General features: G+C 51.0%; 3 protein-coding genes and 2 non-coding genes across 6 annotated transcripts; all 5 read right to left on the bottom strand.

Annotated features, from left to right (window-relative positions):
* Positions 1-6,461: 6,461 nt before the first annotated feature.
* On the bottom strand, positions 6,462-24,025 carry LOC142371704 (suppressor of cytokine signaling 7-like). 2 transcript variants are annotated; one of them, XM_075454431.1, is made up of 10 exons: positions 22,302-24,025; positions 16,214-16,275; positions 15,839-15,943; positions 14,546-14,683; positions 14,324-14,463; positions 14,090-14,258; positions 13,890-14,018; positions 11,759-11,894; positions 9,702-9,851; positions 6,462-7,254 (listed from the first exon to the last, which is right to left on the bottom strand). In XM_075454431.1, exons 1-9 carry the CDS (start codon positions 23,777-23,779, stop codon positions 9,722-9,724), a joined length of 2,487 nt encoding a protein of 828 aa, XP_075310546.1. In that variant the 5' UTR covers positions 23,780-24,025; the 3' UTR covers positions 6,462-7,254; positions 9,702-9,721. The 2 variants fall into 2 exon arrangements, with proteins under 2 accessions (XP_075310546.1, XP_075310547.1); XM_075454432.1 differs by lacking the exon at positions 15,839-15,943.
* A 1,336-nt stretch (positions 24,026-25,361) lies between these two features.
* Positions 25,362-48,157, bottom strand: kpnb1 (karyopherin (importin) beta 1). The gene is made up of 22 exons (XM_075453422.1): positions 47,843-48,157; positions 46,860-46,918; positions 43,739-43,921; positions 43,462-43,662; positions 43,228-43,380; positions 43,094-43,153; positions 42,883-42,972; positions 42,630-42,740; positions 42,446-42,547; positions 41,565-41,789; positions 41,301-41,492; positions 39,613-39,743; positions 37,092-37,239; positions 36,939-37,010; positions 36,718-36,862; positions 36,552-36,634; positions 34,028-34,135; positions 32,871-33,014; positions 32,588-32,693; positions 30,800-30,914; positions 30,027-30,188; positions 25,362-26,150 (listed from the first exon to the last, which is right to left on the bottom strand). Coding segments are annotated over exons 1-22 (2,631 nt in total). The 5' UTR covers positions 47,883-48,157; the 3' UTR covers positions 25,362-26,149.
* On the bottom strand, positions 28,839-28,977 carry LOC142372209 (small nucleolar RNA SNORA79). Its single transcript, XR_012768202.1, has one exon. It is a non-coding gene; the product is annotated as a small nucleolar RNA SNORA79 (small nucleolar RNA).
* LOC142372208 (small nucleolar RNA SNORA79) lies at positions 31,005-31,143 on the bottom strand. Its single transcript, XR_012768201.1, has one exon. It is a non-coding gene; the product is annotated as a small nucleolar RNA SNORA79 (small nucleolar RNA).
* A 6,891-nt stretch (positions 48,158-55,048) lies between the features above and the next one.
* fbxl19 (F-box and leucine rich repeat protein 19) lies at positions 55,049-99,440 on the bottom strand. Its single transcript, XM_075453242.1, has 11 exons — positions 98,797-99,440; positions 93,380-93,580; positions 77,260-77,403; positions 76,815-76,901; positions 67,201-67,386; positions 67,039-67,071; positions 63,995-65,253; positions 61,648-61,811; positions 60,660-60,821; positions 60,356-60,577; positions 55,049-57,376 (listed from the first exon to the last, which is right to left on the bottom strand). Exons 2-11 carry the CDS (start codon positions 93,563-93,565, stop codon positions 57,123-57,125), a joined length of 2,697 nt encoding a protein of 898 aa, XP_075309357.1. The 5' UTR covers positions 93,566-93,580; positions 98,797-99,440; the 3' UTR covers positions 55,049-57,122.
* Between the last annotated feature and the right edge of the window lie 20,178 nt (positions 99,441-119,618).

The following is a 119,618-nucleotide window of genomic DNA, read 5'->3' as shown; positions in this document are numbered from 1 at the left end:
AATTTGATTTGATTTGATTTGATATATATTATGGATTATCTCAACTCAGCTTTATTTATAAAGCCCTTTAACACAGCCGTGGCTGAAACAAAGTGCTGTACGTGAATAACAGCATGAAGAATAAGGCATAAAACATGAGAACAATATATAAACAATAATAAAAAATAACAATTTAAAAACAATAATAAACAATAACAAACAATAACAATGTAAAAACAATAATAAACAATAACAATTTAAAAAAACAATAATGAACAATAACAATGTAAAAACAATAATAAACAATAATAAACAATAACAATGTAAAAACAATAATAAACAATAACAATGTAAAAACAACAATAAACAATAACAATGAAAAACAACAATAAACAATAACAATGAAAAAACAATAATAAACAATAACAATTAAAAACAATAATAAACAATAACAATGTAAAACAACAATAAACAATAACAATTAAAAACCAATAATAAACAATAACAATGTAAAACAACAATAAACAATAACAATTAAAAACCAATAATAAACAATAACAATGTAAAAACAATAATAAACAATAACAATGTAAAAACAACAATAAACAATAACAATGAAAAACAACAATAAACAATAACAATTAAAAACCAATAATAAACAATAACAATGTAAAAATAATAATAATAAACAATAACAATATTAAAACAATCATAAACAATAACAGAAACAGAGTCTGGTGCTGGGTTGAAAGCCAGGGAATAAAAATGGGTTCTGTCTGGTGGTTCCACAGTTTAGGAGCAGCAGCAGAAAAGGCTCCGTCTCCTCTGAGCTTTTTGGAAGAACAATATTTAAACATATTATTTAAGATTATTAACAAAGAGATGGTATCTGATAACAGACATCATCCTATAGCTACAGAAGCTACAGCGTTATTCCTGACTGAATAACGCTGAACTGACCTCTAACTCACTTCTTTTCTCTGTTTTAACCCAGAATAATGTTTGTTTTAATGTTCCAGCCGAAGCTGCTCTGCAGAGACGGAGCCATTCAGGGCCGGAGTTTATATATTTATCATGACATCCATCAACCTGAACCTCTGAGCCGTTCTCCTTTGGGTAGGGCTGTGTGGCGCAGTTCCTCCTCCGGCCGCCGGGTGGCAGCAGAGAGCGGCGCTCCGCTCACAGGAAGCAGCGGTCGTCATGGAGACGGTTTGTTGCTTCTGAGGCGCCACGACGCGGAGCTCACCTGAACACCTGAACACCGAGACACCGGCGGCACGAGGCGGACATCTACTAAAGGTGAGGCACGCGGGCACGCGCCGGGCACGCGGTCACGCGCTGAGCTCGCGTTAGTGAGAACATTCAGAACAAAAACTAAATGGAGCCGGTTCGGTTCCCGCGTTCTGATCTGAGGTAACGGTCTGTGTGACGTCACCAGGCGGAGACGATGGATAAGCCTGACGTCATCGACTTCTCAGCGTTGGAGAGGGAGCTGCACGCGGCCGTGGAGTCCGCGCACAGGCACGAGCGCGAGAACGAGGCCAAGCTGAGAGCCGTCAGCCAGAGAGTCTCCTACAGCCAGTTCAGGTAAATAGAGGTCCTGGAAAACCCTCCAGGAGGCTCCTACAGCCAGTTCAGGTAAATCCAGGTCCTGGAAAACTCTCCAGGAGGCTCCTACAGCCAGTTCAGGTAAATAGAGGTCCTGGAAAACCCTCCAGGAGTCTCCTACAGCCAGTTCAGGTAAATACAGGTCCTGGAAAACCCTCCAGGAGGCTCCTACAGCCAGTTCAGGTAAATACAGGTCCTGGAAAACCCTCCAGGAGGCTCCTACAGCCAGTTCAGGTAAACAGAGGTCCTGGAAAACCCTCCAGGAGGCTCCTACAGCCAGTTCAGGTAAACAGAGGTCCTGGAAAACCCTCCAGGAGGCTCCTACAGCCAGTTCAGATACAAACAGGTCCTGGAAAACCCTCCAGGAGGCTCCTACAGCCAGTTCAGGAAAATACAGGTCCTGGAAAACCCTCCAGGAGGCTCCTACAGCCAGTTCAGGTAAATACAGGTCCTGGAAAACCTTCCAGGAGGCTCCTACAGCCAGTTCAGGTAAATACAGGTCCTGGAAAACCTTCCAGGAGGCTCCTACAGCCAGTTCAGGTAAATACAGGTCCTGGAAAACCCTCCAGGAGGCTCCTACAGCCAGTTCAGGTAAATCCAGGTCCTGGAAAAGGCTACAGGAGTCTCCTACAGCCAGTTCAGGTAAATCCAGGTCCTGGAAAACCCTCCAGGAGGCTCCTACAGTCAGTTCAGGTAAATAAGGTCCTGGAAAACCCTCCAGGAGGCTCCTACAGTCAGTTCAGGTAAATAAGGTCTTGGAAAACCCTCCAGGAGTCTCCTACAGCCAGTTCAGATACAAACAGGTCCTGGAAAACCCTCCAGGAGGCTCCTACAGCCAGTTCAGGTACACACAGGTCCTGGAAAACCCTCCAGGAGTCTCCTACAGCCAGTTCAGGTAAACACAGGTCCTGGAAAACCCTCCAGGAGTCTCCTACAGCCAGTTCAGATACAAACAGGTCCTGGAAAACCCTCCAGGAGGCTCCTACAGCCAGTTCAGGTAAACACAGGTCCTGGAAAACCCTCCAGGAGCTTCAACTGGGTCCTGGAAGGTTCTTGAAAGAGCCTGGAGGAATCATTGAGGTTCCTGGGAGTTTTTAAAAATCAAGGAAACCCTGAAGTCTTCTCCAAAACATTCAAGAGTCCTTGACAGAATTCCAGGATGCATTAAAGAAGTTTCCAGAATTTGTGAGACTGATTCCAGGATGGTTGGAAGAGTCCTTGAACGAACATGGGTGTAGTTCTGACCTTCCCAAGGATTTTTTTCAGGATTCCTTGAATTTGCTTATCTGGTTCCAGGATGTTTGGGAAAATGTAGGGCATTCCTTATTACCTTCAAGGCATTCCAGGACACTTGATAGTTTCACAGCCATTTAACTTTCAAGGTTATGAGGATATTCCAGGAGCCCTTTAAGGGTTTCCAGGATGTCTGACAAACGTCCTGGAAACCCTTAAAGGACCTTTCTGTTTTAGAGTTTCAGGATGTTTTAGTGGTTTTAAGACATTTCCAGGGTCCTTGGATACATTCCAGGAGGCTGCTTATATGTTCCCACAGCCAGAAGCTGTTTAACAGGGATGCTGAGTTCTTCTTTATTTAGTAATTTATTATTATTATCATCATCATCATTATTATTATATTATTATTATTATCATAATTATTATTATTATCATCATTATTATTATATTATTATTATTATTATCATCATCATCATTATTATATTATTATTATTATTATCATCATCATCATTATTATTATTTTTATTGTCATTATTATTATTATTAGTTAGCAGTAGTATTTCTATTAGAATTGGTATTATTATTGTTGTTGTTAATATACAATCTATTAATATTATTACATTATTAATATTAATAATTTTATTTATATAATATAATAATATTTAATAATGTTTTGAGCTAATTGACTAATCTGAATTTCCCCCATTGGGGGATGAATAAAGTATTATTCTATTTTATTAGAATTTATTTATTGTTTGTGAGCCTCCTGATGACGTTGATGACATCACAGGAGGTCATTAAAAGGTTCCTTGAAAACTCTCCAGGTGTTTCCAGGCTGTAACACCTGTTTGTCCCTCAGAGACCTGGTGCTGTCCACCCACCTGAAGCCCCTGGACAAGAAGGACAAAGACGGAGGTCCAAGGAATCAACCCTGGAGCCCCGTGGCGCCCTGCGGCCCCGTGACGCCCAGCGGCCCCGTGACGCCCTGCGGCCCCGTGACGCCCAGCGGCCCCGTGGCGCCCAGCGGCCCCGTGACGCCCTGCGGCCCCGTGGCGCCCAGCGGCCCCGTGACGCCCTGCGGCCCCGTGGCGCCCAGCGGCCCCGTGACGCCCAGCGGCCCCGTGACGCCCAGCGCCCCCGTGACGCCAGGACCGGCTTCTTTCTAAAAATGAAGACATTAAGTCCAGATGTTTCCCAGCAGAGGCGCTCATCAGACGTCACTAAGACTCCAGAGTTAACCAGCTGATTTCATTTACCTATTTACTTATTTACTTTATATTTACTTACCTCATGATCCTGCAATAAAATGTATTCCTCCTTTGAACGCATATTGTTCATGTCTTCATGTCAAAAGAGGCGAACTGTCCCTTTAAACTCGGTTTTCCTGCTCTGGAACCATCATCCTGTTGGACCAAAGAACAGCTGGACTGTTTCCTTCTTTAACCAAAGTTCAGTCTGTGGAACATTAATATTAATATACTTCTTCCCCCTGTTCCTGTTCCTCTTTTTTAACCTTTTAAAATACTTTAATAAATAAGTTTATTTTCCATTTAACCACACAAAGAGCAGCAGTCAGAAACAGGTGAGGTCACACCGCTTTATTCACAGGTTAACTGTGGTTGCACAGCAGCAGCTGCAGGCCTTCAGCTCAGTACAATGCCCACTGTTTGACATCAGCAAGAGTCCCAGCTCCAGGGTTCCAAGGGTCCCAGGGTTCCCAATGTTCCCAATGTCCTCACTGTCCCCAGTATCCCCAGTATCCTCAGGGTTCCCAGTGTCCCCAATGTCCACAGTGTCCCCAGTATCCCCAGTGTCCCCGGGGTTCCCAGTGTTCCCACAGTTCCCAATGTCCTCAGTGTCCCCAGTGTCCCCAGGGTTCCCAGTGTCCCCAATGTTCCCAGTATCCCCATTGTCCCCAGTATCCCCAGTGTCCCCAGGGTTCCCAGTGTCCCCAATGTTCCCAGTATCCTCAGTGTCCCCAGGGTTCCCATTGTCCCCAATGTCCCCAGTATCCCCAGGGTTCCCAGTATCCCCAGTGTTCCCAGGGTCCAAACACAGCGTGTTCAGTTCAGTAGTTGGCACCTTCACTCTCCTCCTCTGTGATTTTTTGGTAAAAGTTGCCCCCGTCGGGGCGGCGGATCCCAACGCGTTTCCTTCCTCTGAATCACTTCTCATCAGGAGTCAGAACAGGAAGTAGTTCAAAAGTTTTCTTCCCCTTCCCGTGACCTCTGACCCTCGGGTGCACGAAGGTCAGAGCGTCTCCTTCTCAAACGGTTTGTTCCGACCTTCGGCCTCCCAAATACCTGAAAACGGGGTTCTAATCATCAGTCATTGTGATTAAAGTTTAATAAAGTTGTTTGTGTCCACTCAGATTCATGAGAACAAACTGAAGTTCTGAGAAGCGAGGAGCTCAGCCTGCTTCGTTAAACCCTTTCAGCCTCTGAGGGCCTCACAAACCGATCTGAAGCATCGGGGACATTCATGTTCGGTGCTTCTTCTGGAGGCCGGACTCAGACCCAAACCCAACAGATTACATTCACACATCTGCTGAACCCCAGAGCTCAGGGAAGCATCTCAACTCAGAGTCCACCAACCAACCCAACCCAACCAGCCCAACCAACCCAACCAGCCCAACCAACCCAACGCAACCCAACCAAACCCAACCCAACCAGCCCAACCAACCCAACGCAACCCAACCAAACCCAACCCAACCAGCCCAACCAACCCAACGCAACCCAACCAAACCCAACCCAACGCAACCCAACCCAACCCAACCAACCCAACCCAAACAACCCAACCCAACCCAACCAACCCAACCCAACCCAACCCAACCAAACCAAACCCAACCCAACCAGCCCACCCAACCCAACCCAACCCAACCCAACCAACCCAACCCAACCAGCCCACCCAACCCAACGCAACCAACCCAACCAAACCCAACCAACCCAATGCAACCCAACCAAACCCAACCAACCCAACCCAAACCCAACCCAACCCTAACCCAACCCAACCAACCCAACCCAACCCAACCCAATGCAACCCAACCAAACCCAACCCAACCCAACCCAACCAACCCAACCCAACCCAACCAGCCCACCCAACCCAACCCAACCCAACCCAACCAACCCAACCAACCCAACCCAACCAGCCCACCCAACCCAACGCAACCAACCCAACCAAACCCAACCAACCCAATGCAACCCAACCAAACCCAACCAACCCAACCCAAACCCAACCCAACCCTAACCCAACCCAACCAACCCAACCCAACCCAACCCAACCCAACCCAACCCAATGCAACCCAACCAAACCCAACCCAACCAGCCCACCCAACCCAACGCAACCAACCCAACCAACCCAATGCAACCCAACCCAAACCCAACCCAACCCTAACCCAACCCAACCAACCCAACCCAACCCAACCCAACCCAACCCAACCCAATGCAACCCAACCAAACCCAACCCAACCCAACCCAACCCAACCAAAACCCAACCCAACCAACCCAACCCAACCCAACCAACCCAACCAACCAACCCAACCAACCCAACCCAACCCAACCAACCCAACCCAACCCAACCCAACCCACACCCAACCCAACCAACCCAACCAACCCAACCCAACCCAACCCAACGCAACCCAACTTTTAGCTTTTTAATTGAAATAAAATCCAGGATAAACCTGCTGATTAATAATCAAATCATTTGGCCACTTTGGCGTTAAACATCCCATTCAGAGTCCCGGCAGAGAAGGTTCCCACGTTTCAGAGCCTCTTGTTTCTGCTGTCCGAGTGTTCGCTCACTCTTTGGAACCATCGTTTTTTTTCTTGGTGAACGACTGTGAAACTGATCTGATGAGCTGATTAAAGCTAAAACACTTCAGATGGAAAACATCTGGCTAATCTTCACCAAACATTCGGCTCATAAAGAGAAGCAGCTGATCTGAAAACTGACGGATGAGACTTTATTCTGCACGTGGGAGCGCGTCTGATGCGATGACATCATCAGGTAAAAGGGAAGGTGGGCTTTGAGTTGAGATTTGCTCTGCCTTCTGCTCTTCCACATTTGGGTGAACTCTGGTCTCAAAGACCTCCAAACGTCTCCAAAATAAAACTACAAAGTGCTTTTTGCATCCAGCTGTTGGAAGTTTCTGGATCCCAGAGGCGACGGTTTCCGTCCTCGTTGAGATTTCAGCGTCTTCCCGACGGCGAAGTCACGTTCGCCGCTCAGTGACGACATCAAAAGAGAGGCGGAGTTTCCACATCCCCCGTCCCTCCCCCGCCGACTCCACTCGAGCCAATCAGAGGAGGGGGGATCATCTGAAACCCGCCCGGATACAAGACTGAGCGGAGGGAGCCGATTGGCTGCAGTCTGTGAGTTCAGTTTCAATGTTCGAACGTCCTTCGGTCGAGTCCAGAAAACAAAGAAAGAAAAGAACTGCAGGAGAAGAAGAAGAAGAAGAGTGCGTCAGTCATCAATGACAGATAAAGGATCAGTTCATAGTTAAACAACCGTCAATCAGAACCTGGACTCATGAATGGTTTAAACAACAGGCCTACAGGGCCCGAAGAATCAGGGACACCTTACACCTAAACGTCTAATGGATGACATTCCCGTAGCAAAGCTCGAGTGTGAGCCAAAAACTCAATCACAAAGCATCACAAAACCACATAATTAACTATAGAGAGTCACATAATAACTACAAAGACATGTAAAATGGTTTGCATGACTACAAAGAGACGCAAAACATCCACAAAGAGACGCAAAACATCCACAAAAAGAGGTAAAACATCCACAAAAAGATGTAAAACATCCACAAAGAGATGCAAAACATCCACAAAAAGATGTAAAACATCCACAAAGACGTAAAACGTCCACAAAGAGACGCAAAACATCCACAAAAAGATGTAAAACATCCACAAAAAGACGTAAAACATCCACAAAGAGACGCAAAACATCCACAAAAAGACATAAAACATCCACAAAGAGACGCAAAACATCCACAGAGACGCAAAACATCCACAAAGAGACGTAAAACATCCACAAAAAGACATAAAACATCCACAAAGAGACGCAAAACATCCACAAAGAGAAATAAAACATCCACAAAGAGACGCAAAACATCCACAAAAAGACGTAAAACATCCACAAAAAGACGTAAAACATCCACAAAGAGACGCAAAACATCCACAAAAAGACATAAAACATCCACAAAAAGATGTAAAACATCCACAAAAAGACGCAAAACATCCACAAAGAGACGTAAAACATCCACAAAAAGACATAAAACATCCACAAAGAGACGCAAAACATCCACAAAGAGACATAAAACATCCACAAAGAGACGCAAAACATCCACAAAAAGACGTAAAACATCCACAAAAAGACGTAAAACATCCACAAAGAGACGCAAAACATCCACAAAAAGACATAAAACATCCACAAAAAGATGTAAAACATCCACAAAAAGACATAAAACATCCACAGAGACGCAAAACATCCACAAAGAGACGTAAAACATCCACAAAAAGACATAAAACATCCACAAAGAGACGCAAAACATCCACAAAGAGAAATAAAACATCCACAAAGAGACGCAAAACATCCACAAAAAGAGGTAAAACATCCACAAAAAGACGTAAAACATCCACAAAGAGATGCAAAACATCCACAAAAAGATGTAAAACATCCACAAAGACGTAAAACGTCCACAAAGAGACGCAAAAAATCCACAAAAAGACGTAAAACATCCACAAAGAGACGCAAAACATCCACAAAAAGACGTAAAACATCCACAAAGAGAAATAAAACATCCACAAAGAGACGCAAAACATCCACAAAAAGACGTAAAACATCCACAAAGAGACGTAAAACATCCACAAAGAGACGCAAAACATCCACAAAGAGAAATAAAACATCCACAAAGAGACGCAAAACATCCACAAAAAGACGTAAAACATCCACAAAGAGACGTAAAACATCCACAAAGAGACGCAAAACATCCACAAAGAGACGTAAAACATCCACAAAGAGACGCAAAACATCCACAAAGAGACGTAAAACATCCACAAAAAGACGTAAAACATCCACAAAAAGACGTAAAACATCCACAAAAAGACATAAAACATCCACAAAGAGACGCAAAACATCCACAAAGAGAAATAAAACATCCACAAAGAGACGCAAAACATCCACAAAAAGAGGTAAAACATCCACAAAAAGACGTAAAACATCCACAAAGAGATGCAAAACATCCACAAAAAGATGTAAAACATCCACAAAGACGTAAAACGTCCACAAAGAGACGCAAAAAATCCACAAAAAGACGTAAAACATCCACAAAGAGACGCAAAACATCCACAAAAAGACGTAAAACATCCACAAAGAGAAATAAAACATCCACAAAGAGACGCAAAACATCCACAAAGAGACGCAAAACATCCACAAAAAGACGTAAAACATCCACAAAGAGACGTAAAACATCCACAAAGAGACGCAAAACATCCACAAAGAGAAATAAAACATCCACAAAGAGACGCAAAACATCCACAAAAAGACGTAAAACATCCACAAAAAGATGTAAAACATCCACAAAGAGACGCAAAACATCCACAAAGAGACGCAAAACATCCACAAAGAGAAATAAAACATCCACAAAGAGACGCAAAACATCCACAAAAAGACGTAAAACATCCACAAAAAGACGTAAAACATCCACAAAGAGACGTAAAACATCCACAAAGAGACGCAAAACATCCACAAAGAGACGTAAAACATCCACAAAGAGACGTAAAACATCCACAAAGAGACGCAAAACATCCACAAAGAGACGTAAAACATCCACAAAAAGACGTAAAACATCCACAGACGGGATGTAAACTCACGCTGCCTCTGGGTTCCAGTGCTACGTTTGGGACTCGACCCCCGGCTGGCCTCCAGGCTCCAGGCCTCGCTCCTTCAGCTCCGGCAGCGTTGGGCTGATCTCCTCCTCTGGGTCGTAGTAATAAAACTTCCTCAGGTAGGCGATCAGAGACCTGAAAAAAAACACGTGAACAGCAGCCTTTAACTGGACCGTCGTTTAGGGGAAAACCAGCTTAGTTTCTGGGATTTACAGGGTTAATTACACTCAGGGTTCTACAGGTGTGTAGATCAAACATCTGGTCTAGTTTCTACTAAACAAAGAGGAGGTCCTGTCGGCCAATGAGGAGCTGAGTCAGTCAGTGTTTCCTGCTTTACTTCCTGTTTTCTGTGGTTTCTGTTTGTGAGCAGAAGTAAAACCTGCTCAGGCAGCTCCTGAGATTTGATTCTAAAGATCAAACCCAGTTTTAACTTAATGTTGTTGAGTATCAAATCAAATCAAATTTATTTATAGAGCACACTTCATGTACAAACAATTCAAAGTGCTTCACATAAAATAAAAGCATTGCAGCAGGGAGTGCAAGAAGCATTAAAAAAATACATAAAAGAATATAAAGAGAAACAAATAAAATAATTTAAATGAATTTAAAAACCAGCAACAGTCCAGATAAGTTCAAAGATATCGTGCAGATTTCATGCATAGACACATGAGAACAGAAATGTTTTTAACCTGGATTTAAAAATGTCTCCATTTGGTGAAAGTTTAATCTCCACTGGCAGTTTGTTCCACTTGTTGGCAGCATAACAGCTAAATGCTGCTTCTCCATGTTTCTCATGTTCTCCATGAGTATGAGGTGTGAAGGAGAGAGAAACATCAATCTGGATTCCCAGATATCTGTACTGGGACAATAACTCAGTCTCTGAAGATTCAGAAGCTTCGATTTTGCTTTTTAAAAAACACGAGTTTTGTTTTCGAGGCATTCAAAGCTAGTTTTAACCCTCAAAGTATGCTGAGCAGTATCAAAAGTCTGCTGAAGCTGACAGAGGGGTTTGTTAGGTGGAGATGCAGAGCAGTACATCACTGTATCATCAGCATAAAAATGGATTTTAGGGCTTATATGTAACATGATGAGGAGTGGCCCCAGGTAGAGGCCTGCGCGGGACAGAATTTACAGTCGGAAGTTCTTGTCATTGGCTTGAGGAAAGAAACATGATCTTAGCTGCGCTGTCCGATCCTTCAGGTGGGGGGGGCAAATAGTGCAGGAGCAGCTGAGGCTTTACAGCAGTAAGCCCAACATACCTACCAAAATCTACCGTGAAGATTAAGAATAATACATTGTACATATGTTATATGCCACTCCTCACATTTCCTTTCTTGGAAGTAAAAGTATATATTTTTAGTTAAACACAGCGTGATGGAGCCCCGCCCCCTACTTTGAGTGGATTTGAGCATTAATATCTCAGCCTACAGCTCACGTTACACTGATTTAAATGCAAACAAGTGGAATGAAAACAATATGTGTTATTAATTACCCTACCTTTTTAAACCCTGAATGTTGAAAATGTAATCCAGATATTATTTAAGCAGGTTAACCATGCCCTGTCCCTCGTCGTTGTGCAATGCGCATCTCCTGAATAAAAGGAGGGATGGATCGCGCTTTTGAACTTCTTTTAGTTAGGCTTTATTTCTTCTCAGTTGTTTTCAGCAGCAGGAGATCATTATAGCTTTTATATTAAACAAGTTTTTAGTTAGCGGGACTGCAGCTTATCACCGCTCCCGCCAGCAATGAGCTTTCAAAATGTGTCCCGCGCCGCACTGCTTTGCGTTGGGTCCCGCGGGAGTGCAGGGCTCTAGCCCAGGATTGAGCCCTGAGGAACACCTTCGGGAATCTCAGGTAACTAGAAGCGCTACTTTCTGTGTGTTCAGACAGTCCGACAGGAATGAGTATTAGTTTTAGTATTTCATGATCTACTGTGATCAATAAAAAGGGATCTGCTACCTGTGATAGCTGCTGTAGTTTTCTAAAACCTGACCGATACTCTGGTGAAAACCCCCCCACAGGTGTGCGAGTCGGGTACGTACGTGGGCAGCGGTAGCTCCTGGATGTGGTCTATCCGGACCAGCTGTCTTATGCAGAAGCGACACAGGTGCTGCAGAGACTTCACGCTGCTGAACCTGGACACCGGGTACAGGAGCTGGACCGGGGTCGGGGGTAGACCTGAACACACCGAGTTAGATCATTCAGGACCTGAGTGGAGAGCTGCCTGGACGTGTTGAGCGTTTCTAATGGCTGATTCTGAATGTCTGCACCCACATCAATATATCTGTGTGTTAGTCACATTGCTCCTTCAATAAGTCTCCCATAACTTGTGTGTTTATTTACAATCTTGTTGAGTTATAGCTTGAATATTTTCATATCCAATTATTGGTATTAAGATTTGTTTGTTTGATATTTGATGGGACTTTCAAGTGTGGTGGTTTCTGTGTTTGGTGGGGAACCGCTCGGTGCATTACCGCCACCTTGTGGTGGTTTCTGTGTTTGGTGACGAACCGCTCGGTGTATTACTGCCACCTTGTGGTGGTTTCTGTGTTTGGTGGGAAACCGCTCGGTGTATTACTGCCACCTTGTGGTGGTTTCTGTGTTTGGTGGGAAACCGCTCGGTGTATTACTGCCACCTTGTGGTGGTTTCTGTGTTTGGTGACGAACCGCTCGGTGTATTACTGCCACCTTGTGGTGGTTTCTGTGTTTGGTGGGGAACTGCTCGGTGTATTACTGCCACCTTGTGGTGGTTTCTGTGTTTGGTGACGAACCGCTCGGTGTATTACCGCCACCTTGTGGTGGTTTCTGTGTTTGGTGGGGAACCGCTCGGTGTATTACTGCCACCTTGTGGTGGTTTCTGTGTTTGGTGGGGAACCGCTCGGTGTATTACTGCCACCTTGTGGTGGTTTCTGTGTTTGGTGGGGAACCGCTCGGTGTATTACCGCCACCTTGTGGTGGTTTCTGTGTTTGGTGGGGAACCGCTCGGTGTATTACTGCCACCTTGTGGTGGTTTCTGTGTTTGGTGGGGAACCGCTCGGTGTATTACTGCCACCTTGTGGTGGTTTCTGTGTTTGGTGACGAACCGCTCGGTGTATTACTGCCACCTTGTGGTGGTTTCTGTGTTTGGTGACGAACCGCTCGGTGTATTACCGCCACCTTGTGGTGGTTTCTGTGTTTGGTGACGAACCGCTCGGTGTATTACTGCCACCTTGTGGTGGTTTCTGTGTTTGGTGACGAACCGCTCGGTGTATTACTGCCACCTTGTGGTGGTTTCTGTGTTTGGTGACGAACCGCTCGGTGTATTACCGCCACCTTGTGATGGTTTCTGTGTTTGGTGGGGAACCGCTCGGTGTATTACTGCCACCTTGTGGTGGTTTCTGTGTTTGGTGGGGAACCGCTCGGTGTATTACTGCCACCTTGTGGTGGTTTCTGTGTTTGGTGGGGAACCGCTCGGTGTATTACTGCCACCTTGTGGTGGTTTCTGTGTTTGGTGGGGAACCGCTCGGTGTATTACTGCCACCTTGTGGTGGTTTCTGTGTTTGGTGGGGAACCGCTCGGTGTATTACTGCCACCTTGTGGTGGTTTCTGTGTTTGGTGACGAACCGCTCGGTGTATTACTGCCACCTTGTGGTGGTTTCTGTGTTTGGTGACGAACCGCTCGGTGTATTACTGCCACCTTGTGGTGGTTTCTGTGTTTGGTGGGGAACCGCTCGGTGTATTACTGCCACCTTGTGGTGGTTTCTGTGTTTGGTGACGAACCGCTCGGTGTATTACCGCCACCTTGTGGTGGTTTCTGTGTTTGGTGGGGAACCGCTCGGTGTATTACCGCCACCTTGTGATGGTTTCTGTGTTTGGTGGGGAACCGCTCGGTGTATTACCGCCACCTTGTGGTGGTTTCTGTGTTTGGTGGGGAACCGCTCGGTGTATTACCGCCACCTTGTGGTGGTTTCTGTGTTTGGTGGGGAACCGCTCGGTGTATTACCGCCACCTTGTGGTGGTTTCTGTGTTTGGTGGGGAACCGCTCGGTGTATTACTGCCACCTTGTGGTGGTTTCTGTGTTTGGTGGGGAACCGCTCGGTGTATTACCGCCACCTTGTGGTGGTTTCTGTGTTTGGTGGCGAACCGAAGGGCAGGTGTGGAGGGGACGCTGCGAGCCGATTGGCCGGTGCATACCTGGGACCCGGGAGCGCAGGAAATAGAGGAACTTCCCATTCTTGGAGTGCATGATGGCTCTCTCAATGAACTCCACCACGGAGTGACAGCGGTCCTCGAACTTTGGGTGGCACCACAGGCTGAAGGTCCCTGCAGAACAACAAGGCCGTGAACATGTGGCGGCCGGCTGGGCGCCCGCCGCGGTGTGGTGTGGGCGTTACCTCGGTAGTGCTCCATGCGGGTGTGGTGCGTGACGCCCTGCGACCTGAAGCTCAGGCTCAGGATGTAGCGCGGGTCCGAACTGTCCCGGACCAGGAAGGAGCCGTCGGGCTTCCCCTTCAGCTTCATCTCGGCGTCCTCCCAGTTCATCGGGCCCCAGTACCAGCCGCACTGCAGACAAACACACGTCAGCTCCGCCCCCAGAAACAGACCCCACCCAGGACCAGGGGCCCCACCTTCTCCAGCTCTCTGAGGCTGGTGGCGAAGCTGCCGGCATCGGGTCGGCTGAGCGGGCAGCGCGGGGCCAGGCGGGGCGGAAGGTGCTGCCCATCGGGCCGCAGGGCCACCGGCCGGGGTAAACCTCGCAGGAAGGTGTCTGTGCAGCAAGCAGGAGAGATCGGTTAGAGCTGGGAACAGGAAGAGGATCTATGGGGGGGCTGTGTATCTGTGTGCGTTACCGTTGAGGCTCAGGCTGTGTTGGATGGTGCTGAGGGAGGGGGGCAGGGCCAGCGGTCGGGGGGGCAGAGACTGCATGGAGGCTCCAAAGCTGCGCTCCATGAAGGGTCCCTGCTGCTGAGGAGAACCCCCGAAATCATCTGCAGGTCAACAGAGAAACATGGTTCAGACTCAGCAAACCATGAGCCAGATCCAGTTCTTAGTCAGATTAAGGTGTCTGCATGCACTTAATAACTCAGTCTGATTGTGATTTAGCCAATAATCCGATCCTTTCAGGGCCAGATGACCCCACTGAGTGATAAATGTGAGTTAAAGGAGTTAAAGGAGGAGTTTCTGTAATAACTTGAGGAATCGTTTCAGTCCATTCTGAGTGTTTACATGCAGAAGTGATTCTTTCCCGAACTGCATTATCTGGGTACGTTGGTCCAGTTTCAGTCAGACTAACATGTTTATATGTCAAAAATCCAGTTTTTGGATGAACTGGACCCAGGTTTAATGTGGACCGGAGGACGGATGCAGGCAGAAAGAGGAACAGAAAGCAGAAGAAAGTAAACAGGAAGTGAAGAAAGTAAACAGGAAGTAAAGAAGGTAAACAGGAAATAAAGAAAGTAAACAGGAAGTAAAGAAGGTAAACAGGAAGTAAAGAAGGTAAACAGAAAGCAGAAGAGAAACAGGTAGTAAAGAAGGTAAACAGGAAATAAAGAAAGTAAACAGGAAGTAAAGAAGGTAAACAGAAAGCAGAAGAAGAGAAACAGGTAGTAAAGAACGTAAACAGGAAGTAAAGAAGGTAAACAGGAAGTAAAGAAGGTAAACAGGAAGTAAAGAAAGTAAACCGAAAGTAAAGAAAGTAAACCGAAAGTAAAGAAAGTAAACCGGAAGTAAAGAAAGTAAACAGGAAGTAAGGAAGGTAAACAGGAAGTAAAGAAAGTAAACAGAAAGCAGAAGAAGAGAAACAGGTAGTAAAGAAGGTAAACAGGAAGTAAAGAAAGTAAACAGGAAGTAAAGAAAGTAAACAGGTAGTAAAGAAGGTAAACAGGAAGTAAAGAAAGTAAACAGGAAGTAAAGAAAGTAAACAGGAAGTAAAGAAGGTAAACAGGAAGTAAAGAAAGTAAACAGAAAGCAGAAGAAGAGAAACAGGAAGTAAAGAAGGTAAACAGGAAGTAAAGAAAGTAAACAGGAAGCAGGAGAAGAGAAACAGGAAGCAGGAGAAGAGAAACAGGAAGTATAGAAGGTAAACAGGAAGTAAAGAAAGTAAACAGGAAGTAAAGAAAGTAAACAGGAAGTAAAGAAAGTACCGAGCAGACTGAGGCTCCGCCTGGGTGGGGGAGGGGGCGTGGGGGGGTGGGTGGAGGCCCCGCCCCGGCGAGAAATGTCCACGTCGACCAGAGAGACCGTCTCACCTGGACAGAGGAAGAGGAGGGTCAGAGGAAGAGGAGGGTTAGAGGAAGAGGAAGAGGAGGGTCAGAGGAAGGGCAGAAAGGTTAGTGAGGAGGAGGAGGAGCTGGAAGTGTCTTCGTCCCTCAGAGGCAGCTGATGATGGTGATGGTGATGGTGATGGCGGCGGCGGCGGCGGAGCCTTCATCATCAGCTCGTGATGCCGTGGTCAGGGAGGACGCCTCACCTGACCGTGCACACTCACACACACTCACACACATGTGCATGTGACTCACCGGTGAAAGCAGGAGTGAACGGCACCGGAGAGAGGGCACCGTGAGGCCTGGACACCTGAAGCCTGGAGACACAGAGCAGAGGTCAGAGGGGGCGTTACCATGGTTACCGGGACGGCCACAGGACAAACGAGGGGCAGATCTCCAAAGTATAAGCCCCCCCCCTAATTTGCATAACGAGGCAGAAATGCAAAACAAGAAGTAAAAACAGAGACGGGGGAAATGTAAAAAGAAAATATAAAATAAAGAGGAGGAGAAATGATGATGATAACATAGACCTGACCTGAGAGGTCCTTACATAGACCTGACCTGAGAGGTCCTTACATAGACCTGACCTGAGAGGTCCCAACATAGACCTGACCTGAGAGGTCCAAACATAGACCTGACCTGAGAGGTCCCAACATAGACCTGACCTGAGAGGTCCAAACATAGACCTGACCTGAGAGGTCCCAACATAGACCTGACCTGAGAGGTCCCAACATAGACCTGACCTGAGAGGTCCTAACATAGACCTGACCTGAGAGGTCCTAACGTAGACCTGACCTGAGAGGTCCTAACGTAGACCTGACCTGAGAGGTCCTAATATAGACCTGACCTGAGAGGTCCCAACATAGACCTGACCTGAGAGGTCCTAACGTAGACCTGACCTGAGAGGTCCTAACGTAGACCTGACCTGAGAGGTCCTAACGTAGACCTGACCTGAGAGGTCCCAACATAGACCTGACTTGAGAGGTTCAAACATAGACCTGACCTGAGAGGTCCCAACATAGACCTGACTTGAGAGGTCCCAACATAGACCTGACCTGAGAGGTTCAAACATAGACCTGACCTGAGAGGTCCTAACATAGACCTGACCTGAGAGGTCCTAACGTAGACCTGACCTGAGAGGTCCCAACGTAGACCTGACCTGAGAGGTCCCAACATAGACCTGACCTGAGAGGTCCTAACATAGACCTGACCTGAGAGGTCCCAACGTAGACCTGACCTGAGAGGTCCCAACATAGACCTGACCTGAGAGGTCCTAACATAGACCTGACCTGAGAGGTCCCAACGTAGACCTGACCTGAGAGGTCCCAACGTAGACCTGACCTGAGAGGTCCTAACATAGACCTGACCTGAGAGGTCCTAACATAGACCTGACCTGAGAGGTCCCAACGTAGACCTGACCTGAGAGGTCCCAACGTAGACCTGACCTGAGAGGTCCCAACGTAGACCTGACCTGAGAGGTCCCAACGTAGACCTGACCTGAGAGGTCCCAACGTAGACCTGACCTGAGAGGTCCCAACATAGACCTGACCTGAGAGGTCCTAACATAGACCTGACCTGAGACCTGAGAGGTCCCAACGTAGACCTGACCTGAGAGGTCCTAACATAGACCTGACCTGAGAGGTCCCAACGTAGACCTGACCTGAGAGGTCCTAACATAGACCTGACCTGAGACCTGAGAGGTCCCAACGTAGACCTGACCTGAGAGGTCCTAACATAGACCTGACCTGAGAGGTCCCAACATAGACCTGACCTGAGAGGTCCAAACATAGACCTGACCTGAGAGGTCCCAACATAGACCTGACCTGAGAGGTCCCAACATAGACCTGACCTGAGAGGTCCAAACATAGACCTGACCTGAGAGGTCCCAACATAGACCTGACCTGAGAGGTCCTAACATAGACCTGACCTGAGACCTGAGAGGTCCCAACGTAGACCTGACCTGAGAGGTCCCAACATAGACCTGACCTGAGAGGTCCCAACATAGACCTGACCTGAGAGGTCCAAACATAGACCTGACCTGAGAGGTCCCAACATAGACCTGACCTGAGAGGTCCAAACATAGACCTGACCTGAGAGGTCCAAACATAGACCTGACCTGAGAGGTCCCAACATAGACCTGACCTGAGAGGTCCCAACATAGACCTGACCTGAGAGGTCCAAACATAGACCTGACCTGAGAGGTCCCAACATAGACCTGACCTGAGAGGTCCCAACATAGACCTGACCTGAGAGGTCCAAACATAGACCTGACCTGAGAGGTCCCAACATAGACCTGACCTGAGAGGTCCTAACATAGACCTGACCTGAGAGGTCCAAACATAGACCTGACCTGAGAGGTCCCAACATAGACCTGACCTGAGAGGTCCTAACGTAGACCTGACCTGAGAGGTCCTAACGTAGACCTGACCTGAGAGGTCCCAACATAGACCTGACCTGAGAGGTCCCAACATAGACCTGACCTGAGAGGTCCCAACATAGACCTGACCTGAGAGGTTCAAACATAGACCTGACCTGAGAGGTCCCAACATAGACCTGACCTGAGAGGTCCCAACATAGACCTGACCTGAGAGGTTCAAACATAGACCTGACCTGAGACCTGAGAGGTCCTAACGTAGACCTGACCTAAGAGGTCCCAACATAGACCTGACCTGAGAGGTCCTAACGTAGACCTGACCTGAGAGGTCCCAACATAGACCTGACCTGAGAGGTTCAAACATAGACCTGACCTGAGAGGTCCTAACATAGACCTGACCTGAGAGGTCCCAACGTAGACCTGACCTGAGAGGTCCCAACGTAGACCTGACCTGAGAGGTCCTAACATAGACCTGACCTGAGAGGTCCTAACATAGACCTGACCTGAGAGGTCCCAACGTAGACCTGACCTGAGAGGTCCCAACATAGACCTGACCTGAGAGGTCCTAACATAGACCTGACCTGAGAGGTCCCAACATAGACCTGACCTGAGAGGTCCCAACATAGACCTGACCTGAGAGGTCCCAACATAGACCTGACCTGAGAGGCCCCAACATAGACCTGACCTGAGAGGTCCCAACATAGACCTGACCTGAGAGGTCCTAACATAGACCTGACCTGAGAGGTCCTAATATAGACCTGACCTGAGAGGTCCCAACATAGGCCTGACCTGAGAGGTCCTAATATAGACCTGACCTGAGAGGTCCTAATATAGACCTGACCTGAGAGGTCCCAACATAGACCTGACCTGAGAGGTCCCAACATAGACCTGACCTGAGAGGTCCTAACATAGACCTGACCTGAGAGGTCCCAACATAGCCCTGACCTGAGAGGTCCCAACATAGACCTGACCTGAGAGGTCCCAACATAGACCTGACCTGAGAGGTCCCAACATAGACCTGACCTGAGAGGTCCCATCATAGACCTGACCTGAGAGGTCCCAACATAGACCTGACCTGAGAGGTCCCAACATAGACCTGACCTGAGAGGTCCCAACATAGACCTGACCTGAGAGGTCCTAACATAGACCTGACCTGAGAGGTCCCAACATAGACCTGACCTGAGAGGTCCTAACATAGACCTGACCTGAGAGGTCCCAACATAGACCTGACCTGAGAGGTCCCAACATAGACCTGACCTGAGAGGTCCTAACATAGACCTGACCTGAGAGGTCCTAACATAGACCTGACCTGAGAGGTCCCAACATAGACCTGACCTGAGAGGTCCCAACATAGACCTGACCTGAGAGGTCCCAACATAGACCTGACCTGAGAGGTCCCAACATAGACCTGACCTGAGAGGTCCCAACATAGACCTGACCTGAGAGGTCCTAACATAGACCTGACCTGAGAGGTCCTAACATAGACCTGACCTGAGAGGTCCCAACATAGACCTGACCTGAGAGGTCCTAACATAGACCTGACCTGAGACCTGAGAGGTCCCAACATAGACCTGACCTGAGAGGTCCTAACATAGACCTGACCTGAGAGGTCCTAACATAGACCTGACCTGAGAGGTCCTAACATAGACCTGACCTGAGAGGTCCTAACGTAGACCTGACCTGAGAGGTCCTAACGTAGACCTGACCTGAGAGGTCCTAACGTAGACCTGACCTGAGAGGTCCTAACGTAGACCTGACCTGAGAGGTCCTAACGTAGACCTGACCTGAGAGGTCCTAACGTAGACCTGACCTGAGAGGTCCTAATATAGACCTGACCTGAGAGGTCCTAATATAGACCTGACCTGAGAGGTCCTAATATAGACCTGACCTGAGAGGTCCTAATATAGACCTGACCTGAGAGGTCCCAACATAGACCTGACCTGAGAGGTCCTAATATAGACCTGACCTGAGACCTGAGAGGTCCCAACATAGACCTGAGAGGTCCTAACGTAGACCTGACCTGAGAGGTCCCAACATAGACCTGACCTGAGAGGTCCTAATATAGACCTGACCTGAGACCTGAGAGGTCCCAACATAGACCTGAGAGGTCCTAACGTAGACCTGACCTGAGAGGTCCTAATATAGACCTGACCTGAGAGGTCCCAACATAGACCTGACCTGAGAGGTCCCAACATAGACCTGACCTGAGAGGTCCTAACATAGACCTGACCTGAGAGGTCCTAATATAGACCTGACCTGAGAGGTCCCAACATAGGCCTGACCTGAGAGGTCCTAATATAGACCTGACCTGAGAGGTCCCAACATAGACCTGACCTGAGAGGTCCTAATATAGACCTGACCTGAGAGGTCCCAACATAGACCTGACCTGAGAGGTCCCAACGTAGACCTGACCTGAGAGGTCCCAACGTAGACCTGACCTGAGAGGTCCCAACGTAGACCTGACCTGAGAGGTCCCAACATAGACCTGACCTGAGAGGTCCTAATATAGACCTGACCTGAGAGGTCCTAACATAGACCTGACCTGAGAGGTCCCAACGTAGACCTGACCTGAGAGGTCCTAATATAGACCTGACCTGAGAGGTCCTAACATAGACCTGACCTGAGAGGTCCCAACATAGGCCTGACCTGAGAGGTCCTAACATAGACCTGACCTGAGAGGTCCCAACGTAGACCTGACCTGAGAGGTCCCAACGTAGACCTGACCTGAGAGGTCCCAACGTAGACCTGACCTGAGAGGTCCCAACATAGACCTGACCTGAGAGGTCCCAACGTAGACCTGACCTGAGAGGTCCCAACGTAGACCTGACCTGAGAGGTCCTAACATAGACCTGACCTGAGACCTGAGAGGTCCCAACATAGACCTGACCTGAGAGGTCCCAACGTAGACCTGACCTGAGAGGTCCCAACGTAGACCTGACCTGAGAGGTCCTAACGTAGACCTGACCTGAGAGGTCCTAACATAGACCTGACCTGAGACCTGAGAGGTCCCAACATAGACCTGACCTGAGAGGTCCCAACATAGACCTGACCTGAGAGGTCCTAACATAGACCTGACCTGAGAGGTCCCAACATAGACCTGACCTGAGAGGTCCCAACATAGACCTGACCTGAGAGGTCCTAACATAGACCTGACCTGAGAGGTCCTAACATAGACCTGACCTGAGAGGTCCCAACATAGACCTGACCTGAGAGGTCCCAACATAGACCTGACCTGAGAGGTCCCAACATAGACCTGACCTGAGAGGTCCCAACATAGACCTGACCTGAGAGGTCCCAACATAGACCTGACCTGAGAGGTCCTAACATAGACCTGACCTGAGAGGTCCTAACATAGACCTGACCTGAGAGGTCCCAACATAGACCTGACCTGAGAGGTCCTAACATAGACCTGACCTGAGACCTGAGAGGTCCCAACATAGACCTGACCTGAGAGGTCCTAACATAGACCTGACCTGAGAGGTCCTAACGTAGACCTGACCTGAGAGGTCCTAACGTAGACCTGACCTGAGAGGTCCTAACGTAGACCTGACCTGAGAGGTCCTAACGTAGACCTGACCTGAGAGGTCCTAACGTAGACCTGACCTGAGAGGTCCTAACGTAGACCTGACCTGAGAGGTCCTAATATAGACCTGACCTGAGAGGTCCTAACATAGACCTGACCTGAGAGGTCCTAATATAGACCTGACCTGAGAGGTCCCAACATAGACCTGACCTGAGAGGTCCTAATATAGACCTGACCTGAGAGGTCCCAACATAGACCTGACCTGAGAGGTCCTAATATAGACCTGACCTGAGACCTGAGAGGTCCCAACATAGACCTGAGAGGTCCCAACATAGACCTGACCTTCTGGTTCGGTTCAGGTTTCATGAGGACTTCCTGTCTCTGAGCTGCAGCCAATCATCAATAAGTTCCTCCTCAGATGACCAATCAGAGTGAGTGGTTCTTACCTGCTGCTGTCCTGGTCCGCCGTGCTGCATCCGGACCCCCAGACGTCCAGCAGGCTGCCCCCCGACGAGGTGGAGGAGGCCAGGGACGGCCTCTTGTCCAGCAGCCCCCCCGGCCCCCCGCTGGAGCTCTTGGTTCTGAACAGCTTGCTGAGCCGGACCTTCAGGGAGCCCCCTTTCTTCGACTTGCCCCGAGACTTCCGACCCCCCGCCTCCCCCTCCAGGAGCACCAGGGGGGAGGCGGACCGCCCTGCCCCCCCTGAGGCCACGCCCAGTTTGGGTGTGGCGGCGCGGCTCTGCGGCTGCGAGCGGGGGCCGGGGTCGGGGGGGCCGGGGGGCCCGCCGGGGGCCGCTGCGGCATGGGGGGCCGGCGGGTACAGGTCGGCCGTGGGGGGGCCCACCGCGGCTCCCAGGACCCCCGCCTCCTCGGCCAGGCGGTGCACCTGCTGCATCAGGCCGCTCAGGGTCCCTCCGGAGAACACAGGCCCCGCCCCCCCAGGGGCCCCCACCTGCTGCCCCTTCTCCGTGGCCCCCCCGCACCCCCCCTGCCCCAGCCCGCCCACCTCCTCAGAACCCAGACCCTCCAGAACCAGCAGGGCGTCGCTGGTCTCGCTGGGGTCCTCGCCGGGGCCCCCCGCCCCCGAGGCCAGGACGCCGTGGCAGGAGCAGCGAGGGAGGGGCAGCATCACGGCCTCCCCCGCTCCCCCCCCCTCCCTCGCCTCCCCCAGCTGCCCCAGCCTCTGGGCCAGAACCAGAACCGGGTCCTCCCCGGGGGAGCGGGTCTTCCTGGGCTCCAGCAGTCCCAGGCGCAGCGCCTGGTCCAGCAGGCCCGGGGGCCACTGAGCGAGGCGGTGTCTGTGGCACGGAACCGAGCCGGAACCGGAGTCCAGATCCGGGACCGGCTGGGGACTCTGGGACCCGTCAGAACCCAGTCTGAGGACCGCCTGGTCCTTCCCCCCTCCGGGCCCCGGACCAGAACCAGGACCCGGGTCCAGCCTCTCTGCCTCCTCCTGGAGCAACCCCGGCGGCTCCAGTCCGCACTCCAGGACCCGGTCCAGGATCCGGTCCCCGGACCGCAGCAGGTTCTGAAACACCATCAGCTGCCCCGCGGAGCCGTGCGCGTGCGGCACCGGGAAGTCCACGAACCGCTGCGCCGCTGCCGCGGAGTCCTCGGGCGGCTGCGCAGGCGGCACCTCCGAGCCCGGCGGGGCCTGCGTCAACACGAGCCCGCCGTCCAGCTCGCCTTTCCCGGGGAGCGGCGAGCTGTAGTGCGGGGATGCGGAGCCGAGGCCCGCCGGGGGGCCGCCGGGGTCCAGCTCAAACCCGCCGCCCCGGTGTCCCAGCGCGGCTTTGACAGGCCCGAACCCGCCGCCGCCTCCGGGTCTCCGGTGGTCGGGCTCCTCCAGCCGGTCGTACTCTGCCGCGGACACGAGCCGCATCAGGACGAAGTCCGGAGACATTTCTTGCTGCGCGTCAGTCATGGCGGCGGGCTAACGCTGCTCTTACATAACAGCTACCCGGCCAGCCCGCCGGAGCTCCTGGCCGCCGCCATGTCGAGTCCGGGCCGGTGCGTGACGGTAACGGCTCCGCTGAACGACGTCGGAACAGGAACAGACATGAGAAACCCGCCCGGTGCCGCCGCTCCGCTCCGTTAGCCGTTAGCCGCCTACCGACGCATCCTCCGGTCAGACAACATGGATGTGATGGGGAGGCGGCGCGGCTGCGCAGGCGGCATCAGTCACCGATCCGCGCTGATTGATCCGCGATCAGATGGGTTTATTATTTATTTATTTAAATAAATAATAAACCCAAGGCCAAAAATCTCAGAAAAGAAGAAAAATAATTAAGTTTTTTTAAATTTATTAAGTTTTAATCTGTCGTCACATTAAATCTAATGAATAGATATAAATCCTTCTCAATTGATTGATTTTTATTTATTTGTTTATTTTGTCATTTATTATTATTTAGTTAGTATTATTATTATTATTATTGTTGTTAATACAATCATTGTAAATATTTAAAAAAATGTTGAGCTACTTGACAAATTTGAATTTCCCCCATTGGGGGATGAATAAAGTATTTTTCTATTCTAAATGCCATTCAGAACATCTTTTATTTATTGATCAGCCTCAGAAGTTCTGATTGATCCGCGATCAGATGGTTTTTATTATTTATTTATATAAATAAAGGCCAAAAATCTCAGAAAAGGAAAATAATTAAGTTTTTTTTAATTTATTCAGTTTTTCCAACAACAAACTTCAGTTTTTAATCTGTCGTCACATTAAATCTAATAAATATAAATGTTATTCAGAACATCTTTTATTTATTGATCAGATCTTTAATAATTTTAGCTTAATTTTAAATTGATCCAGAACCTGGAAATAACTTTTCTGACAGATGTTGAAATATTTCAGGTTTATTTTCATGAGGAAAATATGAATTATTTCTGTCAGCTCGGGTTCAGGTTCTGCAGAACTTCTCCTTTAATCTGTGAACTCAAAACCAGAACTGGGCTCCGGGTGGAACCTGCTGAAGCCACAGCGCGTCAAACCCGACACCATCACAGGAACTGAAGCTCATTATGGGATGCACAGGCCGACCGTTAGAACTTTAATCAGAACCAGCAGAACTTTACATAAACAATCTCCATCCTGAGCAGAATAACTCTTAAACCCGTTTGACCCAGAGTGGCTCAGCTGTTCATCCCTGAAGGCAGGTTCTGGTTCTGTTGGGCAGCTTTAAGCTCCTCCCTGAGCCTTTAAGCCCCGCCCACTGTCTCGGGTCGTTTTCATCAGAACAGGCAGCAGAAGGTTCGGTTCAATATAAACTTTATTAGTTCACTGAAGCTCGAAATGATTCACATGTTCATCCTGTCAACAGAGGAGGCGCCGAAACCGGGTCAAACCCGACTGAAAGCGGCGGGATCCAGTCAGAGGAGCGGCAGCCGCACTGAGCGCGCTCAAAAGAAACGAACCAGGGAGCGGCGGTGGGAGGCGGCCAGAGTTCAGCGTCCAATCAGACGGAGCGAAGTCCCGGAGCCGGACAGACGACAGGAAGAACTGCTCGGGGAATGTTTCAGATCATTTTATTGTTTTAACTTTTATTTTCATCATAGCAATGGAAAAATATAACCTTATACAAACGTCTTCAATTCTCTGAAATCTGTTAAACAAGCAGAAAGGTGAGTGACCCGTTCCCAAACCAAGTGCAGCGGGGGAAATAAAACCCAAGCAGCCGCGGCGCCGCTCCCCGGCGCTCTGACCAACGCTTCCGTTTGGCACGCTCGGCTCGCAGCCTCTACCTACGGGGTTAGTGCTGCCGTCGTCGGGGAAGAGTCGGAGCAGGTGGAGGCGTTCGTCTCCTTCGCCCTTTTAGTGCTCAGAAGAAGAAAAATAAGAGCAACAAAAATCTAAAGTTTTCCACAGAAGAAGTCCACAAAGTCGCTCGTTCATCTGATTCCACAAAAGTCTGAAAGTTTTCTGGTCGTGGTTTCATCCCCTCCTCCCCCCTCCCCCGCTGTGGGGGGGGCGGGGCGGTGACGTCATCATGATGTCGTAGGAGGGCCCAGCAACACGGCGAGAGAAGGGGGGGGTCTGTTACTTTAAGGGGGAGTCAGAGTCCAGTCCACGGGGGGGGGGGGGGGGGGGGGGGGCATCGCCTGCTGGAACTGAAGGTGGTGTGATGTCATCATCATCATCTCTCGCGCTCACACACACACTCATCTCACTTCATCTCACTTCACTTCTTCTGCTTCAGCGAACGCCGCGACAAACACAGAAGAGTTCATCAGAGGGGCCGTTTGTCCTCAAAGTTCACTGATTACATCATCCGTCTGGTCCCGCCCACCGCCATCTGCAAGGAGAACAAACACGGTGAGGAACCGCCGCCGTCTGCAAGGAGAACAAACACGGTGAGGAACCGCCGCCATCATCCCTACCCCAACCCTCCGGCTCCAACCCTACCCTAAACCTCCGGCTCCAACCCTACCCCAAACCTCCGGCTCCAACCCTACCCTAAACCTCCGGCTCCAACCCTACCCTAAACCTCCGGCTCCAACCCTACCCTAAACCTCCGGCTCCAACCCTACCCCAAACCTCCGGCTCCAACCCTACCCTAAACCTCCGGCTCCAACCCTACCCTAAACCTCCGGCTCCAACCCTACCCTACCCTACCCCTCCGGCTCCAACCCTACCCTAAACCTCCGGCTCCAACCCTACCCTACCCTACCCCTCCGGCTCCAACCCTACCCTAAACCTCCGGCTCCAACCCAACCCTACCCTAACCCTCCGGCTCCAACCCTACCCTAAACCTCCGGCTCCAACCCTACCCTAAACCTCCGGCTCCAACCCTACCCTAAACCTCCGGCTCCAACCCTACCCCAAACCTCCGGCTCCAACCCTACCCTAAACCTCCGGCTCCAACCCTACCCTAAACCTCCGGCTCCAACCCTACCCTACCCTACCCCTCCGGCTCCAACCCTACCCCAAACCTCCGGCTCCAACCCTACCCTAAACCTCCGGCTCCAACCCTACCCTAAACCTCCGGCTCCAACCCTACCCTAAACCTCCGGCTCCAACCCTACCCCAAACCTCCGGCTCCAACCCTACCCTACCCTAAACCTCCGGCTCCAACCCAACCCTACCCTAACCCTCCAGCTCCAACCCTCCGGTTCCAATCCTACCCTAAACCTCTGGCTCCAACCCTACCCTAAATCTCCGGCTCCAACCCTACCCCAAACCTCCGGCTCCAACCCAACCCTACCCTAAACCTCCGGCTCCAACCCAACCCTAAACCTCCGGCTCCAACCCAACCCTACCCTAAACCTCCGGCTCCAACCCAACCCTACCCTAACCCTCCGGCTCCAACCCAACCCTACCCTAACCCTCCGGCTCCAACCCAACCCTACCCTAACCCTCCGGCTCCAACCCAACCCTACCCTAAACCTCCGGCTCCAACCCAACCCTACCCTAACCCTCCGGCTCCAACCCTCCGGTTCCAACCCAACCCTACCCTAAACCTCCGGCTCCAACCCAACCCTACCCTAACCCTCCGGTTCCAACCCAACCCTACCCTAACCCTCCGGCTCCAACCCAACCCTACCCTAACCCTCCGGCTCCAACCCAACCCTACCCTAAACCTCCGGCTCCAACCCAACCCTACCCTAACCCTCCGGCTCCAACCCAACCCTACCCTAAACCTCCGGCTCCAACCCAACCCTACCCTAACCCTCCGGTTCCAACCCAACCCTACCCTAACCCTCCGGCTCCAACCCAACCCTACCCTAACCCTCCGGCTCCAACCCAACCCTACCCTAAACCTCCGGCTCCAACCCAACCCTACCCTAACCCTCCGGTTCCAACCCAACCCTACCCTAACCCTCCGGCTCCAACCCAACCCTACCCTAACCCTCCGGCTCCAACCCAACCCTACCCTAACCCTCCAGCTCCAACCCTCCGGTTCCAATCCTACCCTAAACCTCTGGCTCCAACCCTACCCTAAATCTCCGGCTCCAACCCTACCCCAAACCTCCGGCTCCAACCCAACCCTACCCTAAACCTCCGGCTCCAACCCAACCCTAAACCTCCGGCTCCAACCCAACCCTACCCTAAACCTCCGGCTCCAACCCAACCCTACCCTAACCCTCCGGCTCCAACCCAACCCTACCCTAACCCTCCGGCTCCAACCCAACCCTACCCTAACCCTCCGGCTCCAACCCAACCCTACCCTAACCCTCCGGCTCCAACCCAACCCTACCCTAAACCTCCGGCTCCAACCCAACCCTACCCTAACCCTCCGGCTCCAACCCTCCGGTTCCAACCCAACCCTACCCTAAACCTCCGGCTCCAACCCAACCCTACCCTAACCCTCCGGTTCCAACCCAACCCTACCCTAACCCTCCGGCTCCAACCCAACCCTACCCTAACCCTCCGGCTCCAACCCAACCCTACCCTAACCCTCCAGCTCCAACCCTCCGGTTCCAATCCTACCCTAAACCTCTGGCTCCAACCCTACCCTAAATCTCCGGCTCCAACCCTACCCCTCCGGTTCCAACCCAACCCTACCCTAAACCTCCGGCTCCAACCCAACCCTAAACCTCCGGCTCCAACCCAACCCTACCCTAAACCTCCGGCTCCAACCCAACCCTAAACCTCCGGCTCCAACCCAACCCTACCCTAAACCTCCGGCTCCAACCCAACCCTACCCTAACCCTCCGGCTCCAACCCAACCCTACCCTAACCCTCCGGCTCCAACCCTACGGTTCCAACCCTACCCCAACCCTCCGGTTCCAACCCTACCCTAACCAAACAAGTTGAGGGCCCGGCGTCGACCAATCAAGCCGGCTGCAATACGGGCAGCTCGGCCCACGTTAGAGACATCCAGGTGGTTCTGACCCATTGAGCCTTCCTGTGTCAGACCAACATAAAGAAACTGTCTGGTTAAATAGTTACTGATAGTTATTGATATTTCCTTGTCTTCTAGTACTACAGTGAGGAACCTTTGAGTTATTTTTTACCAGAATTTATCATTTGACTCAGGTCTGTCTGTTGGGTCCCGCAAAAAAAGGAAGCTTTTATTTCTGGCTGCAGCCTGAAGCTTCCTGGGTGAAAAGGCCCAAATTACTCTGTGACATCGTAAAATCCTCCTGCCTCACTGCGGACAGGAAGAGGAACCGACGTCAGCTGGAATTCATCATTTAGTTCAGAACACAAACAACCTCTCAGCACATGGTTCTAACCCTCCGGCTCCAACCCAACCCTACCCTAACCCTCCCCTACCCCTCTGGCTCCAACCCTACCCTAACCCTCCCCTACCCCTCTGGCTCCAACCCTACCCTAACCCTCCGGTTCCAACCCTACCCCAAGTCTCCAGCTCCAACCCTCCAGCTCCAACCCTACCCTAACCCTCGGGCTCCAACCCTACCCCAACCCTCCGGTTCCAACCCTACCCTAACCCTCGGGCTCCAACCCTACCCCAACCCTCCGGTTCCAACCCTACCCTAACCCTCGGGCTCCAACCCTACCCCAACTCTCCAGCTCCAACCCTACCCCTCCGGTTCCAACCCTATCCCAAACAATCAAGCCGGCTGCCATACGGGCAGCTCGGCCCACGTTAGAGACATCCAGGTGGTTCTGACCCATTGAGCCTTCCTGTGTCAGACCAACATAAAGACTCAGAAACTGTCTGGTTCTATAGTTACTCTGGATGGTGTTTGCCCAGCTTCTGGTCCTACAGTGAGGAACCTGACCAGGATCTGTCCCGACTCGCATATAAATCAGGTTTCTAGGACTGCCTTGTTTCACCTTCGTAATATTGTTAAAATCAGGAACATCTTGTCTCAGAGTGATGCAGAAAAACTGCTCCATGCATCTGTTACTTCAGGATTGGACTGCTGTAATTCTTTATTATTGGGCTGTCCCACATATTCTCTGAAAAGCCTTCAGCTGAACCGGGCAGATGGCCGCCCTTCCTGGTTCTGGATCCGATGGAGGTTTCTTCCTGTTAAAGGCAGTTTTCTCTCTCCAGTCGCCTCGTGCAGCTCAGGACGGATCAGACCAGAGAGAAGTTTCAGTGAATCTGCAGGTTTCCTGAGCTGGGATCCCTGTTTTTAATCAGTTCTGGATGAACTGTATCTTTGAAGTGACATTTGTTGAAACTTGCTAATAAAAACTATTAAAAAACAAACCTGAACTGTATGAAATGTGCACGTGTGTGTGTACGTGTCCTCACCAGGCCTGGCTCTTGAGCTTGCGCAGCTCCTTGGTGGCCCAGGTGGCCAGCGTCTTGGTCTTGGTGGTTTTGGAGCGCCGGCCCTCCGTCAGCAGGTCGTTGATGAGCGGGCGAACCTCCACCAGCTTCATCACGTCTTTCCCGAACGCCGTGCACAGGTCGCTGAGGACAGAGCGCCACATGTCAGCAGGCAGACGTGCAGGCAGCAGAGCCGCAGTTACAGAGTGTGTTGGTCTCAGATGTTGTGGTCGGGCTGTGCATCATGTTGTCAGAGTGGTGCATGATTTCTCCTCACAGACCAACAGACAGACAGGAAGTGTAACGCCGCTGACGCCCACCAGGGGCTGCTGTGTCAGACGGCTGCAGCTTTAGTCAGGCTGCCATTCACAGATATGCGGACAGGAGGACGGCTCCGTTTATCGGATCATAGAGTAATATTCTACAGGACCGGTTCCCCTAAGTGGACCGGTTCCCCTAAGTCAGGGGTATTCAACGTTTTTAAGGCCAGGGACCCCCAAACTGATGGAGAGTTGGAGCAGGGACCCCCCTACTTTTTATATGGCATAAAATTGTGTTTTATATTAAACAGGGCCTAGTGCCGCGTATAAACCTAGCTACTCTGTTATTGTACATTCAATACTAAGCTATTCAAATAATACACAGGTTAATATATTCATGTTTTTATAACCGGACCGGTTCCTGCTTAGGTTAGAGCATCAGCACCTTTTACGGGAAAGAAGCGTTCAGCAGCTGTCCCCCCCTCCCCGTCTTACCCGATGAGCCCGGCGGCGTTGGCCACCACGCCGTCAGAGTGATCCTCGTCCTCGGCGATGTGATGGATGAAGAGGAGGATGAACTCCACCCGAGGCTGAACCAGCATCACGTCGGCTGCAGGAGAACAAGAGGAGGGAAGTCAGGAGCTGAAACAGGAGCTGAAACAGGAGCTGAAACAGGACTTAAAACTCAGAGCTCAGGTCTGTCTGTTGGGTCTCGCAAAACCAGGAAGCTTTTATTTCTGGCTGCAGCCTGAAGCTTCCTGGGTGAAAAGGCCCAAATTACTCTGTGACATCGTAAAATCCTCCTGCCTCACTGCGGACAGGAAGAGGAACCGACGTCAGCTGGAATTCATCATTTAGTTCAGAACACAAACAACCTCTCAGCACATGGTTCTAACCCTCCGGCTCTAACGGTGCGTTCACACCAAACGCGATGCGAATATTCGCACCGCCTTCATCGCGCGATCGTTGCCGCAGGTGTAAATTAAATTCCATCGCCTCAAACGCCTCTTTCGCGCGAGTAAAAAACGAGTGAATAGCTCAAGGGGCTATCCATGGCTGATCGCGTCCTTGTACCTGCTGTGGCAGTCCGAGATTCGTCTGAAACGCACACGCCGTCGTGTCTGGATCAGTGACATCATCCGGTGGTGCATTCAGCTCGGATAATTTCATCGCCTTCTCCAGGAGTTGCTTCTGGATGACGGCCGCCTCCAGCGGCACCCCAGGCCCACCAGGACCCAGCCCGACGACCCGCTCGGGAGGACCGGCGCCTGCAGCCGGCGTCCCGCCGAGAGATCACGGCACCGATCCTCCCGAGCAGGCCACCAAACTGGGTCCCGGCGAGCCCGAAACACCGCTGGAAGCGGCCGTCACGGGAGGATCGGTGCCGTGATCTCTCGGCGGGACGCCGGCTGCAGGCGCTCCGCAGCTGGGCCGCGGCTCCGTTTCAGCTGCGGGGCGCCTGTGGTTGGTGTCCTGCCGAGAGATCATCCAGACGGAACTCCTGGAGAAGGCGGTGATTTAATTTTTTTTATTTTATTTAGTCAGGGACCATGTTAAAAAGTACATTAATAACAAAGTAAAGAGATGACCTGCACCAGATTGTAGCTTAGAAGCTAATTTCCATCTGCAGTCCCATCTGCATGTCACAGACACGACTCCATTTCAGCTGCGGAGCGCCTGTCCATCTGTCTCCACGTCACTGTCGTCCAGAATCTCAACGCTGATAGGCTGTCTGACGCGACCATTTCGCCAAAGTTGGATTTTTTGAACTCGCGCGGATCGCATATTTTCACTCGCGCGGCGGCCACCGCATCACCGCGCCTCACCGCGCCTCACCGCACCACCGCGCCTCACCGCACCACCGCGCCTCACCGCACCACCGCGCCTCACCGCACCACCGCGCCTCATCGCGCCGCCGGCTCGAATCCGCGTCTAATCGCGTCTTTGCATTGACTTTGTATGTAATCGCGTCGCCCGACCGCGTCTGGTGTGAACGCACCGTAACCATCCGGTTCAAACCCAACCCAACCCTCCGGTCCTACCCTAACCCTCCGGCTCCAACCCTACCCTAACCCTCCGGCTCCAACCCTACCCTAACCCTCCGGTTCCGGTCCTACCCTAACCCTCCGGCTCCAACCCAACCCTAACCCTCCAACCCTACCCTAAACCTCCGGCTCCAACCCTACCCTAACCCTCCGGCTCCAACCCTACCCTAACCCTCCAACCCTACCCTAACCCTCCGGTTCCAACCCTCTGTTCAGAGTTTACAAACATGCGTCTTACGGTGGACGTTCTCCTGGTCGCCCTTCAGGCCCTGGATGATCCCGGTGTACGCCTCCAGGCAGCCCTCCCTCAGCTCGTTCAGGTAGTCCACCATGTCGTAGTCCGTCTGAAACAACAAGACCCGAGTCAGAGCTGAAACCCAGCCGATGGGGTCGGACTGCAGCGGGGGGGGGGGTCTCAGTTAAGGTGGTTGTTTTACATCACGGTCAGCGTGGTGCATGATTTATCATCACAGACCCAACACGCCACAGAACGCCCGGGCTGCCCTGAAGCTCCGCCTCACCTTGTCCACCTGCGCCTGGGAGGCCTGCTGCAGGGTGTCCAGCACGATGTCCAGGTACTTCTTAAACTCGCCTCCGATGGCCAGAGCGATGTCCCCGAACGCAGAGAGGATCTGAGGCTTCACCGACCGGTGGACGTTCTCGTTCTGAGCAGATTTAATGAGCATGGTTTAACAGTGTGGCAGTAATGAACGGGACACTTTCAGTCATGTGATCACAGAGCAGCTCAGACTACAGGAGGCTGCGGTTTCTGACCAAGCTTCAGTCCAACAGCGCCTCCTGGATCTGAAGCCGCGTTCAAGGCGACACATCGAGTGAACATCTGTTCTGTGTCGGTCTCAATGTGTCGTCTGTAAACACCAGTTCTGTCACACAATGAGCCGATGAAGCAGAATCAGACTGAGGTCTCAGATAAGGTGGTTGTTTTACATCACAGTCAGCGTGGTGCATGTTTATCATCACAGACCAATCAGCAGCTGGCTCAGGCAGCTAAGAGTTAAACTCCTCTTCTCCCAAAAAGACCAGGAGAAACTCATCCATGCATTCATCTCCAGCAGACTCCATTACTGTAACGCTCTTTTAACTGGACTTCCCACAAAGAGCATTAAACATCTGCAGCTCATCCAGAACGCTGCTGCTGGAGTTTTAACCCGGACTAAGAGATCTGAACACATCACAGCAGCTTTAACATCTTTACTCTGGCTTCCAGTCAGTCACAGAATAGATTTTAAAAGCCTGCTGATGGTTTACAATCTGTGATGTGTTCAGAGAATATAAAGCCAGCAGAGCTCTGAGATCCAAGGACTCAGGTCAGCTGGTCCAGTCCAGAGTCCAGACTAAACATGGAGAAGCAGCATTTAGCTGTTATGCTGCAAACAAGTGGAACAAACTGCCAGTGGAGATTAAACTTTCACCAAATGGAGACATTTTTAAATCCAGGTTAAAGACATTTCTTTTCTCATGTGTCTATGCAGGAAATCTGCACGCTATCTTTGAACTTATCTGGACTGTTGCTGGTTTTTAAATTATTTTATTTCTTTCTATTTATATTCTTTTATGTATTTTTAATGCTTCCCTGCTGCAATGCTTTTATTTTATGTAAAGCACTTTGAATTGTTTGTACATGACATGTGCTATACAAATAAATTTGATTCCTCACCCCCAGGTTCTCCAGCAGCAGCTGCATCATCTCGTCACAGTAAGGCAGGATGTTGGTGGTCAGCGCTCTGCAGAGGTCGCACACCAGACCCACGGCGGCGAGACACACCTGCAACACAAGCAGCAGGTCAGCAAACGGGGGTCAGAGTTCAAAGCGTTCAGGCTGCAGAGCTCAGGAGAAACTGGAGAGTCTGACCCAACGTTTATGAAGGTAGGAACTTTTTATTTTCCCTTTTTGATCCTTTTCTGAACTCATGAACAAATCTGTTCCAACTTTTTCTGTCTTTTTATCCTCATAAAAACAGAAAATCAGTTAAACGTCTTGGATCAGATCCTGATTCTTTAGTGTTTGAGTAGAAAAGAACTGGTGTTCATCTCAGTTTCACCTGTTCTCAGAGTCCAGAAACATCAGTTACAGGGCTTATGTTGGGGGGGGCAGTGGATCTGACGCATACGCTTCAGGGAAAATAGACCCGCTGAACACTGAAAACTGTGCAGCAGCAATTTATGCTCATTTTGGAAGAAGATGAATACACGAGTAATTTCAGAGTTTGATGCTGTTCAATTCGTTTTCCACAAATCCCAGCCCATATTTTCCCAGAGTTGTCTGGAACGCAGCATCACTGCAGACTGCCGTCTCCTCGTGGTTACTGTTGCTATGTCTGTCATTACCTTCTTTGTACATCCATGGTCACAACAACCCTAACCCATGACAACCGTAACCATGCACGTCATTGTGCCAAACACTTCCTGTTAGCTTCATGAGCTAACACCCAAACACTTCCCGTTAGCTTCATGAGCTAACGGCCAAACACTTCCCGTTAGCTTCATGAGCTAATGGCCAAACACTTCCCGTTAGCTTCATGAGCTAATGGCCAAACACTTCCTGTTAGCTGCATTAACTAACGGCCAAAAACTTCCTGTTAGCTGCATGAGCTAACGGCCAAACACTTCCTCTTAGTTGCATGAGCTAACAGCCAAACCCTTCCTGTTAGCTGCATGAGCTAACGGCCAAACACTTCATCTTAGCTGCATAAGCTAACAGCCAAACGCTTCCTCCTGGATCTGAAGCCGCGTTAAAGGCGACACATCGAGTGAAATCTGTTCTGGGTCGGTCTGAATGTGTCGCCTGTAAACACCAGTTCTGTCACACAATGAGCCGATGAAGCAGAATCAGACTGAGGTCTCAGATAAGGTGGTTGTTTTACATCACAGTCAGCGTGGTGCATGTTTATCATCACAGACCAATCAGCAGCTGAGCTAACGCCCAAACACTTCCTGTTAGCTGCGTGAGCTAACGCCCAAACGCTTCCTGTTAGCTGCGTGAGCTAACGCCCAAACGCTTCCTGTTAGCTGCGTGAGCTAACGGCCAAACGCTTCCTGTTAGCTGCGTGAGCTAATGGCCAAACGCTTCCTGTTAGCCGCGTGAGCTAATGCACAAACGCTTCCTGTTAGCCGCATGAGCTAACGGCCAAACGCTTCCCGTTAGCCGCATGAGCTAACGGCCAAACGCTTCCTGTTAGCTGCGTGAGCTAACGGCCAAACACTTCCTGTTAGCTGCGTGAGCTAACGGCCAAACACTTCCTGTTAGCCGCATGAGCTAACGGCCAAACGATTCCTGTTAGCTGCATGAGCTAACGGCCAAACGATTCCTGTTAGCTGCGTGAGCTAACGGCCAAACCCTTCCTGTTAGCTGCGTGAGCTAACGGCCAAACCCTTCCTGTTAGCTGCGTGAGCTAACGGCCAAACCCTTCCTGTTAGCCGCGTGAGCTAATGCACAAACGCTTCCTGTTAGCCGCATGAGCTAACGGCCAAACGCTTCCCGTTAGCCGCATGAGCTAACGGCCAAACGCTTCCTGTTAGCTGCGTGAGCTAACGGCCAAACACTTCCTGTTAGCTGCGTGAGCTAACGGCCAAACACTTCCTGTTAGCCGCATGAGCTAACGGCCAAACGATTCCTGTTAGCTGCATGAGCTAACGGCCAAACGATTCCTGTTAGCTGCGTGAGCTAACGGCCAAACCCTTCCTGTTAGCTGCGTGAGCTAACGGCCAAACCCTTCCTGTTAGCTGCGTGAGCTAACGGCCAAACCCTTCCTGTTAGCTGCGTGAGCTAACGGCCAAACACTTCCTGTTAGCTGCGTGAGCTAACGGCCAAACCCTTCCTGTTAGCTGCGTGAGCTAACGGCCAAACCCTTCCTGTTAGCTGCGTGAGCTAACGGCCAAACCCTTCCTGTTAGCTGCGTGAGCTAACGGCCAAACACTTCCTGTTAGCTGCGTGAGCTAACGGCCAAACACTTCCTGTTAGCTGCGTGAGCTAACGGCCAAACCCTTCCTGTTAGCTGCGTGAGCTAACGGCCAAACCCTTCCTGTTAGCTGCGTGAGCTAACGGCCAAACCCTTCCTGTTAGCTGCGTGAGCTAACGGCCAAACACTTCCTGTTAGCTGCGTGAGCTAACGGCCAAACACTTCCTGTTAGCTGCATTCTACCCGAGTCCAGGATCAGGACTCTCCAGGCGCGCGTCCTACCTGATACTCGGCGTAGTTCTTCAGTCCGATGGCGAGGAACGGCTTGAAGGCTTCCATGTATTTCTGGAAATCGCTGCCCAGAACTGGAACAACCAGAACAGGGACACGGTCAGAGCTCAGCCTGCGGTTGCCACGGTAACATTCTGATGAAACCGTCTGAGCGTACCTTCGACCAGCGTGGACACGGCCATCAGAGCGTCCTCCTGAACGCCGCCGGAGCCGGCGGTGCTCTGGAACATCCTCAGCAGGGACGCCATCACCACGTCAGAGATCTGCAGGGCGTCCTGATGCTGCACCTTACGTAGAACGTTCTGGAAACAGGAAACAGGAAGCGCTCAGCGGGCCGCCACAGAAACGGCGGGTGGGGTTGGGGGGGCGGGGTCTCACCTGCAGAGTGGCGCACAGCAGCGACTGCAGGTCGTTGAACTGGATCCTGTCCGAGGTGCTCTGGATGTGAGACTGCCGGCACAGGAAGCTCCAGAGTTAAACACAAACCACTTCCTGTTTTACCTCAGGGTCAAAGGTCAGACTGCACCTCACCTCCATCTGCAGGACCTGCTGCAGCCGCTCCATGATGACCAGCGTGGTCTTCTGCACCGCCGGGTAGCAGTCTTTGGCGCTGTTTTTCACGATCTCCATCAGAGCCTCGTAGGCGGCCGAGCGCAAGTTGTTCTGGTGACCGTCGGGCCTGAGGCGGGAAACGCAGCATGCCAACACGTTAAACACGCCAACAGGTTAAACACGCCAACAGGTTAAACACGCCAACAGGTTAAACACGCCAACACGTTAAACACGCCAACAGGTTATACACGCGAACTCATTTAACACGCCAACAGGTTAAACACGCCAACAGGTTAAACGCACCAACAGGTTAAACGCGCCAACAGGTTAAACGCGCCAACAGGTTAAACACGCCAACAGGTTAAACACGCCAACACGTTAAACACGCCAACAGGTTAAACACGCCAACAGGTTAAACACGCCAACACGTTAAACACGCCAACAGGTTAAACACGCCAACAGGTTAAACACGCCAACAGGTTAAACACGCCAACAGGTTAAACACGCCAACAGGTTAAACGCGCCAACAGGTTAAACGCGCCAACAGGTTAAACACGCCAACAGGTTAAACACGCCAACACGTTAAACACGCCAACAGGTTAAACACGCCAACAGGTTAAACACGCCAACAGGTTAAACACGCCAACAGGTTAAACACGCCAACAGGTTAAACGCGCCAACAGGTTAAACACGCCAACAGGTTAAACACGCCAACAGGTTAAACACGCCAACACGTTAAACACGCCAACAGTTTAAACACGCCAACAGGTTAAACGCGCCAACAGGTTAAACACGCCAACACGTTAAACACGCCAACACGTTAAACACGCCAACAGGTTAAACGCGCCAACAGGTTAAACACGCCAACAGGTTAAACACGCCAACAGGTTAAACACGCCAACAGGTTAAACACGCCAACAGGTTAAACACGCGAACTTGTTTAACACGCCAACGCGTTAAACGCGCCAACACGTTAAACACGCCAACGCGTTAAACGCGCCAACACGTTAAACACGCCAACACGTTAAACACGCCAACGCGTAAAGCATGCCAACGCGTTAAACGCGCCAACGCGTTAAACACGCAAAGACGTAAACACACCAACACGTTAAACACGGCAACACGCCAACGTGTTAAGCACGCCAACGTGTTAAACACGCAAACTCGTTAAACACGCCAACACGTTAAACACGCCAACAGGTTAAACACGCCAACAGGTTAAACACGCCAACAGGTTAAACACGCCAACAGGTTAAACACGCCAACACGTTAAACACGCCAACAGGTTAAACACGCCAACAGGTTAAACACGCCAACAGGTTAAACGCGCCAACAGGTTAAACACGCCAACAGGTTAAACACGCCAACAGGTTAAACGCGCCAACAGGTTAAACGCGCCAACAGGTTAAACGCGCCAACAGGTTAAACACGCCAACAGGTTAAACACGCCAACAGGTTAAACACGCCAACAGGTTAAACACGCCAACAGGTTAAACACGCGAACTTGTTTAACACGCCAACGCGTTAAACGCGCCAACACGTTAAACACGCCAACGCGTTAAACGCGCCAACACGTTAAACACGCCAACACGTTAAACACGCCAACGCGTAAAGCATGCCAACGCGTTAAACGCGCCAACGCGTTAAACACGCAAAGACGTAAACACACCAACACGTTAAACACGGCAACACGCCAACGTGTTAAACACGCAAACTCGTTAAACACGCCAACACGTTAAACACGCCAACAGGTTAAACACGGCAACACGCCAACAGGTTAAACACGCCAACACGTTAAACACGCCAACACGTTAAACACGGCAACAGGTTAAACAGGGCAACAAGTTAAACACGGCAACACGCAAACTCGTTTAACACGCAAACTCGTTTAACACGCAAACTCGTTTAACACGCAAACTCGTTTAACACGCAAACTCGTTTAACACGCAAACACGTTAAACAGGGCAACACGTTAAACAGGGCAACACGTTAAACAGGGCAACACGTTAAACAGGGCAACACGTTAAACAGGGCAACAAGTTAAACACGGCAACAGGTTAAACACGCAAACTCGTTTAACACGCCAACGCGTTAAGCACGCCAACACGTTAAGCACGCCAACGCGTTAAGCACGCCAACGCGTTAAGCACGCCAACACGTTAAGCACGCCAACACGTTAAGCACACCAACACGTTAAACGCGTTAAGCACGGCAACACGTTAAGCACACCAACACGTTAAACGCGTTAAGCACGCCAACACGTTAAGCACACCAACACGTTAAGCACACCAACACGTTAAACGCGTTAAACACGGCAACTCGTTTAACACGGCAACACGTTAAACGCGTTCAGCACGCCAACGCGTTAAGCACGCAAACTCGTTTAACACGCCAACGCGTTAAACGCGTTCAGCACGCCAACGCGTTAAGCACGCCAACACGTTTAACACGCCCGTCTTACTGAAACAGGAAGTGTTTCGGCGGCTCTGAGCGGCGTTACCTGTCCGTGGTCTCCAGGAGCTTCTGGACGATGATCTCGAAGGACGAGGACAGGCAGTAGGTGCTGGGCTCCTCCTGGTCCTCCGCCGCGTCCGTGGCTTCGTACGCCGCCTCAGCCAGAGAGGAGAAGGCCTGACGGAGGAGACGGAGACGTGTTTACCCGTCCGCTGATGCAGAAGGCGAGCCTCTGACGGCCATGTTTGGGACGCGATGCAGAAGGCGAGCCTCTGACGGCCATGTTTGGGTCGTGATGCAGAAGGCGAGCCTCTGACGGCCATGTTTGGGTCGTGATGCAAAGGGCGAGCCTCTGACGGCCATGTTTGGGACGTGATGCAGAAGGCGAGCCTCTGACGGCCATGTTTGGGACGTGATGCAGAAGGCGAGCCTCTGACGGCCATGTTTGGGTCGTGATGCAAAGGGCGAGCCTCTGACGGCCATGTTTGGGACGTGATGCAGAAGGCGAGCCTCTGACGGCCATGTTTGGGACGTGATGCAGAAGGCGAGCCTCTGACGGCCATGTTTGGGACGTGATGCAGAAGGCGAGCCTCTGACGGCCATGTTTGGGACGTGACGCAGCTGCTGCCTGTACGCGATTAATGAATTTCAGGTAAAACTTCCACCGCGTTAGATCAGTAGGGATGGGAATTGATAAGATTTTTTCGATTCTGCTTAACGATTCGGTTCTTTGTCGGTTCCCTTATCGATTCTCATTTGGAGAAAAAGGACAACAAACCGGTCGATTAGCATCAACTTTGTTTAGTTTAGAAGTAACACGAGTCATGACCTCACAAACCCAACAACGGTGAGGTCCACATTGGTCTATCCTGGCCTGGGTAATTTAACTCTTCCTGCTCTGGTGAAAGGAGAAGCTGGAGGTAGAGGTGAACTGGGGGTAGCACCACCAGCCTCTGGCTCTGAGCCAGTCAGGCTCTGCCTCTCATGATTTCATCTAAATGTAATGCCTGAGAAGGCATTCATTTAACCTTAACCGTTACTAACAGCAGCTTTTACAATCAGGCAAATGCTGCTAACATGATAGGCAGTGTTTGTTAGTTAGTTACCTGCAGTGTTAGCCGAGGACATGCTAACGTTGCTAACGTTGCTGACGTTGCTGGGTTCAGATTCACCAACGTTAATCATTCATTCATAGTTATTGCATGTTGGTAGTATTTCCTCCCTTTGGTGAAATATTCACTTTGCAAGTTGCCCTGTTGTCGTCTTCTTTAGGGATGTGGAACCAAACTTTCAAGCGTTTGTACCGCTTGGGCGCCATGTTTACTGTTGGCTGCTGGCTGCGCTGGACTCGCCACGCAACGCTGCGTTGGTGACATCATTCGTGCCCACTGGAACCGATAAGGGAATCGTTTGCAAAATCGCCAAACGATTCCAAGGAATTGAAACACTGGGAACCGGTTCTCAACAAGAACCGGTTTTCGATTCCCATCCCTATAGATCAGAGTTCACATTTACTAACTAACCTGACCTCCTGATGACCTTAAACTAAACTCACCTGATGACCTTTAACCCCAACAGCATAATTTAATCAGATATTTCTGTTCCCTAACCCAAACGCTCTGGAACACACAAAGCTGCCGTGCGGCAGCAGAGTAGGAAATGTGAACCCTGCGGGTTAAATGTAACTTCTAACCCACCGCCCACGTGCAGGCGCCCCTCGGCGCCGCGGCTCACCCAGCACACGTTGGACGCCACCCTCGGCTCCGCCCCCAGACCCTCGATCAGACACTGCAGCAGGGGCGCCAGGTACATCTCGTTGATGGCGGCTTCGGGCAGCAGCTCGCAGATCCTGCCCACCGTCCACGCCGTGGTGTCCCTCACCACCACGCTGGGGTCCTTCATCAGCTCGATCAGCGTCGGCATGGCCTGTTGGGGTCACACGGTCAGAGGGGGACGGTTCTCACGGAGACCAGCTGACCTGAGGGCGGGTGAACGCACCTGTATGACCAGCGGTTTGAGCTGGTTCAGGTCCGGCCCCTCCAGGATGGAGCCGAACGCCATGACGGAGGCGTCGCGGTAGCGCCAGTCGGGGTGTTTGATGTTCTCTTTGATGAAGGGCAGAACGTGGGGAACCACGTCGTCCTCGCAGCAGGTGGCGAGCAGCATCAGGCACACGCCGGCCGCCTTACACGGGTTCCAGTCGTCATCGTCATCGTTCTCGTCCTAAAGGCGTCACACACACAGACAGTCACACGACTGCGGACGGTCACACGACAGCAGGCGGTCACACGACTGCGCAGGCGGTCACACGACTGCGCAGGCGGTCGCACGACTGCGCAGGCGGTCGCACGACTGCGCAGGCGGTCGCACGACTGCGCAGGCGGTCGCACGACTGCGCAGGCGGTCGCACGACTGCGCAGGCGGTCACACGACTGCAGGCGGTCACACGAGCGCAGGCGGTCACACGACTACGCAGACGGTCACACGACTGCGCAGGCGGTCACACGACTGCAGGCGGTCACACGACTGCAGGCGGTCACATGAGCGCAGGCGGTCACACGACTGCGCAGGCGGTCACACGACTACGCAGGCGGTCACACGACTGCAGGCAGTCACACAACTGCGCAGACGGTCACACGACTACGCAGGCGGTCACACGACTGCGCAGACGGTCACACGACTGCGCAGACGGTCACACGACTGCGCAGACGGTCACACGACTGCGCAGACGGTCACACGACTGCGCAGACGGTCACACGACTGCGCAGACGGTCACACGACTGCGCAGACGGTCACACGACTGCGCAGGCGGTCACACGACTGCGCAGGCGGTCACACGACTGCGCAGGCGGTCACATGATGAGCGGGTCGGAGGTCACCTGCTTGGTGAGGGTCTGGGTCAGGATGGGCACCAGGTACTGCAGCGCTCCTTTGGCGTAGAACTTGCTGGTGTGCTCGGGGGGGCGGCCCTGCTCCGAGGCCTGCCATTGGACGAGAGGAAACAGGAAGAAGCATCAGAGACCGGCGGCGTGACGGCGGATCGATGCGTTGGCTGACACTCACCTCGGAGGCCTCGATGGCCAGGTCCATCTCCTCGTCACAGACGTTGGACCAGAACTCGATGCCCTGCAGAGCCACCTCATCGATGTCGCTCTTCATCGCCTCGATGGTGATCTGCACAAACCGGAGAACCGGTCAGAACCGTCCGGAACCAGCCAGAACCAGCCGGAACCAGTCAGACCCGCCCACGTGCTGTTAGTGGAATATAACCCCAGGTTAACTGCCCCTCCCCCAGGTTAACTGCCCCCCGCCTTACCGCGAACAGAGCCGGTCCCATGTAGGTCTCCATGTACTGATAGTACAGAGACATGATCTTCACCAGGTTCTGAAGGGCTGCCACACGCACCTGAACGCACCACAGAGGCAGAGCAGAGGTCAACATGTCAGCTGAGTACAGACGTGTACAGATGTGTGCAGATGTGTGCAGATGTGTATAGACGTGTACAGACGTGCACAGATGTACTCACCCTGGTGTCGGGACACTGCGTGGCTTCACAGACCACCTGCATGATGAAGTGTCTCTCCGTCTGAAAACAGAACACAGTCAGAAATAACTCAGAACCAACAGAACCGGCGGCCCGGCGGCCTCGCGGCGCCGTACCTCTTTGTCGAAGTTGGCCTTGGTGAACTCCAGCGAGTTGAGCAGGGCGTTGGTGGCGGCCAGCTTCACGTTGTTGCTGGGCTCCTCCTTCCTCATGCCCTGGATGATGGCCGTCAGGATCTGGTTGGCGTTCTCCTGCAGCTGCTCTGGGTCCTGCAGGGAGAACCGGGTCAGAACCGGGTCGGAAACACCAGTGACCTCTAAGCGGCGGTAACAATCAGAAGAATCACTCACGATGTCCTGGCAGATGTAGCCGATGGCCTCCAGCGTGGACTCCTTCATGTGTTCGGTGCTGGACGGGTCGGTGACGTTGGCCACCAGCTGCGGGATCAGCTCGGGCCACTGGTTGACGGGGATCTCTGCGCAGGCGATGCCGGCGACGCACTGCGAGGCCGAGCTAGGCCGGTACGTCTCCGTGCCCAGAGTCTGCAGAACCTGCCGGACACAGACGGGTCGGGTCAGACGGAGGGCCCGGCGGCGGGCCCGGGGAGGCGGAGCGGCGAGCACTCACGTAGTTCTTGATCTCGCGGCGAGCGTTGCCGTCGATGGCCAGCCATCTCTGCTGGTACTGCGTCTTCACGTCGGGGTCTTTGGAGGTCAGGGAGTTCTTCACCTGCAGCCCGGCGGCGACTCGGGCCACCTGCGTGTTCCCCGGGTTCGCCAACACCTTGGACAGCTCCACCAGGAACGTGGGCTGCGGAGGAAGCACAGGGTTAGAACGCTCGCCAGAACCAAAACCACGAGTCCTAGGACCCGACTACGCCCGAAACACACGGAACATCTGGACCCAACCACGCCTGAAACACACGGAACATCTGGACCCGACCACGCCCGAAACACACGGAACATCTGGATCCAACCACGCTTGAAACACACAGAACATCTGGACCCAACCACGCCCGAAAACACACGGAACATCTGGACCCGACCACGCCCGAAAACACACGGAACATCTGGACCCGACCACGCCCGAAACACACGGGACATCTGGACCCGACCACGCCCGAAACACACGGGACATCTGGACCCGACCACGCCCGAAACACACGGAACATCTGGACCCGACCACGCCCGAAACACACGGGACATCTGGATCAAACTACGCCCGAAACACACGGAACATCTGGACCCGACCACGCCCGAAACACACGGAACATCTGGACCCGACCACGCCCGAAACACACGGGACATCTGGACCCGACAACGCCTGAAACACACGGGACATCTGGACCCGACCACGCCTCAAACACACGGAACATCTGGACCAAACTACGCCCGAAACACACGGGACATCTGGACCCGACCACGCCCGAAACACACGGGACATCTGGACCAAACTACGCCCGAAACACACGGAACATCTGGACCCGACAACGCCTGAAACACACGGGACATCTGGACCCGACCACGCCTCAAACACACGGAACATCTGGACCCGACCACGCCCGAAACACACGGAACATCTGGACCCGACCACGCCTCAAACACACGGGACATCTGGACCCGACCACGCCCGAAACACACGGGACATCTGGACCCGACCACGCCCGAAACACACGGGACATCTGGACCCGACCACGCCTCAAACACACGGGACATCTGGACCCGACCACGCCCGAAACACACGGGACATCTGGACCCGACCACGCCCGAAACACACGGGACATCTGGACCCGACAACGCCTGAAACACACGGGACATCTGGACCCGACAACGCCTGAAACACACGGAACATCTGGACCCGACCACGCCTCAAACACACGGGACATCTGGACCCGACCACGCCTCAAACACACGGAACATCTGGACCCGACCACGCCCAAAACACACGGAACATCAAATGGCTATGACCTGTGGGGTTCCCCAGGGGTCAATCCTGGGGCCCCTGATGTTCAATCTGTACATGCTTCCACTAGGCCAGCTAATACGCAGCTATAATGTGTCCTAGCACAACTATGCAGATGACACTCAGATCTACGTGTCACTGACGGCAGGAGAACACGGGCCTGTAGATACACTGTGTCGCTGCATCGAACAGATCAGTGTGTGGATGCAAAACTATTTCCTCCAGCTAAACTCAGACAAAACTGAAATCATTGTCTGTGGCCCACAGAAACAAAGAGAAAGTGAAAGAGTTTGATGCTCCTAACAAGATGTGAGACGGGCCTCAACTCTGACAATGTTTAAATCCAGGCTGAAAACAGTTCTATTTAGCTGTGCATATGACACCTGGAAGTGTTTTATCTGCACTCTTCACTTTTAAAAGAATTAATTAAGGATTATTTTGGTTTTTGGAATGATTTTATTGCCTTCTTGTGATTTTATGTAGCTGTAAAGCACTTTGAATTGTTCTCTATAAATAAAATTGCCTTCTCTAACCTTCGGACCTCATCTGGATCACAGCCGAGGTTAAAGGTCAGAAATGCCTCAATGGGAGGAGTATAAATCAAATGCTGGACAGCAGCCAATCAGAGGACAACCGAGGAAGTGATGTCACAGCCTCAGTTTGAACCAGAACGAGCACTCAGCCACGGGCCGTTTCCCATCATGCACTCTGCCACGGGCCGTTTCCCATCATGCACTCTGCCACGGGCCGTTTCCCATCATGCACTCTGCCACGGGCCGTTTCCCATCATGCACTCTGCCACGGGCCGTTTCCCATCATGCACTCTGCAACGAGCCGTTTCCCATCATGCACTCTGCTACGGGCCGTTTCCCATCATGCACTCTGCTACGGGCCGTTTCCCATCATGCACTCTGCTACGGGCCGTTTCCCATCAAATTACTGGTCGCGCCGTATACAGCCAACACGAAATCGTGACGTCATCGTCCCCGCTCGCCGACGCCATGCTCGAGGCTTTCATGGAACGCATTTTTTTTTTTTTTTAAACAGTTGCTTTATTTTAAGACCCGTGTTCCTGCCAGAACCGGAGAACGACACAGGAAGCGGCGTTCCATTTCTACGCATCGCCATGACAACAGCAGTCGGCTTAAAGCTGAAGTACAACAAACAGAAGCTGAAGCTCAGAAAACATCTGGATCTGCTGAACTTTAGTCTGAGGATGGAAGAAGTAAAACGAGCTGCATCTGGTACCAGGTTCTGGTTCTGGTGGGTCCGCCTCCGCCAGAGATCCTCAACAGGATGTCTCACTACAAGCTGCGGTACCGACAGGAAAGATCCAGAACCTACAGAGGAAGTCTGCTTCATTCCCTTTGATAAAAGAGTTCCTTTTCTCCTGACCCGTCAGGAAGACCCACAGAACCAGACCCACAGAACCGAGTCTACAAATCCGGAGCAGAACCGGGTCCACAGACACAGGAAGTGACCTCAGTGGGTTCAGGATGGGTTGACAGGCGGGTACTTTCAGACCCTCTGATCAGAGTCACTGATGAAGGATTCTGTCCAGCTTTGAGGATCTGATTCAGTTCAGTGGACTCTGATCAGGGGGCCGCCTCCATCAGATGCCAACACCCCCAGGGTGTGTGTGTGTGTGTGTGTGTGTGTGTGTGTGTGTGTGTGGGGGGGGGGGGGGGGGGGGGGTGTCAGAGGCCGCGGGAGGAGAAGCCGGCGGGCTGCAGCTGTCCACGGCTCCGCCGGCCTCCCCCTCCCGGGGAAGCGGCTCCATACTCACCAGGTTCTCCACAGCCGCCTGCTCCAGAAACTTCTGCGCCGCCTCCAGTTCATTCCGATCTGCGGGAGAGAGGCAGAGGAGTCAGGCTCCGTCCGGCAGCTAATTAGCCCACACTGAAGCTAACGCCCGAGCCCACCTGAACCGGGAGGTTAAAACAGTCTGCCAGCTGTTTATAACAACACACGCACGCGCCCATACAAGCCCCATCCAGGACACGTTTCAGTCCCACGCGGTCACATTTTCACGCAGGAAACAAGCTCGTGAGGAGGAGGGACACGCCGCGGCTGCAACATGCGTGTTAGCTACATTTCAGGCAGGCACGCTAACATGAGCCTGCTAGCATCTGCTAGCATGCTAACGGCAGCCTCGCAGCGGAACACGCTTCGGCTGACAGAAATAAAGTTTTGGGGATGAACATCAAACCGGCCAAAATGACCACAACTCCATTTAAATACACACAGTAAAATTATCCTCACACCTCAGAGAGCTCATATCACCGTAACGGGTCCTTAACAGACTTCAAACCGAGGAGGCATGCGAGGAAGCGGCCGACAGTTTGAATGATACATGCTAACAGCTAGCGTAGCGGCTCCACCGGGCATGGGCAGGGTCGGTCTCCGGATCAGCGTCCCGCAGCTTATCACAGCAGCAACTGTGGAGCCAGGCCCTCAAGATTAGAATGTGACAGTGTATTCAGAGGCAAAACGGAGCAGACTGACGAGTAAATCACACCGATAAAACACGAGTTTTGGTCCGAAAGAGTGCGAAGTCACCTGCCATCTCAGGCCGTAACGTTAGCTCAGTTAGCATTATGAGCTAACGTTAGCTCGTTTAGCATTATGAGCTAGTAGCTAGCGAGGCATTTCCCTCCTCCCTTCCTCCAAATCTTCAGCGTCAGCCGGAGAATCCCGCCGCCAACACCCCGAAATACATCGCCGGGCCCGGGCCGAGGTGCGTGCCCGCTGCGGAGGACCAGCACTCACCTGGAGAGACGGTTTTTTCCAGAATAGTGATGAGCTCCATTCCGTCCCGGCTGCCTCTTCACTTTCAGGTTCGGTTGCCGCGCAGCACCCACAGAGGATTATATTTCTTCCACGGGGGCAGTCGGTGCCACAGGGCGGGTTCGCTTCGCGTCGAAGGGAGGCGGACGTGGCTCGGTGCTCGGTCGGTGCGTTTTGCTCAGACGGTGCGGGTAAACTTAACGGCCGTGGGGCGCTGCAAACGTCTCGCAGTTTCACCGCCGCCCGTTCGCATCCTGTGTTGTCGGGAGGGAAAGGAGCGCGCTTCTCTTACGCGGAGGGATATCACGCACTGACGCAAGTAGGGCGACGCGCTGCCTTCACGCGCTCCAGGAAATGTTACAGTTCGCACGGCGGGAAAATATTAAAGTCTGTTGATTTATGATGACGTCATAAAGCAACAAATGATCTGTTTTAGGTTATTGTGATCAACACTCTGACGTGACATTTATTACAGTGGATAAAAAATGTTGTTCAGATGTTAACTGAGGGGTTCACTTCTCAAATATGTTTAGATTAATAATCTAAATTATCCATATACACCATTTTTATATTTATATATAGCTGATGTTTATTTCTTTATTTGTTTTTATTCTATTATATTTGCTTGTTTTTCCTTTAATTTTACAAATATTATCTATCTATCTATCTATCAAAGTATTTTATTTAAAAAAAGTAACCCAATAGTTACTTTTCCTGGTAATGAGTTACTAACCCAATTACTTCTGGGGAAATTAACTAGTAACTACAATTAATAACTTTTTTTTTAAATAAGGTCCATATAGAAGACACAGTACAAAACCAGACATCCCAAAAGCTGTGATCAAAGATGATGAAAGCTAAAAGTTTATATTTAATAACAATCATCATCATATTATTAGATGACATACTGAATACTTCGGTATCATCTCACTGTAGGATTGACAGAATGAAGGGCTGCATTAGTTTCTGTGTTTCTTTCCAATCACTCTCGGTCATGGGTATTCAATTAAAAGTCACTGAGGTCCAGTTATTACAGTTTGTCCAAGTAGAAGGTCCGAACCGAAGTCCAGGTGGTGTCTTACAGCCTTTTCCTATGTCCACATTTTCATATGGTTTCAACAGCATCTGTGGTTAATTTCCAATGCAGGAAATGAACTGAGTGCACAACTATCTCTTTTACCATTAATAAAAGTGGTCCCAGTCAAATAAATTCAAGGCTTTTATTTCAGATTAAAGAAATAAAAATAAATTTAAAAAGTGCAAACCGAGTGGAATAACTAATTTTTCTCTTAAATCAAAGAGGTCCCAACCTGAGGGATCAAAGGCCGACAATTCCAGTAAAAAAGTCAACTCAGAGAACAACTAAAAAGTGCCAACAGAGCATTGACTGAACATTTTCTCTTCTTTGTTCTTAAAATAAGGAGGCATACTGTTCAAGAAAAAAAAGTCCACATCTTCAGAAAACAAGTTGCTTTTTAGGGGGGGGTTCTTTGAACTTTTCTCTTTTGATTGTGAGAATGCTTTAAGGACCGTTACCCAGAGCCCGTATGACAGGCATCAGTGGGACAGCTCCTAGTTCAGGACCCCATAACCTTCCAACACGGCGTGCATGATGAGGCCAGCCGAACCGAAAAAGCAGAAAGCTATTGCATCTATTGCTGCTGGCAGCTTTGTCCCCCCCAGTTCCAAAAACCTATCTGCGCCCCTGGACGAGAGGGATCCGGGCATGCTGGATGCCGTAATCGCCCAACTGTTTAACTCGGACACTGAAGATGATGAATTTAAGGGATTTGTGGACGAGGAATGAACTGAAAAAGTGTGTGTTGTGTTCTATTTTACGTGTTATAACTGAACAATTTTGAGAGTTATTGTGAATACGCTACGGTTTGATTTTGCGGACTTTTTGTCCAATCAGATTAAGGCCACGCCCATTTGGGGCAAATTCTGTCAGGGTCGAATTTGCACCAGAAATCTCCCATTGACATGAAAGGTCAAAATCCTGCTCCCAACACATTTTCTATTCGGGTTTATGTGCTCGCACAAACGTGCTTTCCTCGTACGTCTGCTGCGCGGGACCGTGAACATTCTACGAAGAAGATGGCGAGTGTGGAGTGCAACAACACGGTCGTGTTTCTGACAGAAGTTCCCTTTAGTCGTCGTACTGATGCGGAGAAGGAAGTTTGAAGTTTGGAAGGATTTTGGGGATTTTGGAGCTCGCCTTGCGAGGCAAAGATGAAACCCAGGGCTCCACCAACCCTGCTTTTCCAGGTAGCTAAATAACCTTTTGTGCTCAGTCATTGACTTGTAATGATTTAAATCTTTTATATAAAGTTGACAATAATAGCAGAATGTATAACGACACATTCATTGTTAATGGTGCAGTATTATAATTAAAAAGAGAGAAATCTCACATAAGTAAGCTGCACTTAACCAGGTTTGATAATTGGTTATGCTTTTCTAAGTCATATTTTCCAAAACTTCAATAAACACTTGACTTGGATTTATATGCTGTCATTTTAATGACTTTCTTTAGAATGAAAATTATGAGCTTATGTGTTTACTTATTTCATAGAATCCTGGAACAATAAGAGGAAAATAAATAAATAAATAAATAAATAAATAAATAATGGTTAAGGTGGAATATTAACTGATTGGCAAATGTTTTGCTTTTTCACAATGTAACTTCCCCAGTTTGACACTTTTTTGTAATTTTGTCGACTTAAAAATATCAGCAAGCATCCTGTTTGGGTTTCCACTAAGTGGCAAAATGAATCTGACGGTTTTCTTTATTCATTTATTAATTATCAAAGCTAAATTTCACATACACAAATGCACATTTTTTAAAAGAAAACCAAATTTCTATGTTTTTTGATTTAATTAAAGCAACATTTGCCCACAATTAAACCTTCAGCTAATCATAAAGCAGAAACAACAATATGGGATTATGGACAAACTGTTGTCCTAAATCTTTGTTTTATTTGTTTGTTTGTTTGTTTGTTTGTTTGTTTACACGAGCATCCTCAGCACATATGTCAGTTTGTTCAAAAGTTTTCTTTTTGCAAGAGTTTTGTGACTGTCATTCTCTTATTATTATTCTTATTATTATTCTTATCCTTATGCTCCCCTTGGCTTTTTTTTTGTTGACGTTATGTACACATTTATATGTCGTTATTCTGCTTTGTTGCAAATAAAGTTATTAAAACAAAAAGTTTGACACTTTTAACTGGTTCAGTGTTGCCATCTGGTGGACAAAAGAGATATTGCCTAAAATTGATATCTGATATCTGAATTTATGGGCACAAACAAGTTAGGGAAATGGTCTCGCTACCTAGACAAATATACCTCAGTGCTGTGGACTTTTATGGTAATTATGGACGTAACGGGGGAAAATGCACGACCTAAATAAAACGTCAGGAGCCGCCACTGCCTAAGAATGAATGAATAGAATCCTTGGACAACAAACAACACTTTGCAGCCCTTTTTCTGGGGAAGAAAGGGGATTTAAGTGACTTTGAACGTTTCATTGAGACCCCTGTGGGCGCTCTCACAATGAAACAAATTAACTGATATTTACACCTTTTTACGCAAAATGAGCTTTGCAAGCGCGTAGCGCTAATTGTTGCAGAAGGGATGCTCCAAATAAAGAGGCAGCCGGCATGATGCAGTGAAAGAACTTGAAAATCACCACAGAGGTAGCTGGGGACATGTAGAACAAGAATCTGGTGGAGTTTGCAGATAACAATTTAAATTGATTATTCTATTTATGGATCCAGCTGCATCCGTTCTGTATTAATCACTGATGAGAACACACTACATCACTAAAAAGTAGGGCTGGGCAACGATTAACATGTTTAATCACATGATTTCCCTGATTAATCACGATTAATCGCATTTGTACGCAGAATCCAAAAATGAATCCAAAAGTAGTGTATAGCTTTTAGCATTTAGCTTTATTTTAAATGTGCTGCCATATGAATGAAAGTGCCATAACATTTGTTGTGCAAACACACTTTTAACATCAGCATCTTTCTGTAGTTTTTATGTAGAAGCCTCGCTCCACTGTCTGTTTCCTTGAATGACTTGCTGCTATCAGTTGTGTGTTTTGCCTTTAAGTGATATTTTAGACTGGAACTACTACGCTGAGAAGACAATTCAACTTGGCAGAGTTTACAGATGACTTTGGTTCTGTCGACTCCGCCGTCTGGAAGAACTTTAACATGAAAATGGCCGAGTAAAAGTTCCGTACCCTTCTCCATGTTTGGTGGATCCGCCGATTACTTTCTTTTCCTGTTCCACAGCAGACAGCAGCAGACTTTTACAAAATAAAAGCCTGTGAGCAGCAGACTTTTACAAAATAAAAGCCTGTGAGCAGCAGACTTTTACAGAATAAAAGCCTGTGAGCAGCAGACTTTTACAAAATAAAAGCCTGTGAGCAGCAGACTTTTACAGAATAAAAGCCTGTGAGCAACAGACTTTTACAGAATAAAAGCCTGTGAGCAGCAGACTTTTACAAAATAAAAGCCTGTGAGCGACAGACTTTTACAGAATAAAAGCCTGTGAGCAGCAGACTTTTACAAAATAAAAGCCTGTGAGCAACAGACTTTTACAGAATAAAAGCCTGTGAGCAGCAGACTTTTACAAAATAAAAGCCTGTGAGCGACAGACTTTTACAGAATAAAAGCCTGTGGGCAACAGACTTTTACAGAATAAAAGCCTGTGAGCAGCAGACTTTTACAAAATAAAAGCCTGTGAGCAACAGACTTTTACAGAATAAAAGCCTGTGAGCAACAGACTTTTACAGAATAAAAGCCTGTGAGCAACAGACTTTTACAAAATAAAAGCCTGTGAGCAACACACTTTTACAAAATAAAAGCCTGTGAGCAACACACTTTTACAAAATAAAAGCCTGTGAGCAACAGACTTTTACAAAATAAAAGCCTGTGAGCAACAGACTTTTACAAAATAAAAGCCTGTGAGCAACAGACTTTTACAGAATAAAAGCCTGTGAGCAGCAGACTTTTACAAAATAAAAGCCTGTTTTACAATAATAAAATAAATAATAAAACAGGTGGTCCGTGGCGTAGTGGGCTGAGCAGGCGCCCCATGTCCTCGCTGCAGCTGGCCCCGGTTCGAGTCCCACATCGGACGGCCCTGTACTGCATGTCTTTCCCCCTCTCTTTCTGCCCCCTGCTTCCTGTCTCCATCAAAGGCACAAAAGCCCCCCAAAATGTTTGTTTAAAAAAAAAAGTATATATATAATATAATATATATATATTTTATATTTTTTTAATTAAAAATAAAAATAAAACATATTTAATTTAAAAAAGTATATATATATATAATATATATATATAATATAATTTATATTTTTTTAATAAAAAAAAACGTGTTAATGTTATTTTTAATGTTATAATTATAACCCAGCTGTGTGTTAAACAACATGAATGTTTTGCGTGTAATTGACGACACACTCGGGGTAAAAACAAACCCATTGCTTCTTTATTATTCATTGTACAGTAGTCACTCATACGTAGCTGCCTTGAGTTGGTCTTTTTGTCACTTTTCACTGTTTGTTCCAACTTGTTCCTCATTTTCCCATCAACACAACGGAAGAGTCATGGACAAAGTATAAAAACAAACCAAACACGAAGAAAAGCAGGAGAAATGCCCCTTTTCACAACAAAAACTACATTTGGCAAAAGGTGAGGAAGAGGGGGATGAAGAGGCCGATCCAGTGCATCTTTAACATCTTTAACATCTTTAACATCGACCCGAGCTTTACTAAGATCAGAGCAGGGATACGTCCGGCCGTCCCATTGGATAAGAGCTGTCGGGGAGTGTCGTCCAATCGGGTTTGATCTGCTCTCCTGTTGCCGTGCCAAGCAGCAAAGCATCGTCCCGGAACACAGTCACAAAAACAACTTAAAAAACACGTAAAAAAGAGGGCGAGCGGCCGATCTGATGCGTTTATGGCACAACGGGGGTCCCAACCGCACAACGGGGCGTCCCAACCGCACAACGGGGCGTCCCAACCGCACAACGGGGGTCCCAACCGCACGACGGGGCGTCCCAACCGCACGACGGGGCGTCCCAACCGCACGACGGGGGGTCCCAACCGCACGACGGGGCGTCCCAACCGCACAACGGGGGTCCCAACCGCACGACGGGGGTCCCAACCGCACGACGGGGGTCCCAACCGCACAACGGGGGTCCCAACCGCACAACGGGGGGTCCCAACCGCACGACGGGGGTCCCAACCGCACAACGGGGGTCCCAACCGCAAGACGGGGCGTCCCAACCGCAAGACGGGGCGTCCCAACCGCACAACGGGGCGTCCCAACCGCACAACGGGGCGTCCCAACCGTAAGACGGGGCGTCCCAACCGCACAACGGGGCGTCCCAACCGCACAACGGGGCGTCCCAACCGCACGACGGGGGTCCCAACCGCACGACGGGGGTCCCAACCGCACGACGGGGCGTCCCAACCGCAAGACGGGGCGTCCCAACCGCACGACGGGGCGTCCCAACCGCACGACGGGGCGTCCCAACCGCACGACGGGGCGTCCCAACCGCACGACGGGGCGTCCCAACCGCAAGACGGGGCGTCCCAACCGCACGACGGGGCGTCCCAACCGCACAACGGGGCGTCCCAACCGCACGACGGGGGTCCCAACCGCACAACGGGGGTCCCAACCGCACAACGGGGGTCCCAACCGCACAACGGAGCGTCCCAACCGCACAACGGGGGGTCCCAACCGCACGACGGGGCGTCCCAACCGCACGACGGGGGTCCCAACCGCACGACGGGGCGTCCCAACCGCACAACGGGGGGTCCCAACCGCACGACGGGGGTCCCAACCGCACAACGGGGGTCCCAACCGCACAACGGGGGTCCCAACCGCACAACGGGGCGTCCCAACCGCACAACGGGGGTCCCAACCGCACGACGGGGGTCCCAACCGCACGACGGGGGTCCCAACCGCACAACGGGGCGTCCCAACCGCACGACGGGGGGTCCCAACCGCACGACGGGGGGTCCCAACCGCACGACGGGGGGTCCCAACCGCACGACGGGGGGTCCCAACCGCACGACGGGGCGTCCCAACCGCACGACGGGGGGTCCCAACCGCACGACGGGGGGTCCCAACCGCACGACGGGGGTCCCAACCGCACGACGGGGGGTCCCAACCGCACAACGGGGGTCCCAACCGCACAACGGGGGTCCCAACCGCACAACGGGGGTCCCAACCGCACAACGGGGGGTCCCAACCGCACGACGGGCCGTCCTAACCGCACGACGGGGCGTCCCAACCGCACAACGGGGGGTCCCAACCGCACGACGGGCCGTCCTAACCGCACGACGGGGGTCCCAACCGCACAACGGGGGGTCCCAACCGCACGACGGGCCGTCCTAACCGCACGACGGGGCGTCCCAACTGCACGATGGGGCGTTCCAACCGCACCGTTGGGGATGTGTTGGTGTTGGGGACGCGTTGGCGTTGGGGACGCGGTGGCGTTGGGGACGTGTTGGCGTTGGGGACGCGGTGGCGTTGGGGACGTGTTGGCGTTGGGGACGCGGTGGCGTTGGCGTTGGGGACGCGGTGGCGTTGGCGTTGGGGACGCGGTGGCGGTGGCGTTGGGGACGCGGTGGCGTTGGGGACGCGGTGGCATTGGGGACGCGGTGGCGTTGGGGACGTGTTGGCGTTGGGGACGCGGTGGCGTTGGGGACGTGTTGGCGTTGGGGACGCGGTGGCGGTGGCGTTGGGGACGCGGTGGCGTTGGGGACGCGGTGGCGTTGGGGACGCGGTGGCGTTGGCGTTGGGGACGCGGTGGCGTTGGGGACGCGGTGGCGTTGGGGACGTGGTGGCGTCCGCACATGAGCAGAAGCTGCGGCGGCAAATAAATTAAATTCAAACAAAAACTCCTGAGAAAACACGATCAATGAGTCCGATCAGAGCCGATCAGGACGCCAAGTCAAAGACGGACGACTGAGGCTCAGTTTCAAACACCACACGCACGTGAGCGTGCACGCCCACACACACACACCCAGAGGGGGAACACCTGACCAAACACTGAGCCGAGATTTAAGGGACCAGCGGAAGATTATTGATCCGACCGTCCGACTGCTGATCGATCTCCTCACACGGCTGCTTCCTGACAGAAAACCGATCGATTGATCAGTCGGTCGATCGATCGATCGGTTTTCACTGTGGTGTTCCAGCTGAAGAACGGATCTGCTCGTCTGATTATTGATCCTTCTCTGTGCGTTGATTGGACGATTCTAAAAACGATGTGATGATGTCACGCTGGGATGAGGGAGGAGCTAAAGGCCTTAAAATCAATCATTTAACAACACGATTTTTTAAAAGAACAAGGAAATAACGTCACATCAATCAGGAATGAAAACATCTCAGGGTTTTAAATCTGTCACCAGGGTGATCAATAATGACTGATCAGTAATAACAGTGATCAATAATGACTGATCAGTAATAACAGTGATCAATAATGACTGATCAGTAATAACTGATCAATAATGACTGATCAGTAATAACTGATCAATAATGACTGATCAGTAATAACAGTGATCAATAATGGCTGATCAGTTATAACTGATCAATAATGGCTGATCAGTTATTACTGATCAATAATGACTGATCAGTAATAACAGTGATCAATAATGGCTGATCAGTTATAACTGATCAATAATGGCTGATCAGTTATTACTGATCAATAATGACTGATCAGTAATAACAGTGATCAATAATGGCTGATCAGTTATAACAGTGATCAATAATGACTGATCAGTTATTATTGATCAGAATCAGCTCATCAAACCATCTCTGATCGAGCCGATTGATCCAGATGAAGAGTATTGATTAGGCAGGAGTGTGTTCTTCTGTCTGCAGCGACTGACAGGTGGTCGCTGCGTGGTGATTGGTCGAAGGGGGAGAGGAGGATGATGCGGTCAGGAGGGGGCGGGGCTTATGTCTGGGGGTTAAAGGTCATTTACAGTAAACTACAGATATATACACACACCCAGAATTGTACAGAGAACAAATATGTACACGCTCAGGGCTTCTAATTTAACTACCCCAGCAGGAAGTGCCCCCCCCTCCTCTTCCTCACCAGCAGCAGGAGCGGCGCACAGCTCCTCCTCCTCTTCCTCGCCTGGCTGTAGCTCCTCCCCTTCCTCACCTGGCTGTAGTGTAACGAGGACGGAGGCGGAGCCTTCTGGACTCCAAGTGTCACATGACCCGGGACTCTAGCTGTTCTTCAGCAGCGTTCTGTCGTCAGGGGGGCAGGAGGCGGAGGAGGGAGCGGCGGCGGCGGCGGCGGCCCCGGAGGACGAGGAGGCGGAGCCGGCGGCAGAGGAGGAGGAGCCGGCGGCGTGAAGGGGGAAGGAGAGCAGCTGTCCGGTCTCAGAGGAGAGGAGGGCGCAGCAGCGCAGGTCGGCCGTCTGCAGGGCGGCGCAGCGGCGCAGCAGCGGGACGCACTGCTCCGTCACCTTCACACAACCTGGAGAACAGAGAGGGGGAGGAGCCATGAGGGGGCGGAGCCACCAGGAGGAGGAGCCACCAGGAGGCAGAGCCACCAGGAGGCTCAGAACCAGGAGGCAGAGCCACCAGGAGGAGGAGCCACCAGGAGGCAGAGCCACCAGGAGGCAGAGCCACCAGGAGGCAGAGCCACCAGGAGGCAGAGCCACCAGGAGGCAGAGCCACCAGGAGGCTCAGCACCAGGAGGCAGAGCCACCAGGAGGCGGAGCCACCAGGAGGCGGAGCCACCAGGAGGCGGAGCCACCAGGAGGCGGAGCCACCAGGAGGCGGAGCCACCAGGAGGCAGAGCCACCAGGAGGCTCAGCACCAGGAGGCAGAGCCACCAGGAGGCTCAGCACCAGGAGGCTCAGCACCAGGAGGCTCAGCACCAGGAGGCAGAGCCACCAGGAGGCTCAGCACCAGGAGGCTCAGCACCAGGAGGCTCAGCACCAGGAGGCAGAGCCACCAGGAGGCTCAGCACCAGGAGGCTCAGCACCAGGAGGCAGAGCCACCAGGAGGCAGAGCCACCAGGAGGCTCAGCACCAGGAGGCAGAGCCACCAGGAGGCAGAGCCACCAGGAGGCTCAGCACCAGGAGGCTCAGCACCAGGAGGCGGAGCCACCAGGAGGCTCAGCACCAGGAGGCTCAGCACCAGGAGGCGGAGCCACCAGGAGGCTCAGCACCAGGAGGCGGAGCCACCAGGAGGCTCAGCACCAGGAGGCTCAGCACCAGGAGGCTCAGCACCAGGAGGCAGAGCCACCAGGAGGCAGAGCCACCAGGAGGCTCAGCACCAGGAGGCTCAGCACCAGGAGGCGGAGCCACCAGGAGGCAGAGCCACCAGGAGGCTCAGCACCAGGAGGCGGAGCCACCAGGAGGCAGAGCCACCAGGAGGCTCAGCACCAGGAGGCGGAGCCACCAGGAGGCTCAGCACCAGGAGGCTCAGCACCAGGAGGCAGAGCCACCAGGAGGCAGAGCCACCAGGAGGCGGAGCCACCAGGAGGCAGAGCCACCAGGAGGCGGAGCCACCAGGAGGCAGAGCCACCAGGAGGCTCAGCACCAGGAGGCAGAGCCACCAGGAGGCAGAGCCACCAGGAGGCGGAGCCACCAGGAGGCAGAGCCACCAGGAGGCTCAGCACCAGGAGGCGGAGCCACCAGGAGGCTCAGCACCAGGAGGCTCAGCACCAGGAGGCTCAGCACCAGGAGGCAGAGCCACCAGGAGGCAGAGCCACCAGGAGGCAGAGCCACCAGGAGGCTCAGCACCAGGAGGCTCAGCACCAGGAGGCAGAGCCACCAGGAGGCTCAGCACCAGGAGGCTCAGCACCAGGAGGCGGAGCCACCAGGAGGCTCAGCACCAGGAGGCTCAGCACCAGGAGGCTCAGCACCAGGAGGCTCAGCACCAGGAGGCGGAGCCACCAGGAGGCTCAGCACCAGGAGGCTCAGCACCAGGAGGCTCAGCACCAGGAGGCGGAGCCACCAGGAGGCAGAGCCACCAGGAGGCGGAGCCACCAGGAGGCTCAGCACCAGGAGGCGGAGCCACCAGGAGGCAGAGCCACCAGGAGGCAGAGCCACCAGGAGGCTCAGCACCAGGAGGCGGAGCCACCAGGAGGCAGAGCCACCAGGAGGCAGAGCCACCAGGAGGCTCAGCACCAGGAGGCTCAGCACCAGGAGGCGGAGCCACCAGGAGGCTCAGCACCAGGAGGCGGAGCCACCAGGACGCTCAGCACCAGGAGGCGGAGCCACCAGGAGGCGGAGCCACCAGGAGGCGGAGCCACCAGGAGGCTCAGCACCAGGAGGCTCAGCACCAGGAGGCGGAGCCACCAGGAGGCTCAGCACCAGGAGGCGGAGCCACCAGGAGGCTCAGCACCAGGAGGCTCAGCACCAGGAGGCTCAGCACCAGGAGGCTCAGCACCAGGAGGCTCAGCACCAGGAGGCGGAGCCACCAGGAGGCTCAGCACCAGGAGGCTCAGCACCAGGAGGCGGAGCCACCAGGAGGCGGAGCCACCAGGAGGCTCAGCACCAGGAGGCGGAGCCACCAGGAGGCAGAGCCACCAGGAGGCAGAGCCACCAGGAGGCAGAGCCACCAGGAGGCCCAGCACCAGGAGGCGGAGCCACCAGGAGGCGGAGCCACCAGGAGGCAGAGCCACCAGGAGGCTCAGCACCAGGAGGCTCAGCACCAGGAGGCGGAGCCACCAGGAGGCAGAGCCACCAGGAGGCAGAGCCACCAGGAGGCAGAGCCACCAGGAGGCAGAGCCACCAGGAGGCAGAGCCACCAGGAGGCTCAGCACCAGGAGGCTCAGCACCAGGAGGCTCAGCACCAGGAGGCAGAGCCACCAGGAGGCAGAGCCACCAGGAGGCAGAGCCACCAGGAGGCCCAGCACCAGGAGGCGGAGCCACCAGGAGGCCCAGCACCAGGAGGCAGAGCCACCAGGAGGCTCAGCACCAGGAGGCTCAGCACCAGGAGGCTCAGCACCAGGAGGCGGAGCCACCAGGAGGCAGAGCCACCAGGAGGCTCAGCACCAGGAGGCTCAGCACCAGGAGGCGGAGCCACCAGGAGGCAGAGCCACCAGGAGGCGGAGCCACCAGGAGGCGGAGCCACCAGGAGGCGGAGCCACCAGGAGGCTCAGCACCAGTAGGAGGAGCCACCAGGAGGCTCAGCCACCAGGAGGCCCAGCACCAGTAGGAGGAGCCACCAGGAGGCGGAGCCACCAGGAGGCCCAGCACCAGTAGGAGGAGCCACCAGGAGGCCCAGCACCAGGAGGCTCAGCCACCAGGAGGCTCAGCCACCAGCAGGCCCAGCACCAGTAGGAGGAGCCACCAGGAGGCTCAGCCACCAGGAGGCGGAGCCACCAGGAGGCCCAGCACCAGTAGGAGGAGCCACCAGGAGGCCCAGCACCAGTAGGAGGAGCCACCAGGAGGCTCAGCCACCAGGAGGCGGAGCCACCAGGGCTCAGGTGTGGGCTTACCTGCCAGGCTGAGGTGGGTGAGGCTCTCTCTCAGGGGGGACAGGGGGGAGGACAGCGTGTGCACCGCCTGGTCCCCGATGTTGGCACAGTGGCTCAGGTCCAGCCGGGTCAGGTGGGGGACGTACCGCACCAGCAGGCGGCACGACGAGTCCGTCAGGTCCAACCCGGCCAACCGCAGCTCCGTCATGTTCTGGAAGCGCCCCGCTCGGGTCTCGCCGTGAGCTGGTGGACCAATCACAGAGCAGAGAACCTTCAGTTCCCAGAGCGAGGGAGAAGCCTGTAAGAGTGTGGGCGGCGGTCTCACCTGTCCTGGTGTCAGGGGGCGGGGCCAGAAGCTCTCTCAGGTGGGAGTCTTTCAGGTCCTCCACTCTGCTGAGGTCCAGCAGCTTCAGGCAGGGACAGACGGCCTGACAGAGGGCAGAGACCGCCGGCCACGCACAGCCCGACACGTTCAGCTCCAGCAGACCTGAGACGGGGGGGCAGGGGCAGTTAACCACCTGATGGGCTCTGAGGTTCAGTGTTAGCATCTGTTAGCTTCTCTGCTACAGTCTCTGCTTTCATAAACTGTATTTTAATACACAAGTTGCCTCAGCTTCCTTCTGTTCTCTGCTAGCTTCCTTCTGTTGGCTTCCTTCTGTTCTCCGCTAGCTTCCTTCTGTTAGCTTCCTTCTGTTCTCTGCTAGCTTCCTTCTGTTAGCTTCCTTCTGTTCTCCGCTAGCTTCCTTCTGTTAGCTTCCTTCTGTTCTCCGCTAGCTTCCTTCTGTTAGCTTCCTTCTGTTCTCCGCTAGCTTCCTTCTGTTACCTCCCTTTGTTAGCTTCCTTCTGTTCTCCGCTAGCTTCCTTCTGTTCTCCGCTAGCTTCCTTCTGTTCTCTGCTAGCGTCCTTCTGTTTTCTGCTAGCGTCCTTCTGTTCTCCGCTAGCTTCCTTCTGTTCTCCGCTAGCGTCCTTCTGTTCTCTGCTAGCTTCCTTCTCAGCTAGCTGACTGATTCCCATTAAAATGCTAACGTGAAATGTTCCCTTGTGTTTGTTCTGCTCAGTGGACTCTATGTGTGAACTGGCTGCTTTCTGCTGAGATGCTGTAGCATTGATGTTGTGCTATCGTGCTAAGCTAACTGGTTTTTACAATGGAAACACTGTACATTGTTTTTTCTTTTCTTTTCTTTGAAATGCTCCCAAACTTTACAAATGTTTTCTCTGATTTTGCTCCTCGCTGTTTCCTCCATCAGATCAAGCTGCTACAAACGTGCGCACATTGTGCGCCGGTAATAACTGTGGGAGGGTGTGCGTGTCACCTTGTAAGCGGTTGATGAGCCACATCAGCTGCTTCTTGGAGATGTTGGTGTAGCCCAGGTTGAGGGAGACGGGCTGCCGGCGGATGATCCCGCTCAGCATGGGCGGTGTGATGGAGCGCTGGCGGCTCAGGTCGATCTGAGTCCACAGCCGCTTGTCACAGCACCTGGAAGAGGAGGGTGATCAATACACATGTGATCTGTGATTATTGATGGTTTACAGTCAGGGAGGGTGATCAATACACATGTGACCTGTGATTATTGATGGTTTACAGTCAGGGAGGGTGATCAATACACATGTGACCTGTGATTATTGATGGTTTACAGTCAGGGAGGGTGATCAATAAACATGTGACCTGTGATTATTGATGGTTTACAGTCAGGGAGGGTGATCAATACACATGTGACCTGTGATTATTGATGGTTTACAGTCAGGGAGGGTGATCAATAAACATGTGACCTGTGATTATTGATGTTGCTACACGTCACATGTTTACATGACACGTTTACATGTCACACGTTTACACGTCACATGTTTACACGTCACATGTTTACATGTCAAACATTTACACGTCACACGTTTACACGTCACACGTTTACACGTCACACGTTTACATGACACATGTTAACACGTCACATGTTTACATGACACATGTTTACACGTCACATGTTTACACGTCACACGTTTACACGTCACATGTTTACATGACACATGTTAACACGTCACACGTTTACACGTCACATGTTTACACGTCACATGTTTACATGACACGTGTTAACACGTCACATGTTTACATGACACGTTTACATGTCACATGTTTACACGTCACATGTTTACACGTCACATGTTTACACGTCACATGTTTACACGTCACATGTTTACATGACACATGTTTACATGTCACATGTTTACACGTCACATGTTTACGTCACATGTTTACATGACATGTTTACGTGACACGTTAACACGTCACATGTTAACACGTCACATGTTTACATGACACGTTTACATGACACATGTTTACACGTCACATGTATACATGACACATGTTTACATGACACACGTTTACATTTCACACGTCACATGTTTACACATCAAATGTTTACATGACACATGTTTACATGACACATGTTTACACGTCACATGTTTACATGACACATGTTTACATGACACGTTTACACGTCACATGTTTACATGACACATGTTTACATGACACGTTTACACGTCACATGTATAAATGACACATGTTTACATGACACACGTTTACACTTCACACGTCACATGTTTACACGTCAAATGTTTACATGACACATGTTTACATGACACATGTTTACACGTCACATGTTTACATGACACATGTTTACATGACACACGTTTACATTTCACACGTCACATGTTTACACATCAAATGTTTACATGACACATGTTTACATGACACATGTTTACACGTCACATGTTTACATGACACATGTTTACATGACACGTTTACACGTCACATGTTTACATGACACATGTTTACATGACACGTTTACACGTCACATGTATAAATGACACATGTTTACATGACACACGTTTACACTTCACACGTCACATGTTTACACGTCAAATGTTTACATGACACATGTTTACATGACACATGTTTACACGTCACATGTTAACACGTCACATGTTTACATGACACATGTTTACACGTCACATGTTTACATGACACATGTTTACATGACACGTTTACACGTCACATGTATAAATGACACATGTTTACATGACACACGTTTACACTTCACACGTCACATGTTTACACGTCAAATGTTTACATGACACGTTTACATGACACATGTTTACACGTCACATGTTAACACGTCACATGTTTACATGACACATGTTTACACGTCACATGTTTACACGTCAAATGTTTACACGTCACATGTTTACACGTCACATGTTTACACGTCAAATGTTTACACGTCACATGTTTACACGTCACATGTTTACATGACACATGTTTACACGTCACATGTTTACATGACACATGTTTACACGTCACATGTTTACACGTCAAATGTTTACACGTCACATGTTTACACGTCACATGTTTACACGTCAAATGTTTACACGTCACATGTTTACACGTCAAATGTTTACACGTCAAATGTTTACACGTCACATGTTAACACGTCACATGTTTACATGACACATGTTTACACGTCACATGTTTACACGTCAAATGTTTACACGTCACATGTTTACACGTCAAATGTTTACACGTCAAATGTTTATTGATGTCAGGAAGGGTGATCAATACAACCTGTGATCTGTGATTATTGATGTTTATATTTATTTTATACTGACCAGCGGCTCCAGGTGCGACACACCCTCATGCACACGCACAGCTCCCGCTGGCTCAGGAAGGTGAAGACTCGCAGCCACACGTCCCGGGTCATGATGTGGGCGGAGCCGCAGTCCAGCGGCAGGCAGCTGGGCTCGGGGCAGGCGGGCGGCGGCCGCACCAGGTGCCTCTCCATCTGGACGGGCCGTGGAGGCGAGGGCACGGCCGGCGGGCTGCGCTTCATCACGTGAGAGCGCGGCGCGAGGCGGGACGGCTGCGAGCAGGGGGACGCCGCCATCGCTGACATCATGAGGCCGCCGCCCGCCCCGCCCCCTCCGTTGGAGGTGGGGATGGAGGAGCAGCCGCTCCTGGACGTCTGGTTCTTACTGTTGCTACGGACCTTGTTGCTGCGGCTCCCGCTGCCTTTGGCCCCGCCCCCACTGTGTCTGTGATTAGACAGAAGTCCGCTGGCGTTCTCCTTCTCGCCCCCCTCCCTCCCCGCTCCGCCCGTCCCTCCCCGTGTCCGCCCGTTGCGCGCCTCCTGCCCGTTGCTGCGCTGCTTCGGGGTGAAGCCATCGTGCTGCGAGGACGGAGGCATCTGATTGGAGGAGAGGGGCGAGGGCGGCGGCAGGGAGGCGGAGTTCTTCCTGCTTCTGTCTGAGGTGGGCGTGTCCTCGTCCTCCGCCTCCATCAGCCCTGCTTTGCGTCCCCGTGAAGGTGCGTCTCCGCCCGCTCTCCTTCGGGCTTTGTCCCCGCCACCCGCCGTCTGCTCCTCCTCCCGCTCTGACTCCTCCCCCCTCGCCGCCTCCCCCTCCGACTCCTCGCTGGCGCTGAAGCCCAGCTCGGCCAGACGGCGCTCCCTCTCCCGTTCCCTCTCCCGCTCGCTGCGACTCCGCTCCCTCTCCGCCCGGCTGGCGCTGTTGTTGCCGTAGGCGGCGGGAGGCGGCGGCGCGGGCGAGGAGGACGAAGGCGAGGACCCTCCCCCCTGGTCCCCCCGGAGGGAGTCGTCGGAGTCGGACTCCGAGTCGGACTCTGAGCTGGAGGAGGAGGAGGACGAGGACTCGGCGCGGCGCTCCAGCAGACACATCCTCTTGAATCGCTCCAGCTTCTCTCGGTGGTGCGAGCGCTGGTCTGCGCTGGACACGCCCCCAGGGCCGCCCCCAGGGCCGCCGCCGCCGGACTGCGAGGAAGACGAGGAGGCGGAGGAGCCCTGCAGGCCTCCGGCTGGTCCTCCGGAGGAGGAGGCGGGGCCATTCGACTCTCCCGCCTCCTGTTTGGGTTTCTGATGAAGACAAATACGTTGCGTGTTAATGGTCACATGTTTACATGATGCATGTCTAACTGCTGCATGTCTGTCACATGTATAACAGACGCATGTTTACACGTCACATGTTTACATGAAACGTTTCCATGTCACACGTTTCCATGTCAAACGTTTACATGTCACACGTTTACATGTCACTTGTTTAGATGACACATGTTTACATGACACATGTTTACATGTCACATGTTTACATGTCACATGTCACTTGTTTACATGACACATGTTTACATGACACATGTCACTTGTTTACATGACACATGTTTACATGACACATGTTTACATGTCACATGTCACTTGTTTACATGACACATGTTTACATGACACATGTTTACATGTCACATGTCACTTGTTTACATGACATGTTTACATGACACATGTTTACATGACACATGTTTACATGTCACATGTCACATGTTTACATGTCACTTGTTTACATGACACATGTTTACATGTCACGTCACTTATTTACATGACACATGTTTACATGACACATGTCACTTGTTTACATGACACATGTTTACATGTCACATGTTTACATGACATGTTTACATGACACATGTTTAAATGTCACATGTTTACATGTCACGTCACTTGTTTACATGACACATGTTTACATGTCACATGTCACTTGTTTACATGACACATGTTTACATGACACATGTTTACATGACACATGTTTACATGTCACATGTTTACATGACATGTTTACATGACACATGTTTACATGTCACATGTTTACATGTCACGTCACTTGTTTACATGACACATGTTTACATGACACGTCACTTGTTTACATGACACATGTTTACATGACACATGTTTACATGTCACATGTTTACATGACATGTTTACATGACACATGTTTACATGTCACATGTTTACATGACACGTCACTTGTTTACATGTCACACGTTTACATGACACGTTTACATGTCACACGTTTACATGACACATGTTTACATGACACATGTTTACATGTCACATGTTCACATGACACATGTTTACATGTCACATGTTCACATGTTTACACGTCACACGTTTCCATGTCACATGTTTACATGTCACATGTTTACATGACATGTTTACATGACACATGTTTACATGACACATGTTTACATGTCACATGTTTACATGACACATGTCACTTGTTTACATGTCACATGTTTACATGTCACGTCACTTGTTTACATGACACATGTTTACACGTCACTTGTTTACATGACACATGTTTACATGACACATGTCACATGTTTACATGTCACGTCACTTGTTTACATGACATGTTTACATGACACATGTTTACATGACACATGTTTACATGTCAACATGTGACATGACACATGTTTACATGTCAACATGTGACATGACACATGTTTACATGACACGTCACATGTTTACATGACACATGTCACTTGTTTACATGACACATGTTTACATGTCAACATGTGACATGACACATGTTTACATGTCAACATGTGACATGACACATGTTTACATGCTGCATCTTTTGGTTGAAAATATATTGAGTTTATTTCAGAGTCCCAGTGACAAACAAATAAACTGATGAATTGGAAAGTAAAAGGTCATATATGGATTACTATTGTTAATAATTTATCATGCGTTATGATGAATAAATGCGTCTCTTCCACTTCCTGTTGCTGCTGCTGACACCATTGTGTTTCTCTTCATGGATCAATAAATGTTTTTTTTGTCTCTAACTTAATAAAGGCGAGTTTAACGTACCTTTTTGAGGCGTTTTTCGTGCCCACCTTTCATCTGAGAAGGAAAAGAGAGACACAGTGTGAGCTGAAACAGTGGACCTGGTTTCAGCTTCTCGTCACATGATGAAGAAGAACCATGCTGAGAAATCAATAAAGAACAAATCGATGGTTCTGTCAGACTCGCCTTCTTCTTGGGCCCGCTGTCCGGAGGCTGCTCCTTCTCCTTCTTCCTCTTGTGTCCCCCGTCGGTCCTCCCCCCCTCCTCCAGGGAGGGAGGGGCTTTCTTCTTAGGGGGAGGGTCGTCGGTGAGCTTCCAGCGTCCCACCTCCCCGTTATCCAGCCTGCGCTTCCCCAGCCCGTCGGCCTGGTCCTGGACACAAGCGTGGGACAGTTTCAGAGCTTCATCTCACTGTCAAACAGACCACAGGGAGACCCGAGGTTCCACAGCCTCTAAAACAGCGCCCCCCCAAACCCCCGGGCCACACAAAGAAGAAATAACTTACTTTATTTTGTTTTTATTTATTATCCAGCCACCACAAAGAATAAATAACTTACATTATTTCCTTTTTATTTATTATCCGGCCCCCACAAAGAATAAATAACTTACATTATTTCCTTTTTATTTATTATCCGGCCCCCACAAAGAATAAATAACTTATTTTATTTCCTTTTTATTTATTATCCGGCCCCCACAAAGAATAAATAACTTACTTTATTTCCTTTTTATTTATTATCCGGCCCCCACAAAGAATAAATAACTTACTTTATTTCCTTTTTATTTATTATCCGGCCCCCACAAAGAATAAATAACTTACATTATTTCCTTTTTATTTATTATCCGGCCCCCACAAAGAATAAATAACTTACTTTATTTTGTTTTTATTTATTATCCGGCCCCCACAAAGAATAAACAACTTACTTTATTTTTTTATTTATTATTTTTTATCCGGCCCCCATCCCGGGCCACAGAAAGAAGAAATAACTTACTTTATTTAATTTATTATCTGAGTCTGAAAAATGTCTGTGTTACATCCGTCTATGACTCACTGACACGTGTCAAGATGCTCGTCTCGGTCACGTGACACATTAAGGCTAATATGAAACCCACCAGCTTTCAGAATGAGTAAAACATTCTTTGCAAAGGGGAAAAGAATCAGTGAGGAGACAGAAGAAGAGCCGATGACCACTGAGAAACAGAAAGCTGCGTTTAACAGACACCAGGAGACGTAAGATGACGTTTATGGTGACAGGTGGTTCCTGCAACAGGCCCGCTCTGAGGCAACGAAGCCTTCAGAACCAAAAGTTACATAGAAGTACAGTTTATTATCATATTTACCACAGTATGTACCACAGTTTGTGTTGGTCCATTAATTTTCCTTTGTTGGATTTATCCGGCACACTAGGCCGTAAGGTGAACCCCGTTTTCGTTTCTTCTTGCTCCGACGTCTGGCAACTACAGGATCTCTACTTCATAAAAAAGCAGGAGGCATGTCAAGCTTACAGTAAAAAGTTTGTTGCAAAAGTTCCTGCCCGTTTTTCATGCCGAGACATTTATTGCAGAACTAGCTTCTACAGGGCGTAATCATTTTTGGTCAGGGAGTAGTGGCACGGCTCGACACGTGATCGTGCTACACCAATAGAGTCGCAGATTTATGACAACAAACCGGCAACATGGCTGCCTCCGTCTTTTCATTCAAAGTTACCGATATAGAGGAATTCTTCAAAAAGTCTTCTAAAATCGACCAAATTGATCCTAAAACGTGCTTTATACATAGCCAACCCCACGAAGAATAACGAGGCAAGTGGGCGGCCTAGTTATTTTTTTTATGCAAGTCATTTTTATCAATAAAAGATAATCAACTGAGTTTGAGTCATGAAAAGGACCATGAAATCATTCATTTATTCACTCACTCACAACTGTGTACAACACATCCAAACCACAAAAAAGACAGAAAACATATTTACAAAATGCAAAACAAAATAGTAAAGCTATTCTATGACGAGCTATTCCTCACAGTCAGAGTCAGGACTGTGATCGTCTTCCCTGTCCTCAATTTCTGTTGTGTTTAAACAGTTGGTGCATCTACACAAGTCTATGCAAACAAAGTCCAGCTGTCTCACAGGAACATCTGCCTGTCTCACAGGAACATCTGTCTGTCTCACAGGAACATCCGTCTGTCTCACAGGAACATCCGCCTGTCTCACAGGAACATCCGCCTGTCTCACAGGAACATCCGCCTGTCTCACAGGAACATCGGCCTGTCTCACAGGAACATCGGCCTGTCTCACAGGAACATCGGCCTGTCTCACAGGAACATCTGCCTGTCTCACAGGAACATCTGCCTGTCTCACAGGAACATCTGCCTGTCTCACAGGAACATCGGCCTGTCTCACAGGAACATCGGCCTGTCTCACAGGAACATCGGCCTGTCTCACAGGAACATCGGCCTGCCTCACAGGAACATCTGCCTGTCTCACAGGAACATCTGCCTGTCTCACAGGAACATCTGCCTGTCTCACAGGAACATCTGCCTGTCTCACAGGAACATCTGCCTGTCTCACAGGAACATCTGCCTGTCTCACAGGAACATCTGCCTGTCTCACAGGAACATCTGCCTGTCTCACAGGAACATCGGCCTGTCTCACAGGAACATCTGTCTGCCTCACAGGAACATCTGCCTGTCTCACAGGAACATCTGCCTGTCTCACAGGAACATCGGCCTGTCTCACAGGAACATCGGCCTGTCTCACAGGAACATCGGCCTGTCTCACAGGAACATCTGCCTGTCTCACAGGAACATCGGCCTGTCTCACAGGAACATCGGCCTGTCTCACAGGAACATCTGCCTGCCTCACAGGAACATCTGCCTGTCTCACAGGAACATCTGTCTGTCTCACAGGAACATCTGACTGTCTCACAGGAACATCTGCCTGTCTCACAGGAACATCGGCCTGTCTCACAGGAACATCTGCCTGTCTCACAGGAACATCTGCCTGTCTCACAGGAACATCTGCCTGTCTCACAGGAACATCTGCCTGTCTCACAGGAACATCTGCCTGTCTCACAGGAACATCGGCCTGTCTCACAGGAACATCGGCCTGTCTCACAGGAACATCTGTCTGTCTCACAGGAACATCTGCCTGTCTCACAGGAACATCGGCCTGTCTCACAGGAACATCTGCCTGTCTCACAGGAACATCTGCCTGTCTCACAGGAACATCTGTCTGTCTCACAGGAACATCTGCCTGTCTCACAGGAACATCTGCCTGCCTCACAGGAACATCGGCCTGTCTCACAGGAACATCTGTCTGTCTCACAGGAACATCTGCCTGTCTCACAGGAACATCGGCCTGTCTCACAGGAACATCTGTCTGTCTCACAGGAACATCTGCCTGTCTCACAGGAACATCGGCCTGTCTCACAGGAACATCTGCCTGTCTCACAGGAACATCTGCCTGTCTCACAGGAACATCTGCCTGTCTCACAGGAACATCGGCCTGTCTCACAGGAACATCTGCCTGTCTCACAGGAACATCTGCCTGTCTCACAGGAACATCTGCCTGTCTCACAGGAACATCGGCCTGTCTCACAGGAACATCTGTCTGTCTCACAGGAACATCGGCCTGTCTCACAGGAACATCTGTCTGTCTCACAGGAACATCTGTCTGTCTCACAGGAACATCGGCCTGTCTCACAGGAACATCGGCCTGTCTCACAGGAACATCTGTCTGTCTCACAGGAACATCTGCCTGTCTCACAGGAACATCGGCCTGTCTCACAGGAACATCTGCCTGTCTCACAGGAACATCTGTCTGTCTCACAGGAACATCTGTCTGTCTCACAGGAACATCTGCCTGTCTCACAGGAACATCGGCCTGTCTCACAGGAACATCGGCCTGTCTCACAGGAACATCTGCCTGTCTCACAGGAACATCGGCCTGTCTCACAGGAACATCGGCCTGTCTCACAGGAACATCTGCCTGTCTCACAGGAACATCGGCCTGTCTCACAGGAACATCGGCCTGTCTCACAGGAACATCTGCCTGTCTCACAGGAACATCTGCCTGTCTCACAGGAACATCGGCCTGTCTCACAGGAACATCTGCCTGCCTCACAGGCACGTCCCTTGCAGCCTGGCCAAAAATGATTACGCCCTGTAGAAGCTAGTTCTGCAATAAATGTATCGGCATAAAAAACGGGCAGGAATTTTTGCGACAAACTTTTTACTGTAAGCTTGACATGCCTCCTGCTTTTTTATGAAGTAGAGATCCTGTAGTGGCCAGATGTCGGAGCAAGATTCAATTTCTGAAGCACTTTTCGGGGTTCACCTTACGGCCTACACCTTAAAGGCCGGTCGGTCCGTGAACATATGGTCTGACTTTAAACCGGACCGCTGCGTTAAAGACGTTTAAAACTTCTACGCTTCAACAACATCATCACGTGTTTGGAGACTACATTGCTGGAAAAATTGAATTAGATTTTTTATAACACCCAAAATTAGGAAGAAACATACTTGATGTTGGAGAAGCTGTGGAGATGTAAATGAGAACCACTCACATGTGTTCTGGGTTATGTTGTATCCAAGTCTTGTACATTATTATATCTTGGTGTTATTACGTTAAATGTTGTGTTGAAAGATGATAGATACATATTGAAAATGATGTTAGTAGCCTGTAAAAAGGCAATTACAAGAAGACCATCCCAGGAAAATCTTGAAAGTTACGGACGAAATCCATATTATGGAACAACTGACTTATAAAATAAGGAGTCAAGAGGATCAATGCTGCCGAAAGTGGGAGAAATGGAGTAAATACATAAAAACGACAGGACAAGGACCATCACATTGATATGGAAAATTGATCAAACTGTAGAAACATGGTAATCCAACATGTTCTTTTCCACTTTTTTGTTTTTTTATTTGTTTCCCCCCCCCACTCTCCTTCCCCTTGCATAATGTTCTAAAGAAAAACAATAAAAAACTTCTCCGCTTCAAACTCAAGTTTAGCTTTAGTTCCAGACTTCTCCTGAGAAAAGGGTGTGAAACGCCATTTCAAGAAATAAAGAAAAACAACCATAAAATAATCAATTAAACATGTGAAAAAGAGATAAATAACATTTAGTTCATTAAAAACAAACTCAACTGAAGTGTGGCACCAGAAGAATAAAGGAGCCAGCAGCTTCTGACACACTTTATCAGACTAAATCCCAGATTTCTTAGCCACGTTTTCAGCTGATTTCACCAAACATTGTCAGAAGAAGCAGGAAAACGGATCATAAGCACCGGGTCCACCCCCTCCCTGCAGCCCGTCCATCTACAGCTGCACTCTGACAGTTTGCTGAGGATAAAAGGATCCTCAGGTATTCTGTTCCTGCTCTGTGACGCCCCCTGCAGGCAGAAACTCATCCTCATGCAGAGGGTGTGTCCAGTGTTTTCACCTGTAAACTGCAGCTAAACTTCATCAAAGTGTTTCCTGCTCAGTGTTTCCCTTTTTCACCTGAATCCCTCCAGCCGCTGGTCGACTCTCTGACACATCTCACCTGTCCTGTTGAATCCTGACAGTTTCCATAGTTTGGTCACAGAGTCGGTGATGAAAGTGGAATCAGCACTTTGCTCTAGTTTGGCCCACTAACCCCACCTGCAAATTTAGATAGCTTAAACTTCCTGTCGTCTCATCGGTGTAAATTAAAACCAGTGATAAAGCACAGCCCTGTGGGGCTCCTGTTTAAGAATACAGAAACTAAAGCAATCTCTGATCCAGTGAATCGGGCCCTGAGGAACAGTTAAACGTGCGTTAGTGCTGTGGAGGTGGCTGCAGATCCCCAAACACCCGCTTATTCACCAACTTTTCCACCCAAATAAGAAGAAACCGAACCACAATAAGACGATACGTGACTTTAGAGCCTTTTCTTTGAAAGAAGAACATCAGTTATAAATATTTAGATCTTTAATTAGATCTTTAATATCTTTAATGTGTCTAAAAGAGGCGAACAGCAGAGATTTCAGGCAACTCGCTCTTCAACCCGAACCACCTACATGAGCGTGCACGTGACTTATGGGCGTGCACGTGACCCATGGGCGTAAACGTGACAATGAGCTTGCACGTGACCAATGAGCGTGCACGTGACCCGTGGGCGTGCACGTGACCCATGGGCGTGCACGTGGTCCATGAGTCAGAAACTGGTGGGATCCCAGGGACAGAAACAAAGATGGAGGCTGCTCTGGGCTGGCTCAACCTTGCTGGTTTTTATCAGAAACAAAGATGGAGGCTGCTCTGGGCTGACTCACCTTGCTGGTTTTTATCAGAAACAAAGATGGAGGCTGCTCTGGGCTGACTCACCTTGCTGGTTTTTATCAGAAACAAAGATGGAGGCTGCTCTGGGCTGAATCACCTTGCTGGTTTTTATCAGAAACAAAGATGGAGGCTGCTCTGGGCTGACTCACCTTGCTGGTTTTTATCAGAAACAAAGATGGAGGCTGCTCTGGGCTGACTCCCCTTGCTGGTTTTTTATCAGAAACAAAGATGGAGGCTGCTCTGGGCTGACTCACCTTGCTGGTTTTAATCAGAAACAAAGATGGAGGCTGCTCTGGGCTGACTCACCTTGCTGGTTTTAATCAGAAACAAAGATGGAGGCTGCTCTGGGCTGACTCCCCTTGCTGGTTTTTTATCAGAAACAAAGATGGAGGCTGCTCTGGGCTGACTCACCTTGCTGGTTTTAATCAGAAACAAAGATGGAGGCTGCTCTGGGCTGGCTCACCTTGCTGGTTTTAATCAGAAACAAAGATGGAGGCTGCTCTGGGCTGGCTCACCTTGCTGGTTTTAATCAGAAACAAAGATGGAGGCTGCTCTGGGCTGGCTCACCTTGCTGGTTTTAATCAGAAACAAAGATGGAGGCTGCTCTGGGCTGACTCACCTTGCTGGTTTTAATCAGAAACAAAGATGGAGGCTGCTCTGGGCTGACTCACCTTGCTGGTTTTAATCAGAAACAAAGATGGAGGCTGCTCTGGGCTGGCTCACCTTGCTGGTTTTAATCAGAAACAAAGATGGAGGCTGCTCTGGGCTGACTCACCTTGCTGGTTTTAATCAGAAACAAAGATGGAGGCTGCTCTGGGCTGACTCCCCTTGCTGGTTTTTTATCAGAAACAAAGATGGAGGCTGCTCTGGGCTGACTCACCTTGCTGGTTTTAGTCAGAAACAAAGATGGAGGCTGCTCTGGGCTGACTCACCTTGCTGGTTTTTTATCAGAAACAAAGATGGAGGCTGCTCTGGGCTGACTCACCTTGCTGGTTTTAATCAGAAACAAAGATGGAGGCTGCTCTGGGCTGGCTCACCTTGCTGGTTTTTATCAGAAACAAAGATGGAGGCTGCTCTGGGCTGGCTCACCTTGCTGGTTTTTTATCAGAAACAAAGATGGAGGCTGCTCTGGGCTGACTCACCTTGCTGGTTTTAATCAGAAACAAAGATGGAGGCTGCTCTGGGCTGGCTCACCTTGCTGGTTTTAATCAGAAACAAAGATGGAGGCTGCTCTGGGCTGGCTCACCTTGCTGGTTTTTAAATCAGAAACAAAGAAGGAGGCTGCTCTGGGCTGACTCACCTTGCTGGTTTTTAAATCAGAAACAAAGAAGGAGGCTGCTCTGGGCTGACTCACCTTGCTGGTTTTTCAATCAGAAACAAAGAAGGAGGCTGCTCTGGGCTGGCTCACCTTGCTGGTTTTTAAATCAGAAACAAAGAAGGAGGCTGCTCTGGGCTGACTCACCTTGCTGGTTTTTAAATCAGAAACAAAGAAGGAGGCTGCTCTGGGCTGACTCACCTTGCTGGTTTTAATCAGAAACAAAGATGGAGGCTGCTCTGGGCTGACTCACCTTGCTGGTTTTTATCAGAAACAAAGATGGAGGATGCTCTGGGCTGACTCACCTTGCTGGTTTTTATCAGAAACAAAGATGGAGGCTGCTCTGGGCTGACTCACCTTGCTGGTTTTTATCAGAAACAAAGATGGAGGATGCTCTGGGCTGGCTCACCTTGCTGGTTTTTATCAGAAACAAAGATGGAGGCTGCTCTGGGCTGGCTCACCTTGCTGGTTTTTATCAGAAACAAAGATGGAGGCTGCTCTGGGCTGACTCACCTTGCTGGTTTTTAAATCAGAAACAAAGATGGAGGCTGCTCTGGGCTGGCTCACCTTGCTGGTTTTTAAATCAGAAACAAAGATGGAGGCTGCTCTGGGCTGACTCACCTTGCTGGTTTTAATCAGAAACAAAGATGGAGGCTGCTCTGGGCTGACTCACCTTGCTGGTTTTAATCAGAAACAAAGATGAAGGCTGCTCTGGGCTGACTCACCTTGCTGGTTTTTAAATCAGAAACAAAGATGGAGGCTGCTCTGGGCTGACTCACCTTGCTGGTTTTTAAATCAGAAACAAAGATGGAGGCTGCTCTGGGCTGGCTCACCTTGCTGGTTTTAATCAGAAACAAAGATGGAGGCTGCTCTGGGCTGACTCACCTTGCTGGTTTTAATCAGAAACAAAGATGGAGGCTGCTCTGGGCTGACTCACCTTGCTGGTTTTTATCAGAAACAAAGATGGAGGCTGCTCTGGGCTGACTCCCCTTGCTGGTTTTTATCAGAAACAAAGATGGAGGCTGCTCTGGGCTGACTCACCTTGCTGGTTTTAATCAGAAACAAAGATGGAGGCTGCTCTGGGCTGGCTCACCTTGCTGGTTTTAATCAGAAACAAAGATGGAGGCTGCTCTGGGCTGACTCACCTTGCTGGTTTTCAAATCAGAAACAAAGATGGAGGCTGCTCTGGGGTGACTCACCTTGCTGGTTTTTATCAGAAACAAAGATGGAGGCTGCTCTGGGCTGACTCACCTTGCTGGTTTTAATCAGAAACAAAGATGGAGGCTGCTCTGGGCTGACTCACCTTGCTGGTTTTTATCAGAAACAAAGATGGAGGCTGCTCTGGGCTGACTCACCTTGCTGGTTTTAATCAGAAACAAAGATGGAGGCTGCTCTGGGCTGACTCACCTTGCTGGTTTTAATCAGAAACAAAGATGGAGGCTGCTCTGGGCTGACTCACCTTGCTGGTTTTAATCAGAAACAAAGATGGAGGCTGCTCTGGGCTGGCTCACCTTGCTGGTTTTTATCAGAAACAAAGATGGAGGCTGCTCTGGGCTGACTCACCTTGCTGGTTTTTATCAGAAACAAGGATGGAGGCTGCTCTGGGCTGGCTCACCTTGCTGGTTTTTATCAGAAACAAAGATGGAGGCTGCTCTGGGCTGACTCACCTTGCTGGTTTTTAAATCAGAAACAAAGATGGAGGCTGCTCTGGGCTGGCTCACCTTGCTGGTTTTTATCAGAAACAAAGATGGAGGCTGCTCTGGGCTGACTCACCTTGCTGGTTTTTATCAGAAACAAGGATGGAGGCTGCTCTGGGCTGGCTCACCTTGCTGGTTTTTATCAGAAACAAAGATGGAGGCTGCTCTGGGCTGACTCACCTTGCTGGTTTTAATCAGAAACAAAGATGGAGGCTGCTCTGGGCTGACTCACCTTGCTGGTTTTTATCAGAAACAAGGATGGAGGCTGCTCTGGGCTGGCTCACCTTGCTGGTTTTTATCAGAAACAAAGATGGAGGCTGCTCTGGGCTGGCTCACCTTGCTGGTTTTTATCAGAAACAAAGATGGAGGCTGCTCTGGGCTGACTCACCTTGCTGGTTTTTATCAGAAACAAGGATGGAGGCTGCTCTGGGCTGGCTCACCTTGCTGGTTTTAATCAGAAACAAAGATGGAGGCTGCTCTGGGCTGACTCACCTTGCTGGTTTTTCCCTCCTTGTGGCACTTGGGACACTCCCAGCAGTTTGGGATCTCGTCGTTGATGATTCCTTCGGCTTTGCCCATCTGCGGAGGAAACACAGCGATATGTTCATCTGAGACGGGACCCCCGGGTTCACCTGAAAGTGAGCTGATTCTGGATCAGCGACTGCTCTGTGACTGTAATTATTCTGCTGCAGTGACCCAGTTTTTCCCGAGTATCAAATTTAATTTACAGAAATAAAGACACAGTCAGAGTGTTTTATGGCAGACAGGACCACATGTGGAGAAAACACCGCTTCTGTCCACTGTCGGTACAATAAAGCTGATTCAAACCAGAGAGTAACCTGAAGATTCATCAGCTTTCTCTGCTTCACTGAAACCAAACTCCAGATAAAAGCTGGTAAATCAGAGGCTGAAGCGGGTCTAAATTCGGCCAACTCACCTTCAGGCAGCTGGGGTGGATGATCTCATTACAGATGGTGCACTCCATCAGAGAAAGGCTGAACTTCTCCTCCTCAGAGTCCACCGTGTCCTCCTTCCCCGCCTCGCCACAGGAAAAACACACCGCCGTGTGAGGCAGCACGGGCTGCAAGAAGAAGAAAGCAGGACGTTAAGAAACTGAAGCTGTTACTGTTGGAACTGAAACTGTTACTGTTGGAACTGAAGCTGTTACTGTTGGAACTGAAACTGTTACTGTTGGAACTGAAGCTGTTACTGTTGGAACTGAAACTGTTGGAACTGAAGCTGTTACTGTTGGAACTGAAACTGTTGGAACTGAAACTGTTACTGTTGGAACTGAAACTGTTACTGTTGGAACTGAAGCTGTTACTGTTGGAACTGAAGCTGTTACTGTAGGAACTGAAGCTGTTACTGTAGGAACTGAAGCTGTTACTGTTGGAACTGAAGCTGTTACTGTTGGAACTGAAGCTGTTACTGTAGGAACTGAAGCTGTTACTGTTGGAACTGAAGCTGTTACTGTTGGAACTGAAGCTGTTACTGTTGGAACTGAAGCTGTTACTGTAGGAACTGAAACTGTTACTGTAGGAACTGAAGCTGTTACTGTTGGAACTGAAGCTGTTACTGTTGGAACTGAAGCTGTTACTGTTGGAACTGAAGCTGTTACTGTAGGAACTGAAGCTGTTACTGTTGGAACTGAAGCTGTTACTGTAGGAACTGAAGCTGTTACTGTTGGAACTGAAGCTGTTACTGTAGGAACTGAAGCTGTTACTGTAGGAACTGAAGCTGTTACTGTTGGAACTGAAGCTGTTACTGTTGGAACTGAAGCTGTTACTGTAGGAACTGAAGCTGTTACTGTAGGAACTGAAGCTGTTACTGTTGGAACTGAAGCTGTTACTGTTGGAACTGAAGCTGTTACTGTTGGAACTGAAGCTGTTACTGTTGGAACTGAAGCTGTTACTGTTGGAACTGAAGCTGTTACTGTAGGAACTGATGCTGTTACCGTTGGAACTGAAGCTGTTACTGTAGGAACTGAAGCTGTTACCGTTGGAACTGAAGCTGTTACTGTTGGAACTGAAGCTGTTACCGTTGGAACTGAAGCTGTTACTGTAGGAACTGAAGCTGTTACTGTTGGAACTGAAGCTGTTACTGTTGGAACTGAAGCTGTTACTGTTGGAACTGAAACTGTTACTGTTGGAACTGAAGCTGTTACTGTTGGAACTGAAGCTGTTACTGTTGGAACTGAAGCTGTTACTGTTGGAACTGAAGCTGTTACTGTAGGAACTGAAACTGTTACTGTAGGAACTGAAGCTGTTACTGTTGGAACTGAAGCTGTTACTGTTGGAACTGAAGCTGTTACTGTAGGAACTGAAGCTGTTACTGTTGGAACTGAAGCTGTTACTGTTGGAACTGAAGCTGTTACTGTAGGAACTGAAGCTGTTACTGTTGGAACTGAAGCTGTTACTGTAGGAACTGAAGCTGTTACTGTAGGAACTGAAGCTGTTACTGTTGGAACTGAAGCTGTTACTGTTGGAACTGAAGCTGTTACTGTAGGAACTGAAGCTGTTACTGTAGGAACTGAAGCTGTTACTGTTGGAACTGAAGCTGTTACTGTTGGAACTGAAGCTGTTACTGTTGGAACTGAAGCTGTTACTGTTGGAACTGAAGCTGTTACTGTTGGAACTGAAACTGTTACTGTTGGAACTGAAGCTGTTACTGTTGGAACTGAAGCTGTTACTGTAGGAACTGATGCTGTTACCGTTGGAACTGAAGCTGTTACTGTAGGAACTGAAGCTGTTACCGTTGGAACTGAAGCTGTTACTGTTGGAACTGAAGCTGTTACCGTTGGAACTGAAGCTGTTACTGTTGGAACTGAAACTGTTACTGTAGGAACTGAAGCTGTTACTGTTGGAACTGAAGCTGTTACTGTAGGAACTGAAGCTGTTACTGTAGGAACTGAAGCTGTTACTGTTGGAACTGAAGCTGTTACTGTTGGAACTGAAACTGTTACTGTAGGAACTGAAGCTGTTACTGTTGGAACTGAAGCTGTTACTGTTGGAACTGAAACTGTTACTGTAGGAACTGAAGCTGTTACTGTTGGAACTGAAGCTGTTACTGTTGGAACTGAAACTGTTACTGTAGGAACTGAAGCTGTTACTGTTGGAACTGAAACTGTTACTGTAGGAACTGAAGCTGTTACTGTTGGAACTGAAACTGTTACTGTAAGAACTGAAGCTGTTACTGTTGGAACTGAAGCTGTTACTGTTGGAACTGAAGCTGTTACTGTAGGAACTGAAGCTGTTACTGTAGGAACTGAAGCTGTTACTGTTGGAACTGAAGCTGTTACTGTTGGAACTGAAACTGTTATTGTTGGAACTGAAGCTGTTACTGTTGGAACTGAAGCTGTTACTGTTGGAACTGAAGCTGTTACTGTAGGAACTGAAGCTGTTACTGTAGGAACTGAAACTGTTGGAACTGAAGCTGTTGGAACTGAAGCTGTTACTGTTGGAACTGAAGCTGTTACTGTTGGAACTGAAACTGTTGGAACTGAAGCTGTTGGAACTGAAGCTGTTACTGTTGGAACTGAAGCTGTTACTGTAGGAACTGAAGCTGTTACTGTTGGAACTGAAGCTGTTACTGTTGGAACTGAAGCTGTTACTGTTGGAACTGAAGCTGTTACTGTAGGAACTGAAACTGTTACTGTAGGAACTGAAGCTGTTACTGTTGGAACTGAAGCTGTTACTGTTGGAACTGAAGCTGTTACTGTTGGAACTGAAGCTGTTACTGTAGGAACTGAAGCTGTTACTGTTGGAACTGAAGCTGTTACTGTAGGAACTGAAGCTGTTACTGTTGGAACTGAAGCTGTTACTGTAGGAACTGAAGCTGTTACTGTAGGAACTGAAGCTGTTACTGTTGGAACTGAAGCTGTTACTGTTGGAACTGAAGCTGTTACTGTAGGAACTGAAGCTGTTACTGTAGGAACTGAAGCTGTTACTGTTGGAACTGAAGCTGTTACTGTTGGAACTGAAGCTGTTACTGTTGGAACTGAAGCTGTTACTGTTGGAACTGAAGCTGTTACTGTTGGAACTGAAGCTGTTACTGTAGGAACTGATGCTGTTACCGTTGGAACTGAAGCTGTTACTGTAGGAACTGAAGCTGTTACCGTTGGAACTGAAGCTGTTACTGTTGGAACTGAAGCTGTTACCGTTGGAACTGAAGCTGTTACTGTAGGAACTGAAGCTGTTACTGTTGGAACTGAAGCTGTTACTGTTGGAACTGAAGCTGTTACTGTTGGAACTGAAACTGTTACTGTTGGAACTGAAGCTGTTACTGTTGGAACTGAAGCTGTTACTGTTGGAACTGAAGCTGTTACTGTTGGAACTGAAGCTGTTACTGTAGGAACTGAAACTGTTACTGTAGGAACTGAAGCTGTTACTGTTGGAACTGAAGCTGTTACTGTTGGAACTGAAGCTGTTACTGTAGGAACTGAAGCTGTTACTGTTGGAACTGAAGCTGTTACTGTTGGAACTGAAGCTGTTACTGTAGGAACTGAAGCTGTTACTGTTGGAACTGAAGCTGTTACTGTAGGAACTGAAGCTGTTACTGTAGGAACTGAAGCTGTTACTGTTGGAACTGAAGCTGTTACTGTTGGAACTGAAGCTGTTACTGTAGGAACTGAAGCTGTTACTGTAGGAACTGAAGCTGTTACTGTTGGAACTGAAGCTGTTACTGTTGGAACTGAAGCTGTTACTGTTGGAACTGAAGCTGTTACTGTTGGAACTGAAGCTGTTACTGTTGGAACTGAAACTGTTACTGTTGGAACTGAAGCTGTTACTGTTGGAACTGAAGCTGTTACTGTAGGAACTGATGCTGTTACCGTTGGAACTGAAGCTGTTACTGTAGGAACTGAAGCTGTTACCGTTGGAACTGAAGCTGTTACTGTTGGAACTGAAGCTGTTACCGTTGGAACTGAAGCTGTTACTGTTGGAACTGAAACTGTTACTGTAGGAACTGAAGCTGTTACTGTTGGAACTGAAGCTGTTACTGTAGGAACTGAAGCTGTTACTGTAGGAACTGAAGCTGTTACTGTTGGAACAGAAGCTGTTACTGTTGGAACTGAAACTGTTACTGTAGGAACTGAAGCTGTTACTGTTGGAACTGAAGCTGTTACTGTTGGAACTGAAACTGTTACTGTAGGAACTGAAGCTGTTACTGTTGGAACTGAAGCTGTTACTGTTGGAACTGAAACTGTTACTGTAGGAACTGAAGCTGTTACTGTTGGAACTGAAACTGTTACTGTAGGAACTGAAGCTGTTACTGTTGGAACTGAAACTGTTACTGTAAGAACTGAAGCTGTTACTGTTGGAACTGAAGCTGTTACTGTTGGAACTGAAGCTGTTACTGTAGGAACTGAAGCTGTTACTGTAGGAACTGAAGCTGTTACTGTTGGAACTGAAGCTGTTACTGTTGGAACTGAAACTGTTATTGTTGGAACTGAAGCTGTTACTGTTGGAACTGAAGCTGTTACTGTTGGAACTGAAGCTGTTACTGTAGGAACTGAAGCTGTTACTGTAGGAACTGAAACTGTTGGAACTGAAGCTGTTGGAACTGAAGCTGTTACTGTTGGAACTGAAGCTGTTACTGTTGGAACTGAAACTGTTGGAACTGAAGCTGTTGGAACTGAAGCTGTTACTGTTGGAACTGAAGCTGTTACTGTAGGAACTGAAGCTGTTACTGTTGGAACTGAAGCTGTTACTGTTGGAACTGAAACTGTTACTGTTGGAACTGAAGCTGTTACTGTAGGAACTGAAGCTGTTACTGTTGGAACTGAAGCTGTTACTGTTGGAACTGAAGCTGTTACTGTAGGAACTGAAGCTGTTACTGTTGGAACTGAAACTGTTACTGTTGGAACTGAAGCTGTTACTGTTGGAACTGAAACTGTTACTGTTGGAACTGAAACTGTTACTGTTGGAACTGAAACTGTTACTGTTGGAACTGAAGCTGTTACCGATGGAACTGAAGCTGTTACCGATGGAACTGAAGCTGTTACTGTTGGAACTGAAGCTGTTACTGTTGGAACTGAAGCTGTTACTGTTGGAACTGAAACTGTTACTGTTGGAACTGAAGCTGTTACTGTTGGAACTGAAGCTGTTACTGTTGGAACTGATGCTGTTACCGTTGGAACTGAAGCTGTTACTGTAGGAACTGATGCTGTTACTGTAGGAACTGAAGCTGTTACTGTTGGAACTGAAGCTGTTACTGTTGGAACTGAAACTGTTACCGTTGGAACTGAAACTGTTACTGTTGGAACTGAAGCTGTTACTGTTGGAACTGAAGCTGTTACTGTTGGAACTGAAGCTGTTACTGTTGGAACTGAAGCTGTTACTGTTGGAACTGAAACTGTTACTGTAGGAACTGAAGCTGTTACTGTTGGAACTGAAGCTGTTACTGTTGGAACTGAAGCTGTTACTGTAGGAACTGAAGCTGTTACTGTTGGAACTGAAGCTGTTACTGTTGGAACTGAAGCTGTTACTGTAGGAACTGAAGCTGTTACCGTTGGAACTGAAGCTGTTACCGTTGGAACTGAAACTGTTACTGTTGGAACTGAAGCTGTTGGAACTGAAGCTGTTACCGTTGGAACTGAAACTGTTACTGTTGGAACTGAAGCTGTTGGAACTGAAGCTGTTACCGTTGGAACTGAAGCTGTTACTGTTGGAACTGAAGCTGTTACTGTTGGAACTGAAGCTGTTACTGTTGGAACTGAAGCTGTTACTGTAGGAACTGAAGCTGTTACTGTTGGAACTGAAGCTGTTACTGTTGGAACTGAAACTGTTATTGTTGGAACTGAAGCTGTTACTGTTGGAACTGAAGCTGTTACTGTTGGAACTGAAGCTGTTACTGTTGGAACTGAAACTGTTGGAACTGAAGCTGTTACTGTTGGAACTGAAGCTGTTACTGTTGGAACTGAAGCTGTTACCGATGGAACTGAAACTGTTACTGTTGGAACTGAAGCTGTTACTGTTGGAACTGAAGCTGTTACTGTTGGAACTGATGCTGTTACTGTTGGAACTGAAGCTGTTACTGTTGGAACTGAAGCTGTTACTGTTGGAACTGAAACTGTTACTGTTGGAACTGAAGCTGTTACTGTTGGAACTGAAGCTGTTACTGTAGGAACTGAAACTTACTGTAGGAACTGAAGCTGTTACTGTTGGAACTGAAACTGTTACTGTTGGAACTGAAGCTGTTACTGTTGTAACTGAAACTGTTACTGTTGTAACTGAAGCTGTTACTGTTGGAACTGAAGCTGTTACTGTTGGAACTGAAGCTGTTACTGTTGGAACTGAAGCTGTTACTGTTGGAACTGAAGCTGTTACTGTTGGAACTGAAGCTGTTACTGTTGGAACTGAAACTGTTACTGTTGGAACTGAAGCTGTTACTGTTGGAACTGAAACTTACTGTAGGAACTGAAGCTGTTATTGTTGGAACTGAAGCTGTTACTGTTGGAACTGAAGCCGTTACTGTTGGAACTGAAGCCGTTACTGTTGGAACTGAAGCTGTTACTGTAGGAACTGAAGCTGTTACTGTAGGAACTGAAACTGTTACTGTTGGAACTGAAGCTGTTACTGTTGGAACTGAAGCTGTTACTGTTGGAACTGAAGCTGTTACTGTAGGAACTGAAGCTGTTACTGTTGGAACTGAAGCTGTTACTGTTGGAACTGAAGCTGTTACTGTTGGAACTGAAGCTGTTACTGTTGGAACTGAAGCTGTTACTGTTGGAACTGAAGCTGTTACTGTAGGAACTGAAACTGTTACTGTTGGAACTGAAGCTGTTACTGTTGGAACTGAAGCTGTTACTGTTGGAACTGAAGCTGTTGGAACTGAAGCTGTTACTGTTGGAACTGAAACTGTTACTGTTGGAACTGAAGCTGTTACTGTTGGAACTGAAGCTGTTACTGTTGGAACTGATGCTGTTACTGTTGGAACTGATGCTGTTACTGTTGGAACTGATGCTGTTACTGTTGGAACTGATGCTGTTACTGTTGGAACTGATGCTGTTACTGTTGGAACTGATGCTGTTACTGTTGGAACTGAAGCTGTTACTGTTGGAACTGAAACTGTTACTGTTGGAACTGAAGCTGTTACTGTTGGAACTGAAGCTGTTACTGTTGGAACTGAAACTGTTACCGTTGGAACTGATGCTGTTACTGTTGGAACTGAAGCTGTTACTGTTGGAACTGAAGCTGTTGGAACTGAAACTGTTACTGTTGGAACTGAAACTGTTACTGTTGGAACTGAAGCTGTTACTGTTGGAACTGAAGCTGTTACTGTTGGAACTGATGCTGTTACCGTTGGAACTGAAGCTGTTACCGTTGGAACTGAAGCCGTTACTGTTGGAACTGAAGCTGTTACTGTTGGAACTGAAGCTGTTACTGTTGGAACTGAAGCTGTTACTGTTGGAACTGAAGCTGTTACTGTAGGAACTGAAGCTGTTACTGTTGGAACTGAAGCTGTTACCGTTGGAACTGATGCTGTTACCGTTGGAACTGAAGCTGTTACTGTTGGAACTGAAGCTGTTACTGTTGGAACTGAAGCTGTTGGAACTGAAACTGTTACTGTTGGAACTGAAACTGTTACTGTTGGAACTGAAGCTGTTACTGTTGGAACTGAAGCTGTTACCGTTGGAACTGAAGCTGTTACCGTTGGAACTGAAGCTGTTACTGTTGGAACTGAAGCTGTTGGAACTGAAACTGTTACTGTTGGAACTGAAGCTGTTACTGTTGGAACTGAAGCTGTTGGAACTGAAACTGTTACTGTTGGAACTGAAACTGTTACTGTTGGAACTGAAGCTGTTACTGTTGGAACTGAAGCTGTTACTGTTGGAACTGATGCTGTTACCGTTGGAACTGAAGCTGTTACCGTTGGAACTGAAGCCGTTACTGTTGGAACTGAAGCTGTTACTGTTGGAACTGAAGCTGTTACTGTTGGAACTGAAGCTGTTACTGTTGGAACTGAAGCTGTTACTGTTGGAACTGAAGCTGTTACTGTTGGAACTGAAGCTGTTACTGTAGGAACTGAAGCTGTTACCGTTGGAACTGAAGCTGTTACCGTTGGAACTGATGCTGTTACCGTTGGAACTGAAGCTGTTACTGTTGGAACTGAAGCTGTTACTGTTGGAACTGAAGCTGTTGGAACTGAAACTGTTACTGTTGGAACTGAAACTGTTACTGTTGGAACTGAAGCTGTTACTGTTGGAACTGAAACTGTTACTGTTGGAACTGAAGCTGTTACTGTTGGAACTGATGCTGTTACTGTTGGAACTGAAGCTGTTACCGTTGGAACTGATGCTGTTACCGTTGGAACTGAAGCTGTTACTGTTGGAACTGAAGCTGTTACTGTTGGAACTGAAACTGTTACTGTTGGAACTGAAGCTGTTACCGTTGGAACTGATGCTGTTACCGTTGGAACTGAAGCTGTTACTGTTGGAACTGAAGCTGTTACTGTTGGAACTGAAGCTGTTGGAACTGAAACTGTTACTGTTGGAACTGAAGCTGTTACTGTTGGAACTGAAGCTGTTACTGTTGGAACTGAAGCTGTTACTGTTGGAACTGAAGCTGTTACTGTTGGAACTGATGCTGTTACTGTTGGAACTGAAGCTGTTACTGTTGGAACTGATGCTGTTACTGTTGGAACTGAAACTGTTACTGTAGGAACTGAAGCTGTTACTGTTGGAACTGAAACTGTTACTGTTGGAACTGAAGCTGTTACTGTAGGAACTGAAACTGTTACTGTAGGAACTGAAACTGTTACTGTTGGAACTGAAACTGTTACTGTTGGAACTGAAGCTGTTACTGTTGGAACTGAAGCTGTTACTGTTGGAACTGAAACTGTTACTGTTGGAACTGAAGCTGTTACCGTTGGAACTGAAGCTGTTACTGTTGGAACTGAAGCTGTTACTGTTGGAACTGAAACTGTTACTGTTGGAACTGAAGCTGTTACTGTTGGAACTGAAACTGTTACTGTTGGAACTGAAACTGTTACTGTTGGAACTGAAGCTGTTACTGTTGGAACTGAAACTGTTACTGTTGGAACTGAAGCTGTTACTGTTGGAACTGAAGCTGTTACTGTTGGAACTGAAACTGTTACTGTTGGAACTGAAGCTGTTACTGTTGGAACTGAAACTGTTACTGTTGGAACTGAAGCTGTTACTGTTGGAACTGAAACTGTTACTGTTGGAACTGAAACTGTTACTGTTGGAACTGAAGCTGTTACTGTTGGAACTGAAGCTGTTACTGTTGGAACTGAAGCTGTTACTGTTGGAACTGAAACTGTTACTGTTGGAACTGAAGCTGTTACTGTTGGAACTGAAACTGTTACTGTTGGAACTGAAGCTGTTACTGTTGGAACTGAAACTGTTACTGTTGGAACTGATGCTGTTACCGTTGGAACTGAAGCTGTTACTGTTGGAACTGAAGCTGTTACTGTTGGAACTGAAACTGTTACTGTTGGAACTGAAGCTGTTACTGTTGGAACTGAAACTGTTACTGTTGGAACTGAAGCTGTTACCGTTGGAACTGATGCTGTTACCGTTGGAACTGAAGCTGTTACTGTTGGAACTGAAGCTGTTACTGTTGGAACTGAAGCTGTTGGAACTGAAACTGTTACTGTTGGAACTGAAGCTGTTACTGTAGGAACTGAAACTGTTACTGTTGGAACTGAAGCTGTTACTGTTGGAACTGATGCTGTTACTGTTGGAACTGATGCTGTTACCGTTGGAACTGAAGCTGTTACTGTTGGAACTGAAGCTGTTACTGTTGGAACTGAAGCTGTTGGAACTGAAACTGTTACTGTTGGAACTGAAGCTGTTACTGTTGGAACTGAAGCTGTTACTGTTGGAACTGAAGCTGTTACTGTTGGAACTGATGCTGTTACTGTTGGAACTGAAGCTGTTACTGTTGGAACTGATGCTGTTACTGTTGGAACTGAAACTGTTACTGTAGGAACTGAAGCTGTTACTGTTGGAACTGAAACTGTTACTGTTGGAACTGAAGCTGTTACTGTAGGAACTGAAACTGTTACTGTTGGAACTGAAACTGTTACTGTTGGAACTGAAGCTGTTACTGTTGGAACTGAAACTGTTACTGTTGGAACTGAAGCTGTTACTGTTGGAACTGATGCTGTTACTGTTGGAACTGAAGCTGTTACTGTTGGAACTGAAGCTGTTACTGTTGGAACTGAAGCTGTTACTGTTGGAACTGAAACTGTTACTGTTGGAACTGATGCTGTTACCGTTGGAACTGAAGCTGTTACTGTTGGAACTGAAGCTGTTACTGTTGGAACTGAAGCTGTTACTGTTGGAACTGAAGCTGTTACTGTTGGAACTGAAACTGTTACTGTTGGAACTGAAGCTGTTACCGTTGGAACTGATGCTGTTACCGTTGGAACTGAAGCTGTTACTGTTGGAACTGAAGCTGTTACTGTTGGAACTGAAGCTGTTGCAACTGAAACTGTTACTGTTGGAACTGAAGCTGTTACTGTTGGAACTGAAGCTGTTACTGTTGGAACTGAAGCTGTTACTGTTGGAACTGATGCTGTTACTGTTGGAACTGAAGCTGTTACTGTTGGAACTGATGCTGTTACTGTTGGAACTGAAACTGTTACTGTAGGAACTGAAGCTGTTACTGTTGGAACTGAAACTGTTACTGTTGGAACTGAAGCTGTTACTGTAGGAACTGAAACTGTTACTGTTGGAACTGAAACTGTTACTGTTGGAACTGAAGCTGTTACTGTTGGAACTGAAACTGTTACTGTTGGAACTGAAGCTGTTACTGTTGGAACTGATGCTGTTACTGTTGGAACTGAAGCTGTTACTGTTGGAACTGAAGCTGTTACTGTAGGAACTGAAACTGTTGGAACTGAAACTGTTACTGTAGGAACTGAAACTGTTACTGTTGGAACTGAAACTGTTACTGTTGGAACTGAAACTTACTGTAGGAACTGAAGCTGTTACTGTTGGAACTGAAGCTGTTACTGTAGGAACTGAAACTGTTACTGTTGGAACTGAAGCTGTTACTGTAGGAACTGAAGCTGTTACTGTTGGAACTGATGCTGTTACTGTTGGAACTGAAACTGTTACTGTAGGAACTGAAGCTGTTACTGTTGGAACTGAAACTGTTACTGTTGGAACTGAAGCTGTTACTGTAGGAACTGAAACTGTTACTGTTGGAACTGAAACTGTTACTGTTGGAACTGAAGCTGTTACTGTTGGAACTGAAACTGTTACTGTTGGAACTGAAGCTGTTACTGTTGGAACTGATGCTGTTACTGTTGGAACTGAAGCTGTTACTGTTGGAACTAAAGCTGTTACTGTAGGAACTGAAACTGTTACTGTTGGAACTGAAACTGTTACTGTTGGAACTGAAACTGTTACTGTTGGAATTGATGCTGTTACTGTTGGAACTGAAGCTGTTACTGTAGGAACTGAAACTGTTACTGTTGGAACTGAAGCTGTTACTGTTGGAACTGAAGCTGTTACTGTAGGAACTGAAACTGTTACTGTTGGAACTGAAGCTGTTACTGTAGGAACTGAAACTGTTACTGTTGGAACTGAAGCTGTTACTGTTGGAACTGATGCTGTTACTGTTGGAACTGAAGCTGTTACTGTTGGAACTGATGCTGTTACTGTTGGAACTGAAACTGTTACTGTAGGAACTGAAGCTGTTACTGTTGGAACTGAAACTGTTACTGTTGGAACTGAAGCTGTTACTGTAGGAACTGAAACTGTTACTGTTGGAACTGAAACTGTTATTGTTGGAACTGAAGCTGTTACTGTTGGAACTGAAACTGTTACTGTTGGAACTGAAGCTGTTACTGTTGGAACTGATGCTGTTACTGTTGGAACTGAAGCTGTTACTGTTGGAACTGAAGCTGTTACTGTAGGAACTGAAACTGTTACTGTTGGAACTGAAACTGTTACTGTTGGAACTGATGCTGTTACTGTTGGAACTGATGCTGTTACTGTTGGAACTGATGCTGTTACTGTTGGAACTGATGCTGTTACTGTTGGAACTGATGCTGTTACTGTTGGAACTGAAGCTGTTACTGTTGGAACTGAAGCTGTTACTGTTGGAACTGAAGCTGTTACTGTAGGAACTGAAACTGTTACTGTTGGAACTGAAGCTGTTACTGTTGGAACTGAAGCTGTTACTGTAGGAACTGAAACTGTTACTGTTGGAACTGAAGCTGTTACTGTAGGAACTGAAACTGTTACTGTTGGAACTGAAGCTGTTACTGTTGGAACTGATGCTGTTACTGTTGGAACTGATGCTGTTACTGTTGGAACTGAAACCGTTACTGTTGGAACTGAAGCCGTTACTGTTGGAACTGAAGCCGTTACTGTTGGAACTGAAACTGTTACTGTTGGAACTGAAGCTGTTACTGTAGGAACTGAAACTGTTACTGTTGGAACTGAAACTGTTACTGTTGGAACTGAAACTGTTACTGTTGGAACTGAAGCTGTTACTGTTGGAACTGAAGCTGTTACTGTAGGAACTGAAGCTGTTACTGTTGGAACTGATGCTGTTACTGTTGGAACTGAAGCTGTTACTGTTGGAACTGAAGCTGTTACTGTTGGAACTGATGCTGTTACCGTTGGAACTGAAGCTGTTACTGTTGGAACTGAAACTGTTACTGTTGGAACTGAAGCTGTTACTGTTGGAACTGATGCTGTTACCGTTGGAACTGAAGCTGTTACTGTTGGAACTGAAACTGTTACTGTTGGAACTGAAGCTGTTACTGTTGGAACTGAAACTGTTACTGTTGGAACTGAAACCGTTACTGTTGGAACTGAAACCGTTACTGTTGGAACTGAAACTGTTACTGTAGGAACTGAAGCTGTTACTGTTGGAACTGAAGCTGTTACTGTTGGAACTGAAGCTGTTACTGTTGGAACTGAAGCTGTTACTGTTGGAACTGAAGCCGTTACTGTTGGAACTGAAGCTGTTACTGTTGGAACTGAAACTGTTACTGTTGGAACTGAAGAACTGAAGCTGTTACTGTTGGAACTGAAGCTGTTACTGTTGGAACTGAAGCTGTTACTGTTGGAACTGAAACTGTTACTGTAGGAACTGAAGCTGTTACTGTTGGAACTGAAGCTGTTACTGTTGGAACTGAAGCTGTTACTGTTGGAACTGAAGCTGTTACTGTTGGAACTGAAGCTGTTACTGTTGGAACTGAAGCTGTTACTGTTGGAACTGAAACTGTTACTGTTGGAACTGAAACTGTTACTGTTGGAACTGAAGAACTGAAGCTGTTACTGTTGGAACTGAAGCTGTTACTGTTGGAACTGAAGCTGTTACTGTTGGAACTGAAGCTGTTACTGTTGGAACTGAAGCTGTTACTGTAGGAACTGAAGCTGTTACCGTTGGAACTGAAGCTGTTACTGTTGGAACTGAAGCTGTTACTGTTGGAACTGAAACTGTTACTGTTGGAACTGAAGCTGTTACTGTTGGAACTGAAGCTGTTACTGTTGGAACTGAAACTGTTACTGTTGGAACTGATGCTGTTACTGTTGGAACTGAAACTGTTACTGTTGGAACTGAAGCTGTTACTGTAGGAACTGAAACTGTTACTGTTGGAACTGAAACTGTTACTGTTGGAACTGAAGCTGTTACTGTTGGAACTGAAACTGTTACTGTTGGAACTGAAGCTGTTACTGTTGGAACTGAAGCTGTTACTGTTGGAACTGAAACTGTTACTGTTGGAACTGAAGCTGTTACTGTTGGAACTGAAGCTGTTACTGTTGGAACTGAAACTGTTACTGTTGGAACTGAAGCTTTTACTGAAACTGGTTGACCCCTCCGGGCTACAGTAGCAGTAAAACATCATGTTCTGATGAAAATGAATTAGTTCCAATTCATTTGTGAGTCTTAAATAAATCGTGGTTACAGGTTTATGTTCCTGCTTATCCTACGGGACACCCAGGGGTTCCAACAACAACAATCAGCTCTCCTTCATCCTTTCAGACGCCACCAGAGGGCGTCTCTTCTCCACCCTCCTCCACCTAACCCCCCCCCCCCCCCCCAAGTCTCCACCCAGAAACACAAACAAATAAACTACAAATAAACAAATCTTTTCCAGCCTCAGATCTTCTGGATGTGTGATAAAGCATCAGTGAAACCACAGTGGAGGATCAAAGCCAACTCTCGCTCACTGGCAGCACCAGCGATCCTCTCCGGTTGCCATGGAAACCCAGCATCGTCGCCTGCTGGGCTCCGGCTCAGCGCCGATGCTATTTGAAGAATCGACGCTCACAAAAAAGAATAACTGATCACAGTGTGGGAGTGGATCTTTGTGAGGACATATGGGCCTCACAGTGGCTCAGACCTGCTTCTGGAGTATGTGGACGGGTCAGAGCTTCAGCACACGGTCCATAAGTATGTGGACGGGTCAGAGCTTCAGCACACGGTCCATAAGTATGTGGACGGTCCATAAGTATGTGGACGGGTCAGAGCTTCAGCACACGGTCCATAAGTATGTGGACGGGTCAGAGCGGGCCTCAGCGAGGCTGTAATAGGTTACGGACGTTGAGTTTTCTATTCAAGATAAACACAAGAAACTTGTCCTAAAGAAAAAAAATAAAAAGGACCAGACTCAGTGAATAACTCCCTAAAATATAGGTCAGTGAGCAGTGCTGACCAACATGACATTGGGGTCATCAGATGGGAACCTCCTTTCATCAGTGTCCCAGAGTCACCCCCCTAATGCCAGCCATCACTACTCCTCACACCACAACAACCATCTTTTTTTTTTTTACAACCATAAGCTACCTCAGCCTCTCACCAACTGCACACCAGTGGGGTGGGGATACAAACCCTGGTTCTGGTAGGGGTAATGAAAGTATAGAGGGTGCCAGAGGTGGAGGCAGGACAAGACACACAAGCAGATTCAGGAGATAAACAGTCCTACAGTCACTAAAAATGCCAGCAAAAACAATGCCATACAGGCCAACTCACCCAAAATGGCCGCCTGGTTTCAAAAGGCTCACATGGGCCACACCCTCCACTTAAATATCTTCTTCTTTGCTTTTTCAAAAGTCTGTTTACCCTAAGTGCTCCCCCTGCTGGGCCCCCAGCTGCTATTGCTTCTTCTAATCCAAATCCACTGACTGGACTTTACTGCCTCATCTGACACTTCCTTCACTATTTTCCTCACACTCTGTCCACTTACACCCAGCTCCCTCAGCAATGAGACAACAGACTTTGCAACAAATCCTCTGCATCCTACTTCCCCTGGACAGATTCTAACCTTCCATCCTCGCTGCTCTGCTTCTGCCCCCAACTCCACATACCTAAGCTTTTTCCTTTCATATGCTTCTGCTACTAACTCCTCCCAAGGAACAGTCAGCTCTATGAAACAGACTCTCATTCTACTCCTAGACCACAAGACTATATCAGGCCTTAGGTTTGTCGAGGCTATCTCCTGGGGAACAACAAGCTTATTTCCTAAATCTACCTGCATCTCCCAATCACAAGCATCCTCCAAGCTGCCGTGCCTCCTTATCGTCTTATTAACTTTCTCCCCCTCTTGAACAAACTGAATTGCAACTCTCTTCACCTTAGACCCTCCTAAGTTTACCTGCCTTCGTTTATCTTCAACACCTGCAGCTAAACTTTTAATACTTGGTCATGTCGCCATGTATACCGGCCTTGTGACAGACTAACCTTACAACCTGACAAAATATGCCTTAGAGTTGCAGTACCTGAACATAAGGAGCATAACGGGTCTCCATTTACCCAGAGTTTTAGCTTCTGGGGAGTTGGCAATACATCATATGTTGCCCCTATCAAAGATCTAATACTCCTTCTAACATCGGTGCAGAATAGAAAGACGTATTCTTCGTGTGAATAAAGACAAGCTTTACATTTAATGTAGAATTTGTTGTTATTTTCATTCTTTTTAAATTTTTTTGGGACGGATGCGATCAGTTTAACTCTGTTAACGAAGCTTCGGTCCCTTTAAAACCTGCTTCTTGTTGGGTGGAAAGTGAAGTCAGGCAGGGTAAGGACGCCTCAAAGGGCCAGCTGTGTGCATGTGTGTGCGTGTCTCACCGCCGTGCACTGTCTCAGGAGGCAGGACTGCTTCATCCGGCCGGGCCCTCCGAACTTCTTCATGTCCTTGCAGAAGTGACACTCTCCGCACTCCGTCCTCATGCAGGCCTGGCAGCGCCGGCAGCGTGTCCGCCGTCGCCTCGCCCCGCCGCCAGCCCCCCCGCCCAGCGCCTTACTGCCCGACATCCCCGAACAAGTCAGCTGGAGAGAGAGACAGACGCACATCATGTAGACTGATCCCAGGCCACAACACAAGCCGCTTCCAGTCCAATTAAACTGGATTATATTCCTAAAATGAACACAGACCCATAAACCTTCATGTGATTAACTGGGTTATGGGACAAATGTCTGTTAGCCTCTTGCTAACATGTTGCTATTAGCCAGAGACTATCTGTTAAGGCTCTAGCATGGTTGCTGCGTCTGCTCGCGCGAGCGGTGTCGATGACGTCACGAGTTCGTGCCGGCCATATATAGTGGTGCAAGTCGTTGCGCGCCAGTAGTTGCAGTTTTCTCCGTCACAGAGGTGGCGCTGCTGCGTAAAGGTTAGCGCTACTCTACAACCACGAAAGTGGAGAAGAAAACAATGAATAGCAGGAACACTGTCATTAATGATACTGCTGCAGTATTTGGATCATTTAAATTTTTTAATTCAGTAAAAGAGGTGAAGTCTCTGCCCTCTTCTTTGCCTTCACGTATCTGTCCCGTAGCTTCTTCCACACATTCTTACAGAACTCTCCCTCTTTCCCCAAAGTTCTGCCCATCTCTGTGCACCAGTTTTGGGAGTTTACGTTGCTCCCTGTGCTGTTTCCCTGCAGTTTCATACAGCTGCCTGTACAAACGCACCTCCTGACTGACCCTAACCCTGGTCTCACATCGGTCCATCCGGTCTGTCGTTGGTGGCACCGCCAAGTTACAAGAATCAAATGGTGCACGACACCGCGCTGCGCCGTCTTTTCAAGGCAAAGCGCCATGCCTGAAACGTCATTTTAACGTCATGGTCCGCCACCGCCGTGACAGACGCGTCAACCATGCTAGCGCCTTTAGCCTCTTGCTAACATGTTGCTGTTAGCCAGAGGCTATCTGTTAGCCTCTGGCTAACATGTTGCTGTTAGACATAGGCTCTCTGTTAGCCTCTTGCTAACATGTTGCTGTTAGACATAGGCTCTCTGTTAGCCTCTTGCTAACATGTTGCTGTTAGCCATAGGCTATCTGTTAGCCTCTTGCTAACATGTTGCTGTTAGCCAGAGGCTATCTGTTAGCCAAAGGTTATCTGTTAGCCAAAGGTTATCTGTTAACCTTTTGCTAACATGTTGCTTTTAGCCATAGGCTATCTGTTAGCCTCTTGCTAACATGTTGCTATTAGCCACGATTGTGTTTGATCTTTAGTTTTGCTGAACTAGAATCAGAATTGAGGCATCATGTCATGCAGCTAATTTCACCCAAAGGCAACCTGGTTCAGTTTCTGTTTGCAACACAACAAGAAGTCCCGACTGTGGATTAGTTTGTTGTTATGAGCTGTATGCTAAATTAAATAACTTAAATAACTTCTGATGTACATTAACATGACATTCTGTAAGCATGTGGTACATGTGGTATCTTTTTTTTTTTTGGGGGGGGGGGGGGGGGGGGGTGAGATGGTGGAGCAGCTGTCCCACTGCATGCTGGGACGTCCTCATTCTGTCACACATCACACTCTCACCTCCGTGCCTCATCAGGACAACTTCTTCTTCTACTGAACTCCAGTTTATTCACCTGAAACCATGGAAACGAGTCCCATTCATGTTTGTTTCTGTTGCTTTTTCCCACTTTGCTTCACATAACCCGTCTCGGGTCAGAACCAGAACTCTCTGCGGTTCTGATCCGGTTCTCAACAACCTGGATGGATCCGAGCTTCAGTTCTGTTTGACCTGCAGAACAGGAGAGGTTCTGGTGTTCGGACCTCTGGGGTTCCACTGCAGCTCTGATTAATGATTTCATGGCTAACTCAACATGTTCCGACTCTTCCGCCGGTGGTTCCCTTCCGCCGGTGGTTCCCTTCCTCAGGTGGTGCCGCTGGTTCCCTTCCTCCGCTGGTTCCCTTCCTCAGGTGGTGCCGATGGTTCCCTTCCTCAGGTGGTTCCCTTCCTCAGGTGGTGCCGATGGTTCCCTTCCTCAGGTGGTGCCGCTGGTTCCCTTCCTCAGGTGGTTCCCTTCCTCAGGTGGTGCCGATGGTTCCCTTCCTCAGGTGGTGCCGCTGGTTCCCTTCCTCAGGTGGTGCCGCTGGTTCCCTTCCTCCGATGGTTCCCTTCCTCAGGTGGTGCCGGTGGTTCCCTTCCTCCGCTGGTTCCCTTCCTCCGCTGGTGCCGCTGGTTCCCTTCCTCCGCTGGTGCCGATGGTTCCCTTCCTCCGCTGGTTCCCTTCCTCAGGTGGTGCCGCTGGTTCCCTTCCTCCGGTGGTTCCCTTCCTCAGGTGGTGCCGCTGGTTCCCTTCCTCCGCTGGTTCCCTTCCTCAGGTGGTGCCGCTGGTTCCCTTCCTCCGCTGGTTCCCTTCCTCAGGTGGTGCCGCTGGTTCCCTTCCTCAGGTGGTGCCGCTGGTTCCCTTCCTCAGGTGGTGCCGCTGGTTCCCTTCCTCAGGTGGTGCCGCTGGTTCCCTTCCTCAGGTGGTGCCGCTGGTTCCCTTCCTCCGCTGGTTCCCTTCCTCCGCTGGTTCCCTTCCTCAGGTGGTGCCGCTGGTTCCCTTCCTCAGGTGGTGCCGCTGGTTCCCTTCCTCAGGTGGTGCCGCTGGTTCCCTTCCTCCGATGAAGTCCCAGCTGGACCACATCTGTCCTGCCGACGGCGCAGGTGAGTCACCTGTTCACACCACTTCCTGTTCTGACGCCCAATCAGGCGACGTCTGACAGCTGAACAGCTTTTAAACGATCGATCAGCAGATGTTCCGCTGCTGCAGATGCAGATGTTCAGAGGCAGATGTTCTGCTGCAGATGTTCAGAGGCAGATGTTCCGCTGCAGATGTTCAGAGGCAGATGTTCAGATGCAGCTGTTCAGCTGCAGATGTTCAGAGGCAGATGTTCTGCTGCAGCTGTTCAGAGGCAGATGTTCCGCTGTTCAGCTGCAGATGTTCAGAGGCAGATGTTCTGCTGCAGATGTTCAGAGGCAGATGTTCCGCTGCTGCAGATGCAGATGTTCTGCTGCAGATGTTCAGAGGCAGATGTTCCGCTGCTGCAGATGCAGATGTTCTGCTGCAGATGTTCAGAGGCAGATGTTCCGCTGCTGCAGATGCAGATGTTCTGCTGCAGATGTTCAGAGGCAGATGTTCCGCTGTTCAGATGCAGATGTTCAGCTGCAGATGTTCAGAGGCAGATGTTCCGCTGTTCAGCTGCAGATGTTCAGAGGCAGATGTTCCGCTGTTCAGCTGCAGATGTTCAGAGGCAGATGTTCTGCTGCAGATGTTCAGAGGCAGATGTTCCGCTGTTCTTCTGCAGAGGCAGATGTTCCGCTGTTCTTCTGCAGAGGCAGATGTTCCGCTGTTCAGCTGCAGATGTTCAGAGGCAGATGTTCTGCTGCAGATGTTCAGAGGCAGATGTTCTGCTGTTCTGCTGCAGATGCAGATGTTCAGAGGCAGATGTTCTGCTGCAGATGTTCAGAGGCAGATGTTCCGCTGTTCTTCTGCAGAGGCAGATGTTCAGAGGCAGATGTTCTGCTGTTCTGCTGCAGATGCAGATGTTCAGAGGCAGATGTTCTGCTGCAGATGTTCAGAGGCAGATGTTCCGCTGTTCTTCTGCAGAGGCAGATGTTCAGAGGCAGATGTTCTGCTGTTCTGCTGCAGATGCAGATGTTCAGAGGCAGATGTTCTTCTGCAGATGCAGATGCTCAGCTGCAGATGTTCCGCTGTTCTTCTGCAGATGCAGATGTTCTGTTGTTCAGATGCAGATGTTCTGCTGCAGATGTTCCGCTGTTCTTCTGCAGATGCAGATGCTCAGCTGCAGATGTTCTGTTGTTCAGATGCAGATGTTCTTCTGCAGATGCAGATGTTCAGCTGCAGATGTTTTCAGTCACTGAGTCATGTGACCGTTGCTTTCAGGTTTCAAACTGGACCGGCGTGAAGGGTTACCGATGACTGCTGATTGATGGTTACCACGGCGATGACCATCGCTTCACCTGCAGGTTCCTTTGTTCGTTCTTCTGGTCCATGAATGATTATTGATCCAGATGTGATAAAGTCCGGCCATCTGTGGTGTTTTCTGACTGGTCTGAGATCCGGTTCAGTGCCCCCCCTCCTCTGTCAGACTGCAGACACGCCCCCTCTCTTCTTCTGTGGTTTAAGGGCACCTACTGTTTACATCGGGCCCCCGACACTCAGCTGACTGAGCCAGAAACTCACAAACTGACAGTTTGAGAGTTTTCCTAGAAGATGATCCTCAGCTCACGTTTCTCTGGGTTCCAGCTGAAGATGCTGATTTAGCTGCAGAAACATGAGATTTAACTGCTGGAAAATCTTTGTTTTAGACAGTTTACTGAATCCTTACTGGGACAGACCAACAGTTATCAGTTTATCATCATTTCAGACCCAACCTGAGGGGACGGAAGCTGAATATTTGGCTTTTTCTCCCTGAGAAACGACTGAAACTCGCATCAGATTCCTGCTCAGCAGAAGGATTGAGCATTGTGTCATGAATGATTAATGAGGCCAAACTTTCTGTTTTCAGCTCAGAAACAAACGGGAAGTTCCATATTAGAATAATCAGTGAATGAACAGACGGGAGCTTTAATCGGCCTCAGCTCCTTCAGGTTCCTCTGGAATGTTCTGCGGTGTCAGAGTCAGGGGGACGGTTCTCCTTTGTGACAGGAACTCAAACCTGGACCTCTCATCTGAAAACAAACACACTGAGGGGGCTGATGCTCTGGATTAACGCCTTAGCATCTTCCCAGGCCACTTTCACACCTTTTATCTCATAATATTATCAACGATTATCATCATTATTGCAGAAAATAACCTGTTTGATGAACCAATAACAGAAACACTGATCACCCTCAGCCCTGTGAGGAGAGCTAACACAAGCTAGCAGCCAGGAATAATGCAGATGCGCATCTGGCTTCTCTGGGTAGATAGCGGCTAACGGTTAGCAGCTAACAGCAGCAGCGAGTCACAGTCACCCACATTCAGCCACGCGCATGCACGCCAACACCTGCAGCCGCTGCACGCGCTTTGTTGTGTTAATTAAAAGATCACACATATGTTATGACACATTATCCCTCCCCGTCACCCTCACACCTGGTGCAAAAGCAGCGATAAGCATGCTAGCATGCTAGGAGGCTAGCAGCCCGTCCGCCCCCTGCGGCTGCTTCCTCTTTCATTATCCCGTGATCCCGAGCAGTAACCGGGCGGTGTTCCCCTCCACCTGCCCGGGCTCACACACGCACCACACCGCGGGCTCTCACCTCTTCCTATCTGCTTGCATGCTCCGTGCTCGCTCATCAGAATGAATGTTAGCCAGCAGTTAGCCGACGTTAGCTTCAGAGTTAGCTTCAGCCGTTAGCTTCAGCACAGCGCTTCCTTGTTTGTTCCTCCGCCGCTGCCGTTAGCTCCGGGCTGCTTCACGCACGTCCCATCGTGGTGGCTCCGCGGCTCGCGCTAGCTCCCCGGGCCAGCCTCACGGACCCGCGCGGGGTCGAATCGTTTCGATGAGCGAACTGATCGATGGCCGCCTGCCGTGCCCATTCACTCCCTCTCCGCAGTGTGATCCCTCAGCACGTTACGGCACGTTCGGCTCCTCTTCCTCCCGGGAGTCTTCAAAACACGCGACCCACACACAACGCGCACACAACGCGCACGTTCGTTCTGAGGCGCTGCGTCTCAGGTCCGCGCTCGCAGATAACCCTCCGCGGGAACTAGGCCCCCGCACAGGTTGGGAAACGAAGGGCCGCGCGCGGCTATTGTTCTCTCGCCTATTGTGCGGCGCCGCGCTCGCGCTGTGAGTGATTCGGATGACTGTTGTCAATCAAGCGGGTCGCGCGTGACACGTTTAACCTCCGAGTTGATTACGTCACGCAGGTGACCGCAGCCGCCGCGCGCGCCGCTTCGGGCTCGGAGGGAGACGTAAAAAATTAAATAAATAAATAAATGTAGTAAATAAAATATGGGAAACGACAAAAACTCACATGCCCCGCCCCCATACGATGACCTCATGGTGAGGCCACAGAGGCATTGTGGGATAGGAAGTTTCTGTGAATATTAATAAATTACACAAATTAAAACAAAGTAAAAAATTTAACTGATATTTTAATTGATGAAACTTCTAAACAGAAACTTTAAAAAACAAAAATACAAGATTCAATTTACTCAAATATGATAAACTGAATTTAATGAATAGTTTTAATAATTCCACATTTTAATGACATGGGAAAGGACAAAAGTCCTTACAGAATTAAATTTAACTTTATGAATTTAATCTGAAAAGAATTAAAATGACTTTATGAAATTAATCTGAACAGAATTAATTTTTCTTTTCTGCACAAGCAGCAGAGAAGCCAGAGGAACAACCTTTAATAAGAAATTAATTACATGATAATAACTTTAATAAGAAGTTGATTACACGATAATTACAAACTTTAATTAGAAGTTATTTACATGATGTTTAGACAAAGATGAGCTCCTAAAATCTGATGGACCATATTCTAAATGTGTGGTAAAAATAAGTAGAATTCATGCATTCAGTCACTATCAGAACTGCTTGTTTACATGTTAGATCTTCTTTTAATAAACATGTAAGCTCAACAACTACTGATTTTATTTATTTGATTAGCATCCCTACAGTCAGAGGCTGCTGCACCCCTACAGTCAGAGGCTGCTGCACCCCTACAGAGGCTGCTGCATCTCTACAGTCAGAGGCTGCTGCATCCCTACAGTCAGAGGCTGCTGCATCCCTACAGTCAGAGGCTGCTGCACCCCTACAGTCAGAGGCTGCTGCATCCCTACAGTCAGAGGCTGCTGCACCCCTACAGAGGCTGCTGCACCCCTACAGAGGCTGCTGCATCTCTACAGTCAGAGGCTGCTGCATCCCTACAGTCAGAGGCTGCTGCATCCCTACAGTCAGAGGCTGCTGCACCCCTACAGTCAGAGGCTGCTGCATCCCTACAGTCAGAGGCTGCTGCATCCCTACAGTCAGAGGCTGCTGAACCTCTACAGTCAGAGGCTGCTGCATCCCTACAGTCAGAGGCTGCTGCACCCCTACAGTCAGAGGCTGCTGCATCTCTACAGTCAGAGGCTGCTGCACCTCTACAGTCAGAGGCTGCTGCATCCCTACAGTCAGAGGCTGCTGCATCCCTACAGTCAGAGGCTGCTGCATCTCTACAGTCAGAGGCTGCTGCATCTCTACAGTCAGAGGCTGCTGCACCCCTACAGTCAGAGGCTGCTGCACCCCTACAGTCAGAGGCTGCTGCTCCTCTACAGTCAGAGGCTGCTGCACCTCTACAGTCAGAGGCTGCTGCATCTCTACAGTCAGAGGCTGCTGCACCTCTACAGTCAGAGGCTGCTGCACCTCTACAGTCAGAGGCTGCTGCACCCCTACAGTCAGAGGCTGCTGTACCCCTACAGTCAGAGGCTGCTGCACCCCTACAGTCAGAGGCTGCTGTACCCCTACAGTCAGAGGCTGCTGCACCCCTACAGTCAGAGGCTGCTACACCCCTACAGTCAGAGGCTGCTGCACCCCTACAGTCAGAGGCTGCTGCTCCCCTACAGTCAGAGGCTGCTGCACCCCTACAGTCAGAGGCTGCTGCATCTCTACAGTCAGAGGCTGCTGCATCCCTACAGTCAGAGGCTGCTGCTCCCCTACAGTCAGAGGCTGCTGCACCCCTACAGTCAGAGACTGCTGCATCCCTACAGTCAGAGGCTGCTGCATCCCTACAGTCAGAGACTGCTGCATCCCTACAGTCAGAGGCTGCTGCATCTCTACAGTCAGAGGCTGCTGCATCCCTACAGTCAGAGGCTGCTGCATCTCTACAGTCAGAGGCTGCTGCATCTCTACAGTCAGAGGCTGCTGCACCCCTACAGTCAGAGGCTGCTGCATCTCTACAGTCAGAGGCTGCTGCATCTCTACAGTCAGAGGCTGCTGCATCTCTACAGTCAGAGGCTGCTGCATCTCTACAGTCAGAGGCTGCTGCATCTCTACAGTCAGAGGCTGCTGCATCCCTACAGTCAGAGGCTGCTGCATCTCTACAGTCAGAGGCTGCTGCATCCCTACAGTCAGAGGCTGCTGCACCCCTACAGTCAGAGGCTGCTGCATCTCTACAGTCAGAGGCTGCTGCATCCCTACAGTCAGAGGCTGCTGCATCTCTACAGTCAGAGGCTGCTGCATCCCTAAAGTCAGAGGCTGCTGCACCCCTACAGTCAGAGGCTGCTGCACCTCTACAGTCAGAGGCTGCTGCATCCCTACAGTCAGAGGCTGCTGCACCCCTACAGAGGCTGCTGCATCTCTACAGTCAGAGGCTGCTGCACCCCTACAGTCAGAGGCTGCTGCATCCCTACAGTCAGAGGCTGCTGCACCCCTACAGTCAGAGGCTGCTGCACCCCTACAGTCAGAGGCTGCTGCATCCCTACAGTCAGAGGCTGCTGCACCTCTACAGTCAGAGGCTGCTGCATCCCTACAGTCAGAGGCTGCTGCACCCCTACAGTCAGAGGCTGCTGCACCCCTACAGTCAGAGGCTGCTGCATCCCTACAGTCAGAGGCTGCTGCACCTCTACAGTCAGAGGCTGCTGCATCTCTACAGTCAGAGGCTGCTGCACCCCTACAGTCAGAGGCTGCTGCACCTCTACAGTCAGAGGCTGCTGCACCCCTACAGTCAGAGGCTGCTGTACCCCTACAGTCAGAGGCTGCTACACCCCTACAGTCAGAGGCTGCTGCACCCCTACAGTCAGAGGCTGCTGCTCCCCTACAGTCAGAGGCTGCTGCATCCCTACAGTCAGAGGCTGCTGCATCTCTACAGTCAGAGGCTGCTGCACCCCTACAGTCAGAGGCTGCTGCACCCCTACAGTCAGAGGCTGCTGCACCCCTACAGTCAGAGGCTGCTGCACCCCTACAGTCAGAGGCTGCTGCACCTCTACAGTCAGAGGCTGCTGCACCCCTACAGTCAGAGGCTGCTGCATCTCTACAGTCAGAGGCTGCTGTACCCCTACAGTCAGAGGCTGCTACACCCCTACAGTCAGAGGCTGCTGCACCCCTACGGTCAGAGGCTGCTGCTCCCCTACAGTCAGAGGCTGCTGCACCTCTACAGTCAGAGGCTGCTGCACCCCTACAGTCAGAGGCTGCTGCATCTCTACAGTCAGAGGCTGCTGCATCTCTACAGTCAGAGGCTGCTGCATCTCTACAGTCAGAGGCTGCTGCACCCCTACAGTCAGAGGCTGCTGCATCTCTACAGTCAGAGGCTGCTGCACCCCTACAGTCAGAGGCTGCTGCATCCCTACAGTCAGAGGCTGCTGCATCCCTACAGTCAGAGGCTGCTGCATCCCTACAGTCAGAGGCTGCTGCATCCCTACAGTCAGAGGCTGCTGCATCCCTACAGTCAGAGGCTGCTGCACCCCTACAGTCAGAGGCTGCTGCAACTCTACAGTCAGAGGCTGCTGCATCCCTACAGTCAGAGACTGCTGCATCCCTACAGTCAGAGGCTGCTGCTCCCCTACAGTCAGAGGCTGCTGCATCCCTACAGTCAGAGGCTGCTGCAACTCTACAGTCAGAGGCTGCTGCATCCCTACAGTCAGAGGCTGCTGCATCCCTACAGTCAGAGGCTGCTGAACCCCTACAGTCAGAGGATGCTGCACCCCTACAGTCAGAGGCTGCTGCACCCCTACAGTCAGAGGCTGCTGCACCCCTACAGTCAGAGGCTGCTGCATCTCTACAGTCAGAGGCTGCTGCACCCCTACAGTCAGAGGCTGCTGCATCCCTACAGTCAGAGGCTGCTGCATCCCTACAGTCAGAGGCTGCTGCATCTCTACAGTCAGAGGCTGCTGCACCTATACAGTCAGAGGCTGTTGCACCCCTACAGTCAGAGGCTGCTGCATCCCTACAGTCAGAGGCTGCTGCATCTCTACAGTCAGAGGCTGCTGCATCCCTACAGTCAGAGGCTGCTGCATCCCTACAGTCAGAGGCTGCTGCTCCCCTACAGTCAGAGGCTGCTGCACCCCTACAGTCAGAGGCTGCTGCACCCCTACAGTCAGAGGCTGCTGCATCCCTACAGTCAGAGGCTGCTGCATCTCTACAGTCAGAGGCTGCTGCTCCCCTACAGTCAGAGGCTGCTGCACCCCTACAGTCAGAGGCTGCTGCACCCCTACAGTCAGAGGCTGCTGCATCTCTACAGTCAGAGGCTGCTGCACCTCTACAGTCAGAGGCTGCTGCACCTCTACAGTCAGAGGCTGCTGCACCCCTACAGTCAGAGGCTGCTGTACCCCTACAGTCAGAGGCTGCTACACCCCTACAGTCAGAGGCTGCTGCACCCCTACAGTCAGAGGCTGCTGCTCCCCTACAGTCAGAGGCTGCTACACCCCTACAGTCAGAGGCTGCTGCATCCCTACAGTCAGAGGCTGCTGCATCCCTACAGTCAGAGGCTGCTGCATCTCTACAGTCAGAGGCTGCTGCATCCCTACAGTCAGAGGCTGCTGCATCCCTACAGTCAGAGGCTGCTGCATCCCTACAGTCAGAGGCTGCTGCATCTCTACAGTCAGAGGCTGCTGCATCCCTACAGTCAGAGGCTGCTGCATCTCTACAGTCAGAGGCTGCTGCATCCCTACAGTCAGAGGCTGCTGCATCCTTACAGTCAGAGGCTGCTACACCCCTACAGTCAGAGGCTGCTGCACCCCTACAGTCAGAGGCTGCTGCATCTCTACAGTCAGAGGCTGCTGCATCCCTACAGTCAGAGGCTGCTGCATCCCTACAGTCAGAGGCTGCTGCATCCCTACAGTCAGAGGCTGCTGCATCCCTACAGTCAGAGGCTGCTGCACCCCTACAGTCAGAGGCTGCTGCATCTCTACAGTCAGAGGCTGCTGCATCCCTACAGTCAGAGACTGCTGCATCCCTACAGTCAGAGGCTGCTGCATCCCTACAGTCAGAGACTGCTGCATCCCTACAGTCAGAGGCTGCTGCATCCCTACAGTCAGAGACTGCTGCATCCCTACAGTCAGAGGCTGCTGCATCTCTACAGTCAGAGGCTGCTGCATCTCTACAGTCAGAGGCTGCTGCATCCCTACAGTCAGAGGCTGCTGCACCCCTACAGTCAGAGGCTGCTGCATCCCTACAGTCAGAGGCTGCTGCATCTCTACAGTCAGAGGCTGCTGCATCCCTACAGTCAGAGGCTGCTGCATCCCTACAGTCAGAGGCTGCTGCATCTCTACAGTCAGAGGCTGCTGCACCCCTACAGTCAGAGGCTGCTGCACCCCTACAGTCAGAGGCTGCTGCATCCCTACAGTCAGAGGCTGCTGCACCCCTACAGTCAGAGGCTGCTGCATCTCTACAGTCAGAGGCTGCTGCATCCCTACTGTCAGAGGCTGCTGCATCTCTACAGTCAGAGGCTGCTGCATCCCTACAGTCAGAGGCTGCTGCACCCCTACAGTCAGAGGCTGCTGCATCTCTACAGTCAGAGGCTGCTGCATCCCTACAGTCAGAGGCTGCTGCATCTCTACAGTCAGAGGCTGCTGCATCCCTACAGTCAGAGGCTGCTGCACCCCTACAGTCAGAGGCTGCTGCACCCCTACAGTCAGAGGCTGCTGCACCTCTACAGTCAGAGGCTGCTGCATCCCTACAGTCAGAGGCTGCTGCACCCCTACAGAGGCTGCTGCATCTCTACAGTCAGAGGCTGCTGCACCCCTACAGTCAGAGGCTGCTGCATCCCTACAGTCAGAGGCTGCTGCACCCCTACAGTCAGAGGCTGCTGCACCCCTACAGTCAGAGGCTGCTGCATCCCTACAGTCAGAGGCTGCTGCACCTCTACAGTCAGAGGCTGCTGCACCCCTACAGTCAGAGGCTGCTGCACCCCTACAGTCAGAGGCTGCTGCATCCCTACAGTCAGAGGCTGCTGCACCTCTACAGTCAGAGGCTGCTGCATCTCTACAGTCAGAGGCTGCTGCACCCCTACAGTCAGAGGCTGCTGCACCTCTACAGTCAGAGGCTGCTGCACCCCTACAGTCAGAGGCTGCTGTACCCCTACAGTCAGAGGCTGCTACACCCCTACAGTCAGAGGCTGCTGCACCCCTACAGTCAGAGGCTGCTGCACCTCTACAGTCAGAGGCTGCTGCACCCCTACAGTCAGAGGCTGCTGTACCCCTACAGTCAGAGGCTGCTGCATCCCTACAGTCAGAGGCTGCTGCACCCCTACAGTCAGAGGCTGCTGCACCTCTACAGTCAGAGGCTGCTACACCCCTACAGTCAGAGGCTGCTGCACCTCTACAGTCAGAGGCTGCTGCACCCCTACAGTCAGAGGCTGCTGTACCCCAACAGTCAGAGGCTGCTGCACCCCTACAGTCAGAGGCTGCTGCACCCCTACAGTCAGAGGCTGCTGCACCCCTACAGTCAGAGGCTGCTGCATCCCTACAGTCAGAGGCTGCTGCACCCCTACAGTCAGAGGCTGCTGCATCCCTACAGTCAGAGGCTGCTGCAACCCTACAGTCAGAGGCTGCTGCACCCCTACAGTCAGAGGCTGCTGCATCCCTACAGTCAGAGGCTGCTGCACCCCTACAGTCAGAGGCTGCTGCACCCCTACAGTCAGAGGCTGCTGCATCCCTACAGTCAGAGGCTGCTGCATCCCTACAGTCAGAGGCTGCTGCTCCCCTACAGTCAGAGGCTGCTGCTCCCCTACAGTCAGAGGCTGCTGCACCCCTACAGTCAGAGGCTGCTGCTCCCCTACAGTCAGAGGCTGCTGCATCCCTACAGTCAGAGGCTGCTGCACCCCTACAGTCAGAGGCTGCTGCACCCCTACAGTCAGAGGCTGCTGCATCTCTACAGTCAGAGGCTGCTGCATCCCTACAGTCAGAGGCTGCTGCATCCCTACAGTCAGAGGCTGCTGCATCCCTACAGTCAGAGGCTGCTGCATCCCTACAGTCAGAGGCTGCTGCATCCCTACAGTCAGAGGCTCCTGCACCCCTACAGTCAGAGGCTGCTGCATCTCTACAGTCAGAGGCTGCTGCATCCCTACAGTCAGAGGCTGCTGCATCCCTACAGTCAGAGGCTGCTGCATCCCTACAGTCAGAGGCTGCTGCATCCCTACAGTCAGAGGCTGCTGCATCCCTACAGTCAGAGGCTGCTGCATCCCTACAGTCAGAGGCTGCTGCTCCCCAACAGTCAGAGGCTGCTACACCCCTACAGTCAGAGGCTGCTGCACCCCTACAGTCAGAGGCTGCTGCATCTCAACAGTCAGAGGCTGCTGCATCCCTACAGTCAGAGGCTGCTGCACCCCTACAGTCAGAGGCTGCTGCATCTCAACAGTCAGAGGCTGCTGCATCCCTACAGTCAGAGGCTGCTGCATCCCTACAGTCAGAGGCTGTTGCATCCCTACAGTCAGAGGCTGCTGCATCCCTACAGTCAGAGGCTGCTGCATCCCTACAGTCAGAGGCTGCTGCACCCCTACAGTCAGAGGCTGCTGCAACTCTACAGTCAGAGGCTGCTGCATCCCTACAGTCAGAGACTGCTGCATCCCTACAGTCAGAGGCTGCTGCATCCCTACAGTCAGAGGCTGCTGAACCCCTACAGTCAGAGGATGCTGCACCCCTACAGTCAGAGGCTGCTGCACCCCTACAGTCAGAGGCTGCTGCACCCCTACAGTCAGAGGCTGCTGCATCCCTACAGTCAGAGGCTGCTGCACCCCTACAGTCAGAGGCTGCTGCACCCCTACAGTCAGAGGCTGCTGCATCCCTACAGTCAGAGGCTGCTGCATCCCTACAGTCAGAGGCTGCTGCATCCCTACAGTCAGAGGCTGCTGCATCTCTACAGTCAGAGGCTGCTGCATCCCTACAGTCAGAGGCTGCTGCACCCCTACAGTCAGAGGCTGCTGCATCTCTACAGTCAGAGGCTGCTGCATCCCTACAGTCAGAGGCTGCTGCACCCCTACAGTCAGAGGCTGCTGCATCTCTACAGTCAGAGGCTGCTGCACCCCTACAGTCAGAGGCTGCTGCACCCCTACAGTCAGAGGCTGCTTCATCCCTACAGTCAGAGGCTGCTGCACCCCTACAGTCAGAGGCTGCTGCATCTCTACAGTCAGAGGCTGCTGCATCCCTACAGTCAGAGGCTGCTGCACCCCTACAGTCAGAGGCTGCTGCATCCCTACAGTCAGAGGCTGCTGCACCCCTACAGTCAGAGGCTGCTGCATCTCTACAGTCAGAGGCTGCTGCACCCCTACAGTCAGAGGCTGCTGCACCCCTACAGTCAGAGGCTGCTGCACCCCTACAGTCAGAGGCTGCTGCATCCCTACAGTCAGAGGCTGCTGCACCCCTACAGTCAGAGGCTGCTGCACCCCTACAGTCAGAGGCTGCTGCATCCCTACAGTCAGAGGCTGCTGCACCTCTACAGTCAGAGGCTGCTGCACCCCTACAGTCAGAGGCTGCTGCACCCCTACAGTCAGAGGCTGCTGCATCCCTACAGTCAGAGGCTGCTGCATCCCTACAGTCAGAGGCTGCTGCACCTCTACAGTCAGAGGCTGCTGCATCTCTACAGTCAGAGGCTGCTGCACCCCTACAGTCAGAGGCTGCTGCACCTCTACAGTCAGAGGCTGCTGCACCCCTACAGTCAGAGGCTGCTGTACCCCTACAGTCAGAGGCTGCTACACCCCTACAGTCAGAGGCTGCTGCACCCCTACAGTCAGAGGCTGCTGCACCTCTACAGTCAGAGGCTGCTGCACCCCTACAGTCAGAGGCTGCTGTACCCCTACAGTCAGAGGCTGCTGCATCCCTACAGTCAGAGGCTGCTGCACCCCTACAGTCAGAGGCTGCTGCACCTCTACAGTCAGAGGCTGCTACACCCCTACAGTCAGAGGCTGCTGCACCTCTACAGTCAGAGGCTGCTGCACCCCTACAGTCAGAGGCTGCTGTACCCCAACAGTCAGAGGCTGCTGCACCCCTACAGTCAGAGGCTGCTGCACCCCTACAGTCAGAGGCTGCTGCACCCCTACAGTCAGAGGCTGCTGCATCCCTACAGTCAGAGGCTGCTGCATCCCTACAGTCAGAGGCTGCTGCACCCCTACAGTCAGAGGCTGCTGCATCCCTACAGTCAGAGGCTGCTGCAACCCTACAGTCAGAGGCTGCTGCACCCCTACAGTCAGAGGCTGCTGCATCCCTACAGTCAGAGGCTGCTGCACCCCTACAGTCAGAGGCTGCTGCACCCCTACAGTCAGAGGCTGCTGCATCCCTACAGTCAGAGGCTGCTGCATCCCTACAGTCAGAGGCTGCTGCTCCCCTACAGTCAGAGGCTGCTGCTCCCCTACAGTCAGAGGCTGCTGCACCCCTACAGTCAGAGGCTGCTGCTCCCCTACAGTCAGAGGCTGCTGCATCCCTACAGTCAGAGGCTGCTGCACCCCTACAGTCAGAGGCTGCTGCACCCCTACAGTCAGAGGCTGCTGCATCTCTACAGTCAGAGGCTGCTGCATCCCTACAGTCAGAGGCTGCTGCATCCCTACAGTCAGAGGCTGCTGCATCCCTACAGTCAGAGGCTGCTGCATCCCTACAGTCAGAGGCTGCTGCATCCCTACAGTCAGAGGCTGCTGCACCCCTACAGTCAGAGGCTGCTGCATCTCTACAGTCAGAGGCTGCTGCATCCCTACAGTCAGAGGCTGCTGCATCCCTACAGTCAGAGGCTGCTGCATCCCTACAGTCAGAGGCTGCTGCATCCCTACAGTCAGAGGCTGCTGCATCCCTACAGTCAGAGGCTGCTGCATCCCTACAGTCAGAGGCTGCTGCTCCCCTACAGTCAGAGGCTGCTACACCCCTACAGTCAGAGGCTGCTGCACCCCTACAGTCAGAGGCTGCTGCATCTCAACAGTCAGAGGCTGCTGCATCCCTACAGTCAGAGGCTGCTGCATCCCTACAGTCAGAGGCTGTTGCATCCCTACAGTCAGAGGCTGCTGCATCCCTACAGTCAGAGGCTGCTGCATCCCTACAGTCAGAGGCTGCTGCACCCCTACAGTCAGAGGCTGCTGCAACTCTACAGTCAGAGGCTGCTGCATCCCTAAAGTCAGAGACTGCTGCATCCCTACAGTCAGAGGCTGCTGCATCCCTACAGTCAGAGGCTGCTGAACCCCTACAGTCAGAGGATGCTGCACCCCTACAGTCAGAGGCTGCTGCACCCCTACAGTCAGAGGCTGCTGCACCCCTACAGTCAGAGGCTGCTGCATCCCTACAGTCAGAGGCTGCTGCACCCCTACAGTCAGAGGCTGCTGCACCCCTACAGTCAGAGGCTGCTGCATCCCTACAGTCAGAGGCTGCTGCATCCCTACAGTCAGAGGCTGCTGCATCCCTACAGTCAGAGGCTGCTGCATCTCTACAGTCAGAGGCTGCTGCATCCCTACAGTCAGAGGCTGCTGCACCCCTACAGTCAGAGGCTGCTGCATCTCTACAGTCAGAGGCTGCTGCATCCCTACAGTCAGAGGCTGCTGCACCCCTACAGTCAGAGGCTGCTGCATCTCTACAGTCAGAGGCTGCTGCACCCCTACAGTCAGAGGCTGCTGCACCCCTACAGTCAGAGGCTGCTTCATCCCTACAGTCAGAGGCTGCTGCACCCCTACAGTCAGAGGCTGCTGCATCTCTACAGTCAGAGGCTGCTGCATCCCTACAGTCAGAGGCTGCTGCACCCCTACAGTCAGAGGCTGCTGCATCCCTACAGTCAGAGGCTGCTGCACCCCTACAGTCAGAGGCTGCTGCATCTCTACAGTCAGAGGCTGCTGCACCCCTACAGTCAGAGGCTGCTGCGCCCCTACAGTCAGAGGCTGCTGCACCCCTACAGTCAGAGGCTGCTGCACCCCTACAGTCAGAGGCTGCTGCATCCCTACAGTCAGAGGCTGCTGCACCCCTACAGTCAGAGGCTGCTGCATCCCTACAGTCAGAGGCTGCTGCATCTCTACAGTCAGAGGCTGCTGCACCTCTACAGTCAGAGGCTGCTGCATCTCTACAGTCAGAGGCTGCTGCATCTCTACAGTCAGAGGCTGCTGCACCCCTACAGTCAGAGGCTGCTGCATCTCTACAGTCAGAGGCTGCTGCATCTCTACAGTCAGAGGCTACTGCACCCCTACAGTCAGAGGCTGCTGCATCTCTACAGTCAGAGGCTGCTGCACCCCTACAGTCAGAGGCTGCTGCATCCCTACAGTCAGAGGCTGCTGCACCCCTACAGTCAGAGGCTGCTGCACCCCTACAGTCAGAGGCTGCTGCATCTCTACAGTCAGAGGCTGCTGCACCCCTACAGTCAGAGGCTGCTGCATCCCTACAGTCAGAGGCTGCTGCACCCCTACAGTCAGAGGCTGCTGCACCCCTACAGTCAGAGGCTGCTGCATCTCTACAGTCAGAGGCTGCTGCACCCCTACAGTCAGAGGCTGCTGCATCTCTACAGTCAGAGGCTGCTGCACCCCTACAGTCAGAGGCTGCTGCACCTCTACAGTCAGAGGCTGCTGCATCTCTACAGTCAGAGGCTGCTGCATCCCTACAGTCAGAGGCTGCTGCACCTCTACAGTCAGAGGCTGCTGCATCCCTAAAGTCAGAGGCTGCTGCATCCCTACAGTCAGAGGCTGCTGCATCCCTACAGTCAGAGGCTGCTGCATCTCTACAGTCAGAGGCTGCTGCACCCCTACAGTCAGAGGCTGCTGCAACTCTACAGTCAGAGGCTGCTGCATCCCTAAAGTCAGAGACTGCTGCATCCCTACAGTCAGAGGCTGCTGCATCCCTACAGTCAGAGGCTGCTGAACCCCTACAGTCAGAGGATGCTGCACCCCTACAGTCAGAGGCTGCTGCACCCCTACAGTCAGAGGCTGCTGCACCCCTACAGTCAGAGGCTGCTGCATCCCTACAGTCAGAGGCTGCTGCACCCCTACAGTCAGAGGCTGCTGCACCCCTACAGTCAGAGGCTGCTGCATCCCTACAGTCAGAGGCTGCTGCATCCCTACAGTCAGAGGCTGCTGCATCCCTACAGTCAGAGACTGCTGCATCCCTACAGTCAGAGGCTGCTGCATCCCTACAGTCAGAGACTGCTGCATCCCTACAGTCAGAGGCTGCTGCATCCCTACAGTCAGAGACTGCTGCATCCCTACAGTCAGAGGCTGCTGCATCTCTACAGTCAGAGGCTGCTGCATCTCTACAGTCAGAGGCTGCTGCATCCCTACAGTCAGAGGCTGCTGCACCCCTACAGTCAGAGGCTGCTGCATCCCTACAGTCAGAGGCTGCTGCATCTCTACAGTCAGAGGCTGCTGCATCCCTACAGTCAGAGGCTGCTGCATCCCTACAGTCAGAGGCTGCTGCATCTCTACAGTCAGAGGCTGCTGCACCCCTACAGTCAGAGGCTGCTGCACCCCTACAGTCAGAGGCTGCTGCATCCCTACAGTCAGAGGCTGCTGCACCCCTACAGTCAGAGGCTGCTGCATCTCTACAGTCAGAGGCTGCTGCATCCCTACTGTCAGAGGCTGCTGCATCTCTACAGTCAGAGGCTGCTGCATCCCTACAGTCAGAGGCTGCTGCACCCCTACAGTCAGAGGCTGCTGCATCTCTACAGTCAGAGGCTGCTGCATCCCTACAGTCAGAGGCTGCTGCATCTCTACAGTCAGAGGCTGCTGCATCCCTACAGTCAGAGGCTGCTGCACCCCTACAGTCAGAGGCTGCTGCACCCCTACAGTCAGAGGCTGCTGCACCTCTACAGTCAGAGGCTGCTGCATCCCTACAGTCAGAGGCTGCTGCACCCCTACAGAGGCTGCTGCATCTCTACAGTCAGAGGCTGCTGCACCCCTACAGTCAGAGGCTGCTGCATCCCTACAGTCAGAGGCTGCTGCACCCCTACAGTCAGAGGCTGCTGCACCCCTACAGTCAGAGGCTGCTGCATCCCTACAGTCAGAGGCTGCTGCACCTCTACAGTCAGAGGCTGCTGCACCCCTACAGTCAGAGGCTGCTGCACCCCTACAGTCAGAGGCTGCTGCATCCCTACAGTCAGAGGCTGCTGCACCTCTACAGTCAGAGGCTGCTGCATCTCTACAGTCAGAGGCTGCTGCACCCCTACAGTCAGAGGCTGCTGCACCTCTACAGTCAGAGGCTGCTGCACCCCTACAGTCAGAGGCTGCTGTACCCCTACAGTCAGAGGCTGCTACACCCCTACAGTCAGAGGCTGCTGCACCCCTACAGTCAGAGGCTGCTGCACCTCTACAGTCAGAGGCTGCTGCACCCCTACAGTCAGAGGCTGCTGTACCCCTACAGTCAGAGGCTGCTGCATCCCTACAGTCAGAGGCTGCTGCACCCCTACAGTCAGAGGCTGCTGCACCTCTACAGTCAGAGGCTGCTACACCCCTACAGTCAGAGGCTGCTGCACCTCTACAGTCAGAGGCTGCTGCACCCCTACAGTCAGAGGCTGCTGTACCCCAACAGTCAGAGGCTGCTGCACCCCTACAGTCAGAGGCTGCTGCACCCCTACAGTCAGAGGCTGCTGCACCCCTACAGTCAGAGGCTGCTGCATCCCTACAGTCAGAGGCTGCTGCACCCCTACAGTCAGAGGCTGCTGCATCCCTACAGTCAGAGGCTGCTGCAACCCTACAGTCAGAGGCTGCTGCACCCCTACAGTCAGAGGCTGCTGCATCCCTACAGTCAGAGGCTGCTGCACCCCTACAGTCAGAGGCTGCTGCACCCCTACAGTCAGAGGCTGCTGCATCCCTACAGTCAGAGGCTGCTGCATCCCTACAGTCAGAGGCTGCTGCTCCCCTACAGTCAGAGGCTGCTGCTCCCCTACAGTCAGAGGCTGCTGCACCCCTACAGTCAGAGGCTGCTGCTCCCCTACAGTCAGAGGCTGCTGCATCCCTACAGTCAGAGGCTGCTGCACCCCTACAGTCAGAGGCTGCTGCACCCCTACAGTCAGAGGCTGCTGCATCTCTACAGTCAGAGGCTGCTGCATCCCTACAGTCAGAGGCTGCTGCATCCCTACAGTCAGAGGCTGCTGCATCCCTACAGTCAGAGGCTGCTGCATCCCTACAGTCAGAGGCTGCTGCATCCCTACAGTCAGAGGCTCCTGCACCCCTACAGTCAGAGGCTGCTGCATCTCTACAGTCAGAGGCTGCTGCATCCCTACAGTCAGAGGCTGCTGCATCCCTACAGTCAGAGGCTGCTGCATCCCTACAGTCAGAGGCTGCTGCATCCCTACAGTCAGAGGCTGCTGCATCCCTACAGTCAGAGGCTGCTGCATCCCTACAGTCAGAGGCTGCTGCTCCCCTACAGTCAGAGGCTGCTACACCCCTACAGTCAGAGGCTGCTGCACCCCTACAGTCAGAGGCTGCTGCATCTCAACAGTCAGAGGCTGCTGCATCCCTACAGTCAGAGGCTGCTGCATCCCTACAGTCAGAGGCTGTTGCATCCCTACAGTCAGAGGCTGCTGCATCCCTACAGTCAGAGGCTGCTGCATCCCTACAGTCAGAGGCTGCTGCACCCCTACAGTCAGAGGCTGCTGCAACTCTACAGTCAGAGGCTGCTGCATCCCTACAGTCAGAGACTGCTGCATCCCTACAGTCAGAGGCTGCTGCATCCCTACAGTCAGAGGCTGCTGAACCCCTACAGTCAGAGGATGCTGCACCCCTACAGTCAGAGGCTGCTGCACCCCTACAGTCAGAGGATGCTGCACCCCTACAGTCAGAGGCTGCTGCACCCCTACAGTCAGAGGCTGCTGCACCCCTACAGTCAGAGGCTGCTGCACCCCTACAGTCAGAGGCTGCTGCACCCCTACAGTCAGAGGCTGCTGCATCCCTACAGTCAGAGGCTGCTGCACCCCTACAGTCAGAGGCTGCTGCACCCCTACAGTCAGAGGCTGCTGCATCCCTACAGTCAGAGGCTGCTGCATCCCTACAGTCAGAGGCTGCTGCATCCCTACAGTCAGAGGCTGCTGCATCTCTACAGTCAGAGGCTGCTGCATCCCTACAGTCAGAGGCTGCTGCACCCCTACAGTCAGAGGCTGCTGCATCTCTACAGTCAGAGGCTGCTGCATCCCTACAGTCAGAGGCTGCTGCACCCCTACAGTCAGAGGCTGCTGCATCTCTACAGTCAGAGGCTGCTGCACCCCTACAGTCAGAGGCTGCTGCACCCCTACAGTCAGAGGCTGCTTCATCCCTACAGTCAGAGGCTGCTGCACCCCTACAGTCAGAGGCTGCTGCATCTCTACAGTCAGAGGCTGCTGCATCCCTACAGTCAGAGGCTGCTGCACCCCTACAGTCAGAGGCTGCTGCATCCCTACAGTCAGAGGCTGCTGCACCCCTACAGTCAGAGGCTGCTGCATCTCTACAGTCAGAGGCTGCTGCACCCCTACAGTCAGAGGCTGCTGCACCCCTACAGTCAGAGGCTGCTGCACCCCTACAGTCAGAGGCTGCTGCATCCCTACAGTCAGAGGCTGCTGCACCCCTACAGTCAGAGGCTGCTGCACCCCTACAGTCAGAGGCTGCTGCATCCCTACAGTCAGAGGCTGCTGCACCTCTACAGTCAGAGGCTGCTGCACCCCTACAGTCAGAGGCTGCTGCACCCCTACAGTCAGAGGCTGCTGCATCCCTACAGTCAGAGGCTGCTGCATCCCTACAGTCAGAGGCTGCTGCACCTCTACAGTCAGAGGCTGCTGCATCTCTACAGTCAGAGGCTGCTGCACCCCTACAGTCAGAGGCTGCTGCACCTCTACAGTCAGAGGCTGCTGCACCCCTACAGTCAGAGGCTGCTGTACCCCTACAGTCAGAGGCTGCTACACCCCTACAGTCAGAGGCTGCTGCACCCCTACAGTCAGAGGCTGCTGCACCTCTACAGTCAGAGGCTGCTGCACCCCTACAGTCAGAGGCTGCTGTACCCCTACAGTCAGAGGCTGCTGCATCCCTACAGTCAGAGGCTGCTGCACCCCTACAGTCAGAGGCTGCTGCACCTCTACAGTCAGAGGCTGCTACACCCCTACAGTCAGAGGCTGCTGCACCTCTACAGTCAGAGGCTGCTGCACCCCTACAGTCAGAGGCTGCTGTACCCCAACAGTCAGAGGCTGCTGCACCCCTACAGTCAGAGGCTGCTGCACCCCTACAGTCAGAGGCTGCTGCACCCCTACAGTCAGAGGCTGCTGCATCCCTACAGTCAGAGGCTGCTGCATCCCTACAGTCAGAGGCTGCTGCACCCCTACAGTCAGAGGCTGCTGCATCCCTACAGTCAGAGGCTGCTGCAACCCTACAGTCAGAGGCTGCTGCACCCCTACAGTCAGAGGCTGCTGCATCCCTACAGTCAGAGGCTGCTGCACCCCTACAGTCAGAGGCTGCTGCACCCCTACAGTCAGAGGCTGCTGCATCCCTACAGTCAGAGGCTGCTGCATCCCTACAGTCAGAGGCTGCTGCTCCCCTACAGTCAGAGGCTGCTGCTCCCCTACAGTCAGAGGCTGCTGCACCCCTACAGTCAGAGGCTGCTGCTCCCCTACAGTCAGAGGCTGCTGCATCCCTACAGTCAGAGGCTGCTGCACCCCTACAGTCAGAGGCTGCTGCACCCCTACAGTCAGAGGCTGCTGCATCTCTACAGTCAGAGGCTGCTGCATCCCTACAGTCAGAGGCTGCTGCATCCCTACAGTCAGAGGCTGCTGCATCCCTACAGTCAGAGGCTGCTGCATCCCTACAGTCAGAGGCTGCTGCATCCCTACAGTCAGAGGCTGCTGCACCCCTACAGTCAGAGGCTGCTGCATCTCTACAGTCAGAGGCTGCTGCATCCCTACAGTCAGAGGCTGCTGCATCCCTACAGTCAGAGGCTGCTGCATCCCTACAGTCAGAGGCTGCTGCATCCCTACAGTCAGAGGCTGCTGCATCCCTACAGTCAGAGGCTGCTGCATCCCTACAGTCAGAGGCTGCTGCTCCCCTACAGTCAGAGGCTGCTACACCCCTACAGTCAGAGGCTGCTGCACCCCTACAGTCAGAGGCTGCTGCATCTCAACAGTCAGAGGCTGCTGCATCCCTACAGTCAGAGGCTGCTGCATCCCTACAGTCAGAGGCTGTTGCATCCCTACAGTCAGAGGCTGCTGCATCCCTACAGTCAGAGGCTGCTGCATCCCTACAGTCAGAGGCTGCTGCACCCCTACAGTCAGAGGCTGCTGCAACTCTACAGTCAGAGGCTGCTGCATCCCTAAAGTCAGAGACTGCTGCATCCCTACAGTCAGAGGCTGCTGCATCCCTACAGTCAGAGGCTGCTGAACCCCTACAGTCAGAGGATGCTGCACCCCTACAGTCAGAGGCTGCTGCACCCCTACAGTCAGAGGCTGCTGCACCCCTACAGTCAGAGGCTGCTGCATCCCTACAGTCAGAGGCTGCTGCACCCCTACAGTCAGAGGCTGCTGCACCCCTACAGTCAGAGGCTGCTGCATCCCTACAGTCAGAGGCTGCTGCATCCCTACAGTCAGAGGCTGCTGCATCCCTACAGTCAGAGGCTGCTGCATCTCTACAGTCAGAGGCTGCTGCATCCCTACAGTCAGAGGCTGCTGCACCCCTACAGTCAGAGGCTGCTGCATCTCTACAGTCAGAGGCTGCTGCATCCCTACAGTCAGAGGCTGCTGCACCCCTACAGTCAGAGGCTGCTGCATCTCTACAGTCAGAGGCTGCTGCACCCCTACAGTCAGAGGCTGCTGCACCCCTACAGTCAGAGGCTGCTTCATCCCTACAGTCAGAGGCTGCTGCACCCCTACAGTCAGAGGCTGCTGCATCTCTACAGTCAGAGGCTGCTGCATCCCTACAGTCAGAGGCTGCTGCACCCCTACAGTCAGAGGCTGCTGCATCCCTACAGTCAGAGGCTGCTGCACCCCTACAGTCAGAGGCTGCTGCATCTCTACAGTCAGAGGCTGCTGCACCCCTACAGTCAGAGGCTGCTGCGCCCCTACAGTCAGAGGCTGCTGCACCCCTACAGTCAGAGGCTGCTGCACCCCTACAGTCAGAGGCTGCTGCATCCCTACAGTCAGAGGCTGCTGCACCCCTACAGTCAGAGGCTGCTGCATCCCTACAGTCAGAGGCTGCTGCATCTCTACAGTCAGAGGCTGCTGCACCTCTACAGTCAGAGGCTGCTGCATCTCTACAGTCAGAGGCTGCTGCATCTCTACAGTCAGAGGCTGCTGCACCCCTACAGTCAGAGGCTGCTGCATCTCTACAGTCAGAGGCTGCTGCATCTCTACAGTCAGAGGCTACTGCACCCCTACAGTCAGAGGCTGCTGCATCTCTACAGTCAGAGGCTGCTGCACCCCTACAGTCAGAGGCTGCTGCATCCCTACAGTCAGAGGCTGCTGCACCCCTACAGTCAGAGGCTGCTGCACCCCTACAGTCAGAGGCTGCTGCATCTCTACAGTCAGAGGCTGCTGCACCCCTACAGTCAGAGGCTGCTGCATCCCTACAGTCAGAGGCTGCTGCACCCCTACAGTCAGAGGCTGCTGCACCCCTACAGTCAGAGGCTGCTGCATCTCTACAGTCAGAGGCTGCTGCACCCCTACAGTCAGAGGCTGCTGCATCTCTACAGTCAGAGGCTGCTGCACCCCTACAGTCAGAGGCTGCTGCACCTCTACAGTCAGAGGCTGCTGCATCTCTACAGTCAGAGGCTGCTGCATCCCTACAGTCAGAGGCTGCTGCACCTCTACAGTCAGAGGCTGCTGCATCCCTAAAGTCAGAGGCTGCTGCATCCCTACAGTCAGAGGCTGCTGCATCCCTACAGTCAGAGGCTGCTGCATCTCTACAGTCAGAGGCTGCTGCACCCCTACAGTCAGAGGCTGCTGCAACTCTACAGTCAGAGGCTGCTGCATCCCTAAAGTCAGAGACTGCTGCATCCCTACAGTCAGAGGCTGCTGCATCCCTACAGTCAGAGGCTGCTGAACCCCTACAGTCAGAGGATGCTGCACCCCTACAGTCAGAGGCTGCTGCACCCCTACAGTCAGAGGCTGCTGCACCCCTACAGTCAGAGGCTGCTGCATCCCTACAGTCAGAGGCTGCTGCACCCCTACAGTCAGAGGCTGCTGCACCCCTACAGTCAGAGGCTGCTGCATCCCTACAGTCAGAGGCTGCTGCATCCCTACAGTCAGAGGCTGCTGCATCCCTACAGTCAGAGGCTGCTGCATCCCTACAGTCAGAGGCTGCTGCATCTCTACAGTCAGAGGCTGCTGCATCCCTACAGTCAGAGGCTGCTGCACCCCTACAGTCAGAGGCTGCTGCATCTCTACAGTCAGAGGCTGCTGCATCCCTACAGTCAGAGGCTGCTGCACCCCTACAGTCAGAGGCTGCTGCATCTCTACAGTCAGAGGCTGCTGCACCCCTACAGTCAGAGGCTGCTGCACCCCTACAGTCAGAGGCTGCTTCATCCCTACAGTCAGAGGCTGCTGCACCCCTACAGTCAGAGGCTGCTGCATCTCTACAGTCAGAGGCTGCTGCATCCCTACAGTCAGAGGCTGCTGCACCCCTACAGTCAGAGGCTGCTGCATCCCTACAGTCAGAGGCTGCTGCACCCCTACAGTCAGAGGCTGCTGCATCTCTACAGTCAGAGGCTGCTGCACCCCTACAGTCAGAGGCTGCTGCACCCCTACAGTCAGAGGCTGCTGCACCCCTACAGTCAGAGGCTGCTGCACCCCTACAGTCAGAGGCTGCTGCATCCCTACAGTCAGAGGCTGCTGCATCCCTACAGTCAGAGGCTGCTGCATCTCTACAGTCAGAGGCTGCTGCATCTCTACAGTCAGAGGCTGCTGCATCTCTACAGTCAGAGGCTGCTGCACCCCTACAGTCAGAGGCTGCTGCATCTCTACAGTCAGAGGCTGCTGCATCTCTACAGTCAGAGGCTACTGCACCCCTACAGTCAGAGGCTGCTGCATCTCTACAGTCAGAGGCTGCTGCACCCCTACAGTCAGAGGCTGCTGCATCCCTACAGTCAGAGGCTGCTGCACCCTCTACAGTCAGAGGCTGCTGCACCCCTACAGTCAGAGGCTGCTGCATCTCTACAGTCAGAGGCTGCTGCACCCCTACAGTCAGAGGCTGCTGCAACCTCTACAGTCAGAGGCTGCTGCATCCCTAAGTCAGAGGCTGCTGCATCCCTACAGTCAGAG

Source organism: Odontesthes bonariensis, chromosome 21 (assembly GCF_027942865.1).
Source record: "Odontesthes bonariensis isolate fOdoBon6 chromosome 21, fOdoBon6.hap1, whole genome shotgun sequence".
NCBI lineage: Eukaryota > Metazoa > Chordata > Actinopteri > Atheriniformes > Atherinopsidae > Odontesthes > Odontesthes bonariensis.
The sequence above is the reverse complement of the archived record's forward strand: the minus strand, read 5'-3'. Positions and strand labels throughout refer to the sequence as shown.

Coding starts and splice junctions, on each gene's coding strand:
- LOC142371704 (XM_075454431.1), bottom strand. CDS start 23,779: ATGACTGACGCGCAGCAAGAAATGTCTCCGGACTTCGTCCTGATGCGG. Junction 14,019..14,089: donor CCGCATGGAGCACTACCGAG/GTAACGCCCACA, acceptor GTTGTTCTGCAG/GGACCTTCAGCCTGTGGTGC. Junction 9,852..11,758: donor CAGGAGCTACCGCTGCCCAC/GTACGTACCCGA, acceptor GTTTTTTTTCAG/GTCTCTGATCGCCTACCTGA.
- kpnb1 (XM_075453422.1), bottom strand. CDS start 47,882: ATGGAGCTCATCACTATTCTGGAAAAAACCGTCTCTCCAG. Junction 37,011..37,091: donor AGCAGGTCCTGCAGATGGAG/GTGAGGTGCAGT, acceptor CTGTGCCGGCAG/TCTCACATCCAGAGCACCTC. Junction 33,015..34,027: donor TGCTGCTGGAGAACCTGGGG/GTGAGGAATCAA, acceptor AAATCTGCTCAG/AACGAGAACGTCCACCGGTC.
- fbxl19 (XM_075453242.1), bottom strand. CDS start 93,565: ATGTCGGGCAGTAAGGCGCTGGGCGGGGGGGCTGGCGGCGGGGCGAGG. Junction 61,812..63,994: donor TGTCGCACCTGGAGCCGCTG/GTCAGTATAAAA, acceptor CTCCTCTTCCAG/GTGCTGTGACAAGCGGCTGT. Junction 60,578..60,659: donor GCCCCCTGACACCAGGACAG/GTGAGACCGCCG, acceptor TTGGTCCACCAG/CTCACGGCGAGACCCGAGCG.